This window comes from Glandiceps talaboti, chromosome 4 (genome assembly GCF_964340395.1).
Source record: "Glandiceps talaboti chromosome 4, keGlaTala1.1, whole genome shotgun sequence".
Taxonomy (NCBI): domain Eukaryota; kingdom Metazoa; phylum Hemichordata; class Enteropneusta; family Spengelidae; genus Glandiceps; species Glandiceps talaboti.
The window spans coordinates 11,384,483-11,528,661 of NC_135552.1; the positions used below are offsets into that span (position 1 = coordinate 11,384,483).

General features: G+C 35.1%; 3 protein-coding genes across 3 annotated transcripts in view; all 3 read left to right on the forward strand.

Annotated features, from left to right (window-relative positions):
• Nucleotides 1-23,034: 23,034 nt before the first annotated feature.
• Nucleotides 23,035-100,662, forward strand: LOC144433968 (partitioning defective 3 homolog). Its single transcript, XM_078122388.1, has 25 exons — nt 23,035-23,160; nt 37,220-37,324; nt 45,784-46,000; nt 50,797-50,975; nt 63,264-63,419; nt 65,535-65,707; nt 66,213-66,338; nt 66,857-67,170; nt 69,364-69,503; nt 69,910-70,044; nt 70,420-70,620; nt 71,536-72,204; nt 72,560-72,642; nt 73,278-73,380; nt 74,158-74,239; nt 81,963-82,043; nt 88,897-88,932; nt 91,830-92,081; nt 92,642-92,804; nt 93,582-93,716; nt 94,883-95,085; nt 96,901-97,042; nt 98,090-98,289; nt 98,371-98,509; nt 98,900-100,662. Exons 1-25 carry the CDS (start codon nt 23,035-23,037, stop codon nt 99,351-99,353), a joined length of 4,614 nt encoding a protein of 1,537 aa, XP_077978514.1. The 3' UTR covers nt 99,354-100,662.
• A 4,103-nt stretch (nt 100,663-104,765) lies between these two features.
• LOC144434157 (neurotactin-like) lies at nt 104,766-111,693 on the forward strand. Its single transcript, XM_078122611.1, has 5 exons — nt 104,766-105,408; nt 106,936-107,133; nt 109,724-109,843; nt 110,349-110,435; nt 111,188-111,693. The coding sequence occupies exons 1-5, from the start codon at nt 104,766-104,768 to the stop codon at nt 111,691-111,693; spliced, it is 1,554 nt and encodes a 517-aa protein (XP_077978737.1).
• A 10,979-nt stretch (nt 111,694-122,672) lies between these two features.
• LOC144434158 (polycystin-1-like protein 1) overlaps nt 122,673-144,179 on the forward strand; it is a 92,252-nt gene continuing 70,745 nt past the window's right edge. Inside the window, exons 1-3 of the mRNA XM_078122612.1 lie at nt 122,673-122,751; nt 138,157-138,283; nt 143,179-143,277. Of these exons, the coding sequence (XP_077978738.1) occupies nt 122,673-122,751; nt 138,157-138,283; nt 143,179-143,277 (305 nt within the window). The remainder of the gene's footprint in view (nt 122,752-138,156; nt 138,284-143,178; nt 143,278-144,179) is intronic.

The window sequence follows — 144,179 nt, forward strand, 5'->3', positions numbered from 1 at the left end:
CTTGGCTAGGTCCAGACCATTATGTGTGTACATTGTATCATGTATGTATTATATTATAGAGAGTGTGTGTGCTACTGCAGTATTACATGTATATTATCAGCAACTTATCCTGCTTGCAGATGGAGTAAGTTGGGACTCGATTCTCACAATGTCCCTTCCCTTCTCCGTTGTTTAGGGACATTGTCACATTTGCTTACCTAGACCATATACACCATTTGCAAGCAGGACTATCAACAACTGTACCAATACTCTTGGCTAGACTTGTGTGTATGTTTAACAAGTCAGTGTAAGTCAGTCATGTTGGTATGTTTGTTAATTACAGATGTGTGTGACCCAGATGTTACATTGTAACACAATGACATGAGTTTGTTAACCTATTTGTTTTCGTAACATGGTTGTGTAATGTAAAATATGATTTCAAATTTACAACTGTGTAGGTGTTATTCAGAGAGTAAGGCTTATTGAGTTATCATCCAGGGCAAAGTGATGTCTAGAGGAAAGGTTAAATATTTTGCCCTGCATGACAGTCTGGTCTGGTTTCTAGGCATGGAGAGTATTGTGAACAGTCATGTCTAACTTCTGACAGTCTCGTGAAGGTGGAGGGGTAATTCCTTTTGACAAAATGAAATGCAATTGATAAATAAGTAAACTACAATCAGTCAATCGACTTGATCATGTTTCTGAGCTTCCAAAATCAACAGGTTTTTGAGGTACATATACAATTGTGTACTGCACTGTGCATGTGATATACTTCGAGTAGCAGTTATAGGTAAAACCCCTGGTGAAAACATTGGTACTGCCTGCATTGTAGTTAACTTGATAGGAGGTGTAATATAATGCCAACTGCGTAACAGAGAGCTCGGTCCCAAAATGTAATTGAATCCCTTGATGGTTGTATATAGAACATGGTGAGTACAAACACCTTTGTTGTAAACCAACTCAAGTAACATATCTGACTTGTGACGTCAGGTAACCTCGTCCATGGCCATGGACCTTTAAGGGGTTAAGCAGTGTTTACGCATTTTCAAATAAATGTACACATTATTAAAATGAGTGTCTGGATATATCTATATAACTGTAACGCACTCCTTTAGCCTAGAAGTTACGCATTGATTTTCACAGTGCACACGCTGAAAGGATGTCTCTGTGTGCACAATACATACTGGAAAAAACGTAGTAGAAATACTGTTTAAAGTCAGCTTTAGCACAAAGTTTCACCTTTCAGACATTCTGTAAATTATAACTGAGGTACAAACACTCCATCAATTCCCTTGTCAGTTTCATTGGTTGCTGTAGATGTGACCGGTGTCATAAATGGTATGTGAAGGACAAGGAGAAACTCTGCGTAGAGAAACAGTCACACATGTACAGGAACAAAGAAAATACTTGACGGTTTCCATGTCTATAATTGAGACTAAGAAGCAATGTGTCCTGTTTTCCTTGAACCATGTTACTGTAAATGTGAGGGACGATGTCATTTGTAATGTTGAAATTGAGTTGCATTCTTTGTATTGTACAGCTGAAGAACCGTTTTTTGACTAGGCTAGATGTGGACTAGATGTAACTCAGTGTTAACAGTACACATGTAATGTAACATCTCAACAACATGTGTTCACAACTGAACCACCATCAGTGCCAGTACTAGGTTTACACCAGGCTAGTCCCAGTTTCAACATTAAACTGACACCTGGCTAGCAAATCAGAATACTCTGGGCTAAGGGCTATAATGTATGTTTAAGCTAAAGTGTGTATGCTTTTGTTTGTGTCCAGGGCACTTCTGCAAAGAGGTTTAAAGAATTCCTATATGATAGAGCCAGCAAGCATCATCTCCAACAGTTATCTACATTGTAATCTTTAGATATTTTCATTTGACTTTCTCAACATTCTAAAGTGTTAGACACCCATCATTACTCTTTCCCCCAAGTCATCCCTGGTATTACATTTCTTACAAGTCATCCCTTGAATGTCTTGTCTAATGATGGCTGACAGTTTACATGCCAGCTTTAACAATCTCATAGTATAGATGAATGCATTCATAATCATAGGAATTACTGCAGGGAATTACTCACTTCAGTAGGCAAGTATTACTATACATGTAGATAGGAATAAGCTGATATTAAAGGCCCATGATTCAATACCTGATTCAGTGTTCTTTTTTTCAGTTGAGCCAGAAGGATTACAGAGGATTATTCCTTTTGTTCCGGAACAACTTTTAAAATGATAATAGCTCTTCCAAACAACTGTTTTTCATACATAAATTTGAATTCCATTTGGAAGTGGGACTTTAAAATTGTAATGCACAAGTACAGTTATAAGTTGATATTCTCAAATTTCAAAGGAACATTTCCAAAAGAAAGTAATGATTTGTAGATATTTGATCTTTCAACAAATTATGGTAAACTACATAGCTTCTAGAACTGACTGAACTGAAATGAACTTCCAAAGTAATTGGAAATTGAACCAATGCCTGAAGGAGTTTAAATAAATCATACCCCGTTTTCGTCATTCAGAACTGAAATGTCATTAATGTAGATTAGATGTATGAATATTTTATAGCTTTCCTTCTTCGGATAAAAAATTCATAAAAAAACTGCTATTCTTGTTGTTTCCTTGGTGTTAGTGATTTGATGAAATTTTCACACATTTTGGCATCATGTTAGAATGAAGTAGTTTGGTGTTGAATGGTGAAGACTGGTCATGCATGTCGTCTTCACTACATCTTAATGAGAAATTTCAAGCTCTTACTTTGTAGTGAAATAAATCAGGATTATGCTATAAATGCACACAAACATGTCTCCTAAGGGGGATTGCAAGATGTATGAATTGATGTTTCTAGTTCATTTGTAATCAGTTAAAAGAAATTTCCGAGCTGTGCTGTGAACAATGTATAGGTACACTGTATTCCTGTCAGCCTAAGTAGTCTCCTGCAGAAAGAAGTAATTTGTACTTACTGCGCTGCATTCATTATTTTGTAATTTGATAACAGATTACCTAATGAAAAAGAGGTGACTTGAGAAGGTGTATACCTTTTGCCCACAAAGAAACCCAGTGGTTTGAGGACAATGGTAGAGGTGGTGTCGTGTATGATGTGAAAGTACATTGATTTGTTTATCCAATCAATGTTTTATTCCTGTAACATATCATATCTATAGTTTGTGTTTCAAAATATGTAGCTAGCACACTTCTATGCTATCTTATTTGGCAATCGTTTTATTCGATTTGAGATACATGCTTGACCAAATTCAGAATGTTATGTATGCAAGACTTGTATTGCCATGACAACAGTCTTACCGTCATGTCGTATGTTGTAGTTTTGCTGTGTATGTCAGAAAAATGACATGTAGCAGGAACAAGTCAGACCTACCTTACAACTCATCTTTTATACCCAAGTATGCAAACTATTTGTAAAGTTACAAACATGAAGTGTCACTTAATGGTCTGGGTTGTCAGCCATAATTACTTTCTCAGGGCATACAGTGACAGTGTGTCAAGGCTTTGACAGACTACTTAACTGGAATACTACCTAAGGACCCAAGCTGAGCTGAGTCAGTTTGTAACACATCAAGTACTGGTACTCTACAAAGAAAAGATTGTTCCTTAGCACTAAGAGGTTATAAGAAGGAGGGGATTTAAAGTTATATTTAACTTCGAAAAAAGAAAAGTAATCAGAAAAAGTATCAAAAAGAAGTCAGAGGATTCATAGAGGAAAAAATTGTGTGTCAAAAATACGTCTGTCTGGTCATTTTGGTTTTTTTTGCGCTCGTATACACTTTGAAGTAGGTTGAAAGAGATTGAGAATTCTAGACGAGCAGGTTTTTGAACCCAGGTTGTGAAACCTTTAAAAACCTTGTTTGTTTTATACCATTGTGAAATAACATGCCAATTGTGTCACCTACATATGTCATTTCACTTTTATAGTATATCACCACTTATAGTCTAGCTAACATGGAATTCTCCTATCACTTCAACAAAGATGGGTTTGTTCTCATGATGAACCTTATAACGACTGTAACTACGTGAAAGGAATAGAATTGACCACCGATGTATACAGCAACAAGTCTAATATTTTCATACCACTACTGGTGACTACTCTCTCTCTTTCTCTCGTGCCACTTGGTTGGTCAAGCACAATTAATCTGGTCTAGGCTGGACGTAAACACATGCACCTGCACACTTCTACGACCATTAAAAAAAGTTCTGTCCACATTAGTTTTGTGAGATCAGCATATACATGTATGTGTAGGTGTGAGGTAGAAAATGTGTTTGTTGAAATTAGTTAAAGTTTAATTATGACAGCCTTCAACTATTTCAAAGTTGTTTAGTGTACAAGGCTACCTTTGTTCAAGTTAACCCCTTGTTTTCACAGGCAGTACACTGAAAGAATTATTGTAACAATGTTGTTTGCACCCTCTGTTGGTTAAGGAACAGCAATGAGGGGGCAAACAACAAATCTTGTCAGTTTAACATTGCAGTATGCAAAATGAAGGCAGTATTTACTAATACCATAACCTTTGTACACCACTGCAAACCTGTACAAAATTTAGCAAAATTGAAATTATAGTATTTAATGAGTGTGCAAAAGCTATTTGTATACCTTTTTGAAAACATCTAGTTCTTTAGAATCCTGTCATAGCCATTATCTTTTACATGGACTTGACTTGACCTGAAGAGGGATAAACTAAACTGAAAATGAAATGTGTCATCACTGTAAATGTATGGTAAAGTAAACTTTTCGACATTAAAAAGCTTGTGGTACTTAGTGCACATTTAGCATATGCTGTATATATACAAATGTAGAGAGAATATAGATTGTACATGTATACTGTAATTTCAGAACAAGGCCTCATTAGTGCTGTGTTCAAGGCAGTGATGAATGACAAATTACAGTACCTGATAATACAGTGACATATGTCTTCAAATTGCATGACCAGTCAGACTGTCTGACACTTTATGGTCCCCAGGCTCCAATTTCCAATATGCTCCATGGATGCAGTTTAATTTACACACATTAAAGGGTGTCTACATTGTAAGTCGAAGTTATTGATCAATGAAATAATAGTTGGCCAATATATTAAATTCATGTGGGGATTAGTGAGTTATTGAAACTACAATGTACATGTAGTTTACTGTTAAATGTGATAGTAACTCTGTGAGTGTGTATGCATCCACATATGGTGATGTTGGTTTCTGTCAATATATATGTACATGAAACATACGTTTTATGATCTCTCGATGCATGATCTCTTGATACGTTGGAAAATTTGTTGTAGTCACTGTGCCTTTCAATGTGTGTTTGTAAAATTGGTATGTGTCTTTCACCATGAGTTTGTGTAGTGTTTCATAGTACAGTGTATATCAGACTGAGTGTTTGTTGTGTGACCGTATCCATAGTGATACAAACTGAATGACAAACATTCTGACATCTGTCAATCATGATTTAAAAAAAAATAAAAATCAGCCACAAACACCAGTGAATGATGAAGGAACTACATGTCCAAATATATGATGTACATTGTATGTACATGTAAAGGCCGGAGGTCATACTCTGGCGTCATACTAAGCTGTCGTAGTTTCTGTAAAATACTTGCATGAAAATGTTGGTTAGTGAGTGCATGGTGACCTTCGTCTTTCAAGAATAAGTATAGTAAACATGTTGTTATCCATATATGTAATGTATGCATGTTAAAGGTAAATTAAATAAACATGAAAAATGTTGTCTCTCCTTCAACTTTTGACAAAGTCCTCTCTGAACTATTCTGAACAAACATACACATACAATGTACAGTCTAGGGCACATAGACTACTAAACATTGTATCTAGACTACCAAATTAGCAGTAGTCTAGGGTACATAGACTACTAAACATTGTATCTAGACAACCAAATTAGCAGTAGTCTAGGGTACATAGACTACTAAACATTGTATCTAGACTACCAAATTAGCAGTAGTCCAGGACACATAGACTACTAAACATTGTATCTAGACTACCAAATTAGCAGTAGTCTAGGGTACATAGACTACTAAACATTGTATCTAGACTACCAAATTAGCAGTAGTCCAGGACACATAGACTACTACACATCATATCTAGACTACCAAATTTATAGGGTGGTAGTTTGTTAGACCAATCAAAATAATAGAAAATTGTGGCTGAAAGAGTTCACTTGGGTGCCAGACAAATTAGTAATTTTATCAGTACATTTTATAGTACATGTACTTGACTTACAAATGTAATGGCTAAAACACAAACAAAGAAATGGTCCCTCAGAAATGACAGCTAACAAGATATGTACAGCAGAATATAGAAGGAAGAAAACGAAATAGGAAAATGAAAAAATTCAAAGTAATTCAAGAACATACTGTTTGAAACCCTTGAGCCTTGAGTGATGCAGTATTTAACTGTCAACAGTATCAATCAGAGACAACCAAGTGTATGTTTGTGATAGTCCAGAGATAATATTTGAGAAGACAACAGCTATGGAAGTCACAGTCAGTACAACAAGCTAAGAGACTACTAGTCATTGGCTTTCAAATGTACATGTAGCACAGTAGTCTAGTCCCAACATGTATATGGTACTGTGACAATTTACGCCTCAACTCACACACAGGTGGTTTAGTTAGAAACCATGTTGGCATCTAGACTAAATTGTAGTGACACCTCCATTGGAAATGATCACTACATTTTTGTACACATGTACATGTAGCTCACTGGAGTTGAAAACCAATGACAAGTCTCCAGGTAGACTCTCTCACCTGTCGTTGGGAGCATTGCTATAAAAGGGCTGTTCTGTATGCATTGATATCCACTGCATAATTGTATTCAAATATCCTTGTACTGTGGGCCTTCATCGACTACATAGGCACAAATCATTTGTTGATGTGTTACTGCAATGCTCCTTGTTATTGCGATGCCTCGGATATTCAAGTACAATAATTATGCGGTAGATAACGGTACATACAAAACAGCCCTTTTAGCAATGCTCCCGATGGCTGGTGAGAGAGTCTCGTCTCCCGGCTATGTTTGTGAGCCCTTCAGTATCAGCAGTCAAGATATTGATCCATTGTATTCAGTATAACTTAGGTAACACATAAATTATCACACCCTGTAAAGTATTTTTCAGATTGACGACATGGTGTTGTTTGATAAAAATGTACATGTAAATATTTTGTTGTGTGTGTTCATTGATAACTTTTTGACTTGTAGTATTGACATACTTACTAGTATATGGTCACATAGCTGGACTTTGTATGTATTATTTACCAGACAAGGCCAGGCAGTTGTGAAAAAAAATGACAAACAAAAATTCAAACTTTTTTGATCGCATACATATAAATCTAAAAAGTAGTTATAGTTTAAGTGAGCCCTCCAATCAACTTTTTTATTTTTTTTTATTTTGTCATTTAGTGACAAATATTTCAACAACATATTTCGCAACATACATTGTATTCTTTCAACAAAAACAGTATGCCTACATGTATACGTACAAAAATGTCACTAAAAAGTATTAATCGTTATTTTAGCAAGAAATAGGAACAAAATACTAATGTAGCTTGAGTGTTCTACTACTTTCACACTTCAGCAAGTATTTTAAGTTTTTAGTTTGTCATGAATATTCATTACAAAATTTGTACATGTATATGTAAATTGATGGTTTACCGTTTGTATCGCATTTATAAAAGTTAAAAAAATGACCATAGTGTTGTCATCCTTTGTTTATCTCTAATATTACAATTCTTTTATCACTCTATCGAGTTCAGAAGTTTACCTGTACATACGTCAGGGAAGAGGGTGGGGTAGGATATGGGATATCAATCATTATTTTGTTTCTGTTGTTGACTTCTCATGTTGTCACCTATTATTACCCCATTTGTACCCCATTTTCAGAAGTTTACCTGTACCTTAGTGAAGAGGGTGGAGTAGGATATGGGGGTATCAATCATTATTTTTTTTCCGTTGTTGATTTACCATGTTATCACCTATTACCCCCATTTCAAATTGGATTCTAATCATACAGTGCTGATGACTAGAGGATTAACATTGAAAAGAATGACATCACATTTTCCCCTAAATCCTTTTCAATCAAAATAAAATATAAGTGTAGCTTCCGCTGACTCCGTGAGCATACAAAATGCACTAATTTCTTCTAAGTCTCAATATCACTACCACAAACAAGTTCTTAAGTCACTAAGAACCTAAATGTCATTCTATGTTAGAGATGTGGGCATGATGCGTTGTCATTGTAATAAAAACTGGTAGGAGTAAAGGGAACCAATAGAGTTACCAGGCTACCGATGTAGGAGATGATTATTCCAATCAATACAAGGGGTCAAACATGCAGGGTTACCACTTGACCACACAAAAAATTTGTTTCTATAAATGTCACACCTTTTTGTGTTCTTTTAGCGAATACAATTTATTGTGATTTGGCAGATAAGCTAGGAAAATAAGGAATTTAATGTGATAAAATAGCTGCTATTGTTTGTGGCAAACTTCATGTACATGTACATGTGTACTGTGCCACACATTTATATTACTCAAGTACCACAGCATGGTATAATAGCAATTAGTGACTGCTACAATGGTGGAGCGCACACAGTTCTGTATAGTTGTAGTCACTAAGTGTAGTGTGATATGATGTGTAGTGTGCTGTTATGAATTGTAGTGCAGTATAGGTAGTAGAGTGGAGTGGGGTGGGGTGGGGTGGGGTGGGATGGGGTAGAGTGGGGTAGGGTAGGGTAGGGTAGGGTAGGGTAGGGTAGGGTATAGTATCCTGCAATACAGTACAGTATAGGTAGTAGAGTGGGGTGGAGTGGAGTGGAGTGGAGTGGGGTGGGATGGGGTAGAGTGGGGTAGGGTAGGGTAGGGTAGGGTAGGGTAGGGTATAGTATCCTGCAATACAGTACAGTATAGGTAGTAGAGTAGAGTGGAGTGGAGTGGAGTGGAGTGGGGTGGGGTGGGATGGGGTAGGGTGGGGTAGGGTAGCGTGGGGTAGGGTAGGGTAGTGTAGGGTATAGTATCCTGCAATACAGTACAGTATAGTGCTGTACAGTGCAATGCAGTACAGTACAGTATAGTACAGTACAGTGCAGTATAGTATAGTACAGCACAGTACAGTACAGTACAGTACAGTACAGTACAGTACAGTGCAGTATAGTATAGTACAGTACAGTACAGTACAGTACAGTACAGTACAGTGCAGTATAGTATACATGTAGTACAGTACAGTACAGTACAGTGCAGTGCAGTGCAGTACAGTATAGTATAGTATAGTATAGTATAGTATAGTATAGTATAGTACAGTACAGTACAGTGCAGTACAGTACAGTACAGTACAATACAGTACAGTACTACAGTACATGCATGTAGAGTACATGTACAGTATAGCATGGCACAGCACAGACTACCATATATATATAGTATAGTATAGGGCAGTACAGAACTGTGCAGTACAGTATCATACATGTCTGTACAGAAGAATAAAGTACAGGACACTACAGTATCGTACAAAACAGTACAATACAACACAATACAATACAATACAATACAATACAATACAATAGGTATTTCTCTTTCTTTCAATTTTACTGTAGCCAAAATACAGGCATTGGATATGTTCATATATCATATTGTAATAACATATTTCTACTGACGTCAGTCTTAATGACATTCATTTCACAGTTACTGAACATAATAAAGATAGTCATCCTGTCACCTCAGTCCCATACATTACATTAGTAGCTAACATACTACCACGTTACCTTGAAATTTTCTATTTATGTATTTTCTCTTCTGTAACTGATGGCCAGATGAATTAATATTGTTATCAATCTATTGTTCATTATACTTGTATACAAACGAGGGTGACATTTCAAAACTGGGAGCATACATGTACATGTACATTGTATATATGATCTACGCTATTACATTCATTTTTTGTAGCTTCGTTTAATATTTATAACTTCACAACTTAAAGTGAAATTTGATGTACAGTTCTAATATGCCAAATGTCACCAAGGTAGATTATAGAACAAACAAGTTTGATGTGCTTGGAGTCAGAGGGCGGCAAATATCGTCATGTTATGATGTCATCAGCTACATGTCTTTCCATCGTTCCTGCTCCAGTTAGCTATATCATAGGTAAATAATGAGGTATGAAGTTTTGAAAAAAAAACAAAAAAAAAACAAGACGTTGAGTTGTTGCTGCCTTCTGTTTGGCTATAGCACTAAACATCAGAAGATATTTTGGAAAGCTTTTTTTTTTTTTTAAATGAGAAAGAAACAGGCATGACATTTTAAGATGTTATCAACTTTTTAGTTACTAAATACAGGTATGATTAGAAAAAAGAAAGAGACAAAACAGAAAACAAACAGGAACTTTCGGATGTTGCCAAGCATTTGCTATATCACTAAGTACAGGTATGGTCTTATGAAAAAAAAGAAGAAGAAAAATGAAGCATGACATTTAAGATACTGCTAACATTTTTGTCACTAATTATAGGTGTGACATTTTGAGAGAGAGAGAGAGAGAGAGAGAGAGAGAGAGAGAGAGAGAGAGAGAGAGAGAGAGAGAGAGAGAGAGAGAGAGAGAGAGAGAGAGAGAGAGAGAGAGAGAGAGACAGACAGACAGACAGACAGACAGACAGACAGACAGACAGACAGACAGACAGACAGACAGACAGACAGACAGACAGACAGACAGACAGACAGACAGACAGACAGAGACAAACATGACATTCAAAGTGCTACCAACTACAGATTGCAATGTATGATATTTTCAGAAAGAAAGAAAAAAGAGAAAGAAACATGACATTTTAAATACTGCCATTTTGAATTTTTAGCTGAGTATTAAGAGGAAACTAAATATCCTTCCTGAGCCTTTTGTGAAAGCTACTTAAATTCTCATCTGTAACTCGTAGGAACCATAGCAACACATTGAGCTCATGTCTCCATGGTGATGAAGTTACGCCTGTTTGCTTGTGAGGATTGCACTTATAAGTACCTACTTTGAAGTAGCAAGTATGATGATTATGATGATGATGATGATGATGATGATGAAGAGAATGAGAGAACTTAGGAGAGCTTTACAAGTGAACTGCAACAAAGATGTGTATTGTTATCAGTGAACTACAACGAGATGTAAATTATTCCAAACAAAATATCATAAATTACAATGTATATGATGAAAATGATGATGTCTTGTGTTCTGTACAGCAAGGAAGATTTTTCCGTCATGCTAGTGATTCTAGGTAATTCCATTTAATTCTCAATACCTACAATAGAATATTACTACCTAGGCGCGTCATGAAAATAATGAACATGCAATTTCTTGGTCGACACCATAACTTCTGCTCCACATGCTTCACACATGCATTACTAAAGGCATGTGTAAGTATAAGTCAACCATCTTGTTCTACTTTGACCCACTAGCAATGAGGTAAGAAGCTGTAGCAGATACTGAGAATTGTGCTTTCATTGGAATACATTGTGTAATTATCATAATTATGAATATTGTCCGTCCTTTTGAAATAGGAGTTGGTCAATATTTGATAAATTATTAGTTTGTCAAATTAGTAATCAGTTTGGTTATTGTGTAATGTTGTATTGAATGTTATTAATTTGTGTAGTGCAATTAGGTGCATAGAATTATTTATATCCTTGTACTACAGGGACCGGCAGCTGATAATGTGACTGATTATCGATGATATCACATTCCATACTTGTTTTTGTACTAATAACGTTATAGATCTATTGATAATACTTATTGGTATCATAACAATTGGAGTGATGGAATATGATATTGACTTATTTACACTGCTGGCATATTTACTGGGGTTAGCTGTCATTAGAATTTGTAATTTGGAAATCCCAGCAATGTACACATGATGTGAGTCATATTATGACAAGACACGTTGATTGATCATGAGAATAAAGAATTTAGGTGTTGGCATCCTAGGTTGATTTCTGATTTGATTCACTTTGAGACTAAAGAATTTAGGTATTGGCATCCTAGGTTGATTTCTGATTTGACTCAAAAGAAGCATGAAGCTTTAAAGATGACATTCAGAATTTATGAATGATTACATCTGTGTAATTGGATTGTGCATGCATAGCTGGACATCAGTGAAATGAATTTCACAGTATTGATGAGAACTTGTCAGTTTCACTATGTTAAATCATCAATCTGAGAGGATTGAATAACCATGAAGTGATGTGTAAGATGAGGTCACATGTACATTCTACATGTATGTCAATGGGAGAGTCTAAGTTGAAATTTAAATCATATTTGTTTATAAGTTAGAGATTGTTCCTACATTTGCACAATTGCATAAACCTAGAAAAACCAGAAATATAATGTTTTTGAAATGCATAATGGAAATGAGAGTTGTGGAAAAAAAGTACATTCTTACATATGTATTTAATGGTATTGATTGTAGATAATTTACTAAATTATATATTTTTTTAAACTGTGTGAGTGAGGTCATGTTTTTATTAATGTTTGGTACAGTGTGCCCTCTATTAAAGCCAATTTGACACCGCGGACACACACAATTTCTAGTGACGCACCAAAATTTGGTGTTCCCCTATCTCTTACTATGTGGTGACTCACAAGAAATGCCAAGTTTTATCATTTTGACTCACAACAACAAAAGTTATCTCATTAGAAGGCACGCTGTGTTTGGGTACATGCGTAACAGAGTGGAAGTCAGGTAAACTTTGCTTTGATTTCTGTATCTCATTCTGTGACCAGAATATTTGGGAACCATCTCAAAATAGACAGGGAGCTCAGGTAGATTTTATTTGAGTACTGTTTCAACAAAAGCACTTGAGATGTCTTGTATAGTAGCTACGAAAGAAAAGTTTGTATATTTGAAAAGTGTAAAGAAATCCCAATTGTTACTATTTTGAAATGTCAAAGACAGATGGAAAACTGTCAAACATAATAATAATCAGAATCAAACTTCTGTCACATGTTGTACAATATACTTATGCTGTATATTGATTGATATTTGTTTACGTCATGTCAGGGTAGACTGATCATGTACACATGAGTGTAGTGCCATTCCAGGAAATTGCTGAGAAATAAAACTATGCAATAAACTGCTACTTGACACTGATGACTACTTGTGGTGGCATTTTATGTGTATATATATCATCACCACTGTTCACAGTTGTTCAAATAGTTATAGGAATATGATATTCATACTTGGGGTAACCAGGTAGTTAAACAATTTTATGCATTTTAATAGATACAACATTTCAACATATTAAACATAATACATAGAAACTGGATATCCGATGGTCTCAGAAATACTGAAACAAATTTCATTTATTTGTTCCAGCTTTTGCCCTTCCTTATTTTGAATTCCATCTCAAGAACTGTAATAAAAATAAGGTGTAATTGCTTCCTTGTGTTAATTATCACAATAGTACTTTCATTTGTATATTTTTACAACATTTTATTTCGAAAAAATAAACTTAAAAATACTCAGTATTAAAAGCTCAAAAATGCTTTCTAGCTGTTCTGACTGAAGAGTGTCATTACATTGTAGGTCAGCATATTGAATAACATCACCCAGTAATAATATGCAGAAATTATGGTCACATGTCTATGGGTAAAATGTTCCAGTAATATGCAAGAATTATAATTATAATATGGACAGTTATATACACAATTGTTATTCAGCTAGAAATTCATGCAAAGGTCGTTTAAATGAAGGTATGCTAAATATATCCAGTTGAAAATTACATAATGACATTGGTATTTATGAATATGTTTTACATATAATGACACAACTGCTGGGAAGAATACCATAACTGTCATGCCCTGTATGGTTTTTACACAATGCATATAGCTGTATGCCTGGTGTGGTATGTTTGACAGATAATGCTGCTGCTTGAAATGATGCCATATTACATGTACATGTACAGTACCAGTAGTGTCACATCCATTGTGATTATAGGTATACACAATGAATATTACTATATTCTGGTGAATTTGATATTGTTGTCAAAAAAAACCACTAAAAATACAGCATACCAGCACATCTTTCAAATCTAATCAAATTATGCAGCAGTCATTGTTCTGTGATGTAATATGTATAAGTCTTAGTCATGAATAATATATTAATTTTCATGAATATATAATTCACAAAATAAAAAGCTTATAAATAGTTGTTAGATAACGTTTGTATTAACTCTTCTCATATCCCTTCCGTTAATTTAGCAAGTCCTTTGCATCTGATATCTGATAAACCATAGACGTCTATGGATAAACTGAGGGCAACACACAGACACCAGTTTGACTTGAATACTGCAACTAATGAATGTCAAAGCTGTGAAAAGGAATTTTATTGTGAGCTTGAAGAATAACAAACAGATGTTTGAAAGTATTGATTTTAACATTAAGAATAAACATTAGCAATATTAATAAACTTTATTGTGTTTTTACAATGTGGTGACTTATTGACTAAAAATTGTAGAATCAATATTTAAATTCAATGAGCGTGAAATTTCTCAACTCACAATTTTTTTATTCATTTTTTCTCATATGAAATCTAAAATATGACTAAAAAGGAACATTTGAAATTGTAGAATGAGAAATGAAGTTACTTATTCAATGTTTATTTTGTTCAGAACTTCATGTGTGTGTGCATTTATTAGTCATTCCAAAATTTAAACTATTTTAAAAGAAAAAGCAGAATTGAAAAATAAATCATAGTGAGAGAAAAGAATTGTTTTATATAATTTATTTTATGTTCATAACGTCATTTGCATATATGAGTCTATCATTCTGAAATTTAAACCATTTTGAATCACACTGAATTTTTTTTTTTTCGAAATTGTAGAATGCGAGATGAATTTTAGAATGCTACATATGTCATAATACCAGATGAGAGTTCTGTTGGTGAATGGTGATATCATCTTCCAAATATAACTCACTCTCTGTAGATAATACAATGACTATGTAAATGAAAGCATTCCTACAAATGTACATTGTATCTCAATATTTCATTGAATACTTGGCATGCCTACTCAGCTAAATTGCAGAACACTTGAAATTTCATTTTGAAGCCAGACAGTGGCCATATTTGTAAATGAAATCTTATCTTAGGAATGGTGATATGCTAAGTTGTTCAGGCATATCATATTGAAGGAGGTTTTATTTGGATAATGTACGTCAGGAAAGATGATAGCTTTACATGTACATTGTATACAGAAAATAGTATGCTGCCCTCAAAGTTCTAAATATTCATAATTTAGTGTTTTATTGCAAGGAATTTCTCAGTATATTTTCTGCTTCACAAATCTTTCCATAAACTTTTATTATAAAGGATATCATAAAACCAAGAAATTATAAAATTCATTTTAATTAAATTATATTATTCTGTCTACTCATTATAATTATTTTTGTCATATTTAATTTGACTGTATGGTTGATATTAAAAAAAAGAATAATTATTGTTCAATTTCAAAAAAATTGGTCATAATAACATTAGTGATATACATGCAACTGCTTTTTGTCAACCATGAACCAATTTGACAGAGGAGTCATGCTTTTCCCCTGTAAGGTAAGAATTGTAGGATCTACCTTTCAAACATGTAAAACCATTCTTTCAATTAAGTTTGTAAAGTATCCCTATCAGTCAGCTGTGCTCTGAACCTTGATACGCTTGAAAAAGGACTCTATCTAACCTACTTTATGCAGCATTCAGTAACGTATACACTGTCACAATTTGCTTGTTGTTGTTTCCTCAAAAGATGTGTTCATGTACAAATGTATATGTATATCACATTTGTGCACAATTACAAACTGAGATCAAAGAAAGAAGAGAAAATGAAAGGGAAAAAACAAAATCTTACAGTGCAAATGTAGAAGTTGATTATGGTGATGAAGTATCTAAAAGATATGAGTGTGTGATGTACATACATTGTAACTGTGAACGAAACATTTGCATCATGATTTACTGGAAAGTATTACACTTCCAGTTTCGTTCTCTATATTGTAAAGGAAAGTGGTTTTTCCATGTACAATGATGACCTGTGTGTGTGGGTATGTGTGTCTGGGGATTGAAGAACATTTTGAATTCTTGTAACAAGATGTACAACATGTCTGAATGATGATAACTCATTGCGTTATTAGGGGCCAATGAACCACACACCAGACTAAGATATGATGTGTTGTTCAACTCTATATTGGCCTTCTCCTGCATGCTGAAAGGGCTATATAAGTCTTATAAGTTATATACCCAATATTACTTCCAATGCAATTCAATGGAGAGCATGTGCAACTAACCTGGACAATAATTTTCCGTAGCACACCACGGCACACTTTACCCAAATATTTCAAGTAGCACGCTCATCAATACGTGTATCAGTTCATTCATTGATTTGGCTTTGTTAATTTCTTCGCTATTTTACGTATTTGCAAGTAAAATATTTCACTGTCAATTTATGAGATTATGTAATTCAAATGATGTTTCCATGCCAACTACATGGGGTATATGATAAAACCTTTATGCTCAGATATGGGTGTTTTGAACTTTGGTAGTACAGCTTTACAGACCCGGCTTTCTCCTAGAGTTGAACCTTTTCCACTGTACAACCTCTGTCTGCAAAACCCATATCCAGGCTGAAAGACTACCGTATTATCTTATAGACTACCTATTTGCACTAAGAGTACATATGATATCAGTGCAAAAGAAGTTAAAGTTCATTTGTCTCCTAGGTATCACACTAATCAAAGGTGGCTTATACAGATTTGATAGTAGCAGTTTTCAACTCCATTGCTTTGTATTAAAATTTACAGAAATCAGAATCAGATTAGTCTAGAAACTTGACTTGGTGTTACTGTCTCAAGAAGCTTTCCACATCAAATTAAGTGTGGAGAGCTTCTTGAGATTAACAACCAAAACACGTCCTTGGATTAGAATCTGATGTATTAATGAAAGATATAGATTTGATATTGTTTGGTTCCACACACATTTGTATTGTATGCAGAAACTGGTCAATACACACTAGCCTGTCCAGGGCTGTACTCAGCTCAAAGCGAATCTGACAATCTGTTGCCCACAAGGATTACAGTAATTATGCCCAATGCTAAACCATCTATCTCTCTAGGGTATGATCAGTCTGTTTTGTTTTGTCATGTGAAGGTCTACACCCTCAAGATTCCATAGGTCAGGTTTGCTTTTAGATCTTTACGGCAAGATAGACATCTCTCCCCTTAGGTGAAGTGGTTTTAACAATGAATGGTTCAAGGAGCTGAATACAACAAGTCTTGGGACTGTTTTATGAGAATAATCAGAAACAATAGGAAACCACTCAAGCTTAGTACAATGTAAATGTCTTGAAGACATTTGATTGTTCGTGTTTTGTTCTTAGGTGTTTGACTGGGGTGTGGTAAATACTTGTAGGTTTTTAGGGTTTGTTATCTGGAGATATGTACCCTTGTATTTACACACGTAGCACACGTAGTATGACCCTAGGATATACATGGCGGCATCAAGAATACTGACATTATGTTAAGTTTAATAGCATGAACAACAGGGAATTGTTATATATGAATGTTATATATACAGCAGAGTGAACAGCAAAGTATTGTTTAAAAAAGTGTAGTGTACTGCCGCAAGAAAACTTGCATCGTATTAACAGAATGAATGATAAAGATTATTGCACACATTGTACATGAATTGTCACGCACTACTACAAGAAAACTGGCATCCTATGGATAATAGAATGAACAATAAACTATTGTTGCATACACAAAGGGTTGCGTACTATAGTGTTTACTGCAGGAAGAATATTTATTAACTGAAAGAACAATGTGGTATTGTTGTATAACTTTAAATGAAATGGATGTTTGCTTGAAGGAAGGGTCTTCTGATCACTTTAAAGGTCAGTGCACTGAGTTTGAAAAGAAAGTGCAAATTATGCGACATGTGCTTTTGCATAAGCACCGAACAGCTGACTCAGCATAACACTAAAAAAATGTGTACCCTAAAAATGAAATGAGTCAATTATTTTAGTTTTTAAGCAATAAAAATATAAGTCATAATCTATCTTGTTGAAACACTAATTTACTAAATGGGAAAACCCATTGAAGCATGTAAAAGTTGTATACATGTACATGTACTACAATAATTTATTTGATGAAATGTTCAAATTAAGGGACTGACGAGGAAAATATAATTGCTCATTTATCTTTTAGACACATATCTACTAATGGAAAACCCAATGAGGCATGTACAAGTGGTTGTCAACTATAATAATTTATTTGATTAAATCATCAAATTAAAATACAGTAAATACAAGAGATAGATTATAGATAAACATGTTAAAAGTCAAGCCTGATTATTGACTGATTTTTAATCTTTTAAGGTTTATGAAAATGATACTACTACAGAAATTATACTATAGGCAAACAAAGATAGATACAAACTTTAAGAATATTGTTGCATGTGATAGCTAGATTACACAAGTATGTGTTAGAGAATTATTACTATGGAAATCAAGCTATCGGCAAACTAAGGTAAACACAAACTTTAGAATATTGTTGCTTGTGGTAGCTACATATACATTGTAGATTACTCGAGTATGTGTTAGAGAATTATTACTATGAAAATCAAGCTATCGACAAACCTAGAATAAGATAGACGTAAACTAAAACTGTAATAGGGTGGTGTCTTTGATATTGAGTTCTCTTCAGCTTGGTTTCTGTAGTGTTATTTCAATGGCATGACATTATGCGTATATTCATAGCTTCATAATAGTGGTACTTATTTTTTGAAACTGCTAATATAACCATCTATTAAATTTACTCCTAAAAATATATTGAAACCAGTAAAAAAGGAAAATCAGTCATTGAAATCTTAAGTATCTATACCAAGCTGTCATATTTCTTCATCACCATGGTAACAAATATAAACAACAATACCCATGTATTCTTTTTCTACATCCACTTATGTCAGGTTGTATAACTGTACATGCATATATGTATAGTCAAATTACTGACTCATTACCGTGACTATAGTCAAGTTAATTATGAGTACATGGTTAGTCCATGGAGGTAGGATCAGGAAGGACTACCTCCATGGTTAGTCATAGAATGTGCAGGGGTGAACAAATCATTTTGTGAACTGGTGGTCCTCGGACCAGTGCCTTAAAAAATCCAGTGGTCCTGCTGAAAGAATTAGTGGTCCCAGGTTCCACTAATGTGAAACGTTAAATCTTACCTATGAATCTGTATATTCAGACGACTTTTTAACATATATATTAACAGTAAGGTACTGGTCTGACGGACCAGACAAGGTAAAATTTGTATGGGCCGCCCAAAAAAATCGCTAGTCCTGGACCCAGGACCAGTGGATTTGTTCACCCCTGATGTGTCTTTACATGTACAATGTATACTGTTCTAAGTGCTATACTTGTTAGTTTGCTCTTGTTAATAGTTGAGGTGTATCTATTTTGCATTGGCATACCACCAGGTGTAAAGATAGCATTCCTATTGTTATGCTTCATGAAAGGGAAGATTCCAGTCATTGAAAGGCCAGCAGCCACTCTACTCTGTAATGGTTTACAAGGTCAATAGTTCAAATATGAAATGTGGGAAAACCAAATTTACATGGGGGTTGTCTGTCCAGGTTGATAATAGAATTTAGAAAGCAAAGCCATGGGTTTTTGTTCCTGAATTTGAAGTAAATGCATACTGTAATACTGGTCATTGTGTTTTTCAACAAAGGTGAGATAATTAAATTCATTTAGCTTCATTACCCAACCTACTGTAGTCTGAGGAAACCTTCATTGGGAATGATTTTCAAATAGAAAGAAGTTCTTTGTGAAGTAGAATTTCCAGCTACATGAACTATTTCTGTCATTGTGAGTACTATTATTTCCAAAATCGGATTGTTTTAAAGCTGTACATCTTTGTATTGTCATTGTATTGTTAATTCGTATGATGTTGAGGATGGATTTTTTTTTCCTATGGATGAAGTATGTTTGGTAGTAATAATTAGCATGTATTAACCATCCATGTCTACTTTGTATAAATCCCAATATTGCATGTTGCAATGTAAGTGTATACAATTCCTGCATATTTTTGTACAATTTGTACATGATTAATCTAAACATGATATGAGGTTATACATGTTCTGTGTCTCATTAAAATAGTTTCCTATTTGCAAAAAGTACAATGTACTTGTCAAAGTCCTGGAAACTCATCATAAGTAGTACTACTGCATAGTTATTCTCATTCTGTACCAAGGGGCCATTGGAAGAAAAACATGTGACAGCTTTAGCCACACTAGTCTGTAAGATACAGACATTCATGCCACACTATCAGCCAGCACTCACTAAGCCTGATACTAATAGGGTTGAACAACACAGGATATCTTACAGTCTGTGTAGCCACACTAATGAAGCAAACAGCAATTATCCTGCCCTCATGAACTTTACCCACAATGCATTGTGATAAGTCTATGGATACTAGGCTGAACAGGTACCACATAGGAGTTCAAAGGAAAGATTACCAAATAGTTGTCTAGAACTGGGTGTAAATAGTGTAGTAAGGTGTTCGTATAATGTATAGTAAACATAGGGAGATGCAAGACATACATGTACAGTGATGATTGGCTCTGAGCCAATCCTTCGCAAACCTGTACACACGCCCATACTACAGTAAGAACACTAATCAGATCAATGACTTGCCCCACTTTTCATATAAAAAGTGACTCTTCAAAAGAACTCGGGCTATGTCCTTGCCAACAGAATGTTTTGTACCAGCCATTGGCACAGCTTAGCCTATTGATAACTACAATGAAAGCAATTGTATACCATCAGAGTAGAGGTCCTGCTTGACAACAAGTTGGTAAAAGTGACACATGTACAAATGTCAGATAATAGTGGCTGGGTTGGTTCCAGGGAACACCAACTGTTGTTAAGTGAAACCAATGTATTACATTTCAAAGATTAGAAAATGGATTAATTTAATTACATGAGAGGAGTATTTCCTGAAATACTGGTAGATTTTAGATGTATGTACAAATGTACATGTATTCAACACCCAGAAATGATGTATTGCATAAAGATGAAGTGGGTACTTACAAATGACACTAGATATTCAATCAGTATGGTACTAGTAGAGCCATAACACTGTTTGCAACTGGAAGTTCATGAAATAAGGTAAAAAAAATTCACGCTAAATATTCAATATTTAGGAACGCAAGGCTGTTGTAGAACTGAATCTGTTTGTCATTTTTTATCTGTGCTGATGACCCTCTCAGATTGGTAGAAATGCCATACTGTAGTTTGTAATAGCTAGAACTTAGATACATCTAATTGCTTCAGTCATAAGTAAAATATTTATGAAACAGGACAAAAGGACCTATACAGTTACATTTATTACAGTATAATTATTGTCAAGTGTGACTATGCTGTCTTTTGGACGCCATATGAATATCTATTTCTGATATATTATTGGGACAAACCAGTATGTTGTTGAGAGTCTGAAAATAACTACATATGGACTACTAGTAATTATAAAACCCAAAATAGAAAAAAAAATAGAAAATTGAAAAGTCATGGGTGTACAGTGTAATTGAAATTTAAAAAAATGATTGTATTTGTTTAATCTTGATCATTATAACTGGTACAGTTTATAGTTTTCCCCACTTGAACTTGACAGTGATAACTTAACTTTCTGAATTGGTAGTGTGTACAGAACTGTGGCTACATTTTGTTCAAATCATACAGTCTATTAAACCCTACCCCTAGTCTAATCTAACCCCAACCCCTTATTTCCTAGCCTGAATACAAATGTTGATCTATTGTAAAATCTATCAATTCTATTCCATTGCTATTTGAACTATTACTTTGACAAGCAATGAAGCATACAATAATATATAACACAACACAATACAGCACAGCTCAATACAACATTTATAACACACCACAGTACAACACAGCACAGCACAGTGCAATACAACATTCATAACACAAAACAGCACAGCACAGCACAACACAGCACAGTGCAATACAAAACAACACAGCACAACACAACACAATATAATACAGCACAGCTCAACACAACACAACGCAACGCAACACAACACAACGCAACGCAACACAATGCAACACAACACAACACAACACAACACAACACAACACAAGTGTATTTATTCTTAATAGACCATTGTTATTATGACAATGAAATGAAAAAAAAGAAAAACAATGAAATGAAAAAAAAGAAAGAAGGAAAACTGCTATGCATTTAAAAATACCCAGAATAGGAATTGACAAATTCTAAAACAAGTACAATAACTATAATTATTAATTTGCCAATGAAATGTTTCATTTGTTAAATTTCATAATATATTTACAACTCCACAAGTTTTGATCATGGTGTGACAACCCCTTTGTACATCATAACAAGTGAATGGTATAAAGAGTATTATTACATAATGCTTCTTAAATTTTGTAAGATATGTGCATGTATATAGGATAAATTGATACAAAATGTAGTTTATAGCATAAATATGCCAAATTTTAGAGAAATAATTTGTAGGACTGAATGTAAACTATGTGTATATTAAACTGATTTGATTCTTAAAAGTAGAAATATGCAATGAAAAGTATGTGAATACATTTCAACATAGTTATTTCCTGCCTATTGTGATAATACAAATACCCATATTCAACAGAAATGTTGTTTGATGTTGTTTCAGCTAAAAATAGAATCTGCATGTATAATCCCAATAAATTACCATGTGGCTTCTAATATGCAATATAGCAACACTGCCCGCAGATTGCAGGATATTTTTAAGCCATGAAACTTATCAATATTAATGAATGTTTTCATGAAGTAAAATGATACGGGAGCCAAAACACACCTGTCATGTGACGTCATGACATTGAGGCGTGAGGTGAAATCAGATGGAGCAAACTGTCTGTGATACCAGCAGTGGTGAAAGTTGTATCTTATCGTTAGAGAACCATCGTTAGTTCTTGTACAGACCCAGGTAGTGTTGAAAGGACACCAGTATGGAGACTGTTACAAACTGGAAAAAGTTCCTGTGGGATAAAATTTTATCTGGTCAGCAGATTTTAAAGAAGGCACAGGAAGTATCTAAAGCATTGTTGTTCAGACTCGGCCAACTGGTGTACACGGTATGTAAAATAATAATGGCTTCCCGCTCGCTCAGGTAACCAAACAGTGAGTGAAATACATGTAGGTTGAAACAGGAATAACATAAGCTGTGACTAGAACAGCAGCACAAGCATAAAATGTTACTGTTCACTTAGCCAACTGGTGTATCACAGTATAAAATAATGGCTTTTCCTTATACATATGTAGTTCACAGTAAATAGGTTCATAAGATTTGAACTTGAAATAATTGGAATAAAACAATACTGGGTGTTTCCTTTAATTCAATTGTTGATCTCTTATATATCAGTACATGATGTAATCATCATCATTTTGTCCTAAGGAAGACAACAATCGTGTTGCCAAAATGTAGACATGAAAAAAGGTAACTTGGTTGTGTATCAAAGAACATTATTCTATTTTACTTACTTATTTATTTATTTATTTATTTATTTATTCATTCATTTATTTATTGTTTGAATCGGGCTCGGGACCCATAAAAACAAGCAAAAAAAGTAATGACAAAAATCAAGAGAGAATATCTGTCCTATTCCTGTACTGGTGAGAATCAACTAATGCGTGTAATTGAGTTTAATTGGACAGTGAGTCAACAGGTAGCTTGTTGAAATTGGAGTACTTTTAAAGTGACGAACAACATAAATCATAAAATGTACGCATTTCAACAAATCTAAATTATGGTAAATTTCCTAATTTTTAATTTCAATGAGTAATCAATTCATATAAACAATACACCAAGATTTATGTCTGTGTTTATGACATTTTTACCAGTAAAACTAATTTCATTCAGCATTCAAACCTGGCACAAAGATGACATTGGTAACATATGAACTAAGAAGGCAACTTGTTTTCATTGTTTTTAGTTGATTCATACTTACCATTGGGTTCAAACATGGTCAGTGTGTGGCAGATAGTGTGTGGGTGTCAACTCATCTGGTATATACTGTTCACCTGCAAGGCTAATTTCATTCACCATTCAAATCTGGCACAAAGATGACATGGGAAACATATTAACCATAATATTAAAAGGCAACTTATTTTTGTGTTTTTTTAGGTGATTCATACTTACTATTGTGTTCAAACATAGCTAGTGTGTGGCAGATAATGTGTGGGTGTCAACCCACCTGGCAATGGCATACAAAATACATGTACGCTGTTCTTGGTGCCAAATACTGATGACTGATCCAAGCTGACATTTAACATTATAGATTTATTTACCCAACCAAAGGATGTGGTACAGTGTAGAAAGATGACATTTAATGGAGCATATTGATGACACTTCATGTTCATTAATTTGAAAATAAGCTGACTGCTGTGTTTGTAATGTATGACACAGCATAATTTGAAATCAAAATAGTCCCATATTATGGGTGCCAAGGTCAGGTCAGGTCATGATTTGCCAAATGTTGAAATGTGAATGACCTTTAATGAGGATACTTAATTCCATGTTATGGCTGTTACAGTATGTATTGTGTATATGTAATCAAAACAAGACTAAACATGTAACATCAGGTATGAATAGGGTATCTTTTACATTTCCATAATAATATCCTGTCAGAATAATTTCTGATATCCATTTTTTGACTCATGTACAATTGTTATGTCAAAATTGATATGATATCCATCTTACAAACCCATCATTTAATCATGCATTCATATTAGCAAAGTCAAAACTAAAATATTTGTGAGTAATAAACTAATATTATGGCAGTAATGAAGACTGAAAAGGTACACATCCTAGTACTCTATTAGCCTATGACGGAAGCAATATCAGTCTCATATGCATCAATGGACTTGCAAGAATCCTAGCCATGTTTATGTTGGCCACGGGAAGCAATGTATGCATCTATGGACTAGTAAGCATCCTAGTACTGCTTATATTGCATATAGGAACTAGAATGCATAAGTGGACCAGTAAATCACACAGCTACATTTTGTATGCTCGTACTACCCATGGGCAGCAATAGTTGCATCACTGGACTGGCAAGTATGCTGGCAATGCTTACCCAGGGATAGCAATATAAATATATAACGTAAACAATTCCATCACTGGACTGGCAAGTATGCTGGCAATGCTTACCCAGGGATAGCAATATAAACATACAATGTAAACAATTACATCACTTGACTGGCAAGTATGCTGGCAATGCTTACCCAGGGATAGCAATATAAACATATAACGTAAACAATTACATCACTGGACTGGCAAGTATGCTGGCAATGCTTACCCAGGGATAGCAATATAAACATACAATGTAAACAATTACATCACTTGACTGGCAAGTATGCTGGCAATGCTTACCCAGGGATAGCAATATAAACATACAATGTAAACAATTACATCACTTGACTGGCAAGTATGCTGGCAATGCTTACCCAGGGATAGCAATATAAACATATAACGTAAACAATTACATCACTGGACTGGCAAGTATGCTGGCAATCCTAAGTGACATGTATACATCACTGGACTGGCTAGTATCCTAGCGATGCTTGCCTAGGACCAGCAATATAGGCATCCCTGGACTAGCAAGCATGCTACATGTAGCAACACTTGTAATTCCCACAGACAGCAATGTACATGGATGCATCACTGGACTAGCATTGCAAGCTTTCTGGCATTAAGTTTGTATATTGCCAAGGGGGAGCAATATATCTGCACTGGACTAGCAAGTATCCTAGCAACCTTTATATTGCCCACAGTACAGGCAGCAATGTACAACCTGCATTGCTCACTAGACTAGCAAACATTCTTGCACTGCTTATAAGTTATATTGCCACAGGGCAGCAATATAGACAACACTAGACTGAAACAAGCATGCATGTATATATCATGTGCATCATTGGACTAAAATGCATCTTGGCAATATGGATATCGCCCAGGGACAGCAATACATGTACTACTGGTCTGGTGTTTTTCCTTAATGATATGCTTGTATTACATTGTAAACAGAATGATAGCAAGCTTATTGTACATATGCAAATATGTAATACCAGTAACAGTTTATTGCTTGTCCAATGTTTTAGGGGCTAGTATCCATACATGTATAAATCGATGTCAACACAGAAGACAAGGACATCATCATCAATATCATGGTCATGTGATCTAGGTTCAGATGAAGTATCAACTGGAACCAGAATGTATGATATACATGTATGACAACACATGATCATCACCTTCTGTGGAATGTCTGGTGGTCAAGATTTAACCACATGTACATGTATTAAATATATGTGTGAGGTCCTCTAAATGTTTATGTAGTAATAAACCTATCATTAATTGTTGCTCGTATTTCATATTGAAGTAGGACAAAGCATATTATATTTTATACACTTGTTGTAATTTTTCATATGTACACATACATATATAGTGACCTGTCTCATGATACACTTAATTCTAAAAGCAGTTTTGCCCTAAATACATAAATAAAACACAGGTGTTGGCTTGTTTTCTGTTTCACCTATACATAGCCACACCCAGAAAGTAAGTCATCAAATTTACCAGTTACATGATATGACTAAAGCAGTTCATGTTTATGTTAATGTATCATTGTATGTGTGTCTGTGTCTGTGTCTGTGTGTGTGTGTGTGTGTGTGTGGGGGGGGTATTGTTGTCATAAGTATTTTACAGGGAACATGGTGAATATTCATACTTTTGTATTTCAAGTTAAAATATGGTATTATTTTACACCACCAAATACATGTAGTTGTAGATCTATAAGTCTTACCTCAGAAATTTGCTTTCTGCTACTGAAACATGGTTATACATGTATATGTACATATCCTGAATAAAACGGGAATACTCAGGTATCCAATGAGATTAAAGAACACTTGGTCCATTATACGTAATATTATAATATTATACCCTGTATTGATAGGGTTTATGGGAAACCTCTGGAGATGACTGACATCTTATTTCCCACAATTCTTTGACTTGACACCCTTTGTATTTGTTCTTTGAAAATCACCAAAATGGCCAAAGAAATGTCAAGTGAGTAGGACTTCTTTACAAGAATTCAATGTTGAAGACATCATCATGGTGTTATGTTATCACCCAAAAATTATATAAAATTTGATAGCAGTAATCAATACAAGTGTACTAAAGGTAGAAATAAGTCTGACTGGACTTTTCCTTTAAGTTGATAGCAGTAATCAATGCAAGTGTCCTAAAGACAGAAATAAGTCTGACTGGACTTTTCATTTATACTTTCAAACTTCTTGTACTGATATGAATGTCAAGACCCAAAATTGTAGAAATCCAGAGCTTAGATGCACAGTTACTATCACATCAATAGCTGGACTGAGCCAGTGTGCTTCAGATATGCCTCTGATAACATACATGTGTATAGTTACATTATTTATATTTTGGAAACCAGGAAAGTATATTACATCAAATGCATGGGATTATATTAAACATACAGAGGATGTGGATAGTACATGGTTTGGGTCAAATATGTGTATCATTCAAAACAAGCTTGGACAGCGTCATTGAATTCAGGCTAATATAATTTGACCAGGGGTCAGAATATGCAAGAGTCAGGGGAATATTCCTTTGTATTGATTACCTAATCTAAATCTCATTACATGTCAGCATCCAAAAAGTCACTTTCTAACCACAGTTCATAAGGTGACAATACTAAATGTAATTCCCTAGAGACAGACGTTTCCCTCATGGCATGCCTTGAAGACATCAACTTTTCCATCAGTATTGTCTCCATTCATTGAACCTGACAACAATGTTTGACCTTTGGCCTCTGTCTGTGGGGACATCTGGATTTGTTCTGTGCAGAGAGAATGATTACAATCTATGCTGTAATGTTTTCTATGTAAGATTCCAATCCTCAGTTCACTTTCTGGTAGAAGTCCTACAGTATCAGCCGCTGTCATATTTGTTATTGCCTGAGTGTCATAGGTCAAGGGTCAAGGTTCATTCAAATATAAAGTACATATACAACATGTACAGTGTGCATTATCCTTTGTAGAAGACTCCTCACAACTTTAAGATACATCTTGATCTTCAGTCCTACGGTACCCAGTTTTCTCTTTAGCAAACTATTATTTACACCTGTTATAAATTTCAAAATGAATATTTTGCAGGAATGTGTAAATATAATATGGCTTTTAAAGTTTACAAAATTGTCCTTATTTATAATTTATAAGTATTTATATGTGTTAATTAGTTTAGGGAACAGAGTTCTATGGTATCATAAATATTGCTTTAGATATGTTAAAGAAAAAAAAATATTTATTTCAAAATGAATATTTCAAATGTAGTGACGATTTATTTTGCATTTAAGAATGTATGTCAATTTTTCTCTTGAGGTGATTAAGTAGCAAACATTTGACAAGTCATAACATCCAAGGCCTTCTGTTCATGTCATCACCTGCCACAGATCCCAGGATTGCACATGAATATGAAAATATGCAGGTAGGCAAGATGTTCCTATTTTTTACTAGGGTCATCATTGTGGGTAGTTAAGTTTTATGTAGAAAGGTCAAACTTGGAGTGCAACTGAAATGGGTCAAGGAATTTGCATAATACATGTAGATACTACATGTATGTCTATTACTGTATCATAGGCTGTTGTTGCAGCTGTTGCCATTGTTTTCATCAGAAACTAGGATGTGATAGGTACATGTAGGTCAATGTTGAAAACATGAAAGATCGGATTTTGTGTCAACGTTTAAGGGGAATCTGAAGGTAAAAACATTCTATATATGCAGAAAACTTGTCTTCGTCATCATATTTCTATTTCTATTAAAATACAGTACATGATGAAAAGACAATGGCAGCCATTGTTTTTTTCGGAGGATAGTCTTCACTTCATCCTCAAGTACTGTAGCCTGTTTATGGCGCTTTAATACGGAATATTCAGTTCAATCTCTCATACTGTAGCCTGTTAATGCCGCTTACGGTATATTCTGTTCAGTCTCTCGTATTGTACGCTTGTAACTAGAATTGCAAAAGGCTGTTAAATACGGTTTGAATATCTCAGTGTATAATTGTCCAATCAGCTTGTCGTCACCATGGAGTATTCAAATATACATGTATGCAGATGATACACATGCAAATGAAGTGATGCAGAGTAACACATGCAGTTGATGCATACACTTAATTTGCATGTAATCTACATAAATTTGCATACTCCATAGTGACAACAAGCTGATTGAGCAATTATGCATGGAGATTTCCAAACCATATTAACAGTCTTTTTCCCTATTAGGGAACTTGCAAACCCACCATGTTGAATATTGCATCATGGGAAATGTGATAATAAATACTAATCAAATAGTATTGTAAACAATAATGTTTCATTGTTTTTAACCACAAATGATCAATTCATAGTCACCCTGACCATTGTGGGAGGTTTATTTTATCGGTAACTCCTGATTGGGTATTGCGATAACCACAGATAATCCCAATAGTCCTTTGCATCTGAGCATGCTCAGTTTGGATTGCAAGTTCCCTATTCTACTAGCTAGTCACAAGCCTACGATATGAGAGATTGAACAGAATATACCGTAAGTGCTGTAACAGAAAAATATACATGTAATCAAAATGTGACTTCATATTAATGTAAAATGATGAACTAATTAAAAAATCATCAATATACTATATGGTGGTACAGTATGTGGAAATAGGTGCCCTGTTGTTGAAATGCAAGGCAACCCCTATCTCCATAATATTTCATACTTTTATAGCATTTGTTGAAGATTAACAGAAAACGAACTACAAATTGTGACTTCTTAACAGAAAACGAACTACAAATTGTGACTTCATATTAATTATGAACTAATTAAAAAGTCATCAATATACCTAGCTAAACTAAGATGGTATGTGGAAGAGGCGTCCTGTTATTGAAGTGCAAGGTAACCCTATCCTCATAACATTTCGTATCTGAAACTCATCTGTTGTGTACATTATGGGTCAGTGGAATAACTGACATTCCATTACTTGAACTGTGCCTACCAGTGATAGTATGTGATTAGACTCCCCCGACAGTATGCCATCTTGGCTTACAAGACACTGCATCACTTATACCAAGCTCAACATGTAAACAGTCCATTCAACTGGAGGCTTTGTTTATAAGGGCTGATGTTAATGAGTTGCCACACTTCACCACAGAAGCAAACCACAAGGACGTTGGTGTAAAACTTGTTGGCCAAACTTTCACTCCTTCAGGAAGTGATTTCTCGGCGAGGATTATATATTTTGTAGTTACTGGGAATAGCTGTCAAGGGACGTAGACGACTTCTACATGCAACTATTTGTTGTGAGTTGCAAGCCAAGAGCTAAGAGTCATTGCAGTAGCTTGTAAGTAGAATGCCACTCCCTGTATGAGTATGGATATGAATCCAGCAAGTACTGGTGTACAGTTTGTTGCTGAACGTACAGTTTGAACACAAACACAGAACATCCTACCAAACTTTCAGGATCCATGATTTATGATCTAGGTTGTCCCTTTTCAGGTTTAGTGTGTGATTCAGAAATCGTATGTAATAGTAGTTCACTACTTTTCAGCCAGAAAGTGCAATGTTGTAGATATCGAAATATTCTAGTGATACTTTCCATCCAAAGAGTTTGATACAGACAAAGCTGTATGAGTGAATTTTACATTTCACGTATTTCAAATATAGATTCGGCTATGTTTGCGTGGTGTAAGTGCCAGCAATAAGGTTCCAAACACCCAAACAATGACGAATCATCAGTCTGCTATAGATACAGACAACATGAACAGATACGCTAATCATATTATCTGTCTGTGTCGCTAGCATCAATCATAAAGTCTGTGATATGGATTTATGTTTTATTTGATGCAGTCCCTACATAAAATATAACCCAGTTGAATAATAAATCTGTGTTATACAATGTAATTTCATCTCTTGACTAAAAAGGGCATAAATTTGTTATACTGTAGAGTGGTTCTTCCCTTGACAACTTACCACTGTACGTAGTTCATGTTGACAACTTCTCTGTACATATGGTGCATGTAGCCATATTATGGTTCTTTGAGACTTGCTATGTAGCATGACTACTGTACTGACGGTGTTCAGCTATGTCTAAAGACCACATGGACACCCTGAATACCATAGCCACTACTTTAATGCACAGTAAACTGTAAACAAGTATATAGTATATAGCATTCATGTCATAGTCGTCATTGGTAGGACAATGCCTCCCTCCATCTTTCCTTCATGCCATTGTTGCATGTACATGTATTCTTCATTCCAACATGTACATGTATAGTATACCAAGAATGGTATGTCTACGTAATACTATGAGTATTATGTGTGACGTTAATGATGGATGATGATGATGATGATGATGATGATGATGATGATGATGATGGTAATGGTGATGATGATGATGTTGGTAATGGTGATGATAATGATGATGACGACGACGGCGGCGGCGGCGATGACGACTACGACGACAACAACGATGGTGATGGTGATGGTGATGGTGATGGTGATGGTGATGGTGATGTTAATAATGCATCTGTGATGATAATGACGATGACAACGATGACAACAATGATGGGGATGATGAGGAGGAGGAGGAGCAGGCAGAGGATAACTATTATGAGAGGGTACACTCTTCAGCCAAGCATTTATTTACCACATCTTGATCACTACACTCAGTGCATTTAAGATTGCTTGTTTTGATCAGGATACTAACTTTCTAAGTGATAGTGTGTTGAGTTTATATAGAATTGTTTTTTCCATCAATCACCATGCAATGAATGGTTCTACTGTCTTCCCTACCAAACAACTCTTGTTTATAGAGAAAAACCACGACAGAATGTCCTCAGGCCAAGGAAATTAACCCAATGTTTCAAGACTAAGTTCTAACCATGGAGGGTCCTTCCTATATGTACATGTACCTCCATGTTCTAACAGAGTTTAATAAAGTGATCACACTTGTGAAGTAGGGGTGGAAGTATGTTTGTGAAGATTTGGGGAAAAACCTTGTGATATTGTTGTCAGTTTTGTCCATCAGCCAGTGTGGACACATTGATAAATTTTACCTCCTGTGTTTTTTATACACATACCTAGTACAAATGCCAATGTATATAAACACATTTTGTAATTCTTTCTGTTTCATTGACCCTCACTAAATAAAAGCTGCATAGAGTGGCTGAATACAAACAAGGCCAGTCTAAACCAGGCATGGTGAGATACCTAAGGGTAGATAGAGAGTAGATTAAATGATAACACTCCATAACTTTAATCCTAGGATTATGTAAATCTGACAAGTAATAGTCAATGTACTGGAAGGAGAATCAATGGAAAAATGTCAAAGATAACAAACGGAGCACATCTTAATCTGTTCATGCATTAGGTTTAAGTGTAGATTAGATAGGAGTGATGAAATTGAATTCTCAGACTCTGTTAAACCACAGTATTTATATGCCAAGCGTAAGTAGTCTAGTTGCTATACGTTGGGCTTGATTTTCTACAGTTTCTCTCTCCACTGTTAGGTCAAATGCCTATATCTAGTAGCACAACATTCTGTTCTTACCATCAACAGCAGTAGTTTACTACTATAGGAACATTGATATAAATGTGATGACGAATATCGCATTCTTATTTAACTTACATATAATATAAGACTGGAGGTGGATTTTGTAGTAAACTGAATGAAATAACCAATTACTGACGTCTGTCCATATGTGATGAATTACTCTTAAAATGTGCTGTTCACCCTTTCCCCAGCAGGAGATATAGCTAGATTTTTGGTAGATCATGTTTATTTGACAATAATGTGGAGAGAGAGATATATCATAGAAAATCGAACCTAACATATGCCAACTAGACTAAGCACAAGAAATACCAAGAAAATTGTGTTGGATTGAAAAAATCACAACATGGTAGTGTTTTTAGCAATGTGAAAGGTGATATTTCGTATTAAATTTGACTTGGGCGGAAAGAAAGCATTTAAGTTTTAAGCTGTACATTGTGGACATGAGATTATATCACAGGTCAGACCTTTGGAGTCTTGTTTCCTTTGAATTCAGCTGACTATTAGATCATAGTTGTTGTTGTCTCACTGGATTTGAATACCAGAAAGTAATAGTTATGTCTGAAATACCAGCAAGTACATGAAGATAGACATATGCTAATGATCTGATTTGCATATTTCTGTTATCCACACCCTAAAATCAGCTCCCAAATAGATAATGATTTCAGCGTAATACTATACTACTACTACTCCCATAAAATGGACCGCTAATTGAAATATACAATGTCTAATTTTGGTAGTAATTGTAACAATTTTCATTGAATGTATTGCTAGTTGTCTGACCAAAAAATTATCACCCTATTTACAGCTAGTGCAGTTTTAAACTACAAATGTATGAGAGTTTGAGGCCATAAAGCACTGAACAGAGTCTAGAAATGGCAGTGTAATGATAGCGAGAGTCTAGAAATGGCAGTGTAATGATAGCGAGAGTCTAGAAATGGCAGTGTAATGATAGCGAGAGTCTAGAAATGGCAGTGTAATGATAGGGAGAGTCTAGAAATGGCAGTGTAATGATAGCGAGAGTCTAGAAATGGCCGTGTAATGATAGCGAGAGTCTAGAAATGGCAGTGTAATGATAGGGAGAGTCTAGAAATGGCAGTGTAATGATAGCGAGAGTCTAGAAATGGCCGTGTAATGATAGCGAGAGTCTAGAAATGGCAGTGTAATGATAGGGAGAGTCTAGAAATGGCAGTGTAATGATAGCGAGAGTCTAGAAATGGCCGTGTAATGATAGCGAGAGTCTAGAAATGGCAGTGTAATGATAGCGAGAGTCTAGAAATGGCAGTGTAATGATAGCGAGAGTCTAGAAATGGCCGTGTAATGATAGCGAGAGTCTAGAAATGGCAGTGTAATGATAGCGAGAGTCTAGAAATGGCCGTGTAATGATAGCGAGAGTCTAGAAATGGCAGTGTAATGATAGCGAGAGTCTAGAAATGGCAGTGTAATGATAGCGAGAGTCTAGAAATGGCAGTGTAATGATAGCGAGAGTCTAGAAATGGCAGTGTAATGATAGCGAGAGTCTAGAAATGACCGTGTAATGATAGCGAGAGTCTAGAAATGGCAGTGTAATGATAGCGAGAGTCTAGAAATGGCAGTGTAATGATAGCGACAGTCTAGAAATGGCCGTGTAATGATAGCGAGAGTCTAGAAATGGCAGTGTAATGATAGCGAGAGTCTAGAAATGGCAGTGTAATGATAGCGAGAGTCTAGAAATGGCAGTGTAATAGCAATGAAGATCATTTACTGTGAATATGGAATAAATGTCTGAGACCAAAACACTCAATTTGTACATATTGTGTCATTAAATATGTGAAATGTGACCATTATGCACTTCAAGACTTAAGTACTTCTATATTCAAATTATAGGTGTTTCCATGGTTACAGTTTTTACATCATCATCCTTGTCCCCATGACAGCATGATGAATCTGATAATCATCTACACTTTCAGGTGCTTTGTATTTTATGATACAAATCTGCCCTCACTATGTGATGCTATCTGACTTTTCCATCATTCCATTACAAAAAAAACATCTTTGTTATCAACACACTGACACAGCAGCTCCATAGTAATATTTTCCATCTAATATTGTCAAAACTACATGTTTGCCCAGCTCTTCCTTTGATTACAAAATATGAACATCATCCAACACTTGTCAAGCGAGTATAAAAATTCCACCATTACATGATAATGTAATATATAATCATGCCTGAAGATTTTGTTTTCTAAATCACTTCACTTTTATCCTACTATGTAACAGATGACTGTTTATGTGATCTCTATACTTAGATTATTGAGGTTGTTTTCCATTTGATATGTTGATAAATGGTTACAGAAAATACTTAAAGTGATATCAGATTGTAACAATGGAAGCCTGCGCATAGTGATTAGCAGAGAAACAATCAGATTTAGGTTGGGTTGTATGAGGCCAGTTAAAGTCTGGTTTATAGATCAGTTTTGTGGTGAATTCAGTATCTGATGGTAGTGCTAATTTCTATGTCTGTGGTGGCTACAACTCTACACTTGTAACAATACTCTTGGTAGTTACAATGGGTTCCTGTTTTGTCAAGGTTTTCCTCAAGGTATAATCAAGTTTTTCTTTTCTTTTCTCAACTCAATAGTGCACTAAAAACATATTTTATTTATGTCGATGCCTTAACTACATGTTCAGACTGTTTTTCATGTAATTCCTGTCAGATCAGTTGTTTGTCATTATATTATCAGCGCTTTTGTTAGGGTAGTAAGTAGGTAAAATCTACCTGAGTTCACCTGTCATTTTACCAGGGTTCCCTACCAATATTATGGTATAATGTATGGAAAACTATGCCAGTTTTATCAGGTTTCTTCCTTCCTGTTATTGGGGTTCCCTAACCTTAGCAAAAACACTGTATTGACTATTGTTTAGTTTATAGGATGTGTTCTTACACATTCAATGTTTGTAATAGTGTGAATGTTTACACTGGATATCAATGATGTCACAGTATCAGACATTTAGACCAGCCTACATGTACATGTAGCTTTTGCACTTTGTTAAGTAAGAAGTTTGTAATGTTGTAGACATAAAGCTTGTCTCCTTCTATATAGCGACCACTACATAGAGCTGGGCATAGATGTATTTGACCAATGTTAAGTCACCAAAACTATGGATGATGGACAGGTAGAGCTAAAACAGAATTATCACTTATTTATTAATGCTATGGTTGTATTGACAGAAATTAAAAGTTATCATTGCTGTTAAAAGTCCCAATGGACATGGGATATGATTGTAAAATACAAAATGTACAGTCAAGAACATGTGCATATATGTACACATGCACGCACACATCAGGCGCGATATGTGCACACACACATACATGTACACACACGTGCACGCACACACATATAATATGCATACACACCACACCTCCACTATGATTATAGATTGTAATTTTCATTGTCACCCACCTCCACTATGAAATAACTGAAAGTGTATACTTCCCTGTGATACCAGTGATAAGACGATTATGTATGTAAACATTCAGTTCACACCTGACACCATTGTGTATGTAAACCCCCTGGATGTAAACATTCACACCTGACATTACATTTGATAGTAGAGATTCTTTCAACAGTACATGTAAGGTCATGTTATGTTTCCCTTGACCAATATTGTAGGGGACTATTACTATTCTATGGGACTACATGTATGTCAAGTGAGTTTTATAGCTGTTAATACTGTATAGCTTTTCATAAAGAACACAGCCAGGAAGTCATAGTACATGTATATGATGTACACGTGTATCAAGTCATGTATTGTGCAGATTGCATGATTACATATTTTCTCCTGGCTAGCATATTAAAATTTCATGAAATTAATGGTATGGGGTGAGGGATGGGGGTAGTAGACAAAAGTACACAAAATAATGAATGCATCGTTATATTTTTACAAAATTTGTCATGTCTAATATAATAATGGAACCCCTTAACATATGAGGATATTTATACACGTATTCTTAGCATTTTCAAGCGCTACAGCCTAGTAAGAGATCACAGCGAGTGCTTGTGCAGTTAGCTTTCATGTATACCACATGTCATACATCTTGGAGTTCTGTTACATGATTGCTTAAATTAGAGAAGATAACTGTCTCACATTACAGTGGTACATGTACAAAAATCTGAATTTCATAGAGTTATTAACCCATAGGTGATGTTGACAAGAGAAATTCAATATTAACCACACACCAGCAAAACCAAAATTCTAAGGCAATGCAGTAAAAATGATAACATATGCTTGGTGCACTCTTTGAACTTTAATGGAAATGCTGCCAAGGCAAATAAACCATATATCATTCGTCCTTCCGATTTGGTTTTTGGTTCCGAGTGTTTGGTTAGTTGTATGTAAGTGAAGAAGTGTATTGTCCAGCCACAAGTGTAATGTGTCCTTTCTTATTCCAGGGTGATGGTTTTCTTTCCAGAAATTGTACATATTTCTTCATTTTTTTTTGTGGCTGTATCGTTAATTAAGCAAAGTTGTAAAGTTTTATTTTTTGTTAAATCCTACAGCCACCTGACTATTGGGTAAACGTCCGAAGTCTTGAAAATCTAAGTGACGGAGGAATTCTTGATCCAGATGATCAAGTATATGATGTAGCTGATGATAGAGAAAAGGTAAGGCAGAGAGATACTTGAATTACAATCTCATAAATTTTGAAACTTTACATATCAATTATATGTTACCTTAGTAGGCCTTGAGAATGATGTGTATGCTATAAAGACACTAGAATATTTACCTGAATTCCCCCAGTCATTGTACATACATGTAGGTACCCTGTCAAAGTCACTGTCACAGTGTATTAGGGAAATGTGTCAGTTTTACTACATTTCTCCCTCAGTTTTACTAGTTTCTCCAGATGTTAACGGCAACTCCTAAGAGTTATCAAGAATAGGATTAGAACCTTTTAGTCAGCATGAATAGTGGCTATGCCATGCCAGGCTTTTTTGTACATTGTACCCTACATTTACTATATACCGCAAGCAGTATTTGTTTTACTTATTGTTGCATATTATTGTATGTCATTCAAAAGGTGACTTTGTTCATTTCTTTGTCTTCGGCGTTCATAAATATCTTTAAATATGTGTTCATTGCTGGTAGGAATAAAAATAATTATGTCACTTGTTCATGTACTGAATGCACCTGTGTATTGTTTGACAAATGCAAAGCCTTTGACAGTGGGAACCCAACAAAAGTTGTGGGCAACACCTTAAAGCAAAGGTCAAGCGGTGTAAATTATTCAAGGTGTCAAAGAATGGGGTACGCCATTGTATTAAGTATACAAACAGTAACTGTAGTCAGCATTGTCCACTACGACCACCTCTACTTGCTAAAACCTATAAGTTGTTGAACATTCAGTGCTTGTCTAGTAATGTACTGTTGGGGAGGTCATCGGAGGTTAATCTACCCCGAAAGGAAATTCTACAGTGGTTAATTTGTGTGCATGGAATATGAGTTTCAAATACCGACCTTCGACTGGGAGGCAAGTCATGAAGGTAGGTGGGAACACGACCCAGTGCAAAATTTAGGCTACAATCATGAAACTAATTATGTTGTGTTAGTTTTGTCTGTCAATCTTTTTCATCACTAGATATGACGAACAAAAATGCTGTGTGCTGATGAGTATGTTTCTTACACTTTTTTAACACATCGAGTATCCAAAATAGATTATATCAAAGTATACATGTATTATCAGAAATCTTCATGGTATCTCACGCCACAATCTTCCTGTCATATAAAGTAAATATTATGTACAATTTAACTTTTCTGTTCTAAGATTTGAAAACTGCTAACACATTCTATTTTCTAAAACACCGAGATTCAAGTTTAACTTTTCCGTTCTAAGATTTGAAAACAGCTAACACATTCTATTCTATAACACCAAGATACAAGTTTAAATTTTCCATTCTAAGATTTGAAAACAGCTAACACACACTGTTCTAAAACACAGAGATTCAAGTTTAACTTTTCCGTTCTAAGATTTGAAAACAGCTAGCACATTCTATTCTTTAACACCAAGATACAAGTTGCTGTTAAGGTGAGAAAGATATGTCCACCTTTTATTAGCATAGCAAACTTACTTCATTGTCAGTGTCCTACTTTTGTCCAAGTATACCCGTCATAAATTCATTACATGAGTACATAGAAAAATTCATTGTTGAGAATTTGTAAGATGTCAAGGTATTTTTTGTGGAATGTTTATCAGGATATTTAACCATATTACAGATTTAAAGATGTTTTTTGTGTGTATGCCGTACTTAACTTTTAGAAATAAAACACCTTAGGCATTGACTACTTGGTATGAAGCCCAAGGATATATATACAAATACCTGTTCATTTCCCTCGCAAAATTTGCCCTCGAGTCTTTACTATAATTGTGACAAAAAGCACACACCTTGTTATATTGTACAATTTTTGTTTAATGAGAACATTTTTGTTGTTGAAAAGAATTCAGGCCTAAGGAAAGATTTTAATGAAACTTTCATGTATTAAAAAATGTTTGGCATGTTTCCACCATTTTGGTGTCAAAGGGCAAAGGTCATGCCATTCATGCTAGGAAGCATTGATATCTTTAAAAGTCCTGTTGTGTTGTATTCATAATTGGGACAGTGTGGTGTGTTCACTAGCATTTTTCATTCACCTAAATATTTTGCCAATCAATACTGTGACAGATATTAGATTAGATTATATATTAGATTCATACAGCCGTCACAAGTACCGTCACAAGTACCGTAGATAAAGAAAATATCTCTTGTCTGTACCAACAACCAAATGTACTTGTTCGTAGTTCAACGTACAAACTGTGGCTATACAAATATAGGTACTTCCCCTGTTTGATATTGAATTCCACAGTACATGCAGAAACTCATATTATACCAGTCTCGTGTGACATTCTAATATGTCATGTACATTTCCAATAGCCTGTCTTCTAGCTGAATCTGTGACTCTGCTATAGTCATTCACATCAGCCTGTCTTACTAACTGAAGCTACATGTATGACTATAGGATAATTGATCACTACAGTCTGATTGTATAACCTGAAAAATGTTATTGTTTCCTCATATGTACTAGGCTCCAATATGGGATAGCAATCAAGTAGTTACATATCAAACCACTGTCTGGATGTTTTAGACTTATTATTTTTTTTTGTACTAGTGATTCACTATTATACTTTATAGTGGACAAGTGCAAGTGGAGTTGTAGATTCAGCCGATAGCCCAGTGGTATAATAAGAGACACACAAAACAAATGAACTTTTTCAGTTGCTCCCTTCTGGCCACCGCTATCGATCCTTAAAAGTCAGGTCGGTACGTTTTAGCAACAGTTTCTTCCCACGCGCAGTTCAGTCACTGTCATGATAATCTTTTAATTAACTTGCATAGTTTTAACAGTTTTAACAGTTTTACTCTTGTGTCATGTCGGTAGTTTTGGTGTTGTCTTGTATGGATTGTAGATTGTTTGTTCTGAGCGACATCGCAACATATTCCTAGTGTATTCTTTTTAAATGATGCACAATGGCAATAAATATATTATTATTATTATTATTATTAACCACTGACAATTCATTTGACAGGTGAAACAGTATATTTGTTTAGGATTGAACTGTTTTCTATGAAATATTTAAATTTTATACCCTAATATTTTCCTTCATTCAGCCAAGGAAAATATGAGTGACCTAAGAAGTATTTGTCCCTACTAGTTGCTAGATAAATAGAGTAATTTTTCGGCTGAATGAAGAAAAATATTGGAGAATAAACTTAGTTACACCAGCAGCAGTATATCAAAGAAAAATCGGTGTGAAGTATTGGCAGGTTTGAATGTTTTGATTCATAATTCGAACACAGTAGAATCAGTGATGTAGACACACGTTGTCGTGACATAGAACGACCAGAGTATATACTAGTATACACAAACATTATGCCATGCACGAGTCAAGTTGAACAAAAAAATATGGAATATTATCACCAAATGGGAAATCTCGCTATTAATGCTACCAGAACTTTATATGTTGTAAGACTAGTAAAGATGAATTCTCTTTACTTGCTTCTCTGATACTTGAAACTAATTCACAGTCATTTGATATAGAACCAATTCTAAACTAATATCCATGTAATGTATATTTGCTATTAGTTTATAGTGGTTGCTTCCTGTAAGTAATGTCAGCATCACAACTGAACAACAGTTGTAAGTTTTCTCTTTTTGTGTGAATTTGAAAGCATCTTGATTCAACATTCAACATTGGAGTTACTCCTGATAAAGTTAAGACTTCATTTTCCAAAATGTAAACATACCATCCTTGTGTAATTTCAAAAGCATCTTGATTCAACATTCAACATTCAACATTCAACATTCAACATTGGAGTTACTTGTGATAGAGTTAAGACTTCATTTTCCAAAATGTACATATACCATTCAAAATGGCTGACATGGGATCTGTACTGTAGTATTGCACCAAAAATCAAAATATTTTGTTTTGCAGTAATTTTTCATAACTTGGAATATGAAAATATTATTCAAGAAATATTTGGATTCTTTATTTGATATAATACCATCATATCATTCTCAAATATTATAAACAGAAAAAAAATATTCATTGTCAAAATAAATAAACTCATAAACATTCCTAAGATGACTTGTAGGTAGGTAAATTTTTGTGCTATTATGGTAGTACTCCAAAAATGTGTGAGTATGTACATATATTCATGACTGAATACAAGCATTGTATGGCCATGTCCAGTTTGTGCATTGGTGGTATTAATAGCTACATACCTGATGAACATAGCATAAATATTAAGTAGGGATAAAGCTATGAGTAGATAGCCACTTATTAAAAGTTTGGGGCCAAACACAGTGTAAACATGGAGTTTATGCTCTGTTATGTAAAGGCAAAGTGCAAGTGATAGGAAAGGTCCTTGTGAATTCCAGACTCAGACTACATTTTCATCTAATACTAGCTCTTGCCAGACATTCAAATTTTTTGATTACTACTAGATTGAATACATTGCTTCAAACACAGATCACAATAACAGAGACAGTCTTTTATGGGGACTTAGTGTGGTACTCTTTAATGTAGTTGGTTCCAAAATGAATTAAACTAATGCAGCAAAATCAGATTATACCAACTAAGCAGGATTTTGTATATATGCATCATTTAACTCAGTTCCTGAACAGAAGATGTAATTTGCTAGTAAATCATTACTTTGTACTGTAAAGCGGGTTTTGGTATTCCAGGATGTGAAACTGATGGGTTATTTTGATGAATGCAGCGATTATGATATTTAACATGTAACATGTATAGTATATCCTGGTGACATTTCTCATTCACGCACGCACACTGACACATGGTACAAATTTCAACTCTTCCAATTTGATATTTCAGGATAGAAATATGTATTGTACTCTAAGCTATACCTTGCATATGGTCCAGAATAAATATGGAACTTCTCAGAGGAGGCTGGAAGGGTCTTATGTGACACCCATGTGACCGTTGAACACTAGAGCTTACCTCTATAACTTCTCATGCACTTAATCTCATTGTATAGAAGTTGACTCATACAATATTAAAATATGATGAAGAATAGACGTCGACTCTAATCTGTCAGATTTATCTAAAAAAATGAACAGCTTAGGGGGTCTTGTGGCTTACATGTACGACATGTCACTGGTTCAGTGATGATGAAATATGAGTCAAAATATTCCAAATCTTCAATATTTTCCCCACTTTTCCATAAATTAAGCTTGCACAGGTATAATCATTTTATTATTCAGTAATATTTTCCTTCAATCAGCCAGAAAGCATTCAGAACAAACAAATAGAGTTTCATCACTACTCAGCTTCCACTCATAGTGACAAGGCCTGTTATGTCTTTGGTATTTTCCCTGCCTTTACATGTAAGGAACGAATGAATGTATTGGGAACAAAAGTATCAACGTGGGTTTTGTAAACATTCATGCATAGCAAAATAGCATATAAAAACCACATGTAATTTTCGGTACCTGAAATAGAATATTACTGTCTAGGCACACCATGAAAATAATGAACATTTGATTTCTTGGTCGACACCATAATTTCTGCTCCACATGCTTCACATGCATTACTATGAAAATAAGTTGCCCTTCTTGTTTATTTTGACCCTCTACAGGAGGTAAAATGCTATTGCAGGTACCTAGAATTCAGATTCTTGTCAACAGTGCTATACAACCTTTCTTCATTGCTGTTACTGTATGTACATGTAAGGTAAAAATGTAGAACAGAGTCCATCCATTGCCGGCTGCTGTAGACATATCAAATCCTATTCCTAACCCAGCCCTGACCCCCTCAATCCCTAGCTTGAATACAAATATGTGCATACATTTTGTATTGCACAATCAATCCACTGTTTTCCATTCTTGCTGAATGTTAACTCATTTGCTGTCCAACGATCCAATTACTTCATTTCCCAACCCTATTTACTGTGTTTCAGTGCACTTACTGTTTTTGACTCAAGCCATTCTTTTCACATGACCTCATGTGACCTTACATATGTTAACAGTGAACTTCACTGAGAAACCTTATGGTGCATAGCTAACTACTCCATCTTTGCAGCCGTCACCATGGTGATGATAGTCAGGTATTGAGACTAGGGAGATTGAAGAGAAATATGCACAAAATGCTATTATCAGTCTAGTGCATCATCATCCCCTTTCAATTAAGCTGCTACAATGACTATTTCATTACATTCATTATAATCACTTCCTATTTCCGACCCATTCATCAAAGTTCATTTCAGCACTTCACTGATGTCATTATATATCTGTGTTCAATGAAAAGATGGAATTGGTTATCAGTATTAGAGTAAACTAAAAGTGAATTCTGTTATTATATTACATGATGAGTCTCCATCTACATTAATACTATATATATTCATCCTTCTCATTATATACATTGTAAAAGTATGATGTGATCAGTGCCTCTGATTCAAGCATACTTTACATATAAATGCAACAATGATGTACAAATCTCTTGCTTGTTTTCTTATACATGTAGCATTTTTGAACCATTCTCGCAAACCAGAACTGTTATTTCTTCCGCTACACTTCGAGTAGGGACCGGCTCGTTAAGAATGGTGCCGTAAAACGGTCGTGGTTTGTGACGATGGTTTAAACATTGTACTAGCCTAGACTCCAGTCCTGCTTTTCCCCAACCACGTCTGGTATTTTGCTAATGACCTATTACTTCATATTAAGCGATGACCAGAAAACAGGCACAAATTCTTATTGGGTTTGTAATTCTTCCCTCTGTTAAATGACGTTAATAGGCCATTGCTGACTGCAAACAGGAAATTGATAATACAGCGCCCTCACTCAAATTGGGGGGTATCATCACCTCAGTGTATTGTTTCTTAAGAGATTTATCTCGTGGTATTCTGTAGAAGTGTAAATCAGGGATGTTTTTTGTATTGACAGGACAGCTACCTAACAGTTTACCAGCCACCTATATTCTCCATCAAAAATTCTATGCATCTTTGCTCCATTATTGGAAACATCTATGAAATGGCTACATGCCCATGACACCTGTCGTGTATAATAAATCAGTTTTATTATATTGCATTTCAGTTCTCCATAACATTTGAATAGTCTCATTCTGTGTGTATATATATAGTGAGTATGTTTGAACCTACAACAGTTGACTGTGTGTACAGAATGAAAGCTGTCTGGGCCTCTTTTCAATAAAACATATACTTAGTACTACAAATACTGATAAGTGGTCACACATGTATACTATAATGAAGACTACTGAGTTTGTGTCATTGTTAGTTTAGGGTCACACCATCAGAGGAAATTACCAATAAACATCTTTAGATTGATTTCCTGCATTGAAAGTAAGATTCTTGAAAGGGAAATTCTTCTTCCATGATTTATTTACCAGAAGGCAAATAGTGTTTTTTCCAGGCTTCTGTATGTTTGCTTAGCTGTTAGGTTGCCATCAGGCATATATTGTAAATGATGTGTGAGCAGTGATATTTACAAATTATTTCAAGATACATTGCTTGTGTGTTAAAGCTAGGTCTGATTTTAATACATGAGATCTACATATATGTGACCAGAGATGAACTCTGTAGTACTCTGCAAAGGGCAAGGTACTGAATTTACCTTGTACATGTAAAACTTTCAACTTTGTCTGTCTAGCATGTTAAAATGTTTTCTGAGGTTGATTTATTCATAGCCCAGAGACTTTGCCATCTGGCTTGACAATGTCTTTGATAGCCAAGTCTCTTGGCTTATTTATATGGTCTTTAAAATGAAGAGGGGTGGTGGGGGGTGGGGGTGGGGTGACTAAACGGGTAAAAACCTAATGTCCATACTAACATGTAACCATTCAGGGGATCAGGGTGTTTAGATTTGATTTCTTATGACTGACTCTGGAAAAGTTGAAAGACCCAAGTACATTTGTATGAAATGTTATAATGTGGTCTAGAACTGCTCAAGTTGTGTTTTGGTGGTTTAGAATCCAAAATTTTGACTTGCCAATAGTGTTGTATAATTACAATGTATGAACATATGATGTATGGCTGGCTTCTTGCCAATCCTTATTGACATTAACATATCCAGGCATTTTTTTGAGTAGTTTTGATAATAACTTTGAAGTTTGAGAGGGTCAAACAGGATTTCAGCATGCCAAAAGTAATCTAGTGTGTAGTTGAAGAGTAGTATTAAATAAAATCTAGTCAAATTCCCGCTGGCATGTTATTTTGGCTCCTTACCAAAATTGTTGTAAAACATACCAGAAACTGCAATTTTATCCCTACGTGCAGTCCAGTTCTTAAACTTCTACAAAACACTGCTATTACTGTTAGGTATCAGTTGTTTATTGAGCATTGAGTAATGTTTTGTATTTTATTTAGCTCTTTTTCGTACTGTTCAAAGCTCTTCACAGTTTATTACCCCAGGCATGGGCCTATAACAGCACAGCAGTCCTGTAGCCTTTTGGAAGAGACAGTCCTTTGCCACCTCTGTAGGTGCAAAGGATTAGAAGGTGTGAAAGTTAGCAGGACAATTTCTAAAAAGCCATTGTTTCTTCTTTTTTTTCTTTCAGTTATTAGCGATATTTGAAGAACAAGGAAGACCACTACCACCACATAATGGTGGTGATGGTACTAGTGCTAGCTCAGCAGGAACAGCCAGTCCGGAAATGTTTCACAGTGAAATTACCAGTGCATTAGGTAGAGACAGAGATAGGGGACCCAAAGTAGGATTCCAGCCATACCATGTACATGATATTGATGTAGATGTTACTAGTGCCCATATTACAGGTAAGTTTCAAGTGATTGATATGAAGAGAACGTTGGATGGTTTCAGCAAAATGTAAACTGTGTAAGTTTGAATTTCATGATATGAAGTGTTGACTTTAGTGATTGCCATAGTTACATGTTTACCTAGCCCAGAGATTCATCTTGCAGTGTAATTAACTCAAGAAACTCTAACACCAAGGAAAGTCCCTTGGCTAAGAAGTTGTACCAGAATCATAGTCAGTGGTCACAAGGACAGTTTTCATGGCATGGAGACTGGTGACAGCATGTGTCAGTGAAGTCAAAAAAACGGTGATCATACGGCGAGTATGTGTGATGTATCCCCTCATACTCACAGAGAGTTTTATTTGGGTCAGAGTCTAGCCATGGAGAGTATCATTTGGGTCACAAGAAAGGAAGAGAGATAGCATATGGGAATAAACAGAGAAGGTCATTTGGGGTCATAGGAAAGTTGGTGAGGGTGCCATTTGGGTCAGTCTGACTATGGAGCAGGTCATTTGAGTCACAGGGAAAGGGGGAGAGAGAACATATAGGGATATAGAGAGAATGTTATTTGGGGGCAGTCTAGCCATGGAGAGTGACACTCATTTGAGTCATACTGTAGGAAGAAATACTAGTAGTATGACAGATCCAGGCCTATGTAACCACTCACTACCCCACCAACAAGCTTGTGAGAGAGTGCATTGTATAAGCAGAAGGAATGCTCAGATTTTTCAGGCTAAGGAAGAAAGAGAGAGGGAATATAAAGAGTATGTTATTTTTGGTCAGAGTCTAGCCATGGAGAGTGTTGGTTAGGTCACAGACTGTAGAAACAGAAAGTATCAATGTTGTCCTAGAGAGAGTCACTTGGTTCAAAGACCTTTGTGTCTGTAGAATGTAACTACATGACTGTATAAATGATATACAGAAGTTGAGAGGTAGTTTACAAAGTGTTACAAAATAACAATATCTTTGCATAAATTGCTACAAACTATATTGTTTTGTATTTTCTATGTTGTTCATACCATCAGAAGTACTTTGAGTAATGCATTTATAGTAATACATAACTGTATATACAAATCTCCAAATACAAAATATTATACATATTTCCATATTTATGAAGTTAATCTTTCAATAACAGTAAAAATAACATTGAGTAGAAGTTGTGTGCATGCATTCAACAGTTCAAAGTGGGTTTTGCAGACTGAGGTTGTACGACAGAAGGGCCCGAATTTAGGTGGGTTCGTAAGCCATATTACTGATGTCCACCAAACCCATATGCGGGCCGTAAAGGTTTTATCATGTACCCCATGTAGTGGCACAGAAACATGATTTGAATTACATAATCACATAAATTGGCAGTGATATATTATTTTAATTGCAAATATGAAAGATAGTGAAGAAATTAACATGCTAAATCACTGAGCGAACCGATATCGATGAGTGTGCCATTTGCCATATTTGGGCAAAGTGTGGCGGGCTGTTATATGGAAAATTAATGCTTGGGTTCGATGTGCTAAGTCCTTTGAATTGCGTTGGAATCGATACTGGGGATATGATACTATAAAGTATCAATTATTTGTTCGTATTGGTGAACTCATATTGACAATACCACTTGGAAAGAATGATAATTGACATCATGTAATAAACAATTTAAAAAATCTGATGCATCAACAATGTGATCATTTTGATGAAGTCAGCAGACACATTCCTGTCAGACACTGTGGTACGGCAATCACAAATACATGTCTGGTATGCTACAGATAATTCCAATGTAACATTATTAGATGTCTATGAAAATTTGATCTGTGTGACGCCATGTGCTATTTTTACAGCATGTAATTGCAGGAGTGTGTCTGTAGAAACTAATCAGTTCTTCATAGTATACATTCAATCAGTATAATGTCGTGTCTGTCTTTATTGGCTTGACCCAGAAAGGTTATGTCAGGTCATAATTGTTATCATCATTAAGGTCACGATAAACTTATCTCCACTTTTGATTATGGGGGAGGGGGGGGGGGGGGTGATATTGCTGTAGCCATTGGGAGTATCTTGTCGTAACCCAAAAAGTCTATGTCAGATTAAGAATGTTATCATAACTTGGGTCACTATAAAATATTATTGGCATGATTGAGAGCAATAATTTGCTGCAAAGTGAGTCTCTGGAGTGTATTTTCTTGACCCAAAAGTCTATATGGGGTTATGATTGTTACTGTCACTCAGGTCACGATTAAAAGTTATCTCATTTATGAGTGGGGGAAATAATATTGCTCCAAAGTGAGCTGAAGCGTCTGGAGTATCTTGTCTTCTTGGATGTCTTTCCCAGGTCACAATTAAAAAGTTATCTCATTTTAATATGATTGAGGGAAATAATATTGGTCCAAAGTGAGCTGAAGTGTCTGGAGTACATAATATTTTGACTTGACTCAAAAAGTCTTTGTTGAGTTATAATTATAATCCTTTAATTGTCACTGAGTCTAATGTTATCGCTACAATGTGAACTTTGTCTTTGGGCTTTAAAAATCCACTTGACATCACTTCAGTCTTCTCATATCACTTCTTGTAAATTGTAATTTACTCAAATATGATTCCGTCCTTCATCTTGAGTACATGTACTTCGTAAGAATTAGGGGCGTTCGCACAATGTCATACAAGCTCGATAAAGCGAACTTTGTTCATTATGGGGGGGGGGGGGGGGGGGGGGGGGGCTGGTGTCAATGCAATTGCTGAACTTCATTTTTGCACTTCTAACCAGATTTTGACAGAAAACTTTCATTTCTTCAATAATAAATATTTACTTCAAATGTGAGATATGGTGCTGGGTTTCTGGTTGTATTTTAATGTGTTTACAATCATGTTTTTACATTATATCGATCCGTAGTAGTGTGACCACTACAGTTTTCATCATAGTTTACATCATATATAAACAGTAGATGTCTCACTTGTGAATGTTCATTTAGAGGATGGGGGAGGTTTTTTTTCACCTAAATGGATGATGTTCATTTGTTGAGCTTGTGCGACATTGTACGATCGTCCCTTACATTGTTGTTGAATTGATTGTATTTTACTGTATTGCTCATGAGATGGCTGCAATACATACATGTTGTAGCTTATATTACTATATTCCATGTAAATAAAGCAAGTTATATAAAATCGGGTGTAAAAGCTACTGTATCAGCATTACAGATGTCTTCGGAAACTTTTAATTTAATTTACTGATCCATGTAAGATGCTATTAAAGTAAAGTTACATGAAACTGAGTCTAAAATTCTACTGAAAATTTACATATCTATATGGTTTGTATACGTACATATATATATAACGCATATATACATATAAATGACAGTTGTGAAAAATTAATGTTTCACTAGCTGTTATTTATATTAATATTTCACATCATCTTAATATAGTTCATTTTTACAGACTGTAAGAATCAGTGAAATAAGTTACAATACAAAATGTATAGTAACTCAAAAGTGGGGTGTACGTTTTGTCTGTAAAGCTTTTTCTCTCCGGATGTAATTACATTTATAAGATGGATAGTATACATCTAAATAGACCTTCTGTTTTATTCCTTTGTACGATCTCCTGTGGACCAGAGGACCTGCTGTTCAAATGCATCTTTTTCATTTACTCATGTCAGTTTTATGAACTTTGGTATTTAAAGTAAAGAAATGAAAAATCACAGTATCATTCATCAAAACCCATATTCATGATTTTCTCATTATTGGCAAAAAATGATAATTATACTTTGTAGGAAAAGTATACCTGTACCTATCAGCTTGACAAGAATCCTACATTGTATAACCGAGTTATGAATACATATTGCATTACACCCTGAGGCATACCATGATATTGCTTTCAAATCAGACTGTACAATGCTGTCAGCATACCTGTTACATTCTTGAAATGTGAAAAAGTCGTGTAATATTTTCAAATTATTATATGTCACCAAATGTCAAACATTTTGATGAGTGTTGGAATAATTGATGAAAAATCGTGAATTGTTGAAAGTACGAGGTAATTTTTTGTATCGCATTATTGTATTATAAAATGTCAAAAGTTGAGAAACTTTTTCATGTCATTATATATACTGGTATCACATTACAAAAAAGATCATAAGGGAGGAGAGGGTGGGGGTATTACAGTGGGCTCTGTCTGTTCGTTCGTCTGTGCATAATGCATCATTTCTAAGACATGCAATATCCAATTTCTTTCAAACCTGGCACAAAGATGATATGTTATAATGGACATATGCACGTCAATTTGTTTTACAACAATGCAAATTTGTCCGAATAAGGTCATATTTATAGTTATGTCAATATTTATGGCATACATGTAACTCAAAAACTGTAATACATAAAGACTTTATTCAAGTGTCTACCCCATATTATATCAGGTACAAGCTTCCTTTTAAGACATTAACCTTTGACCTTGACCTTCATGGTCATTATCAAAATCAAGCCAATTCTTGCCTATCACATATATTGTATAGACAATGTTTCTGTAATACACAGCAATGTGTCGTTCTCATTCTGTAATTGTAGTGGTGTATTTATTTGTTTATTAAAGTGTTCTATGTGGACTTATCATTCTCTTCAAATTATAAATACAGTTCTTAGTTTAGTATACAGAGAAACAGCTATCTCCATCTTACTAGGACACAAATTATATAGAATTATATAAATAAATAGTTGTTACATGTGTGCATTGTAGATTGTAGTATTGGGGTAAAAATCAGTTTGAATTTTTGTGTATTATAGCACCTACATGTATTAAAACAGGATGTATTAATATCAATTGGTCTATTTTTCCTTCAGATAACAAGTTACATGTCCGGCATGGCAGTGAGCCAGCATTGAGATCAGTGTCTCCGATATCCCATGAAGGAGAGAGTAAATATGAAGAGGACGAGAAGGAAAAGAGGTGGTCAACAGTTGCTGCCTTTGAAGGCACACGAGAACTAGTCAGCAGTTCACCTCAGGTAAGGAAATATATGGTTGACTTTTGACCTTTGCACTCTGACCCACTTTAATAGTGATCTGCTCCTTAGCTTAAATCACACAATGAAAGAGTTAGCTGATAATACAGACCAGATGATGATTTACAGTGGTGAAAGTAAGGACCTGGAATATATTAGTAGAAGATGACTTGGGTAACATTTGGGCTAAACTGAGAGATTGCTTGTTGTTAGCATTCCTTCTAACCATATGCTAAACACCCTGTAACAAGTGGTGAAAGGAGTGTACACATTGGAGAATCTTTCAGGCTATATGTTGGGCTAGACTGGAGTACACTGGACCCAATATATGTGTTGTGTACCATAGCTTATTTTAGAACCCAGACAGAATTGACACGTTAATGTATAGTATGACATGACAGTGAGGGATTTTCAGGGCTTGGACTATGATTTAACACATAGGCTTGGTAATCAGATTTTAGCCAAATGAACTGTTTCAGCTACAATTATCAATCAATTTCCATTTGTCTAACAGACCTTATAAATTTCAATTTTGGTAGTCATACTGTTTAGATGTGTTGTTTAGTAGTGTATATACTCTGGGCTATTGCCAATTTCAAGCCACGGGATGTTACAATACGGGATCAGGGTGACCAAATCGTTGTTAGAGGTTTTAGCCTGTGTAAAATTATTATGACTTGAGTCAGATCCAGTGTTCTTCAGGTACTCAAGGATTTGTTTTGAAACGTTTCAAGTTTTATGTGTCTTATAGTTCATTATCTGAGTCCTGGTTGAATCATGTAATGAGGTTTTTAAATTGTGAAGGTCACAAATAATGACGTACATGTACTAGTATATCTCAAATAAACGCCAACCAACCGCTGTAAAGATTTAATATTGTACTTACTATCTTTCATGATGTCGTATCTGTAGCTAATGAGTGAAAGGTCTATTGTTATGAGTTGTTGTTATGGATACAGTATGATGACATCATCCATTGTTACTCCGATCCATAAATCAAGCAGAGCAAGATATTCATATATAGGCATAATTTTGAAATCATCTTTGGACATGTTATAAATTTCGTTCTAGGACTTGAAAGAAAACTGTGTTGTGTATGTAATGACATGAAATCAGTGTTTGTGATAAGGGTGGTAAATGGGTAAAATGTATCTACGTGTTCCCATGGCGTTTTTATGTTGGTTTCCAACTAACCCAAATTATGGTACAATGGTATTGAAATCTTTGCAAGTTTTTCCAGATTTCCTCCTTCTGTTTAGTTCTACACTAAAATGATGGTACAAGATGTAAAAATCTGTGCAAATATTACCAGAGATTTCACTCCTGTGTGTAATACTGGGGTTGAATACCAAACCTTAACATAGTCTTTGATACCGTATAAACACATACATATAGTTCATGTTGATTATTGTGGACAGGTGAATGATCTCAAGTAGGGTCAGTCATATCCAAAGTGGAGGTAGTCTTGACAGTCACTGAGGGCTTACCAGAGTTATTTGTGATGGTACTTAGATAAGCTATCAGAACTTTTAAATGAGTCTAAATACAGAAGACTTCAAAATAGGTCAAGGGTAGTATAAGGAGTTCCAAAGATGATCTTATCTTTTACTGGTTGTTTGGGATCAAGGTGTTCTACAAGTACACATACATGTAGCCGTTTTCTTGATCAGGGTGTTATACTTTGTGGATTGGGTTTCTATTTTTGGATTGCAATTTTGTGTGTTTGTGGATCAGAGATTCGATATTGTGGATTGGGTTTCTATTTTGTGGAGTATGGTTTCTGTTTGTGGATAGGAGTTTCTATATTGTGGATTGGTTTCTGTTTGTGGATCAGAGTTTCTATTTTGTGATTGGGTTTCTGTTTGTGGATCAGAATTTCTATATTGTGGATCAGAATTTCTATATTGTGGATCAGAGTTTCTTTTTTCTGGATTGGTTTTCTATTTTGTGGATAATACATCAAGCACAACTAGCACAGGATGATGATGCATTCTTGATAAGTAAAAGTATACCTGAGTCTGTCAAAGCAGTGTGTGAAGTGTGAAAGACAGGAAGTCCTCCAATGTATTTTGTATACATATTATACCTGTCATTAATACACAAACATCTCTCTTAGAGTCTTACTGTAATTACATTACACAGTGTGAACTTTGATAGAGAATGAATCATATATGAGCAACTTTTCACAACTTACAAATTAGATTTACATGTAATTACACAATGTTGATAGAAAGTGAGCCATACATGTATGTGAGCATCTTTTCACAGCACTTACTACATTAACAAAATTTTGATCATAAAATATGTTTTTGAAGCAGCCAAGAATATTTTCATTAAATTAATGTCAAAATTATTTCCTCTGTGTTTACCAGCAACATCAATTTTATCACTCTGAATAATGTAAATTTGTAAATATTGAGTGTTATGAAGATAATTTGTCGAGATTCATGACTGTCGGTTCATGAAATCATAGTCTAGGTCAAAACTGACCGTATTACGTACTCAATGTACTCCATTACTATCGCCAATCTAGTTAAGGCAGTCATTCGAGCACATATTTCAGTGCTCCTTCCAACCGTGTTCATATAAACATAATGATGTCATGGCATGTCCCAGTGTGATTTTAGTTTAAACAGACTGGCGATGGAGTCCTGGATGGACATTTGCATATGAGTGCAGTACGATGACGACAGCCTGTCATTTTGTGATGGAATTTGTGATGGATTACTACTGACATGTGCCCTTCATGCCTCCCTCACTACAGGGGAATACCACAGATTTAACACCTTTCGCAACTGCCTTGACAAGACTTGAGATAGTAATGGCGTACATTGACTCTTGAGTATGTAATATGGCCAGTCTGGACCTAGACTAATGAATTCATGGCCAGGTTAACTTAAAATGTTCACATCCTCAGCTCTTCTAAATAACATTAATACCTGCATGTAGTATATATAATTTAAGGTATACTTAAATTTCAAACTGAAATGACAAAAATCAAAGGTCCAGTTAGGAGTAAGACTAGCATTTACATGTAGATGTGACAACAGTTGTCTGCATGGCAGAGTTTAATACTATAGAAAAAGTCCAGAAGAAAAGAATGATCTTATCAAATCCTTATGGCTGCACTGGTAAGATAACACTAATGTGAGAACCTGGAATTAAAACCCTGGCCTATAAGTACATGTATATATACCGGGGTACTGTATACATGTATATATAGCTGTGTGATACTATAATGCATACAGCCATTCACATACCCCTCCCAACCACGACATTGAATGTGTGCTATTTTGATCTCATTGTTTATGCAACTGTTTCACAACCACAGCATATTGTAGGATATTCCATATTCATTGAATACAATGTATGGTTATATAAGGTTTGCTTGAATTCAAAGACCATCTTTATTTAGCAGCAGGAACATGTGATTGACATTTTAGCATTGAGAACATTCAAACAGATACTTTATCATTCTTAAAATAGCTACAGTTTATAACCTTATGGCCCAAGGTACTTTCGTTTCATATTGAATATACTTACGGTATTCCTTATAACGATTAGTAGAGCTCTGACACCAGAATTTATATATATGATCTGAATATTTTATGATATAATTCTGTGATTACCAATAAAATGGAAACCCCATTGGGCAGCATTGCTTCCTAGGCCTCTTTGTGCATATAAATGTATATCCACCTTTGTCAGACATAGTCATGTCTAAAAATGTAGTGTTCAGTATACATGTACATGTTGTACACTGACTTTTAGTTGAAATTGGGTCTTTGTTACAGATTGTGCCAGTTTAAATACTAAGTTACATCAATTTGTTAAAATCTTTTGCATGTGACAGGACGACTCTTCAATTCAAGTCAACCATGATTTATGATTGTAAGATCAGTCAGTCAGTCAGTGTGTTACTCAGTCAGTCAGTCAGTAAGTGTGTGTGTTAGTCAGTCAGTCAGTCAGTCAGTCAGTCAGACTGTCAGTTAGTCAGTTAGTGCATCAGTCAGTCAGTCAGTCAGTAAGTCAGTCAGTAAGTCAGTCAGTCAGTCAGTAAGTCAGTAAGTCAGTCAGTCAGTCAGTCAGTCAGTAAGTGTGTTACTCAGTCAGTCAGTCAGTCAGTCAGTCTGTCAGTCAGTCAGTCAGTCAGTCAGTAAGTCAGTCAGTCAGTCAGTCAGTCAGTCAGTAAGTCAGACAGACAGTCAGTTAGTGCATTAGTCAGTACATCAGTCAGTCAGTCAGTCAGTCAGTCAGTCAGTTGATTAATTAACCTATTAATTGTTCAGTCAGTTAGTCATTCAGTGATTCAGTCAGTGTGTCAGTGAGTCAGTGCATCAGTCAGTCAGTTAGTCAGTCAGTCGATCAATTAAGCTATCAAATATTCAGTTAGTCAGTTAGTGAATCAATCCATTGATCAATTATACTAAAAATCAGTCAGTCAGTAAGTCAGTCAAATAATCAATCAATTAGTCATAATTCACTTTGTAATTATGTCAACCAACCAACCAACCAACCAACCAACCAACCAACCAACCAACCAATCAAACAATACATCATTTAATCAATATGACCAATCAGTCAATCAATCAATCAATCAATCAATCAATCAATCAATCAATCAATCAATCAATCAATCAATCAATCAGCAAGTCATTTAGTCAGTCATCAGTCAATCAACAACAGATCTTGAATACTTTGCACACCACATTAACGAGAAATTAGATCTCCTGAAAAGTTCTTGTAGCATGTGTTGGGACACATGCTAGCAGTGTGTTGAAGAAAACATACAGTAATTTACTCCATTATGCCCACAGAATTATATGTATACAGCCTTTTACCAGAAGGTCAAGAATTTCAAAGTCCCCTAATGCAACAATGATTGACAAGTAAAAGTAAATTATGTGAAAACATGCCTCTCAGCACTTGATAGATTATTTCACTATTCAGCAAACTGATGTCTGAAAGAGACGAGATTACATGTTGTCAAAAATAACATGTATTGTAACATAACGTTATTTCAAATTAGATGCACTGGAAAGATTTCCAGTGAATAGAAAAAGGATTGGGGTTGACGTGAAATGATCAGATGAGAGATAAGGAGTGTCGGTACTCGTCCTGTGAGATGAATTGAGATGGATGAGAGTAGGTTGGAAGACTTGTTACCTTGAATTAATTATCAGAGCTGTGATAGAAGCAGTCTCAACGGTATTCATGTATAGTGTGTGTGTGTCGAGGTGTACATATGATGTAGATTGCAATCAGTTGTGTTCGTAGCTGCTGATGTCGTTTCTTGTGTGACGCAGCATTGCCGGGGACTCCTGATGAATATGTCAACAAGGACCTTTTTTGCAGAAATTGTGTTTACATGTAGATGCCAGGTGTGATGAGCATCACATAACATTTCCTTGTTAGAAAAACTGGAGACACTGTGTATGAATTGTGCGTAGGTTTGGTATCTAAAATGATGAAATCTATGTTGTGTGTGGTGTGGCCTACAGCACCGTGTATTCTTCTCTCTGTTGCATCGAAGCTTGCACAGTTGGTAGGTACTTGTGTTATTTTTTTCTTGCATTTTGCATCACAAATCTCAACTCTCTATTTAACTGAAATTGACTCAGATTCTTTATTCTTATATTTATCGTTACCCTTTATAGATGAGTGGTCATAGAAATCAGTGTACCTTTATTACAATATCTAACAACGTAATGATTCAATTTATCACCATCATCGTTTGTTTTTACTGACTGAACAAGCCATACAGGATTCGCTACTCAATGAGATGTTGTGTATAGTAAAATAACAAATTTTGCTCAACTAAAAATGTCAACTTGTTTTCCTTGTTCTAGAATCATATGTCATTATAGTTTTTAACTCGGAGTGTAATAAATTATCTAGTGCAATCCAAGTATTAAAATCTCACCGCCTTCTTAAGCTGTTATTGTATACAAGGTAAATTATTTATACTGTGAGTTCGGAACTACTGCATAATTTTACTCAGCCTTGCACACAATTATTATCCTTCCAGTTAATATAGATATATGAGACAAATGACAATTTAATCGTCTTGTTTAAGATATATTATTGAATATATAAAAAACAAAAGTAGTAAAGTGAATTCTTACATCATGCTATTAAAGCAAGCGTAATGAAATGTATTCGTTATCACTGTACTTTAAGCTTGTTGTTCTTTTAGAATACGTTAACTATAATACATTGCCATGAGTTTTACTGTAAGTAATTGTATCAAAGAAATAAGAAATCTGTAACTCCCCTGTGTATTTATTGCATAGTAGTAGTACTTGTTTCATCAATTACATACAATGTGATGTTCTTTGGTAAAAACTCTCTATAAAGAAGTGAATCTCTTCAAATATACTGTTCTGTGTAGTATAAATACACAGCTGATATTAAACAACCAAAGCATCAGATATGACTGGTGACAGTTCAATGCTGGATTGAAAGGGTATAAATTGTTATTGTATATATCAATATATTGTAATTAATTATTTATAATTTCAAAAATTTAATCTAGTATAAGTTAACTTTTATCATTTCCATGGGTAATAAAAAGATGTAATTGTGTCGTAGAAATGAGAAATCTAACTCCCCTGTGTAAGTATTGCGTGGTAAGAGTACTTGCTGTAATTACATATAAAGTGATATTCCTTGGTAAAAACTCTCTCAACAAATAATTTCCAAAGAGGTTGAATCTGAAGGTATAAATACACAGCTGCTAATAATCAAAACATGAGATACATGTATGAGTGATGACATTGCAATACTGGATTGCCAAGGGTTGTGAATTGTTGATATGTGTATAAATATAATTTTAAAATGATTTTGAAAAATTACAATTAAAATTTACATATGAGTTTAGTTTGTTGTATATTCTAGGATCAAAGAATACAAGGTTGTTCACCTAAATCTCTGTATGTACTATGACAAATGAGTACAAAAACATGAATATAAAACTTCCAACTTGAGTTTGTTACCGAATCAAGGTATACTCATAAATTGGTATACATTTTAAAGATGTTGTTCCATATTTTTTGTTCAACCTAGCTCGTGCATGGTATAAGTGTTATAAATGTCTGTAAAAACAGATATAAACCTCAACATTAAAGCTTACGATATGAGTTACGACTAGATTAAGTTGTATTCATGAATTTATATACATCTAATTTAAATAAATGACTAAAATAAAACACTATATATATATAAATATTACATTATGAGTTTAATAAACAGCGTAACACTTACCCACAGGATACATATTGTACTCCTCTATGTATACATGATGTATACTGTACAAAAATTAATATAAACTTCCAATGTTAAAACCGTTTATTGCTGAATCCAAAGGATGCCAGTTGTCTTCATAAATCTATATCTATAGAATTAAACAAGTACCAAAACAGTCAAGATTGATGAATAGGAATAGGCCATACATAATATAGCTATAAACTTTACTCTTCTTTATTGCAAAAAATTGATTAAACATTACATTCTGATGTACTGTACCACAATTTATGTGTTTACTGTTTTGTTCCAGACTTTGTGTAAACATTCATGGAAAAAAAGTGATATGAATATTTAAAATTTTAAAAATAAATGAGTTTTAATGACTGCATAATGACTAGATGTTTATCCTAGTTTTGTGACATTTTTCACATTAGTTAATTGATTAATGAACTTATCATTATAGATAAATATGGTGTACTTATATGTATTAATGTTTTGAGTAAGTCTCCAAAGATATTGAATCAAATTAATATGGTACCGTTTTTAATCCTTTCATTGATCATCTTGTGATTGATTGATTGATTGATTGATTGATTGATTGATTGATTGATTGATTGATTGATTGATTGATTGATTGATCATCTGAATTATGCAACTATATATATCAATTTCAATGTCATGTATTTAATCAGTATTTTTGTTAAGGAAGGCAAAAAAATGATAAAATCTATGCAAGTAAGATCTTATACAGGTACATTGTAGTTGGTGCTGTTGTCAGAGGAAGTACAGAGACAAAATCTATGTTTGATGTTTTACTTATCGTTGGAATATCTCAGGTGTTAAAGAAAGTCATTCTGCTCATGCAATAGAAGACAGTGTCATTAATAATAATATCAATTAACACAGGTTATTAAGGAAATCATATGCTCATGAGATAGATGACAATGTCATTGATAATTATATTAATCATAGACCCTTGGTGGACGGTCTATGGGTCTATGTATCAATTAATGTATTAGTCGATACTTTTGTAAAACTTAAAGGAAGCAAAAAGATAAAAGCTATGCCAATGACATATAACCTTCCCCTCCTCCCCGGCTGATAGAGGTTCAATGGATTGTATGTTCCCGTGGAGTTGAGGAAGTATAAATTTAGGGTCATTGTGCCACTGTAGATCCGAACCAGGGGTAATAATTGTAAAGTGCTTTGAACACAGTGTGGGAAAGCTCTATATAAAAACCAACATTATTATTATTATTATTATTATATTAATCGTTGGTATATCTCAGGTTTTTAAGAAAGTGATCTCATTGTGCATGAAATAGAGGATGAACATTGCAATGTTACTGAACTATGCATAGATAGAAATAGACTATTCTTTTTGTTGTTTAAGGTTAACTTTTATCATGGGATTTATCATGTTATTTCTACTAACCTCGCACATTGTTTAGCTTTTACCCAACTGCAGTCCGCACTCTTAATGAATCAATTTAAGTTCTCTATTGACGCATCAATTTCGTGTTAGGAGTCCTCTACAGAATATTGTTTTTGTAATTTTTTCATTACACGCAAAATCAATGCACATTTCATTATATATGTATCAGTATATATATGACAATAAAACACATATCATATCATATCATATCATAGAAAACATGGTATTAAAATGACTCTGTGATAATAGTGAATGCGCTAACTCTAACTGTGTTCTTTAACAAAAAGCAGACAAAAATAGAGGAAATTTCACTATCACATCCTGATAACAATGATGATGACTTTCAGTTCCTTTTCCCAGTTTTCAGTTGTTGTGTTCTGTCTGTGATTCTGTGTTCAACGGATTTGGTATTTAATTACTGCTATCTGTAGACAGTAAGATACATTGTGTTGTTCAACCTTATCAGACTTCTAAACCAGAGTGATAGCTGATAGCATGGCATGAATGTTGCATACAGACTACATCCCTCTTAAAAGGTCATGAGATCTAGGTCCTTTCCCCCATGATTAAAGAAGCCCCATCAGTTGAAGTTTTCCATGAGAGGCGTCATGACAGATTAAAACTAAATAATGCTTTCACTATAAAACGTTTCACCTGTCAATATGGCTGCCTTTAAAGTTTTAACTCATCCATACAACTTACAAGTGTTCACATACATGTACTAAACATATTCTGTATTCAGTATCACATGCTGTAATGTTTAATTTCAATATTCAGGTATGATAACCAGTTAGTGCCTTTGCGACATTGAGGAATGCTGTGAAACAGATGGGGGGTGGGGGTAGGGGTGGTTAAACATACATACTACCCTGCACCATAATTTTGATAAGAACTAGGCTTGTAAAAAATGATGTCAGATACATGTGTAAATTTTACCTAGATTTTATTCATTTTATTGCACTTCACAAAAACCCTGAACATTGCAAGCGTCTGAGCTCAACAGAGTGCAATCACAGGGCAATAGTACAATGTACATATGTAGGAGAATGTCAAAGAGTGTTTGTGTCTGACAAAACAGAAATACTAATGAGATATGAATATTAATAGTTCTCTCTATATGTATCAACACCTGTCAGACAGCCATGATGTCTTGATCTTTACAACAAGTATATGAACATTTTCACCATTTAGGAAAAATAATCATTTTTCACATGTAATCTTTAATTTTGTAGCCAGCAGGTGGCTACTTGTACAGTTCCTGTTGAAAATCGTACTTGAAAGTTTGTGTAAGCTTAAGCAATACGATTTGTCTTGTAAGTTCTTAAAAGCACTGTCAGAATTTGCATTCATCTTCATGTCTATTTTGGAATTATAGTCAGGATTATGAAATGTCAGCATAATGCAGTTATTTTCATATCTGATCTTTAAACTCCTGGTTATTATAGATTAACCATATTTGTATTTCTTATAGTGTAATCTGACATAACGGTGACCTTATGTCCTTAGTTTGAAATCTAGGTGTCTGTAATCATTTCCTGGCTGTGAGACAGCTGGAAGTATGCAAAATATACTTCTCTTTTGTCAACATGCCAAATACTCATAGATATTATTTCCTAATATTTTTCTTCGTCCAGCCTGGGAAAATCCAAGTGACCTAAGGGGCCTTGTCACTCAGAGGTACAAACACTTAAGTTAAGGTCACTCATATTTTCTGGCAAATGGAGAAAGCTATTGGGGAATAATATAATTACATGTATACCTCCTCAAGCATAGCTCATGAAATATTGGTAAAAGTAATGACGATTTGGAATGTTTTGACTCATATTTCGAGCGCCGCAGAACCAGTGACATAGATACGGATTGTCATGACGTAGAACAATCAGGGTATATAATCCATATTTTCCGTTCAAAGACAATATCTTGGCGTGTGCATGGTATAATACATTGTATCCACCATCTCTCTCTCAGCTGTTTGTTATATTTGTCCGTGTAGAACCTTCGCTGGCCTGTCTTGTTGACGCCTTCATGTCCAATGTCTTCTATACCAGTCCTGTGGTTTATTATTCAAACCCAAGATTTCAATTAGAAAGTAGAAATAAATAACATGTTGTTACAAACACATCCAAAGAAAATTACTACCTGTTCATTTCTGTACATAGCTTTTAGTAAATGCTTTACCGAAACAGATGAAATTCAAAAACTGAAAAAGCTCCAAAGTAATTAAGTGGAGAAAAATTCTAGACTGGGTTTGACATTTGGGATTGGTATAGTTTGTACATGTCATTTATGTGGGGAAATTGAGGCTAAAATTGCTGTCAGGTGACAGAATCTATGTTGTCGTAATGCCAATAAGTTTAGATGTATTCCAGAATCAACTGTATATCACATTTACACTTGATTAAATTTTTGCCGCTGATGAAAATGTTTACATATATGTAATAAACAGTATCTTTGGTATGCAATATTTTAAAAATATTTTGGTACACGTTGGCTTGGTACCTCGATGTCCATGTTTTCCTGTCTGTAAAGAAGGCCTGTCTTGAAATGTAGTGTTCCAGACTTTAATCAGTATGTAGTGTTTCAAATATTTTAGTTTCAACTGGTAGAATGATGCTTTGTTGTCAGTAAAAAAAAAAAGACATGAAATGTTTTGAATTAGGCAGTTTTAATATCATGCAATATTTATATTTTGGTGTGCAATGATACAGGTAGCGTAATACCCATAATACTTTCCAACCAGTAAAAAGACATGAACTGTCTTAAAATAGACAGAATTCTAGGCTATCATGAACTGTGTGTTGGAATGTTACATGTTATTATTACATTTCTTATGTTGTTTACCAAGATCAGTAAGAATTGTTCCAAAAAATTGAAAACATGTTATGCATTCTTATCAAAACAAATATACGGTAATTTGCAGTTAAAATACTACATACTATACATGTAGCTATGTTACTGTTTTAACTCAGCAAATGAATGTATGGCACGACAAGATGGAATTGGACGTATGTCTTAGGATACTGGGTTGTCTATAACCTAAATATCACACATTTCATGGACCAGACATAGTTGACTCAGAAAAATTGTGGTTCCAGTGAGCAAGAACTGAGTGATACAGCGCCCTCTAGTGTTCATTTTTACATCCATTATGAAAGAAGGGACTGGATTATATATATAACTTTGTGATAAATGCACAACAGGTAGAACTTCAGGTGACATGCTTAAAACCTCTATAATCGCTCACCACGAAGGCAATTGACCCACAATTCAATTTAAAGTTGTGCATTCTAATTCCACTGTGTTTAATGTTATATTCAAATGAAAGTTCATCTGTATTTGTGAAAGTATTTGTAGAAGTAAATCTTTGTTCTAAACTCAAAAAAAATCAAGTAAATTTGTACCGGAAGTTTTCAACAGAGCTCTTCAACCTTTGTCAATAGAATACCTTTAACATTTTATTTTCCCTTTTCCTAGTATATATTTTTCAGACTCATGATGTACATGTCTGTGTTTTTGTTCTTAGGAGGTACTAATGGGTATAGATATGTACAGTATGTTTTTTCTTCAGATTTTTATCATGGCTGGAATTTAATCATTGATGTATGTTTTTCTGTTTTTGTTCTTAGGATGCAAGTAATGGTATAGATAGGCGGATTGGCAATGGAGAGGATGACCTCAGTGCATTTAGCAGATTTGGCCGTGATTCAGCCAGGCATTCAATACTGGGAAATCATCCTTCAATGTTTAAATGGGCAGAAGCTCAAGATAGGCTAGAGATACAGGTAAATATACAACATGTAGTATACATGTATACCTAGGTAGTGAAATTTTTGACATACTGGCTTGACAGTATAGCCCAAAGAATTGGCTATCTGACTCAACACACTGGCTTGACAGTATAGCCCAGAGACTTGGCTATCTGACTTGACATACTGGCTTGACAGTATAGCCCAAAGAATTGGCTATCTGACTCAACACACTGGCTTGACAGTATAGCCCAGAGACTTGGCTATCTGACTTGACATACTGGCTTGACAGTATAGCCCAGAGACTTGGCTATCTGACTTGACATACTGGTTTGACAGTATAGTCCAGAGACTTGGCTATCTGACTTGACATACTGGGTTTGACAGTATAGCCCAGAGACTTGGCTATCTGACTTGACATACTGGTTTGATAGTATAGCCCAGAGACTTGGCTATCTGACTTGACATACTGGCTTGACAGTATAGCCCATAGACTTGGCTATCTGACTTGACATACTGGCTTGACAGTATAGTCCATAGACTTGGCTATCTGACTTGACATACTGGCTTGACAGTATAGCCTAGAGACTTGGCTATCTGACACAACATACTGGCTTGACAGTGTAGCCCAGAGACTGAGCTACCTGACTTGACATACTGGCTCGACAGTATAGTCCAGAGACTTGGCTATCTGACTTGATATACTGGCTTGACAGTATAGCCCAGAGACTTGGCTATCTGACTTGACATACTGGCTTGACAATATAACCCAGAGACTGAGCTATCTGACTTGACATACTGGCTTGACATGACAGTACATGTTCTGTGAACTACACTTTCAAACCAGATAGCCGAGTCTCTGGACTTTCACTAATCAAAAAAAGTGAAACTTTTAACATAAATACAACTATACACAAAAATTAACAGTTGTTTTATTTCATGGTCAACACCATGACCTCTGTTCTGTTTATTTCCGTTTATTACAAACCTCATCATGTTGCTAGGTGTAAGTCTGACATTGTATCTGTAGTTTCAAAGCATGGTCAAGACCCTAGCAATTTGATTATCACAGTTGATAAATATTTCATTGCTGGGTGTTTTCAAAGTTTCTGTTGCTAGGTTTATTGATAGTGCTTCAAATCCCCAACCATTGCTATATTTTGTAACTGTATATTCCAATGTCCATTATTACTTTCCTCTATTTGAGAACGTTGTTTATTTTTGTTTAAGTTAGACAGGATATAAGTAGGTGAATGAAAAGCTCTCACTTGAAGCTAAATGACAAACTCTTCAACATACTTAGTAATTTACCTACATCTAGGGATAGATGTCATTGGATATTTACATGTCTGCTGTACTTATGAGAAATACATACGTTTTACACCAATCTGATGAAAATCTGATGTGGTGAAAGCGGTTAGGTCTTTACTTACCTCTATTTCCATCGTTTTGTGTTGTTTGCAATGTTTTGTTCCGGATGATTGCCTCCTTCCCACATCTGACCCTGTGTAATAGAAAATCTCAGTATAATTTAAGAAATAATCTAAAATGAAATAATCTATTATGAAATTGAACCATATGCGTTAAATGAGTTATAAGAGTAGGTGTTGCTGTCTAACAAAGGGAAGCATTTTCTTACGTAATGTATTCAAATCGTGACCTGTCCAGTATGTAAAGTGGGTTGAGTCATTGCTACCTGAAATTGTAATCCAAGTTAGAGGTTGAATAGAGAAACGTTGTTTGAGATGACAAAATCATAAACAACCAATGATGTCCTAGGCTATTTAGATCACCAATATTGTGACACAGTGTATGTAGATTCTGGAGCACCATAGCAATGTCTATTTCACAATCTAATTGTAATCAAACTTGTCCAAAACGTCCATTGAAGTGCAAAGCTAGTCAAACTCAAAGAGTACAATATGTTGTCTGTATTCTGTCAGGGCAGCACAAACGTTATCATCAAGAAGTGAGGTGTGAAAGTGTCAGTAGTCAGAGATTAAAATGATCGATGTTGACTGTATTTTGTCTATTTTTACCTTTACTACAATACAGCACAGTATTAATCATCAAAGAAGTGAGATGTGAAACTAAGTCAGAGATTAAAATGACGGATGTTCAGTTGACTATATTTTGTCATTTCTTTTACAGCATAATAGTAATCGTCGAGATCCACTAGGCGGTGATTTACCAGTGGTAGAAAAGAGCCCAGCTGATGGATCATCACAGGACTCAGATATAGAGTCTTTCTATGTAGATATACAGAATGATGGAGAACCTGTTGGGTTACATGTTGTACCGTACACAGACTCTAAGGATGGAAGGTAACGAACAGAAAAATAAAAGACAAATCGTTATTATTTGATAACAGATAAAACTTGCAAGTCCAGAAACTGTCAATTCATCACATAAAGAATCTGATGCCGGTCATATACGCTGTACTTGGCATACATGTATTATAGCTAGCTTCAAAAATCCCTGTATATCTTTATAGATGACTGCCATCTAGTGGTCAAATATGAAATTCTTTTTTTTTCACACCTATAGATATACATTTCAATTTCAGATGTTTTTCTCGAGACCTTTTCTGTATTGTGACAACGTTGGTACAGCTGAATACTTTCTTACCTAAGATGCTTGTATGCATAGACCCTCCACATGTATGCATAGACCCTCCACTTGTGTGCATAGACCCTCCACTTGTGTGCATAGACCCTCCACTTGTAAGCATTCAACCTTAACAATGTTGTACTTGCACAATAACAGACCAAAGACCTGAAGTAATATTCCAGTAGATAGTAATATTGATATCATGTGTTTTTTATACAGTGAACTTGGTATGTTGGTGAAAGGAGTGGAAGAGGGCAGTAAAGCCTACAGAGATGGAAGAATATTGATGAATGATAGAATTATGGAAATTAATAACAATATTTTAGCTGGTGTTACATTTGAAAGGTAAGTCTACACACAGTGTGATCAATCAAAATATTTTGAAAGAATTATTGACATTAATAATATCTCAAACTGGTGTTACATTTGAAATATAACTCCCAAGATATATGAAATTTAGTATTATTAATTTGCTATACTCGCATATGTTGATATCAAGGGAATGATATTATTATATAAAAAGTAATCAGACTTTAATATGTAGATATAATCCAGTACCTCTCGCATATATTAATTTAGAATTGTTGCAATTATGATGTTTCTACATATCAGTTTGGAAGACTCAAATTGTATAGGTTGGGAGTCAGATTCAGTCAAATAGACAGTTTCAGTTACGATATTGTATATATAGACAAACAGAGGATCGCCCAATGAATTAGATAGTCTAATTATAATGTTAGATAGTCTATGTACCCTAATACCCTAGACGGTCGTAGGTACTACTAATTTGACCCCTGGTTTGAAAGTCAGAGATACATACATGTATTTGCTGTGACAAACTATTCATTGCATTCTTGAAACAGAGCACAAGAAATTTTCCGAATGGCAATGACGACGTTTCCCTATGTAAGGCTACGAATTGAGAGAGACAAGCAGCCCTCACGTCAGATATCTGAAGAAGACAGCCCAATGCATAGCCCAAGTGAAGATGTACATATTGATGGAATGGGAGACATTCCTGATGTTGCTAGAGAAGCAAGGCCAGGGACGCCTATCAAACGTAAACCCCCTACTGTACCCTTACGATCACCAAGCACAGTATTAACAACACCACCAATGAAAGACAGAACAAATGTCCGTAAGATTGGCAAAAAGTTACATATCCAGCTTACTAAAGGTAATTTTAGAATGTTCAGAAAATTTGTCTATCATTTTACATCCTCCATTGTTTGTAAAAACCAACCACACATCAGAAAAGTCTCTTGTATATCATGTTATGTCTTGTACTGCTTTATTTGTCGTTTTCAGGAAAACCAGTCACCATTCAGAAATCTTACTTACTTGAAACACATTGTAATAATGCATTCAGCTCATGTGAACATATTTATGTGATATCCTGTTGTGGAAATCGTACTCTGTTTGAGCATTCACCACTGAATTTGCATAAAATTAACAAACAAACAGTTAAAATTAAGGTAGAATGCACCTCAGGGGACAAATTTCTATGAAAATCAAAGTTCTTTAATTCTCTCCAAACTTTGTCATATGAAAGTTTGTTCTTGGTTCTTTGAAATAATAAAACAAACTTTGCGGTTGGAAATTGTCAATCATTTATTTTCCCCATAGAGTGAAGACAGTATTTGGCGGCCATATTGGATTCTAAAATGACTAAATTTTGTTATCATTTTAACCTCTTTTTCAAATATTTGTATGGTGACCCCCTATTTTGTTCATTGATTTTAACTGAAAATAGGTTGAAATTTTCTTGAACAAAGTAACAGCAAAAATTTAAAGAGTTTATTTCCAAGGTGCATTTCACATTAAGGTTCAATTTTAAGATTGTTTGCCACATGACTCAGTCTTTCTGACTTCATGTACTTTCAATTGTATATAGTCAACCTAAGTCTCAGTTATATTAGAGATCTGTTCACCCAGCTAACAATCCTTGATTTTTCCTTATTCAACCTTGTACCATTCCCAACTTCCAAGAACTATACCTTCTTCCCTCAGTCACCTTCTTTCCTTGATATTTTCATGCCTTCAATGTAAAGTGAGTTTAACAGACAGTAAGTAAGACTATGATAAATACAGTCAGCTGAGATCATCACATATTTGATGTAAATCTGTTTTACAAGAGAGAGACATAGAGAGACAGATAAACAAACAAGTCAAACAGACAGACAATACAGACAGACTGACTGACAAAATCAACATATTCACCACATATTGCAGAATACCCCGTTATATCTATTGTGAATCTGGTTGTACCTTAGCCTGTAAGATACATCTTGTCATTCAACTCAAATCAAACTTCTCTCTAGAAGTAGTATCTGATAGGATGGCATTACATATCTTACAGACAAAGTGTACCTGTATGATGCCCATAGAAATACGCCAGCCAAAGTGCACTAAAGGGCAGTACTCTATGGGCTTTGATTACATACAGACACTTTTGCAATAGATATATTGTTACTGACTTTCATATAGTTCCAACAACATCTCTATATCCTTCCCACAACTCATTTACCCAAAATCTCACCCTACACTCTTTGTACATACACATTTTGCACATATTTCACCATTCAGTGTGATGAGTGATGTTTTTTTACTGTGAATATTTGATCACTTTTCATATGTGCACATTGAAATGATACATGCCTGCTACAACTCACAGATTTCATTTTGCCTGATGTTAAAAAATTTCAGTATTTATCATTGGCATGACACACTACCATTCTTCTACAAATGGTACAAGACATGTGTACTAATTCATGTGTACTCACATACATGCACATTGAACTATGTTTGTTTGTTAATTTAGTGACATAGAAGTCCAAAGGGGTTCGGCAGATGTTTATTTATTCCATATACTAATTGTAATTTATATAAATCTGCATGTCACCATGATAAACTAGTATACTGTGACTAAAAAAAAGTTACATTAAAAAAAAAATATGTACCTTGGTAGAACAACAAATGACAGTTATTGGAATTGTGAACAAAATTCATGATGAATAAAACACGATCAATGCTAAGTATTATTCCCAGATATTTTTCTTCATTCAGCCAAGGAAATTTAAATATGACCCCAAGCTCCTAGTCATTACATGTCTCTAGATAAATAGTGATAAACCTTAGGTCATGAGTATTTTCTGGCTGAATGAAGATAAATATTGGGGAATAATATAATTATACCTCCTCAAGCATAATTTATGAAAAATTGGGGGGGGGGGGGGGGGGGGTAATTGTGATTTGAAATGTTTTTAGTCATATTTCAAGTACTACAGAACCAGAGTTGCTCACACAGAGTGTTATCAGATCAGTAAGTGTCTTAAATTACAATGTCGTTCTTTCCAATCCTATGATATAGGTCCACAAGGTTTAGGCTTTAGTATTACAACTCGAGATAACCCTGCCGGTGGAAAGAACCCTATATATATCAAAAATATACTGCCAAAAGGTGCTGCCATCACTGATGGACGCCTCAAGCCAGGAGACAGACTCTTAGAGGTAAGTATGTCTTCTCTTATCTCGGTATGATATGATGTGAGATATGATATGGTATGGTACATGATATGATGCAATGCGATACGATACAATGCGATACGATACAATGCGATACGATATGATACGATACGAAATGAAACAAAACAAAACAAATGAAACAAAACAAAACGAAATGAAACAAATATTATAGAGTGCCTAGTATCCACTTCTTAATGCTATCTGATGCTGCACAATAAACAAGTCACAGATACACTCTCTGAAAAAAGTAATCCAACATAGGTCTTTAACTTTGCATATTTTGATATATCCCACTTCCTGTTTACTCTGAGTAAACTGCATTGGATCTGAAGTCACCTTATTTACTGAAAGATGATGTAATGTGCTTTTGTGTGTTTGTGTACACTTACAGGTGAATGGAATTGAAATGACTGGAAAACCTCAAGCTGAGGCTGTGTCTATCCTTCGTAGTACAAAACTAGGAAGTGCCGTTCATCTTGTGGTTTCCAGACAGGACAACGTCAGTGCTAAGCTACCAAGACAACTGGTAGGTATCAAAACTACTTGGAATTGTCACTATGGATGTACAGTTTCATCTTTACCATAATCGTCACATTTACCACACAATGTGATGTCATTTCCTGCAGCAAGGGTTTCCCACAAATCCATGCAGTATGGCAGAACACATGTAAATGCAGTAGGGCTTCTTTACAAGATTTCAGCAACATTGAAAAAAAGTTTACAGACATCACCATAGCTACTGTACCAAACCACTCATGATGAGAGCAGGAAGCAATTCACCTCATAATTATGCAACAGATGATAATTTATGTAGTGCATGTAATTTTTAGAAATAATTCAATGTATGATTCATTTCAATCGTCAATATGTCAATCATAATTTTGTTTTTTCCATGGTACAGCCTAATCAAGACTCTGAGGAATTATCAAATCCGAGTAAAAACAAAGAAATCTTAACCTTTGACATACCACTGAATGATACTGGATCAGCTGGTTTAGGAGTCAGTGTCAAGGGTAAAACTACTGGTGTTGCCAAAGGTACTGGTGTACGGGATTTAGGAATATTTATCAAGGCTGTAATCCATGGAGGAGCAGCATCTAAGGTAAGTCAACTAGCTCATTCATAGAACTCACATCCTTGCAGTGTACTAGGGGCACTTGCCTGTAAAATATGACGTGTTGTGCCACTTTATCAGACGGTACTCAGATAAGCTTACATGTAAACAACACAACACATTTTACAGGCTATGTAGACACATGTAGAACAGTGTCCACTCATCATAAAAGATGCAAATCATGGCTATGCTAGGGAGTCTAACCCAACATTAACCCCCTAGTTTGAATACAAATGTGTAGCTATTGGTTCACTGTTCTACATTCTTGCCATGCATGGCCAATACAAATCAGGTTTATGCTAGGGAGTCTATGCATATTCCTATCCCCAACCTAACCGCTAACCTAACTCCCTAGCCTGAATACAAAATGTATCTATTGTACAATCGGTCCACTGTTCTACATTCATATTGTGCAGTGCAGTGTGAACCAGTGATTTTCTCAACAAGGGTAGTAAAATTGATAGTGAATGATATTTAATAAATCTACATCTTGACTTTTCCACCATTTATATTTTGTTTTTGTTGAAATGGAAGGAAGGGTTCAAGTGTAAACTTTGGTGGAATATTTGAAATTTATTAGTTGGAGTTTTATATTGGTGAGAAAGTATTGTATGTAAGAATTCAAATTTGGTAAAAAAAAAAAAAGTATTGCCAAGTACCTGTAAAATAGCATGAAATATTAGTAGTTTTTTAACAGATTTTTAAACAGAGGTACATTGGAGTTTAAACTGTGATGTAAAGTGATGTGTCGGTTTGGATGGTGTTTGAGCACTCCTGTAAATAAGACCCAAGTTATCTTGAAATAGAGTTGTTTGAGGCTGATGTAAAGATTAGATGTATTACAAAATCTATGTTATATCATGCTAGAATTCCATATAATTTTTATTTTTATTTTAATTACAGGATGGAAGATTAAGACAAAATGATCAACTCTTGTATATAAACGATGTGAGCTTATTAAAACTTTCAAATGGTCAAGCCATGGAAACATTACGTAGAGCCATGTCCAGTGAGAAATCACCGCGATCTACAATCAAACTAGTTGTTGCAAGGCGAAGTGACTCCTCACCTTCAAGTCCGAGTAGTTTTACAAACTTGTCGTTTACATCATCAGACAAATTCAAGTCACAGGAATCGTTATCAGGGTCAAATGATCAACTCATTGATATTGGACTTATGCATAGCAAATCAGAAGACAATGTGAACAGGAATACACCGTCTTCACATACCTCAGCGCCATCAGCGTCGGCGTCTGAAACAAGTGAAAACTCAGACAATACTGTGTTGTACAATCCCGCATTAGATGCCGATGCAACGCCGGAGGATTTACAAGGATCGTTACGGAATCCGTTAGTGACTAGGTTGACTCCAGGAAGTGCACTCGCGAGGAATAATTCTTATAATCTGGCTGTGTTTACAAGGGGAAGTCCTACAAAATTTACAATGAACCCTGATTCTGGTGATACAGAAAGTAACTTTAAACCATCGCATGGTAATCAAGGAATTGTAGCTCCAACGCTGCCAATGGGTAATACTGAGACTGTTATTATTGAAGATACGGATACAGAACAGGTAAAGATAATGTACAAATTGTATATAAGACGTCTATCATCTGTTAATTATGTCATATATTATTATGTAGCTGTATGTCACACACACAGTATAATAATAATAATTTGGTTAGAAGTGTGAAAATGAAACAATCACATTGATGCCAGACTCCCTTCCCCCTAAATAAACGAAGTTCATTTTTTACATAATGTTGTCATTGACTGAAGTCTTTCCTTTAGCTCACTTCATTCAAGCAAACGCACTGGTGTTTTTTCACTGGTTGTATTGTATTTTCACTATATTAAAGAATAATATAAACTCAACTTGTAATATTTCATACTGTCATCTTAACATTGATGGTTCTACCTTTTCACAGGAACATCCTGTAGCTGAGACATCACTATCCCCCACAGTACCAGTGTCACCACAATGGACTGATGAATGGGATGGAAATGAAAAGTGAGTATACAATATTTAGAGAGTGAGATTTTGTTGAAATTAATAAGCTTTACAAGTTGAAGTACAAGACACAGAAGAGCATGTATTGTGTATTCATTTGATCTGAGAGGGATGGAGTGAGAAGTTGGCTTGTTGCAATATTCTTGTATGTTCTCTCTCTTTATTGTGTGCCATCTGTACAAGGTTTAGTCCTGTAATGTAATGTTAGGTTTTTGTGTAGTTGATTATAGTTCATGTATTAATCTTTGTATGTACTGCTGGAAATTATAGAAAAATAGCTGACAGACAGAGAAATAAAGCTTAAGATAGGGAAATAGAAAATTCTTGACTTTGATTTAGTCATACAAGTAATTATCTTCTCAGTATATCTGATAAACTCTGCTATTTTAGCAGTGATACCCCATTACACATTTATGTGACTCAAGTACTGACTACTTGCAAATCTGCATGGGTGTGCAATGGTGTTTGAATTTGCAGGCCCATTTTGAACAAAAGCATGTTCATTATCACCACCAGGTGGCGCTGTTAAGCGATATTGTAGTGATAGTGAGCATATCAAACCACAAATTCGTTTTAGGCAAATGTTGAAAAATTTTGGCTCATTTTCTGTTCTCAATGACTTCACTAACTTTTAGGAGTCCTGAGTTAGATGGTGCTGCATTTTTTCAAAGAGATGGATTTGGAAGACAGAGTATATCAGAAAAACACAAAGGGTCATCAACCATTGATGCAAAGCAGGTGAGAAGTACAACTGTGTCTCTAAATATTTGATATACCCAACCTTTCTACTTCTGTGACTGTGGGATCATACCTCAGGAGATATGAAATAAAGAATTGAACACAAAGGTGTAGTGTAGTGTAGTGGCCTACAGATTTGCAATCTGTTTTTGTCAATTGTTGAAAAAAAAATTCTAATTCTTTTTATTTAGTGCAGGGTTTGTCGAAGTAGTGAACATTTAGACCCATTGTTTCAAGTGTGCTGCTTATGAGTACATGGTATGTGGGATTTACAGATGTTGTAAATATCTTATCATTTACTGGTCTAATGATCCTCTGTGAACTGGATAAGTACCAGTCAGTATACACTGGAAACCATGTAGGTCATGTTATTGTAAAGCCCAGTCACAGAGTTAGGAAATCTGGTAAAACTTAACATTGATTTCTATACTTTGTACCATAAATTTTGATGGGAATCCTAATAACAGAGCGATAAATTGGTACAAGTTGCATAGATTTCCTCACTGTGTACCATAATTTTGGTGGATAACCCTGGTAATATGTGGGGGTGGAGGGTGGGGGGTGGATCCGTCAAAACTTGGGCAGATTTCCATACCTTGTAGCATACTTTTGATGGGTAATCCCGGTAAATTGCCTGGGGAAGTCAGATAGATTTTATCTCTCACCTTTCAACAAAAAACCCTGCTTGTACAAAAGTTTTATTGCGTAACCAGTGTCCTTTTTGATACTTGTTATTAAAAATGACTAAATACATTATGATACTTGTATTGTTTTTAGACTGACTGGTATGCTAAACATCGGAAGTCAGATGAAAGTAGTGAAGTACCAGACGGTATTACCAGTACAACTCAACAAGATGGTATGTATGGCTTACGTATTTATATCTAAGTTTATAATGGAATAGAGTTGTATGTTATAGTAGAGTAAGGGTATTATTCTATTCTCAATCTTAAGTACATAACCTCACTGAACAGTCAGTGACAGTCAAATTGGCTAAGAGGGCACACTGGTCACCACATAAGAGATAAGGGAACACTAAATTTTGGTGCGTCAGTAGAAATTGTGTACGTCAGTGGTACGTCAAATTGGCATGGAGGGCACACTGAATGGAGCATAGTCTAGGTCTGAACATTTTAGTTTTTGTTTCCTGTGAAGAATTAAATGTAACTCTGCTTACTAATAATGTGAAGATATCGGTAACATGTAATGTAGGGTAGGTTTAATAATAACTAAAAAATTCAATGACAGTATTTGGGTCAACCCAGAAATTGTTATTTATACAGCTAAAATGATGTTGTTTTGGTATTTCACTCGTGGGACAGTAGACATATTTCAACTCCAGACTATAACAATAACAGAAACACAACAAACATGGCGGGGTCCTTTGTTTGCCCAATCACATTGAACACTGATAAGCATTGCAATTCTTTTACAGTGCAGTAATATAAAACAACATTACACATGGACTTGATGATTTTAATGGCTTCAGTTGTTTATTTTCTAACTAATAATAATCAACATATCAACTTGACTACTTTACATCCCCACTGCGCACAACACCTATGTAATTGTTTCTTTTGCATTAGACGTTGTCTGAGAGTGTGTGTGTTATAAATGTCATGTTATGTGGATGAAACACCAAACAAAAGATTCATTTTAGCTGTAAGATCATAGGAAAACATGCACACAAGAAAAGTAATGTAGCAGGAGAAATTCAACGGGGTGATTTAACAGAAAAGTGTCAAAAGGTATTATTAAAAACACTGTTTATGAATTTTCTCAATCAGTCATATAAACACTGCCCTCAATCATCCAGGTATTACATGAGACTTAGATTAGCAATAGTTCTACTTCCTGTACTGGATGTTCTTCAGGCTGACAATTAAAGTTGTGAAAAAGTTCACCATAAAAAAAATAAACTGTGTCGTGAAAACTAAAGTAGCCTTTGCGGTGAAAACAAAAATGGTGAAAAAAATACTAAGCAGATAGATAGATGTTTCTATTCTGGATCCTCCCCCTTCACAGTCTATCGTTTGGTGAATGACAGGTACTGTAGTAATACACATTGTCTTCTGTGGTAGGATACTACCATGGAAAGCAAGCCATCAACAAACAAAGATAGACAGAAAGTAAAAATATGTTGTTGCATGTAGTTGATTACATAATTCGGAAATAGATTGCAGTGCCATGGTAACTTGGTTATGTAGAGATAATCGGCCTGTAATCAAGATAGTGTAAACACAACATGAGGTTGAATGAGCCAATAATGAGAAGAATTCACTCTCAGAAATGCCACCCTACCGTCAGTGCAATTACATCAATGTCCATTGATGGCTTATATCAATATTTTGCAGCGATGTTTTTAGTTTCTGTCTGTGTTAACTATCAGATAGTTGATTTTCCATTGTCATAGTTCTACCATGTGACCTGTTGAACTTTATTGAGAGTTTGTAAATCTCAATACACTCATAAACTTGACAACAAAAAATCAGTTGATTGGGTTGAAGGTCAGGGTCCCATCACATCATCACTTCATGTAAGGTTAAGTGTCAGCTGGACAATATTTGCCAATAAGGGTGTTGAGAGCATATTTTGGTCAATTGGTTAGCATTCTGTCAGTTCCGAATCATTACATTGTGAATTTGCTAACAAACTCACTTAGCATTGTTGAAGGATATGAACGCTTTGTATAATCATAAGTATCATCTGCCATTCAAGGTAATATCTACTGAAGAGGGTGTTGTATATTTAGTGTTCCTGATCGCCAGTTCACAAGATAACACTTGTCAGGTGACGTGTGTCACTTGATTGGGTTGATGGTTGGGCCAAGTCGACATTTCATATTATGTCCATTGCAAGGAGTATCTTCAATCAAGGGAGTTTATCAAAGGGTGTTGTAAGTTTTGGATGGTCTAAGTTATCAAAGGGTGTTGTAAGATTTGGATGGCCTTGTTATCACTTAACAGTGTCATTTCCAAGTACATTCATACGTACATATGCATGCACGCATGCACACATATACACACACATACATACACACACATACATAGACACATACATGCATACATATATACATACAAATACATATGCATACACATCTGTACGACATACATACATACATACATACATACATACATACATACATACATACATACATACATACATACATACATACATACATACATACATACATACATACATACATACATACATACATACATACATACATACATACATACAGACATACATACATACATACATACACACACACGCACGCACACACACACACACACACACACACACACACACACACATGTACATACATACTTTCAAAATAAAAAATGCATTAGCTATTCCTTGATATTTCCCATCTGTGAGAATCCTGTTATCCCTATTACTGAATAGAATAGTCCGGTATCATCATCAATTTTTTAAGCACGAGAAACAAGTCAAGCTACATGTGTTTTTCAACAGTTCATTAGTTCTGTCAATTTACAGTAGTACAATCTTTAGTAATGTATGGCATTAGGTGAGAGGGTTCTTTGTTGTTGCTTCTCTTCAATTGAGCTGAGCACTGAAAGGCCAGTAAACGTACGGACTTACACTACAGTAATGCAGTGATGTACTTCCTAGACGAAAGCCTTGGTTTGTTCTGCTGTGTCAGCTGATGCCTCCTCTCGTCTGATGTTGTCCATTTTTGTCGACGTGACTACCCCCTGTCATGATAGTACGGCCGAATTTGTGTTCCAAGAAAAGCAGTATGTGTGGAAGTATATCAACACTACGTCAGCATTTACACCAAGTGAAAACATATCCTGGGGGAATACAGTGTGTTATTTACTTCACATCTTGTAAGTTGTCTACCAGACACAACTTCATCTGTAATTCTTGTGACATGAAATTTCAAAACTGATGTAAAATTGTGTATGTACTTTTATCTTTACTGTGGTTTTTAGATGCATCATTGCTGGCTCTCCTGTAAATGATGTAATTACAAATTTAAAGTGTATACCACAATAATCTGTCAGTCTGTATTGTGGTATTATCCTGATAATGATATAGTACATACACACAGAGATGTGGAGATCGGGTAAACTGTTATATTGTTACGTAACAACGAAATCTGAGAAGTTGATGAGTGACAAAAATGTCTAACACCTGATTGAAAATTCTCATATATTATACCAGTGCTATGAGAATTGTCGCAAGAGTCCATCTTTTACGTAGAGAGGCAGAAATCTATGTGAATAAAATATATGCCAATGCTATGAGAGTTATCTTAGATAGAGTCCAACTTTTATACAGAGAGGCAGAAATCTATGTGAATTACATTAATGATATACCGGTACTGTGAAAAGGGTTTTTATATCCACTTCTTATAGAGCAAGGCTGAAATCTGTGTCAATTAAGTTCTGTAAATATACCAGGTACTTTGAGAATGGTTTTGGAGTCCATAATTGCTGACATGTATGTAAATTATACAGTGGTAATAACTATCAGTAATATTGATGGAGAACCCTGATCAAATGTATTAGGAACTTGGATTTTCCCTAATCAGTGCTTTCAGAAACACTGTACTTTGAAGGTTCTTTGAAAAAAAAACATTGTAATATGATATGTAAATTTGGAGGGATAATTTCAACGAATGATTAAAAAAAAAAAAAAAATAAGTTTGTGATACGTTGTTTTACCCTGACTATTTACCAGTACTTGTTAGCATTGCAAGGATTTGATATTTTCTTATGATTTTCGTTTAAATTTTATGATAGTTTCATAATCATATTACATTAGCCGTAAAGAGGTATTAAAACGTACAGTTCTCTATAATACCATAATATTTAGGTGACTTGAATAAAGTATCAACTTTCAGTAAATGCATGGGCAAGGCAAGGATAAAGATAAATGATGTATTAAGTTGTATGGTTGAATGGAGATATTAATATCAGTTAGCTGTCATATGACGATAATTGAACAATACTTCATATGTCAGCAGTATAAACGCTTCCTTCTGTTACACAAAATAGTGCACAATGTGGAGATACATAGTCAGTTAATTCTGCTCTTTTTTCATACTTTATTTGAATATTTATTTTTTTCTTAAACCCACAAATGTGTTGTTTTGTGGGAATTGATGAATGAGTGATTGTGAAACAGTTTGCATGTAAATGTGTAAGCCCAGGGATTTTTAAATTTGTAACCTGGGGGGGGGGGGGGAATGTTAGATTGTGAATCTTAAAAAGAAAATCTGTCAAGAGACTGGTGCCAGTCTTCTGTTGTGTATATATTTGTTCATTTTATGGAGTCATGGTGGTTGAGTTGCATGGTTAAAGTGAGTGGTACACAATTTATTTATCACTGCTATTTGTGTCTAGTTGGAAAGAGCCCTGAGGCAAGATTTGAAAACATGATTGTGTCCTAGTTATTTAAACCTAGCTGTATAAAATGGGGACCTGTAGATCAGATTGAAATGTGAAGGACCTAATTGCAACTTGAAGCAAACATCTTGAGATAGCCCACTGAGGTGTGAAACTAGTCTTGAATTTCAAGTTTTCTTTTTGTCCCCATTATACCGCTACAGGTTCTAATCCTGTACAGTTTAATAGTGACAGCAGGAGTTGTATACTCCCTACAGAGTACTATTACACTACAAGATATGTGTAAGGGGTAATAATTGTTCAAACTTAAAAAAAACACCACAAGTATTGTTAGATTTTAGACATGTGATGTATAAAATTTCACATCTTTTTTGGAAATGTCACATTTTTATTATATATGTATCATGCGCATCAATCTTTGGCTGTGAGTAGCAGAATACTAGTAGCAGTACTATTTCCAATGTCTGACAACTCTTGTATGAAACAGAGAGGGAGAATCATGTGAAATCCATTTATGTATAGGGTGTTACACAGTCTACCTTAGTTTTGAAAGGGAAACCTAAAGAGAAAAAAGTCAAGGAACTGCCAAAAAGGAGTTCTTACAAAAATCAAGAAACTGCCAAAAAGGAGTTCTTACAAAAAAATGCATTGAATTGAAATAGTGATTTCTTAGATCTCAGATATCCAATACTCAGGAGTGTACAGATGAAATGAGTAATGCATGATAGCTTGGAGGTAGAAAAAAGGAAGTAAGAAATCTTCAAAGAGTTATGTATGTCATTAAAAAATGGCATCCTGATGTTTTATGTTGAATAAGCAAGTTTTTGTGTCACTATGAAGATGTAAAATATTACCAATACCCTATATATATATATATATATATATATATATATATATATATATATATATATATATATATATATATATATATATATATATATATATATATATATATATATATATATATATATATATATATATATATATATATATATATATATATATATATATACCTTTCTGTTGTCATAAAATCTGCCTTTAACTAAAACTGAATTTCAGTAACTAACTCAGTGATGTATAAAAAAGGATATAGTGAGTGATGATTTAAATGTAGGTTTTCTGCAAGCATTGGAAACACGTCAATAAATTGTCAAAGTCATTATAAATTATCAAAACTAAATCATCTTCTACAGCAATGTAATAGACAAGTTCAAAATGAAGTGGGGTGTATGTTGGTTGATGCAGAAAGTGTACAGATTTTAAGAGGAGAGCTAAGGGAAGTCTATATCCAGGCTAAAAAGTAGAAACAAATTTATACAGAGATTTATTGTTTAATTTGACTTTTCTATAAACCTTTCAGTGTAACAGTTCACTCACTATAAACCAAGTACTGTCATTTACCCAAAGGCACTTTAATATTGACAAAACCACAATCACCAAAGTTTGATATTTGGAATATATTTATTGATTGATATCTATTTTATGAAGTCTTCAGTGATTCTACATATTATATAGTCAGGACTGGTGCACTCGCACTCTAGGACTTCATACATCATGACCAGTGTGTCGTCTAAGCCAATTTGACATGCCACTGACGCACACAATTTCTAGTAACATACCAAATTTGGTATTCCCCTATCTCTTACAATGAATTATTCAGTATACATTTTGTAATGATGAGCTAGCTAATTCTTGCCTCTGTAAATCAGTGGGCATGTGCCAGCCACACAAACACAATTTCTCATAAAATGAGATTTACGGCACTTTTGACACACACAGTGGCTTTTCAACATATAGTGAAATGTCAAATATGTCCCATGCTGTAACTTTTATTGTGACTCTGAATGTGTCTCAGCTGTGATACTGTCCAATCACTCTCATAACTAGATATCTGTCCTTGATGTAAGAATTCTCTAATAAGAACTCCACATCAACTCTGTATTGCCTTATATACAATTACAAAGACTAGCACACAGATGGGAAATAGTAATCAGCTTTACCTATTCCTTAAAGGCAAGATGCTGATCACATTTATTTCAGGCCTTTGCTATTACATGTAAGGAAATTGTTTAAAGTTAGGTAGTTTATCTGGATTTCTATATAAAACTCAACTAATTTTCATGCTTCCCTGTGAATTGATAGACAAGACACACTAATCACGTTTTATTTCAGATCTCTCTATATATTATGTAAAGAAATTGTTAGAATATACTGAAACTTGTGGCCCCATTTTTAGGACAACTGAATGAGTGCAGTAGTAGTAGTAGTTATGGTAACGTGTGTGTCTGTGTGCAAAGAACTTAAAGTGACAAAATGCTGATTGACATTATCAGAGTGTGTTGCATATACTCTTACTGTAACAGCAATGTCAAATTAGGGGATTGTTCAAGGGATAAGGATCAGGTTGTTATTATGTCATTTTGTAACTGGATTCTTATATGAAATTGATCCTAGTATTCATGTACCTTAATGTGAGTTTTAAAAAAAAAATTGTCTCGTAATATTGAAAGGTTTTATTCAGGTCGAGTTTCTCTACAATCCTGAGATGTATAAAAATGATAATTTCTAGGTACATCCAAAAATTGTCATCAAGTCATTCATTTAGTTTGGCTGAGTGTAATATTTACAGATCTGGTGGTTTATACTAGTGGTGTTTAAGCAGGCTTCAGTTACTAAAATAATAGCATAAATTGAAAGATGATGTTAAGAAAAAATAATAAGGCCTGTGTGCTCCCCTTCGAAGATTGCTGACTGTTCTCGTCATGAAATATATTAGATATTTTTTGGACAATGGACATTGTATGGAGAGCTGAGGAACTTGACATTCAAAAAGTTGTATAAAACAGTAATTTAAACTATAATTTATAGTGACATTATGTATTATTGGACAATCATGTTTTAAGCAGGGATAAGTCTAATCGAAATTAATTGGATTGATTGTTTGTTTATGACAGGTCAAGTTGTTGCAGAGTAATTCTTTAACAAAACTGCTATTTACATCAAGATGTAAATAGCACACACACACACATGACACCACACACACACACACACACACACACACACACACACACACACACACACACACACACACACGCCACAAGTTTTCTGCTCCCAATCTTTACAAACACCCTGTATATGTTGCTTATACTGCAACTAATAATCAAAATTCCTGGTCTTACATTGTATTTCTTATTTTCTGTATTTCAGCAACAGATGTGTTATCACCTGGAGCATTAGTGCGTGTCAACTCAGCTGATTCACTCATCAATAGATCAAGTATAGCTGAAAGTAAGTACAAGTCTGTAATATACAGATGTTGACTTCTTGCATGCACACAGCACACACAGACATCAAGATAACCTTACACTACTCTTAACAAAAAAATGTAAAACTCTACAAGTAGTTTCTAATCAGCATAGATCTCATGTTGTGTGGTGATGACGTAAATTGGAACACTTATACAACACTGATTGATGTAGAGAAGGAAGAATACTACTGATTGCTGTGTATGATACTATAACATCATTTGACACTTTCTGAAACTATTGCCATCTGTAGACGTATATGGTGTCAATCTTATCAGCTACTTACAAAGTATGGAGACTGACACAAATCATCATTGCTGTAGACTTCTGTAATCATCCATTGTTTAGTTTTTGGTTGCAGGAGGTATAAACAATGGGTCTCTCAGTCTATTACTTGTACAGAAATATGAAATGGTTCTATCTGTATGCGTTGTTGTCAAGACAGCCATGCTACTGTCCTCGCTGTGTGATACACGATATTACATCAGATACATGTAACACATGGCACAGAGCAGACAATGGGGGTTCTTTTAAATATCGTCATGGAGTTATCAAATGAGATATTAAAAAAAAAATATCAGCTACTTCATCAATTCATATTGTGTCTCTTTAACATACAAAATTGTTATGAAATGAAGTCTACACACTTATATTGTGACATATTTTGCATATTTATAGAAAGATTAATATCATATTTCTGAAATGTGATGGGAATGAGAGATACAATTAATGCTGAGACAAGCTGTTCCATGACATGATAGCTGTGTGTGTGTGTGTGTGTATGTAAGCTTTGTTGCTGAATGTGACAGGTTTATGTGAGATGCTATGATGATAAACGATTTGAATGAAATGAAGTTGTATTGTTGATGTAAATGTGTATAGAGTTCAAAGGGTTTGTACACTGTGTTCAGTCAAGTGTTCAGGCTGGTGATGTTGTGTGTCTGTGTCTGTCTGTCTGTCTGTGTGCAACCATGGGTAGCAAACTAAGCCTTCATCCACAGGGTAGGTATGGTAATTTTAAACAACCAAAACTCTCAGAAATGTTGTGGTGAAAAATTCAGCTGTTTTTTATTTATGATTTGACTGTTTTTATTCAGTGTATATGATAATTCAGACAGCAAAATATGATACACTGTCGCATCTGAAAAACAATCTTTTGTCATGGACACCTGTTTCACCATATACAGAAACCAAAAAAATGATATATCGTGTTTATAATGCAATGTCTAAAAAAGTGAATTATGGATCAGTTAGAGCTGACTCAGTTTGCATATAGATCTATAGGGGATAACAGATTATGATAGAAAATTTTAAAATTTTAGTACATGAATATCAAATATTGCTGGATTATTGGAAGTTATATATGGACACTGGGAAATACCCCATCCAATGTAGGGATGCCAAATACAGGGATGCCAAATACAGAGGCGTTATTAATACGCCTGGTATCTCTATCATGTAAATTATTCAATACCGTGTACTGCATATGCAATGTTTATCTATAATTGAAAAGTAGGCCTGGTTTTTATAAACTCTTGATCTTTTGATTCCATCATGTAAATCCATCATATTTGCAGATATATTATAAAAGACTTGATTTGTTAGAGTGTTTTCTAAACTTTGTAGACTTCCACTGTATTATTGAACGTTAGATTTCTTTGAGCTAGTATTGTTGTTTTTAGCAAAACATATGATTTGATATGTATCTCATTCAACTGGTTCAGTGAACTATTTGTATCATATATTATAGAAATGACTTTGACTTGAAGCAGTGGAAAATCAGAATGAAAGTTGTTGCATGCTCAAATATGGTTGGAGAAAAAAAGGGAAGGGGTATGATGTATATTTCAGTTTGCTTTGTTCAAGTTAAAGATTCAGCACAAACAATGTAAAGCGCTTTGAACACAGAGTGGGAATGCAATATATAAAAACCAACATTATTATTATTAATGTGCCTGCAAACTATTTTCAACAGAAAACTCACAAAGTGTATTTTTTTGATGGATTTGTAGGCATTTTAGATGTTGTATGTCAAGTATAAAAATCTACCCAGAACTCATTAAAGTTTTATAAAATTCCTACTTTCAGTCCATCAAATCAGCCACATTGTCAAATTTATTTACTTTATCTATTTATCTTTTAATTCAGCCTCCAGGCCCATATAAAGAAAGAAAACTTTTAAGGTTTATACCTACTTTAAGTCCATCAAATCAGCCACATTGTCAAATGTATTTACTTTATTTATCGTTTAACTCAGCCTCCAGGCCCATATAAAAATCCTGAAAAATCCTGTAATCAAGAAACCAGGGAATCTTGTTTTGATAGTACTCATGGCTATGATAATAATTGTGATAATAACTGTGTCATTTATACAGACTTGTTCTGTATATTTATGAAGATCCTCTCTCTCTCTCTCTCTCTCTCTCTCTCTCTCTCTCTCTCTCTCTCTCTCTCTCTCTCTCTCTCTCTCTCTCTCTCTCTCTCTCTCTCTCTCTCTCTCTCTCTCTCTCTCTCTCTCTCTCTCTCTCTCTCTCTCTCTCTCTCTCTCTCTCTCTCTCTCTCTCTCTCTCTCTCTCTCTCTCTCTCTCTCTCTCTCTCTCTCTCTCTCTCTCTCTCTCTCTCTCTCTCTCTCTCTCTCTCTCTCTCTCTCTCAATGCGACTACCTGGTTCTTTCTGTATAATTATACAGATCTGATGTCTTGATTTAGAGTGTAATGATGCCATTGGTTGGGATTATCAGCCTGCCTAAATTGTTTTGGGAAAGGGAGATTAGACCGTGCCCACAATGGCTGATGTGTCAGTCTAATGTCTTGATATAATACATGCCTGTTTTCTTATTAAAATAGATAGATGTGATATCTCCAGACTACTGTGTAAATCAGTGTACCCATAATGGCTACTGACAGATCCTTGAATACACAATAATTTTCTCCCCTACTAAATCCCGTCACCTTGACAACGAGTATGTGAAAGATGGGATAGATTTAGAATTGCGGCATCTTTGAGTAGCTAGGCTAGTAAAGCACTTTGGGTACAGAGTGGAAAACCACTGTATAAAAACTAACATTATTATTATTATATAAATATGCCTATGAATTGTTTCATTAGTGATCTTACAAAGTACCTGATGAAAAATTGTATAATTCTGGTTTGATATTATTAACCACAAGTTGGAAGGACTAGTAAGTGTAAAGTAACAAAAATCAATTCGTCAAAAATATGACAAAAGATTTGTTCACATGTTGTGAGGATTATAGAAATGGTTTAACTTAAAAGAAAAGGTAGAAAAATAAACTAATGACAGAAATGATATATACAGTATTTTATATAATTTTGTAGAATTATTTTTGTATAATGATGCTTACATCTTACGTACTGATAGTTCTTATTCTTTGTTTTTGTGAGATATTTTATCGTCACTCAGTTTTCACACCAAAAGTTTGGTTGTTAAAAAATACTTCTTTTTATGAAAAGGCGTGCCACTTCAATCTTTTTAACATCTCATGGAAATCAGAATCTGGTCATTAGTGACAGGAAGATGTGGTAAATGATGAAAATAAGGTTGTTATTGAGAAACAAATCACGTATATCAAATTCTAGAGACTTTGTCAAAGAAAGTGGCACCGAGTGTTTCTAATTTGATTAGTCAGCATGATTTAGACTTGGGAGACCCCACTGCGTGACATTCTTACAAGGCTAAAATACCGCAGGGGTTGGTGCAATTAGACACACTGTAGTGCTGAATTCAGACTGTGAGTTTGTACGTTTGATGTTCTTATAAGCTAGGCTAAAGTACAGGAGTTGAAGTCAGTCTCTGGAACTACAGTTTATACAAGGTTAAATTAGAGTATTTATGGTGTATTTACCGTAGGAGGACTCGAACAGTACAAGAGTACATTTGATGTTCTTTTCATACAAGACTTAACAATTCACATCCTCTAGTTCTTTACGTCACTTAAACTCAAGCATTCTGCTCTCCTTGAATTAAATCAGTAAAGTGTACTTCCCGTAGTCTACTGGTAAGAATTTCAAAGAGAAGGAAAGTTGGTAAGAATTTCTAATAAAGGAATCTGTCTCCAGTGAACTCAGCCATACAAAGTTTTCTAAATACTCCCAATAAAATAGCTTTCACTGTTCTGTCAGTGTATAAATAAGTAAACTTATATTATAAGAAAAAAACATCCATCACTGCCAGTGCATAGATATGATTTGAAATGACAACATCTCTCTGTTCATGGCCTTATTCTGTGTAGTACAGATAATGTTTTTGTTTAAATCTCTCTCATAATAATCCGTTGCATTTCATAAAGGATTGATGCTATGATCCATAATGTCATGTTGCCCTTGACAACCGACCACTGTGACCTGGTTTTAACATTGATGTGAGTGTTTTATGTAAAACTAAGATATTAGGCTACAGTTGTATAAAAGGACATCAAGTCACCACAAATGGAGGCATGGTATTAGGAGGAAATACTACAACTCGGCTGTAACACAGCTCAATGATTTCAGTCTGCCATGACGTGACGGGGGGTGTTAGTACCAGTGGCTAGCTCTGGTAGGGGTGTGTGGCCAGTACTGGAAACCCATTATATACATGATATGGCCAAAAATACCATTTTGAAAAAAGGCCGGAAAAATATTACCGGCACTAGACCCTTTTGACCGTCAAATTTAAATCATAATTTTTTCTGCGCTATTTGTCTGGACAGTATTTGTCTGGACCAGGACAGTAGTTGGTGAGATAAGAGAAGAAACAGCAAACTATTGGAAAATATCATTGAGGCATTTGAGAAATATGTCATTTTAGAAAGTAATAAAAAAAAAACTAATGTCTTTTTCACTAGGTCCCTTTGACTCTGAGCCAACTTTATACGTCTTTACCAAGTTATCTTTCAGAATAAAGGTTGGCATTTTTTAAGATCAGAAATCACACATAAACAAAATTAAAATTTGCAAAATTTATGTTGGAATATTGTATTATTAATTTGACCTGTGAGATATCCTTTGTCAATAACTAATATACAAGCAAATGACAACCATCATTAATTTTATCTCACCAGCTCAACTTTTTTCGGGAAAATCATGTAGAATATTAAATATATTGATTTGACCTTGGAAAAAAATCTATAAGACAACTGCTAAAAGGATATTACTTATGACATTATGTAGAAGTCTGACAGGTTGGCAGTATTAATATTTGTCCTAGAGCAATACACAGTGATTGTATTATGGATTTTGTGTGTGTGTGTGTGTGTGTGTGTGTGTGTGTGTGTGTGTGTGTGTGTGTGTGTGTGTGTGTTCATGCCTGTGCATGCATGTGTGCATGCGTGCTCATGCATGCACACCTGTATGTATGTGTTTGCCAACACTGATAACTGATACAGACTATTGTAAGCTAAGCTATCTGTAATGTTATTCTCCAAGGATAATTTATTTTGTCATCTACTACCCCGGTAATGCTACTGAACAGTTTGGTGCATTACTTTTATTGCTGAGCTTCTGAGTAAATATGATAAATCATAATCCACTTATTAAATATTATAACCCTGTATAGTCTGCTACCTATCAATGTAAATGTACATTCAACTTTGAAAATACACATTTGTATACTGAAAGGAAATGAACATTTGTTAATATTGCCTACAGTATACTTTACGTATTGATTGAAGTGAATTAATAGTATGTCATTAAAACGTTACACATGTCATCCACAAATAGACATAGACAGACTGGCACAGGTTTGATATTTAGTGTAGATGCTATCTGTGGCTTTGATCTGGGGAAGGAGAAGCAAGCCCGGATAGCTTCTAGACTACAGGTTATTTGCCTGGAATAAGTTATAGTTGGTATTACTAGTCAAGCATGGTTGTGTTGACTGGTACAGACATTAGGTGTATCTCTGTATGACAAACGATACTACTGTCTAGATGATACAATAGTCTGTAAGGTACACTGTGTTGTTCTGCCCTCACACTTAGGTGAGAGTGGAACGACACAACAACATATCTTACAGTCTAGATGATACATTAGATAATACACTGTCAGCATACAGTTATACAACAATTATTGTTTACTTGTACAGACAGTAACTGTGTCTCTGTGCCACTGCCGCTCTGTACAGATGACACATTGGGTTGTCAATAGGTAAACACATTTTGGTTATACAGTAATATTAATACAATACATTTGATATTATAGTTTGTTTGAAGCAGTCACAGAAATGGTGATTAACCGTTTTTTCTCCCTCCCCAAAGGAGTATAGTAAACTCATCTTTATATTCACTTTACTTGCCTAACCAATCACCCAATCAACCAACCAATTAACCTAGTCAACAAGCCAATCAATCATTCATCCAACCATTGAACCCAACCGAACTTTATTCTTAGTTACCTAGCCAATTATCCATAGGTCCTACCTAACCAACCTTCTGTTTACCCAACAAACAAACAATCATTTATGCAATCAAATCAAATCAACCAACCAACCATCCATCACTTAACCAAACCAATCTTCCAACCAACCAACCAACCAACCAACCACCCACCCACCACCAAACAGAACCAACTTTCCAATCAATGAACCAATCTTCCAACCAACCAACCACCACCCAATGAAACCAATTGTCCAATCAATAAATCAACCAACCAACCAACCAACCATCCATCACTGAACCAAACCAATCTTCCAACCAACCAACCATTGCAACCAACCAACCACCCAACCACCACCCAATGAAATCAATTGTCCAATCAATAAATCAACCAATCACCCAATGATCCATTCACCCATTGAAGTAATTTGCACCCTTTGAGATATCTCCTTTATTTTCCAGAACAACCTGACTCTGATTCAACCCAGACAATGCCAGGTATTCTACTCTTGATATTAAAACCATTCATCATTTACTACTAAAACCATAATGTCTATCTCTCGTGTTCTTCTACTTTCTTCACCCACGTTTCTGCCAGACATTAAAAAACTTAAACCTTTCCACCGTAACATAACATATACTGATCAATTCAGAATCAAAATAACCAACTGTGAACTTAGAATTCAGAAACTTTTCATTCAAATTGCTATTCCAAACACAGAGTGTGTACCTCTAATATCATGTGTTTCTATACAAAATTAGTGTAGTGCCCAACTTGGCAGAAAGGTGTTCAATAACATACATTTCATTCAAACTTAGTCTAGGTTTGTGTGGTGTTAATTTGTAGCTATCATGTTTGACACTAATTCATACTTTCCATATTCAGTTTGCATCAGGTGTGTGAATAAAGAAATCTTATTAAGACATCCTAATATCTTGGAGTTAAATCATCCCTTTAATCTGATTAAAATCCGATGTAGATGTCGGCTAATCGTTCATTGTTATTTTACCTCGGTAGTTTTGCTTGAATTGACCTCCTTGATACATGTTTACGTTTTCGCCTTGATGGCTGCCTCTACTATCAAGATGAAAATGTGAACATGTATCACGGAGGTCAATTCAATCAAAAATAACGAGGTAAAATAACAATGAACGATTAGCCAACATTTACATCAGATTTTAATCAGATTGATTGTCCCTGAAAACAGTTGCATGCATTTTATCATTATCTGCTATTTTTGTCGTTTGGCGATGTTTACATAGATCTGTAAGGGGTTTGCTTCTAAGGTTGAGATAGAGGTGTAAGGTGTTTATTGTGTATACTTAGGAAGACACCCTTTATTCGTTACATAGACATTTCTCGTTGCTGATCGTAATTGAAAATATCAGAGAATGTATTAATCAAGTTAGCAAATTGATAAATAATGTCTTATTTGGAAAAGAGATTAAGTCCTATTTAGATTACAAGTTAAGAGTCTCATTAAGTGAGCATTAGATAGTTGACATAGACTAGGAAGTTTATAATTTCAGTTGACATTATAATTTCACTAATGAATTATATCATATCAGGTATTGTCAGACAAGGTAATTCTATTCCCATTAAGAGTATTTCAACCCAAACAAGGGATGTTTGATGTTTCTTGTTGTTTTTACAACATTTTCTGTCAGTTCACATTCATGCATTCCTTCAGTATCCTTTGGTGTCCAAAACTTTTTTATAACAATTTTCTTGTCAGTTATATCATTTCCAGTGACGCATAAACTCACTCAAGGAAATGTCGTGTGTTTCCATGTAAACTACATTTTATAAATACATACATATATATGTTTTTTGTGTATACTAGGAGTCAAAGATATTAGATATGTATTTTCAGACAGCTCTTACAAAGTAGATTTTATCACCCTGTATACCCAATTTTTGTGTTTAAAAAAAAATGATATTTTGAGAAGGTAGTTAATGTCAATACTTTGTAGATTATAAATTTGGATAATTGTACAACCCATAACACACAAGTGAAGTGTTTCCACTGTTTGCGACAGTGGTTTGCTTAGGTGTTACAGGTTGTATAGCTATTCACGCACTTCAGAGTTAGCAAAGGTATGATCTATATATTAACCAAAGGAACATTACACGACCCCCAAATATCTAAATGCCACCACAACAGCAAAACATCTCAGAACATCCCTAATACAAATGTATAGTTATATTTTTGACAAGTCTTTCAGGATAATCCTAGCGCAATTGCTAATTTGGATATTGTAATCATTATGATAATTGTTTACTAACAATTATGATTAATATAATAATTAGTGTGATTCTAACATCACTGTTTTCCTGTTCAATCTTTAGTACATCTGTCATTTCCTTGTACAAAATAATCCGTACTGACACAGTAAATCTCTCAAATCCATGTAAATTTAGTCTAGGTTCTATTCACGGTATTGAATCTCCAGATTGCTGATCCGATGCCAGGGATAAAATCTAGACTTATATAATAGATATTTGCATGATAAGTTTTATTAATATTTTGAATGATTTCATATCTTGGTGTTGGTATAATACATCCATTCTTCCATCTGTGTATGTCTCTCATTCAATTTATACTGTAGTATTGTTTCAATTAAGATTTGAGTGGAGGTTTTTGATGCTTTTGTTTTTCACTTTAAAAAGCTTTAATAGCATGAAGTGTTGATCAGAAGCACTGAAATCGTAGGATTTATACCGTTTATCTGTAGCTGCCAAAGTCTGTTAATTATAGTACAAAATGTACATCCTGTTTTGACAGGTATAGCCTGGAATCCACGTCAGTGCCAAGACTGTTTTCCATGTGCTACTTATAAAACACAGTAGTATGGATTCCAAGCTACAATATATGAAAAGTTCTTTACTATGTCAACCAAATATATCTGGCAGAATATTATCCATAATAATGTATAAACATTATAATATGAAACTACAATATTAAAGTTGAAGTATATGGAAACATAGTTTGACATCATGTTCATAATTCATATTTCATACATATATCTTCATCACATACTGTCATATTGTATGTACAGCATGTATAACTATACTGTCATATATCATCTCATTACTGGATTTTGTTAGTGGGATATTAAGGGAGAGTTTGATATTGAGTGATACAGGCTATAATTGGGGAAATTAAAGTACAACCACTGACAGGCAAACATTTACAAGTGGAACTTGTTACAAACACATGAAAGTAAACAACTGAATAGGATTTATAATACTTGACACAGCATTTTGGTACAGAGATAAGTGTGGCTTGACAAATGCAGTGTTATGGCTTCTTTACATGTACATGAATTTTTTTCCTTTAACCTGAAACCATCATAACATCTAGGTTTACTAAATTGCACTGTTTCCTTGACAGTATCTTATGATGGGGACAAGAATGACATTGGACCGTCTCTGGGAATGAAGAAATCCAGTTCTCTGGAGAGTCTGCAAACCATGGTTGCTGAGGTTACCAGTGAAGACGTTGCTACGTTTCCTAGACCGAAGGCCAAAGTAGTTAGAGGCAGAGGTTGTAATGAGAGCTTTAGGGCTGCAGTTGATAGATCATATGATAGTAGGGATGCTTATGAAGATGATGATGATGAAGATGAGGAGGCACTTGAAGCATGTAAGAAACTTATTTACTTATTTAGTAATGCAGTATTTACTCATTCTAATGTCATTTTGACCAATCAGAGAACACATGACACTAGTGGGATATAATAATATTGACCTATTGTCGTTTTGACCAATCACATGATTCTAGTCAGATATAATGTCTGATATTGACCTATTATCATTTTGACCAATCAGAGAAGACATGGCTAGTGGGATATAATAATATTGACCTATTGTCATGTTGACCAATCAGAGAACACATGACTCTAGTGGGATATAATAATATTGACCTATTGTTGTTTTGACCAATCACACAGACACCTTTGAATCTAGTGGGATATAAGCTTGATATTGACTGATATTTGTATTAAACTAAGTGCTGTTTTGACATGTGGCTCTAGTGGGATATGTATCTAATATTCACCTGTTTTAATTTAAGTGCCATCAGCATCACACATACCTGATTCAAATGATGAGATATAGTAGTTGATATTGACTGTTAAAGTGACCTTTCACCTATCAAAGACTACACATACCTGACTGTAATTTGATATTTGACTTGTATTTCAGTGGAGGAGATCAGTGATGATTTAGAATCAAGAAGCCGGTCAGGATCTACTAGGTCATCGGTAGATTCACTAAGTAACACCAGTGACCCTATCACTGGTAAACCACTCAAACATGACAAAACAAAACAGAAGAAAAAGAGTGGTCTTTTCAAGGGTTTATTCAAGTAAGTTAACTTGTACTTATAAATGTATTCATATACTTGAGTTCATTGATAAAACTAGAATCAGTCCATAGTGCATACTATAGTGCATAGGCACCAGTGGATCACAGAACCAGAACTTGAAGAGAACATTGAGTCAGACGATGAAGCAAGGACTGGGTTCCAAAGCGGGTTTTATTAATCAAAAAATTCTGATGTTTTGATCCTACACAGAGGATCAGCATCAGGGAAATCTACATACAATAAAAAAGTAGTAGGGACAAACAATATCAATACATGAAAGCTATGGAAACTGTGCAACTATAGCAAAGAAACCTAAACCAATGAAAAGGTATATGTAATAGAATATATGATATACTGGATTCAACACATCTGTCGCTTTACATGTTCCAGCTGTCGCACATCTTGTACTTTCAGCAGTGTGCTGTTTTAATGTTCTGTCCCTGAAGAAAGTCTCTGATGTGAAATTGAAGTCACTTTAGTGTAAATAAAGCGAAGTTTTTTTGGATACCACTTCTTGAATTATTTTCAAACCTACCTATTCCCTCAATTTCTGTTTCCATTCAAAACAACTGATGGTAGTCTAGTGGTCACCAGTCCATACCATGTGATACAATCTAGGCCAATCACTGATGGGTGTATGAAAATGATGTGTTATAATGTCTACAACAAACTAGTACTCATAATATGAAAGAAAACCTATGACACTAAAATCCCAGATAAAGATCACAGAATGTATCATGTGATGTTAATTTTACTGTTGTCTATGATATTGTATAGATTTGGGCAAAAGAGAAAACCTGTCGGTGAGCCGAGGCAGATGGAGCCACTGAGACCAGAACTTGCTGAAAAACAAAAACAGGAAGAAATTGAAAGATATAAAGCCAGACAAGCTGCTAAAGATGAACACCAGAGGTGAGAATTGAACTTCAAGGATGAATTCTTGTCATATTTTGTGTCAGTTTTGATCATCATTATCTGAAGAATTGCGACTTTTCAAACAAGATATTGAAGTTGAAGTACTATATGGAAACACAGTTTGACATCAAAGTGTCAAAGGATAGGGTGTAATAGTTGAATTTTATTGTGTTTAAAACTTTAAGATTTGAAACATTATTTGTACTTTATACAACCAATTTCAGCTAAGCTCGCCAAAAAGGTGTGTGTCACAAAATGTATTTTTATCTTGATTCATACAATATTGATAGATGAAAACAACATTTCAGACACACCAACTCTTTATAAATGAAAACAAAATACAAGTAATTTTGATACATTGTTACTAACCAGTTCATTGCAGTAGACTAAATAAAGTGTAACATTGTATACATTTCCCCAGACTTCAATGACTTATAAGTGGTAACAATGTGACACAATTACTTGTATTACAATGTGCAATGATTATATTGTATTCTTGTTTTCATTTGCAATGAGTCGGTGTGTCTGATGTGTTGTCGTTTATCTACCAAGGTTGTATGAACCATGATAAAAAATACATTTGCGACACACACTGTTTTGGTGAGATTATATGAAATTGAGAATATTTACAGTGATATATATGTAAAGTGATATGATAACGTATGAAAAAGTCCGTAGGGGGAAATGATATGATTCTATAAAAAGATATACATTGAGTCTGTTCAGGTGAAATAGAGAAGTTGCCATCAAAGCCTTAGGGCAAACTAAAAGTTTAAAGGGTGTCATGTGATAGACAGAATTAAATGCACATGCATGGAAAATCAAAGGGTCATACCATAATAATATAGGGGTAGTAGATTGATAATGTGAACAGTCGATAAGTTCACAGATGAGAAATCATGATGTTATGATGATTGGAGTGAGGAAGACACACACACAACCTTTCTATAGTATTTTATTTTGGAGCTAAGCAGGTTTTTGTCAAGGAAAGTATAAATTCACACAGTGATACTGAACATAATAGAAACTGTGGGCTGAAAGATGTGTCATTGCTTCTGCTTGCAGTGGGAGCTTGTGGTTACATACGTTGAAACAATAACGATATCTTTCAGCCTATTACTCATAATGTAAATAACTTGTAGCACTGTTGAATTCTCTCACAGGATACAAGAACAACATAGAAAACTTCGAGAACAACAGGCATTACAGAAACGACTTGAAGAGTTAAACAAAGAAGCACTGACTAAAGGAGTACAGATGAAAGCAGACAGAATGGCAAAACTTAGACAACAACATCAACAGAGACATCAACAACAACTAAGACAGGGAATGTATTCTAGAAATGAAGAGGAAGACGACGATGATGATGATGATGATGATGATGATGATGGTGATGGAGCTGAGGATGATGGTGATGAATATACCCAGGACAGTCAAAGAGTAAGTTATAGTTCAAGGTGTCAATGATGTCATAATTTAATGCTTTAATGATGTCATAATTCAAGGCTTTAATGATGTCATAACTCCAGGCTTTGATGATGTCACAATTCAAGATTTTGATGATGTCATGATTTAATGCTTTAATGATGTATAATTCAAGGCTTTGATGATGTCATAACTCAAGGCATTGATGATGTCATAATTCAAGGCTTTGATGATGTCATAATTCAAGACTGATGATGTCATAATTCAAGACTGATGATGTCACAATTCAAGGCTTTAATGATGTCATAACTCAAGACTTTAATGATGTTATAACTCAAGGGTTTGATGATGTAATAATTCAAGGCATCAATGATGTCATAATTTAAGACTTTGATGATGCCATAACTCATGGCATTGATGATGTCATAACTCATGGCATTGATGATGTCATAATTCAAGGCTTTGATGATGTCATAATTCAAGACTGATGATGTCACAATTCAAGGCTTTAATGATGTCATAACTCAAGACTTTAATGATGTTATAACTCAAGGGTTTGATGATGTAATAATTCAAGGCATCAATGATGTCATAATTTAAGACTTTGATGATGTCATAACTCATGGCATTGATGATGTCATAACTCATGGCATTGATGATGTCAATTCGAAGCTTTGATGATGAGATACATCTCTTTTCCACATGTAATTTACATAGAATTTATTCCCACTCCTTTGTGTTCTTGTTTGGTCTTATACAGAAATATGTTATTTTACACATTGTATCAAACATTGGAAATAATGCAGACAAGATGCTGATGATCTCAATGGCAGTAATCTAAGAGATTCATATTTGATTTTGAATAATCCCAATCTTGATTCTGATGTTACTGCTGATCACGATTTCGATCTCGATTCTGATTCTGATTCTGATTCTGATTCTGATTCTGATTCTGATTCTGATCATTTGACTTCAAGTACTCATTATATAATTCAGTATAAACTGACAGCTGGCAGTGACCACCATTAGGCTATTTAAAAGTAAATTTAAAAGTAACACTGACTAATCAAGGTTAAATAATTAATTCCATGCAAACCTTGACTGGTGTCCACCGTCCAATCCATACTAATAATGGTGCAGTCATTTAACCTGCTAAACATACAGACAATAAAAACATTGTTTTTTCAATATTGTTCAAAATAATCAATCAACTTTCCATTGTTTTAACGCAAATTGTCAATTATTTTCCCCATAAGAGTTTTTTTTGTCCATTTTGAAGCAATGATATATGGAAAGGGTTTTTGGATCAATTTGTCCTCTTTTCAAAAATATTGCATGATTTTAACTGAGAATGGTGGGATTTTTCTTGAGAAAGTATCAGCCAAAGTTTTAAGATTTATTCCCTGAGGCACATATAATCTCACTCAGCAGTGTTCCCTCTAATGATAGCCAAATTTTGCTGTTGTGAGTCAAAATGAGAAAAACTGCCATTTCTTGTGAGTCACCACATAGTAAGAGATAGGGAGAACACCAAATTTTGATGTGTCACTAGAAATTGTGTGCATCAGTGGCGCGTCAAATTGGCTTAGAGGGCACACTGAATCTCAGTGTAAAAAGAAAGTGTATGATATGAACTTGCACTTTTGCTAGTCAGATTTACTCTGACATTGAAAATTTAACTTTCATTGTCGTTATCATTATGATAGTGTTACATGTAACTGACACACATTTCCTGCTATACCCTATTTGTACACACAGGACAGTCATAGTAACAGTTCCAATTATAGTTCTACTGATGCTCACATCACACAGTATCTAACACAGAGAGAAAACAGGTATCAGGAGGCACGCAATTCACCTATCCCCAAGGCAACAGATAATGAGCATCCTAAGATGAGGTGAGGCTGTTTCCATAGCAATGGCTCGTCATTTGTCAATGGTTGTCCTGTTGCCGTAGCAACTGCTTGTAATTTATGGACTGTTTGTTTGTTCCATATTCTTATCGTAGACTTTGTGTTAAGCTATATTATGTATGCATGGCTGCCAATGAGGGTATGAAAGCAGGGTTTTTAGTTTAGTGGTTAAGATTTAATCCATCCATCCTCATTCCTCTTCATTGCTTTGTAGACTAATCCATATTTTTTATCAGACAGTGCAAGGATTACAGAGATTAATGGCAGGAAAGATAATCCTAATCCATGTTCTCAAGTGTTTATTAAAAAGTACATCAAAATGTACGTCAATTGTGTTGTTAGTATGCCATATTCTAGTTGCTTTACCTTGCTGTTGTGTACAAAAGAAGCATCCAGTGACGGCACCCCAGATGAAAATGATGGCTAAAATTTTCATCGTGGGTTCCAAAAGCATGGCAGTAAAAGTCCACAAGACAAGTACATCAGGAACTGAAAACAGAAACAGCATAACTATTTGAACTAATTGAGAATATTCATCAATGCTTATTATGAAATTCCAGAAAGGAGAATTTTAACAGTTTGCTACACTACTGAATAATTCTAGCCAATATTTCCATCAAAAATCTGCTTTTGAATAGTACATAGACTGTAAGATATTCCTGATCATTCTGCTGTCATTGGTCTGCTCTTCGAGTGTTGGCTGATATATCAGCATGACACATAACTTTCAGACTATATAGCACCCCTAGTGGCCAAACTGTACATTCTTTTGTTTTTCCCAATAACTGGCATATGGCATATTGAAAACATTTTCTATGTTTCAACAATATTTGTGCAAAAAAAAAAAAAAAAAGTCTACTTACTATGAGGGATTTCCCTTACACTTTGTAACAGTACTTGAAGAAATTTGATATATTTTCTACGTTAAATATCATCAAAGTTAGATGTGCTAAGAGGTGAATAGGTAGTGTGAAAATTGTCACACATTGACTGTTATGCTCTAACTATTGTGTTGATCTTTTTATCATATAGGCATGCCGGTGGTAGAGACTCTCCCAGTGTTCATGCAGTGAAGCAAAGTAGGCCTCGTAGTACATACAATTTGGATCATACAAAACCCGAACTTAGGTACTCAGATTACTATGCACGCCAGCCAAAGTCAATGGCTACATATGGTAGTCTAGGGAGGCCGCCCAAACTACAGACTAATACACAGCCACAACAAGGCTCTGATAAAGGACAATATGATCATGCCACTGTGCCGGGAAGGACGACACCATCGCTAATATCACAATCACAACAACAAAAACGACAGGTGTCTGATAGAGAACAATATCCTCATTCAAATGTATCTGGTAGGAGAACACCATCATTACAAACGCAATCACAATCACAACAAAAGCAACAATTCCCTGATAGAGGGCAGTATTCACATTCAAGCACAACAGGGCGGTCAACACCCTCTTTACAGTCACAATCGCAACATCAAATTCCTGATAGAGGGCAGTATTCACAGTTAAGTGCACCAGGGAGGTCAACACCATCTTTACAATCACAATCACAACAGTTACCAGATAGAGGGCAGTATTCACACTCAAGCACGCCAGGGAGGTCAACACCATCATTGCCTTCCCAATCACATCAGTTGTCTGATAGAGGGCAGTATTCACACTCAAGTGCACAAGGGAGGTCAACACCATCGCTACAGACACAGTCACAATCTCAACAACCTTCTAATGAAGGACATTATTCTCATAGGAATACCCACGGAAGATCAACCCCTAATTTCCTGGTGCAGGCACAGAGCCAATCCCATTATCCAGTGGTGAGTTCTCAGGGAAGGAGCACACCATCACTAAGGACTGATTACCAGGATAATGCTGTGTACCATGGAGATGGAAAATCACGGACATATGATGACACAAGGAATTATGCCGATTCTAGACATTATAAGGACAACAGGAACTATCATGATGATAGAAATCAGGAAAGTTCCGGATACTACGCAGACAATTATGGTGAATCTGTGTATTCGCAAGATACATGGAACCACCGAGATAATAAATACAATACTAACCCCAAAAGTTACAGGCATTCCACCCCATTGGATGATGAATATAGCTATAGTCACCACCAAGGAAACCAACGGAATTATGCGGATGCCAGGAACTATGAAGATTCCAGGAATTATTCTAACCCTGGAAATTATAGTGACTCACGGAATCACGACAACGCAAGAGATTACAGGGATTCAAAATATTATTACAGAGATCCCAGAGACCCAGAGAAAGTATGAGACTTGGTTTTAATTTGGGAATCATGGTTGTCATGTGAACAGTCATACAGCCAATCATTTCAACTATTGGTCCTGATATGATGTCATGTGACAAGCCTTACTTGCATATTTAATACATAATTTGCATATTTAATGCTTGTTTTTTCAGCCAAGAGTATCAAGGTTAATAAAAAATTAATTTCATTTACTGCTGTAGCATTAGCAGCAGAATTGTAAATATATTATGTGTATAAGCCATAATACTATTTTTTGGGCAACTGTGAACTTGACATTTACCCTTGTATTTGCAGTGGATTGAGTCGTCTACATCGCAAACTTATAGGGATAAACTGGTATACATTGTAGTAGGTAAATATCAGTGCTTCCATGGAATAAACCCAGCCACCCCTATATTTCAGTTATACTTGGTATGATCCTACCTTATTCTGTATTTGGATTGAACCAAATCAAATTATTAGAGGGGTTGAATATTTTTTTGGTGATGAGTTGAATCACTTATCATTAAAGAAGTGTGGAATATTGCAATTTCTTTTTTTTCTGTTTCTTTGTCTTTTTTTTTTTTTTTACAATGTCATGATAATTACACATATCAAAAAATTCTTTACACAAAATTTGGAATTACTTTTGCAAAAGTTTGCATTTAATTATTTATAATTGTAAAAGTGATTTTGTGTCCATTGTACTTTATTTAGTGATTTTAAACTGTAGATAAAATGGATCAAAAAACTGCATGAGGATGAAATGAAATCATTGCATACTAAGTCCTGCGATGCAGAGTAAGTGATATTTTTAAAGAGTTGAAACCAAATGCTTTATTTTTCCAAAATGGAGACTAGGTTGTGAGAGAAAGGGTGTGTATTTAACGACAAGTGTCTATTTTTCGTATGATTGATTTTTTTTTTTCATCTCCAGTCTGTTTGTAAGTTAAGGTGTAGGCAGGTCGCTTGACAGTATTATAATCCAATTTGAAGAGATACAGTAGTAATGGTCATATTAAGCCAACCAAAATAAGTTACTATGTCTGTCTGTGTTACACAGCAAAAAGGCTAGGTGCCCACCATCACCACCACCCTCCCCACCCTCCCCACCCCTCCTCCTGTTGTACATTGATCTTTCAAAGGGGACACACTTGTACCAATGAAATCTGAAATGACTGAAGACTGCATTCTGGAAAACTCTCTAATTTGACCCAGCTTTAGATGAATGAGTTACACGCATAGCCCCTGGTTGTTGAGGATCTATGTTTACAGTTACAAGAAACAGCTAAATTAAAGTGGTGGTGGGGGGGGGGGGGGGGGGGTCTATCTAACATAAGGAAATCATTATCCAAACTGGACACCATATATGTGTGTGATGAGTTTCAACTCTCATCTCGTATAACAAATTTACTGTACCAGGTGATGGTGAACTTGATCCAAATTCATCACAAAGCATAGTCAAAAACAAATAGAATTCATCTCTGAGTATCATAATTATTTCTATGTGTTGTCTTCATCAGCATCTTTTATGTAGCTGTATGATTCATTGTAGCAAGCTGACATACCCCATTATACCCAATCCCCACTCTTATATGATATGACAGCTCACCAATTCATGTAGTAGACTCACCACTGTCATCATATTGCTATAGTTCAGTGTAGAGATTAAAATAGGTCCAGGACCACTAGTGCTTAGGCAAAGTAATCAGGCTCAACAAGTCTACCTCAGTCCACTCATCCCAGTTTACCCAATACTAACTAGAATTAATCATTAGTTTGTCCCAGATACCTCAACTCTATAGCTGCCTGTACCCCATTAACTGAACTAAACCAACAAGAAGTAGATAGAATACCAGATGCACCAACAGTTGAAGTTGACTTAGAACTTCGGAAAATCAACTACGGCTAAAAATCCCAACTTAGACATAACAGTAGATTTCATCCAATATTGCCTCGCACACCACAAATGTAACTACAGTCTTGTAATATACTATATAAACTTCACAGTTTGTGTTGTCTATGTGTCACATTGTTCAGCTCTAATCAGTCTTCTCTTTGCATACATGCTAATTTTAGTCTGTACAAGTGAACCATTGTCTGTGCATCACGTTACTCAGAGATGAAAGACAGCAGTCATCCTTTTTGATATCCACGTCTTTAAAATTTACATGATATTAATTGCATAATTTTTTTTGCGCCCCCCCCTCCCAGAAGTTAGACTGTATTACATCATGTTGCTTTGTCTTTGACAGTCTTGAAAGGGGATGGCCTATGCATGAGGGCGCCCTCACATGGTGTACCTTACAGACTACTAAAGCAGGTCATGCATCCAGATTCCTTTGATTAACAACAGCTGAGGGACACTATGCTCTGAAGGACATGTTATCCAAACTATCCAAACCTCCTTACATCAACAAATATACCTCCCACTAGAAAACTTGCCATATACATACTTTACACAAATTGTCCAAAGATTTCACACATTTAACCTTGAACCATATCATACAGAAATAGATACATATTTCTATTTAATCAAATATGCTTTCACGTTTATTTTCCTATTCTTTCTACAAAGTCACAAGTCATTCTTGTCATGCTTGTTAGTTGATGCTTCAGCCTTTTCACAGAATCTTTAATTTTGTAGTATTTTTTTTCATTATGTGGACTTCAACTTGTTAATCATTTTTCATGTACAAGGTTTGCCTCAGATCATACATAATTTTCCAGTTGCATGTGTAATTATTTATGTACGTGTAAACCGCCAACTTTGAAGCCACTTGTAAAAACAAAAGAAGTTTGATTCTGTGTCAATGGTGGAAGTCACATGTGCATACTTGCCTACAACAACTTGATCTTATCCACTCAACATGTCAATGTATTCAGTATCAATTTTCATATTAGCCACATTTTTCATCAGATTTTTCCCACCAAATATTGAGTTGCATTTATTTGTGTCAGTCCCTATTTTATGTACAATGTTACAGCCATGTTTTGGAAAATTTCAGATGCTTTGCCATTTTTAGATATAGGTAATAAAATATATAGTTGAGGATTTTTTATGTGCATTAGCTTTTGCTTTACTTCATTTTATTTTCACCAACAAACACAAAAAAGTTATTTTATATGTATGTATCGTGTAACAACAGAGATGAACTTCCTGTAAATATAATTTTGAAGTATCAGTCATTTGTATTCCCAAAAATTCACTTTGATGTGCATGTGTGCTGGCAAGAAAACAAAAGTACAAAACAAAATACATGTTGGTGGCGCCCTTCAGTTTGCGTAGACGTAGAGTTCAATTTGTTAGATATTTATATGAATTAATTCAACTCATTTTGCTTTGATTTCTGACTGGAGTACAGGAAAATTGTTACTGTGGCGAGACTTGGACATAGTGTATGTTTCAGTTTAATGATTTAAAGGCAAATGGAAAGAAGGAAAAATTATCACGTATCTTTTATATGCAGTTAAATAAATACAATGTTACAGGACTCTTTGTATGGCAAATTCTTGTTAGTTGATGTATATTTGAGACTTGATAGATGAGTGGTTGAATGAAGAAATGACAATGTTGTACAAATGTCAAGTTATATTATCCTTTTGTAGTCTTTCAGGAAGTATACAGAGCTTTAACAGTCCCATCCATTGTTTGTAGTTACATACATAGTGTTACAGAAGAAATACCAGTGACATATCATTGCTGAAATGAGAGAGAGAGAGAGAGAGAGAGAGAGAGAGAGAGAGAGAGAGAGAGAGAGAGAGAGAGAGAGAGAGAGAGAGAGAGAGAGAGAGAGAGAGAGAGAGAGACAGACAGACAGACAGAGACAGAGACAGAGAGAGTGTGTGTGTGTGTGTGTGTGTGTGCTGCTCCCAATTTCATTCTGTATAAACATGGGGTATATCAGTCTGTCACTTGGTAAATATTTCTGTTTAATATTGTAAAACATGTTGACTGCAAATGGTTGGAATCCTGCTTTGCTGTAATAAATGTATTCATGGAAAAAATTATTTTACTTCAATTGTAGTGGGGTAGAGAATAAGAACAATCGTTTCCTTTCCCAAATGATCAGCACAAAAAAAGAAATGGCTATTAAACAAGAAAAAGAGAAATATGACCACGTGCACGAGGTATGTTATTGGTGATCTTTTTATGGTTTATAGTTCTGTAAAATAGTGTAATGCGTTTATCCCGGGATTTACGGGGTTTATGTCAGTACGCGCGAGTGCAGCGCCCCCATGACCAGTGTTGACCTCTGGAAATGTGAACCCAAAGTCATACTGGGGGTCGCCACGACGAAGCGAAGACTTTCTTTTCTCGAGAGTCCATCTTCGCAATGACATCATAATTTAAGAAAGCACGAATATTGGAAAAGAACCAAGGAATATTGAAAAGGTACAGACACATTTATTACATGTATGTATGTAAGTTTTCATCAAACATTGAAACTACTAGACCCTCTTGCAGCGGACAGGAATTTGGTCCTTTAAATTTAAAAATTGACAGACAACAGTACGAGTCATTATCCATTAACTTTCGTAACACCCTGGCTGCAAAGAGAACTGGAGGGTCCAGCTGCCCCGAATTCTTACCACACCATCAATTTGTAGTATCATTAATACAGTCCATTTCAAAATGGCATATGTTTATGACAACAATTGAGACTAAGAGACGTACGTACACTGCAAAATTTCATGAAGCGGTGATAACGTCAGAGCTGTGTCTGTACATGTAAAGTGTCAAGGAGACAAGACAGACCTCATGATTCATGAACACACTGTCACAGTGACTGTCAACAGTATTGTCTTTGTTATCACAAATTGTACTGTTACCTTCATAAAATGAAGATTTGTGGGTTTTTATCCAAATTTCCTTTTACATGTTAACAGTCTTAAAGATTTACTCCACACAATTGCTGTTATTTTTTGTATGCTTTACCATGTTTGATAAGGCATTGATTGATTGATTGATTGATTGATTGATTGATTGATTGATTGATTGATTGATTGATCTGTCTGTGTCCATCTCTCAAATAGCTCAAACTTTTCTAGCTGAGTTGACATACAGGCTCATCAGTGTTCTGGTGAAGAATGTTGTTGAGCCACGTACATGGCCCAGTCTCTGGGATCTAATTGCCTAATTAACTCCCTACTATATGTAATGTACAGTTTTGTTTCTGTATTTCCTACAGTGTAATCTATTGTAGCACAGATTTAGAAAGAACTGACCATGGCAAACTACGGACATAGCTTACTCTCCAAACTTGATTCTGAAGATTCAGGAGAGGATGATATGTACTATATAAGTGAACCCACTACTAGAAATGATAGACCATGCTGGAAGACAGGCAAAGGACTTTGTTGCATTGTTCTGACATTAATTAGTGTGGCTCTTTTGGCAAGTGTTGTTCTTTACTTTGCAAGGCATGCTCTAATAATGAGTAATAATGACTGCACAGTGCAAACAGAGTGTGGTACTGTGATGGGAGAGCATCGCAATGGAGCATATGTTTTCAAAGGTATACCGTATGCAGCAGCACCAGTAGGACAGTTACGTTGGCAAGAACCAGTCGCGCTGAAAAAGAACACGTCTTGTTGGAGTGGTGTATACCAGGCCAAACGTTTCAGTAGTGTCTGTGCACAACAAGATATGAATAATGATTTTGAAGGTGTCATTGGGAGTGAAGATTGCCTGTATCTGAATGTATGGACACCAACTATCAACCAGAGTGCTAATCTGCCAGTTATGGTCTTTATTCATGGTGGATCTCTCAATTTTTTGGGTGGAAGCACTCCAGGTTATTACCCAAATGAAGAACTCGTTGCAAACAGTGGTATTGTCTTTGTCAATTTCAACTACAGACTAAATGCATTTGGGTTCATGGCTTTGGATATCTTGTCCCAAGAATCTAGTACCAAGACGTCGGGAAACTATGGATTTCGGGATCAGATCATGGCAATGCAGTGGGTACATGATAACATTAAGAATTTTGGAGGTAATCCTCAGAAGGTGACTTTATTTGGTCACAGCTCTGGAGCAACTTCTGTATATGCTCACCTTGTATCACCACTAACAGAAGGTAAGTTTCACACATAGAGGCATACACCATACTACCATGCAGAAGCCAAGATATTGCCTTTGGACAGAAAATATGGATTTGTACCCTGGTGGTACTACATCTCTACAACCCATGTCTATGTCACTTCTTCTGCAGTGCTCAAAATATGTATTAAACGTTCCAAATCACTATTAGGCTTGAGGAGGTATAACTATATTATTCTCGATATTTTTCTGTATCATTGTGAATGGAAAATATGAGTGACCTAAGGATTTGTCTACTTTCCCAGTGACTTTTAGTGAGAAGGCCCCTTAGGTCACTTGTATTTTTCTTTGGCTGAACGAAGAAAAATATTAGGAAATAATATCTAATTATACACACATCATTACAATATTTGTATTACTATGGACAAATGTTAAGTGCCACACATGTGCAATAATTAGCCTGAATGGGATGCCGCCCAAAGGGGGCTATTACATTGGGTTCTATCCATCTGCCCTTCTGTGCATGCGCTCACCATCATATCTCGAGCATGCGTCAACCGATTTCAGTCAAACCTGCCACAAAGATGACATGTTGTGTGAGACATATACACGTCACTTTGTTTTGCGACTGAATCAAATATGGCCAAATTGACGTCCATATTTGTTGTTAAAGTTCACAATATGAATCATTGCTTTGGAGGTGTAATATGTAGTGACTCCATTCAAGTGCCTATACCCATATTTTATCAAAATATGAACTTTCTTTTAAGACCTTAGAAAGTCTTCTTCAAGGTCAAATAGCCAAATTTGGGTAATCTTCATAGCTTTTGAATCAAACATTTTAAGTGATACTATTTTAGTCATGATTTGGATTTGACTGTGTGAGGCATATGCAAATCACTTAATTTTATGACCTTGGCCTCTATAGCATGAAAGCAGTCATATTTGTGACACAAAGCACATTTTGCCTGTTATCTCCAAAAGTTTGATACCTATGGATACCATTCAAGTGTCTACCCTTATATTTTCAATGATGAACTTTCTAATGAGACCATGACCTTTGACCTTGGCAAACATTTTCAAGGTGAGGCAAGAGAAAGGGTTACATTCTACCTGTACACTTACGACAGCCAAATATTATTGCTAATTATACCGAAAACCCAGCACTACAAACATTTACATCCCTGGAAAGTCCAACAAAGCATTTCCATGTTAAAATTTGCCAAAATGCCCACCATCTTGCACAATACAACACACAAGTTGGGGACTATGTTTTCAATTGAAGTCTTGTTTTCCATATCATATCCATATTGTAAGATCAATCTCCTTTGTGATACCACCTTAGCTTTTATCACAATTTTAACCAAATGTTGATTAATTTTCAATATTGTGTCCAACATTGTCACCAAAAATGTGTACGTTGTTCATCTAAATGTGTTGTACCACTTTGGGTTATATATGGTGTTGAAACCTTTACTGCCCAGGTACAGGTTATACAGACATCAGTAGCATGACTTACAAGCCTCACCCCGTATATTTTTTCTTTTTCATGTTTAATTTTCAGGATTATTTCAGAGAGCATGGATGATGAGCAGTTCTGTTATATTTAATAAAACGCTGGCAGATGCAGCAAAAGACAACCTGGTTTTCCTTGAGAACACTGGATGCAAGGATGTCAAATGCTTGAGAGATTTATCTCCTGACAAAGTTCTCACATCTATTCCCTGGGAAGTCTATCCAAGCTGGGGTGCTTTGATAACAGGTAAAGGGAAAAATGATAAAAAACAAAGTAATTTTGTTGCATTTCCATGGGGGCGCTTTTTATATGATTTTTGTAATATTCACATTCTCGACAAATATTTTAGGATTCAGGTTTGTTCTGAGATAAATATTTTGGCATGTCACTTTCCTTTCAATTGAAAAAAAGAAAATTGACTAAACTTCAACAGACTTAACCCAGAGAATCCATTTTCCTGCCAAACTAATCACTACAATATTGCATCAAGTTCTCCAACATTCCATTGTTGGCAATAACTGTGTGAAAAATGATGTACCAAGTGTAAACAGTGTCAGCCCTCGAAAAGTTTGACAGTTTATGAGTTACATAGTTTGATGTATGATATTGTACTATTTTATTGTACATAAGCAGTTTTATTTTGTGTATTTATGTGGCATGTGTGTATTGTTGGTACTGTCACCCAGCTTCTAAATAGGCTTTGTTGAGAATTAGCCTAGCTGTAGAAGTAAAAGTAGAAACTTAACTCTGTGTACACAGTGTGTTTAGATATATCCTAATTACACACACCATGATGATGTATACCATATGCCTTTTTTTTTAGATATTAGTACTAGTAGTAGAATGCTGTTGAAATTTGACATTGAATAGCCATTTTTAATGTGCAATGCATGATGGACTGTGTGTGTATAGTCACCTGTAGCGTTTTGCACAGTATTTAATGGACAGGACAAGACAGTAGTATATGTGTGTTTTCTATCACCATATAGACCTACCAGACATAGCATATCCCTGTATATACCATGTGTAGCCCTATTTTCTATCACCAATAGACCTACCAAACATAGCATATCCCTGTATATACCATGTGTAGCCCTGTTTTCTATCACCAATATAGACCTACCAGACATAGCACATCTCTGTATATACCATGTGTAGCCCTGTTTTCTATCACCAATAGACCTACCAAACATAGCATATCCCTGTATATACCATGTGTAGCCCTGTTTTCTATCACCATATAGACCTACCAGACATAGCACATCTCTGTATATACCATGTGTAGCCCTATTTTCTATCACCAATAGACCTGCCAGACATAGCATATCTCTGTATATACCATGTGTAGCCCTATTTTCTATCACCAATAGACCTACCAAACATAGCATATCTCTGTATATATCACGTGTAGCCCTGTTTTCTATCACCAACAGACCTACCAGACATAGCATATCCCTGTATATACCATGTGTAGCCCTGTTTTCTATCACCATATAGACCTACCAGACATAGCACATCTCTGTATATACCATGTGTAGCCCTGTTTTCTATCACCAATAGACCTACCAAACATAGCATATCCCTGTATATACCATGTGTAGCCCTGTTTTCTATCACCAATAGACCTACCAGACATAGCATATCTCTGTATATACCATGTGTAGCCCTATTTTCTATCACCAATAGACCTGCCAGACATAGCATATCCCTGTATATACCATGTGTAGCCCTGTTTTCTATCACCAATAGACCTACCAGACATAGCATATCTCTGTATATACCATGTGTAGCCCTATTTTCTATCACCAATAGACCTGCCAGACATAGCATATCCCTGTATATACCATGTGTAGCCCTATTTTCTATCACCAATAGACCGACCAAACATAGCATATCTCTGTATATACCATGTGTAGCCCTGTTTTCTATCACCAATAGACCTACTAGACATAGCATATCTCTGTATATACCATGTGTAGCCCTATTTTCTATCACCAATAGACCTACCAGACATAGCATATCTCTGTATATACCATGTGTAGCCCTGTTTTCTATCACCAATAGACCTACCAGACATAGCATATCTCTGTATATACCATGTGTAGCCCTATTTTCTATCACCAATAGACCGACCAAACATAGCATATCTCTGTATATACCATGTGTAGCCCTGTTTTCTATCACCAATAGACCGACCAAACATAGCATATCTCTGTATATACCATGTGTAGCCCTATTTTCTATCACCAATAGACCGACCAAACATAGCATATCTCTGTATATACCATGTGTAGCCCTGTTTTCTATCACCAATAGACCGACCAAACATAGCATATCTCTGTATATACCATGTGTAGCCCTATTTTCTATCACCAATAGACCTACCAGACATAGCATATCTCTGTATATACCATGTGTAGCCCTGTTTTCTATCACCAATAGACCTACCAGACATACATGTAGCATATCTCTGTATATACCATGTGTAGTCCTATTTTCTATCACCAATAGACCTACCAGACATAGCATATCTCTGTATATACAATGTGTAGCCCTGTTTTCTATCACCAATAGACCTACCAAACATAGCATATCCCTGTATATACCATGTGTAGCCCTATTTTCTATCACCAATAGACCTACCAGACATAGCATATCTCTGTATATACCACGTGTAGCCCTGTTTTCTATCACCAACAGACCTACCAGACATAGCATATCCCTGTATATACCATGTGTAGCCCTATTTTCTATCACCAATAGACCTACCAGACATAGCATATCCCTGTATATACCATGTGCATTTAGATATATCCATGTTTTCTATCACAAACAGACCTACCAGATAAGAATAGATTCTATGGTGCGATAGCTATAGTAGATGGTATTGTCGTACCAAACCGTCCATTTGACATGTGGCAGAGTGGACGTGGACATGACGTACCGGTGGTTGTTGGTAAGTTGTATGTCACTCTATCCTCAGAAGACCATTACACTTGGGTGAATGGTTTTACCATAAAGTGTACTAAAATGCCATAGATTTTTTGCACCCCAAATAGGGTCTGTTCATCTGTCCATCCATGTATACATGTGTCCATCCATGTATGTGTGCATCCATTGTAATAATACATTCAGTTCTCTGACATGTAATACCCAATTTCATTCAAACTTTGCCAGTGGTGACATATCATATAGGACATATGCACATCACTTTTTTGTGACCTGTGCAAATTTGACCAAATGGTGGCCATTTTGGAGTTAAAAATCAAAATTTACTGCATAACTCTAAAACTATATCACATAGAGACGCCATTCAAGTGTCTACCCAATATTATCAGGTGCAACTTTTATTTTGCGACCTTGACTGTATCAGTTCTGAGTTCTGAAAGAAATTATCTGTCTTGAATATCATGTTTCAAGTTGCCATCAAATAATGAAGAAAACACTGGTCTATCTTACAGGTACCACGGCTCAAGAAATAGACTTTGCTCCTGTGTCAGACGATATATCAAACTGGACCTGGGATACGTTTGATGCAGCTTTGAAAGGTAAGTGAATGATTGTACACCCATGGAGCTAAATGATACTACCATACTGTGGAAATCAAGCTATAGGCTAACTAAGATAGACATAAGCTGAAACTATTGTTGATATACTACTATGGAAATCAGGCTATAGTCAAACTAAGATAGCCACAAACTAAAACTATTGTTGATGTACTACTATGGTAATCAAGCTATAGGCAAACTAAGATAGACACAAAACTAAAACTATTGTTGATATACTACTATGGAAATCAGGCTATAGCCAAACTAAGATAGCCACAAACTAAAATTATTGTTGATGTATTACTATGGAAATCAAACTGTCGGCAAACTAAGATAGACACAAACTAAAACTTATTGATATACTACTATGGAAATCAGGCTATAGTCAAACTAAGATAGAAACTAAAACTATTGTTACAACATGTTGATATAAGCTATCACTGGACTTTGATACAATTGCGCTCACAGTAGGGTGACATCTCTGATATTGAGTTTATCGCATGTGGCAACACATTCAACCTCATCCAGTGTTTACACTATTTTAACTACAGGGTGATTGTATATAACCAAGGAACAACTATCACCTGCTTGTGTAATCTACCACATTGAACAAAATTAGTTTTTAGTTTTTGTCTATTTTAGTTTAAATATTAAAAAAAAAAACTATTAACTTGCAATTTTTTTTTACATCACATCTAAACTAATGATTGAGTATACCATAATATGAAATCTTCTGTCACTTTTTTTTTCAGCAAAACTGGATCCCTTTGAAGAAAATATTACAGAACAAGCCAAAGTGCTATACCCGGAAACTGGAACCCCAGAATATGTCTACACTACAATGGTATCAGATTTAAGAGTTGGCTGTCCTAATGATGTTCTGAGTGCCACGGCTGCTGCAGCATTACAATCATCAGTCTATCGTTATATTACCACATCGAGGCCATCACAACCTGTCAGTGCTTTCAAACCGTTCAAATCCACCTATGCTTTCCATGGTTGGGACTGTTTCGCATTTTTTGATACTCTTGGTCAATTCCTGTCTACACCCTCCAAGGAAGATGTAAAATTCAGTAAGAAAATGCAAGAACTATTTCTTGGGTTTGCAAGAGATGGTAAAATGCCTGCTGAATGGCAACCATTTCCGGAATCTACGGCATTGATAGCTACAAATCTAACCACCGTGAAGAGATACCATGCAGCGGAATGTGATTTCTGGACGAAGCATGGATTTTTCTCATATGCATGGATCAACTGATAGCAACAACCCTTTAAACTTAGATGGAATGTTCTGAAGATACATATGTACAATAGTGACACCCAAGATAAACCATTTAGTATAGGGGTAAACTAGTCAAAATTTACTGTAAAATGATCTCCATGAATTTATGATCATTCCTGACTTGTAAAGTGAAATGACAGGACTACAGTGTACCCAGAACCAGACCCAGTCCTGGACTCAAGATTTACTGTCAGATAAGAAAACATTGATTCAAAGCTGTGATCACAAAATTAATGTCATCACAACTATTAAAATAAATTTTTCAAGAATTGCCTTAATGACAAAATTATTAAACATATGATTAAGACATACAATCTAGCCACCATGTATTCAATATGGCTGAAACCAGATCTTAGTTAACGACATGTGGCAGTTCACTCTCTTCCAAACACATGAATTTAACAGAATTAGAATCACTTGTAACCACTGTGGAAATTAGAATTACTGCTCTCATAGGCAGAAAACAATAGAAAACAGTGCAAAACAAAACTAGAGTACAGTAGTAGGATAATCTCATACATAAATGTACTACAGATAATGACAGTGGTATGGTTAATGTTGAAATCAGAGATAACAGACACATAATAAGAAGATATATACATTTTATGTGTTGTAGACCACAATATTCCTGTCTTCAAAATTTCAAAATTTGTTTAGGTTTACATTGTTGATAGGAAAGCATACATACAACAAACCAGCAATTACATAATCTTACTCTTTTCTACCCTTCCATAATCATGCTAAGATTTTTCACCCCCCAAAAAATGAAATTATTTACTGATATTCGGAATGTACATAAACACTTCAAAGCATATGGACTTCAAGATAGGGTTGTTGAATCATGCTGAAAGGTGATGTTGTTCCTCTGTCTGGGCCTAGCGCCCTCAGTGGCAACCTTCAGTTACTTGTACAGCAAGCATGTTAGCTTGAGGGTCTAGCAGTGAGACTACACCCAACTCCCACACCGGTAGGTTCCTAAAAGGGGTTGACCGATGTGTGAGGGTGCCCCATCACCCTACAGACTACAAAGCATGATGTTCAAAGCAAAATGGGAAACATTCACAATCGCAGCCGATGACAGTTATCCACATTTTACAAATATACAAAGCAGCAAGCAATATTAAATCTAATCAGAACATTATCTTATTTTTTTGTAATTCTTTTAAAATGAAACTCTTGCCTTAAGCTCTCTTTTGCCAAGTTTTGAAAAAAAGTTAGAAGTAGCTTGTCCTTGTCTGAAAATCAGACTCTAAGTTTTTCACTTACACATGTAATCCCATACTTTTATCATGACTTGTGTTCTGAGATAAAAATGGTTGGGTTTCTGTGATATCAAAGTATGGACAGCAAGAATTTGGGGAATCTGTAGTAAAAGTTGTACTATCAGTTTGTTAAACTGCACATATGGATGAGGATTGGGTATTTATTTTGGATTTCTAATTTTTAAGACAATTTTATCATGGCTTCCTACTTGAAAAATCAATGTGAAACAACGTAGACCAAGTCTGTGTTTGTAACTCAATACTTTGCCAAAAGCTAAAAGATGTTTGTTATTGTACATACAATAACAAATATTTTACATTTTTTTAAATCTTTTACAATGTATTGAGTTACAAACACAGACTTTGTCAATGTTGTTTCACATTGATTTTTTAAGTAGCAAGCCATGATAAAAAATGTTTCATAAATTAGAAAATCCAAAATAAATACCCAATTCTCATCCATATGGCCACTAAAATTTATAGTTTCAGAAGTACAAATGTTAAATTAGATAACATTCATGATGTATATTAGGGTAGGTACAATGGCCAGTTTCATAGGTCAATCACATCACATAAATATATCATCTTTATTTATACTAGGTAGGTAGTTAAGTATATAAACAATTATCTGCCAAGAAGTCCAGTGAGGGCCATCCCTCATGAGTTCAGTGTTAATGCAGGAGGAAACCGGAGTACCAAGGGAAAACCTGTGTTTGTCTGTAGAGTCAAAAATTGAACAACACTCTTCTTAATTACAGCGTGGTAAATTTAATCAAACCCTGAATGAGTTCGAACCCTGACCACAGTGGTAAGAGGCAAGTGGTTTAATCACTTAGCCACTGAAAACCCATCACAAAATATATTTCATCTTTGAATGTTTTGAAGATTTACTATTATTATGTTATTACTCACTTTATCATGTGCAAGCCAAGTTGTACATGTTTGAACAGAAAAAATGGGATGTAGTTTTCGGTTCAACATCACAACAATCCATGTCTCAGTCAATGGTTTTACATATTCATTTGAGTCATGGTTGTCAAATGGTTGAGTGGTCGGCTTGGAGTCTGCAGGTTATAGGTTTGAGTCCTGTCATTTGTTTCTGAATGGTTAAAGTCCTTGGGCAAGATTTGAACCATATGCATGATTCTGCCTTCAGTCCATCCAGCTGTATAATTGGGGACCTGGTAGGATAGAGGTTGCAATGTGAATGCTTTGATCCTATGCAATTACAAAGGCTGCAATGGATTGTATGTGCTTTAGGGATATATAGATAAGGTAATGAAGAGAGTAGTTGTGCTGTTTTTGAACTATACCTGGGGTAATAATTGTAAAGTGCTTTCAGCAGTTTTTGAAAAACAATATATCTATCCCACCTAAGAATCTTAAAACTTGTGTAAATATGTACAATGTATGTCTTCTTTTTTTAAATGGTGAAAAGTGGAAAGTGATATGAATGAATAAGTATGATTTATTTCATTCTGTTGTCACTTTCCAATTATTACAAAAAAAAATTCATGTAATGTATCTCAGAATATAAAGAAATGGTACATTCCTTGGTACATTTGTTCTTAATTTGCATGTTTCAACATTAAAGATTAATGATTTCATTTTCAAATTTATTACATAAATTGTTTACGTATATTTTGTTGTGTTTTATAACCTTGTTTCAGGGAAATGAAAGAAGAAACTATATTTTACTTCTACATCGGTAGGATGTTTGAATATACTATAATTTATATTTTCAGAAACTGTTTACTTTACTTATAAATTTGAATTAACTATGTAAACTACATAAATTATAGAATAGCTACCATTTAAATCTCATAACACAGACTAATTGTGAAGGGGCATTACACAATTGGTGCTATGCGACCTTTGACATTGGAAGGCATTGTGGGAGAATCCAATATGGCTGCCACTTGGTCACTCAAATTATTAATTAGATGAAACACATACAGTTACATGTGATGATAGTTACAGCATATAAGAGTTATTTTTATTTGTGTGAAAAGATAGCTTTTACTGTTTTTATTTTTTTATTATCTTTATTGATCTTACAGTTTTGTTCTAAAGGCAGGCAACTTTCTTTTGACAATGTGTGTTAGCCTCATAAAAGCAAGCTCAAGATGGTGTATTATACAGAATGCACTACTGGGTATATTTGTAGTGTGTTATGTTATGTTATCAGGGACAGTTTCTTGCCTATTACATGTAAAGCGTTTGAACATTCTATGCAATCAATCTTTAATACTTGGCAATTATGATATGCAAATTTTTATTTCAAGTCTATAAATAAACTTTTATAACAAATTCTTGCGTGAGAAAATAGTGGGGTTTTTTATAGAAAATAGTACACAACAGTCTGACCATTAGTTGTGTTCTATGGGTCAATATAGATCAAACAGGCATTGAGTCCAATCTTGAATCAACTTCGATGTGGTGAAGACTAATGCCAAATCCAAATAATATACCAAAGCCTGCTGTACACTTACACTGTATCATTCACTGGTTGATATCACCCTAGACTTTTTTTTTTTTTTTCTTTTTTTTTTTTTCTTTTTTTTTTTTTTTTTTTTTGGGGGGGGGGGGTGTCTCATAGAGGAGGCATGCAGTGATTTAGCATATTACCATTTTTGCAATAATTCATAATTTGCCATCATTTTTGCTGGAATTCATAATTTGCCATCATTTTTGCTAGGATTCACATCCATATGGCCACTTTAAAACTCTCAAATTTGACTGATCGTTATTTTATATGTAATAGTGCCACTATTATGTTATTAAATGCGTTGTATATTTCAGATGTTGGTTCTTTGTTATGATATGTTATCATTGAGAGAACTGTTCTAGTGTGCTCATTTTTGCTACTCTTAAATTATTTTTTTTCCTTGGTTAAAAAAATACCCATCGAAAATTCAATGACTGCAAGAAGTAATCAAGTTCATATTTATGAAATAACACAGTGGTCCATCTAATTTGACAAAAACTCGGAAACTGCTACGCTGCTTTTGATTGACTGACACGTGGTATTAACCACATGCATGGATCAAGTTGGTGAGAGTAAAATGTTCCCTTCCAAACAAACATGCTATATGTGTTGTCGTCCCTTCGTAGTGAACATATATACTAGTATTACATGCATATCCCTGTCTTCGTGAGATTTACTTTAGTGTTGCTCTCACAAAAATTGAAGAAGAGTTTATTCAGTAACAAGTGTCTAAAAATACAGCCAAACGTGTTCAATATGTAGAACAGTGTTATCCCATGACCGGATATATTTATTGTCATTTCTTCAAACTGATCTCCTGTACGTGAGTGAGTCACGAATCAAACTCAGCACTGTCGCACACAGAATCCTGTTGTAATTATAAAGTGCAAACAACACCATAACCATGTAAAAAAAACATCGCCATTTTAAACACGTTCTAAGGGAGCTTTCATTAATTACAAGGGGCGGGGAAATCACGCACAGTCTTTTGCATAAAATTTGAGACCCCCTCTTCTGGTTTCCCTAAGTTGCCCTCCCTCAATTTCGTTTCCCTAAAACACCCCCCCCCCCTTTACTCTTGTGACACTCGCCCCTTTCCTCGCATCAAAACTATAACAATTCATTCACTGCATGTTGTCAACCAGAGTGCTTTGACTGGTACGTCCTGATATTACGGTATATAAATGGCGGCAGTGGTAGAATGTGGCATCAGTGGGATTTGGCAATGGCGGTAGAGGTGGGATGCCAACATCACAAAATAATGCAAGCTAGATAATACAATGAGTGGAAGTAAAATGTGACCCTCCCCTAATCTAAAATATGGTCCTTCCCGAAAATACCGGTAGTTAAATTCGAAACACTATTGTCGACGTTTGCTCAACCCTCTCCCCTTCTTCCATCCGCCATCCCTTCATTCCCCATGTTTAAACGATGTATTAAAATTATGAGAGAAAGTATCAAGGTCCGTATGATGATCTTTGATGTGCTTTCACAAATATCTGGTGGTTCTTTATAGACATTTATAATTATATCAATACTGCCCTCTGGAGAGTAGGATCCGCATAATTCCTTTAAACTGATGAAATCGCGGTGTGTTGAACCATCGCATGTTTTATCTTTTCACAGTTAAACAAATGAAATGAAATATTCACTCTAGAGTAAGTTACAATCGTAATAAAATACCAAACTGATGACACATTATTTTACTGATCTGATACTCGCCCAGTGGACTTTCTCTTTCACCCAGTCTGTAGCAACCGCGACCGGGATTCAGAAAACTCGAGTATAGTATATTCTAGATCTGTGAACGAACTAAAGAAAGAAGAGTTGATTAAACGTATTATACAAACCTTACTGTTCTGAATGTTTAATTTAAGGCATGTTTTAGCTACAATTACAAACCTTAGACTAACGCGAAAAAGATGACCCTTCCCCTAGTCCATTGTGCTATTAAAAATGACCCTACATTACGACCCAAAAGTATGGTTTACAAATGCTGTCAGACATGGAAATTAAGGACACTATACACTAGCTCCAGGATCAATGGTTTACATTATTCAATCCCACTGCTGCCACCGCGTTCAAAGTTTAAAGGCATTTGTTTATTTGCCAACAACTACTACCACCACCACCACAGTAAATTTGTGTGAAGGCATTGTTGTGTTTGGATCTCATTTTCTAAAACACTGTATGGCCCTCCCCGAGAACCGATTTGTAAAATGTACAGGCGACCCCCTAATTCCCCAGCCCTCCACCTTGTACTAGTAATTACTGAAGGCTCCCTTAATAGAATTAAATTAATTTATTGGTATTCCATGACGAGATACATTTTTGTATCCCGACCTGGATAAATGTCATTTGAACGCTCAAGAGTACATAAGTACGATATAGCACATGTAGAAATTAAATAGTCCTGCTTACAGACGGTTCACGCGTTTCGCTCAACACCAGGACGACTTACTCCGTTTGCAAGCAGGACATAAATGTGGAAACATGTAATATGTATTCTACTCTAAAAGATCTACAAAAAAAACCAAGGGTCGGACATAGGTTGTTCATCGGTGTAATTTTTCAGTACACGCGTTTGAAAAGTATCTGTTGTCCCAATGATCTTCCATGCGTTATTCAACTAGGGGAAACTACATAACATATTTGATATAGTGAGAGCAATATTTGGTCTTGTATTTGCAATTTTAACCCTACCCTAGATATAATTCAGGACAACTTGTGTAAAGAGTTTTATAAGTCTTGGTATAACGGCTTACATAATGATATTAGAAGAGATAAAAATAAGCTAAGAATATACATAATTATCAAGTCGGTATTTGAACTAGAAAGTTAATCTTACTAAGGTTGAGAATCCCAATTGCCGCAGATTACTATACTTAAAAAATTTAGAGTTTCTGATTTTCATTTACAAATAGAGTTGGGTAGAAGGTATACGCCCAAAATTCCTGCGAACCAGACTTTTCAAGTCTTGTCCTACAGTTGTTGAAGATGAATATCATTTTCTTATTGATAGCCAACAACATTATAATGAGAGGGGTGTTAGTTTCTTCTATGTCGCTGAAATATGTTCATTTTTTCATACCTTAAATAGTAAAGAATTTTTTTTGTATATTGTTACATGTAGTTAAGATGATAAACTTCCACTTGCGAAATTCCTTTCTGAAACGTGTAAATCAAAACAAATCTTTCCAGTTGCTAATTTATGAGTCTTTGTATTTATTATACCATGCTTTCCATAACATGTAATAAGTAATTATAAAGTATTATTAATGATCCCGATCCTGATAAACCAATGGTACGAGTGGTACCTGTCATCAATTTAATTTAGGACAATGTGGAAAGTACATGGTATGATTTTATCCGAATTGAGATAATTATCCCGATTGGGATAGATAGTCATGACTGATATATTGGTAAAGAGCATCTGTAGCATTTGTGTTTGTTTGTTTGTTTGTTTGTGTGTATTTGTCTGCATAACAGAAAATCGCTGGGAGGAATTCCCAAGACAAAAATTTTTAAATAAAAATTAATAAAAAAAGGGAAAAAAAAAGAGTTGTAACTTAAAAGAAGAAGGTACGATAAGAACTAATCGGTGAAAGAGCTGGCTAGATGTCTTATGTCTTATTTTACCTTTATTTCCATCGTTTTATGTTATTTCTTTTGTTCCAGTGTGATCGCCGCCTGAAGGCGATATAACAAATGACATTGAACGATGGAAATAGAGGTAAATTAAGACATCTAGTCGCTTTCACCACATTTGATTTTAAGTTAATCAAATTCTATAACAACGTAAATAGTGATCAACAGGTTTTTGCACCAAAATTCCAATGTGTGTTCAAGTTTAAGAACATGTTCAGAATATATTCGGAAATTTCCACCTCGAGAAATTAGATAAACTACAGTCTAGCACCATTTGTTTCTTACAGTGATACCATGCTAACATGGTTTTCCTTCATTTACAAATGTAAAGGCACATGTCAGAGAAGGATTACAATTTTGTGAGAATTTTTTTTTGTAGAGCTGTAAAAAAGTCTACCCCGAACAAAAAATGGCACCATGCATTTACAACCCTTCATGGCTCCGCTGATACGAGAACATGTGATTGAATTATGGGCCTTTACGGTGAATAAATTAAATGCTGTCATTAGCCTGGGACATGTCAAAACTCATCAAAATAATCGTCGCCATAACTTTTGATGCTTTTGAATTGTAAAGTAGTAAATCCATGTGGTCTGATTTATGAATGGTGATGATGATGAAATACACGTAGGCCTACATACACCACGTAGGCCTACATACCACACTGTGGTTGATGAAAATATATGTAGTCCGAAGCACATTGTAACTCATATCCACATATTCCTTTTATATCAATTTCAGTGGTTTGTCTGAAAACGGAATTGATACCTAGTACCTGTAAATCATACATCTAGTTTACATACTTGTGTTCGCTTCAGTCGACACGTAGAAGCGTATATAATTATACGTGTGGTCAATCGCAAATTCTCTCTCACTTTTCAACAGTTTTTTACAATTTACCTACAATAACCAGGTAACTGTTAATAAGTTTCAGGACAAACCTTAAAAAGATACCTTAATATTCACGAATTCCGTGTTTAACTACAGCGCCCCTGAACTTATACTTCGTATAGAAAACATGCGCTTGTAAATTTTCCGATTGATTGATTAATTGATGCACGATGCAGTTTGCGTGCAGGGCGACACAAACTTTGCATCTCCACAAGATAATATATTTTGAGTATGTATTTTCGAGAACTATAGACAATACACACACGCAATTACATAGAATTGTACCGAACCATACTAATCTATTGATCACGGCAACCGCTCCTCTTGATAGAAAGTCGTTTTGCCTCCAGTATTTTTTGGTCATGTCAAAATAATAGAAAAGAAATGTCGTGCTAGACGGGTCGGGATGAGACATTGACTTGATGCCCTGCAAATCTGTCAGTTTTCTCCGTGGTTCTTACGAAATGGGGGTGGGGGAGGGGGTGGAGGGGAAGGGTTGATTTTTCTTCCTCAGCTTTTAAAGATGAATAAGAAAAGGCAATGTTACAATAAAAATCAAAGTCAAACAAAAATAGTTCATGGCCCCCTGAAATGTATACAAGAATTTTCGTAGCCCCTCCCGGCTGCACATATTTTAATGTGTACTAATTATATACCCATTCATCCCCAATTCAGAGATGTACAGTATGGTACACTACATTACACACTGTAAAGTAACAGTGGAAATCAACTTCAGCGTCCATACATAACATGCGGAGAGATTTCTTTTATAGAGGGTTTTGTCTTCCAATCTTGAGTTTGGACAGAAACAGCACCCCCATGATATCTAGTGGGGAGGGTGTAAGCACATTTTTGTAAATAATGACACGTAGGAAGCCATCAATCCATAGATATTATCGGAAGCCATAGAGTACTTGAAAATTGTCTCAATAATATTCACATTTTAACTTACACAGATAGTTTGGCAGACACATACATTTGCTTGGCTATTGACTGCCTCATAATTAAATGTATGGTAAATAGGTAAATGAAGTGACCAACGTAAACGACTGCTCTTGAGGTTTGAATCGAATATTCAAAAAAGTCGAGGGGGAGAGAGAGAGAGAGAGAGAGAGAGAGAGAGAGAGAGAGAGAGAGAGAGAGAGAGAGAGAGAGAGAGAGAGAGAGAGAGAGAGAGAGAGAGAGAGAGAGATACTCAATACTAAATATACGTTGCAGAAGTAATTGCGGCGAAGCCGAGAGAAACTTTTTACAATGTAATTTACTCGATAAACGACCGCTACTGAGGTTTAAATTGGTTCAAATCATGACAAAAATATTTCGCCCCCCCCTTTCAGATAATCAGAATGTTCATGCCCCCCCCCCATTTCTCCCCCCCCCCCCCGCTGCCGTAAATTCTGATCCCAGCCTTGATAATCCATCAATATAATGCCATGTATGAAAGTTTTAATATGTATTTAAAATGCCGTGTATGCTTATGACGTCAACTCAATATGTACATAAATACTATATATGTATATAATGTTATGTATATCCTATACATTAAATTGTATTACATGTGTATATGTAGGCCTAGCCTAAGCTTACATTGTTCTACTAAAAAGTAAGTGTATGTGGCGTATATTTTTACAAACTAGGGATGAAATCGCAGTAACATATGAAGAACTGCTTTCCATTTCATCGTCTCAATGTTCCTTTCCGTAGTGTTTGCAATCGTTTGTAGCTGAATTCACAAATAAATATATTTTGGAAGTGTTGTAAGATCGATTTCCCAGCCATCATCACGATCATACCGAGAGACACAAACTTTACATTGATTGTGATGTCGTCTAATACATTCATTTTATTAGTGATTTTTTTGTACCCTACGTACGTACATTCATTGTAGTATATGTAAGTGTACACTTTACGGACAACTTTACCACGAAAATGAAGACTTTTCACACCTTTTCCGAACGTGTGAAGCATCAACATCTAACGGTTTTTAATACTCCACTCCCGGGGCCGGGCCCCTACTGTATGCAGGTATGTACAAACAGTACATGAACATTTTCTTTACCGTGGACACCGGCTTGTATGTAAAAATCATTGAAGATTATGGCCGTGAATATTTGTTGATGTACCAGTCACTTCACAAACCAACGGCTTGCTTATCATGTTTAGTAGGGACTATGGTTTAGGCGATGCCAATTTGTAAGTACCTAATAACGGTGTGTTGTTGGTTGGTAATTTTGACACGGGAAGTCTGTTTATTGTCCAATAGTTGACACACCTCGACGATCTCATTGATCTTCCTCTATGCTAATACAGGTCGCGTCACCGTCTTCAAGTATTCATCCGCGAAACATTAAATTGCTTGTTTTGCAGCATACTCGTAATGCATTTTAACTGAAAGTGGTGTTTTGTGTTTAAAATATATTATTTCATTAATAAACATGATGCGAAAGTCACCAATTTTGGCGTACAAGGGTACTTTTGCTTAAAGAGAAAGTAAAATAGATCTAGCGGATCGACTTCAAGAAGTGACTGTGTAGGAGTAAAAAGTCACGTACATTGAAAAGTTGTTGGTACAGTTCAGATAGCATATTATGTCGTGTGTTGCAATGGAGTTAGAAATTACTACAGACGTGAATTTAATGAAATGGAACGGAGTATAGTTGATCAAGATGGGTCACGGGAAGACCGGACATGTTGCTCCGACTAGTTTTATCTTCTTCTTACTCTGGGTTACCTGCGTAGCACAAGGTAGGTCTCGAACGTCCCGATGCCAGTTCAGTGTGGCATTGAACTCACAACATGGAGTTTACGTCACTTAGCCCATCCATCCAGCGTAAACACAGAGACAAGACGGACAATGCTTTCCTAGAAATAGCGGTCAGTTTGCCTTCGAGTTGTATCGTTCCCAAGTTACCACGGTAATGGTAACGGGTGTAACTATCACAACGCAATAACAAGGCCGTACTGTCCTACTCACTATTTCACAAAGATCGTTAGATCTTGTACCGTTGTGGGTAATAGAGCCTAGAGGTTTACGTAGAGGTTGAACGTACGTACTAACTGCACACACATTGTGTGTGTGTGACCAGTGAAAGTGTGCGAGTTCGACGTTGAACCTCTTCGACTTTACAATTCCTGGCCGCCTTGTACTAAGTTGTAGCACATTTCTCCAAGTTAGCACTTGACTGTTTCAAACTTCATATATTAGTTTTTTGTTTTTCGGTAACAATGGGGTTACAAACACACTAAAAAAATGGTATTCAAAAGGTGGGAATGTTATAACGGTATTCAGAATTTAATTTCGTGGTTTTAATAGTATTTCTATTAGTCCTGCTTGCACACAGAGTCATTCGAATATTCATCTGTATTTTACTGGAAATGTCTATTCCAGGGTGGATGCAGCGAGGGCAACTATTCATGATTCAGGGTCTGAGCCTTCATTTTTGAAGATAATCCTTATTTTTTGGAAATATTACTAATATTTTATGGATGAATAGATTTATTAATATTATGAAATGGAAAAAACCTTAGCTGATATTTATATTATATTATATTATATTATATTATATTATATTATATTATATTATATTATATTATATTATATTATATATGATTAATAAATTATCATATATACACTGTTAGGACAATATATGTGGTACTTGGTCCCTTTTATTTATCTGTTCATTCGTCAGACACAAAAAGGAATACATTTGCAATCACTGGAAAAAAGAAAAGAAAATTCATACAATACTACAAAAAATGAAAGAGAAGACGAACGTTAAGTTGTATACAAAAGCTGAGTGACTAGGGACTGGCAAATAGCAAAAACAGAGTTAATCAGTGGCCAAGTCTGCATTTTAAGGTTTTATGTTGTTACTGGTCATTCTGATATACTTTGTAGATACATGTAGACTAGTTATTTACCAAATTGCATTGAAAATGTTTACTACATTGTATAATTCTAAAGTATTATTGTCCGGAGAATGTGGTTTTGTAGGGTGAGATAGGTAACTTGGTTCACTTCCACAATACTGTGCTGTGTCAGTGCTTGAAATTAGTAGTGTTCCAGAGTATATAGACTACTAAACATCATATCAGAATACCAAGTATATACGTAGTCTGTTAAACCAATAGGAAAAACAGAAAATTGTAGCTGAAACAGTTCAGTTTGGCTAAATCTGTCTACCAACTAGAAGGGTGGGTAGGTGGGGGTGGGGGTGGCGGTGGGGATGGGGGTGATGGGTAGTGTTGACTTCAAGTTCTTTATATTATGAAAGCAAAGTGAGTAATAAAGAGAAACATGAGGACAGGAGCTGTCTACATTCTGATAGCCTGTCTTGTCGCTGGATCTGCTGATTCCTCAGTTTATTTCACCATTTATAGACAGGCTAACATTCTTCGTCCCCATTCATAGTATCCATGGATTTGAATTGATGATAACTGAGTACCACCATCATGTAGTTGAATGAAAAGAAATTCTATAATTTCAGCAAACTTGATATTATTTTAGGTATTGAAAATTATATTAATTATTAATAAGTATTTGTTGGGCTACTTATCAGATAAGAACTCACTGTATATTACTCTTTGAAAGTCATATTGAGTTATGATGGAGGACAATTTCTTTTTTCTGTTTAGCGTTTTTATGACCTACCAGAATATGGTTTTTGTTACACCAACTCTAAAAAATGTAAATATTTTTATTGGACAGAGTTTTTTGTTGTTGAAATTTACCTCTTTGGTTAGGCATGTGTATTACTGTACATGACTCACAAGTGATATTTTTTCTGCATATTTTATAATGTAAAACAAAATTTGCAAAAAATATATCCAAATACAAGAGATAGAACACTGGATGCTGGCAGAAAGCCTGGGATGCAGTTGTATAGGAATAACTTTTGTTTTGTTATTGGAACAGATAAAACTGTTGTGTAAATGCTACATTAAAAATTTTTGTTGTTGAGATTTACAGGGTTTCCCTTGTACTATTGTACTAGCATACAATGTAGTTTTCTCTGAATTTATTTAAGCTGATTAAACGCTGAAACAACAATTTTGCCAGCTTAAAATTGGAATCACTTTCACTGGTAAATTCTGAATAACCATAGGTACTAATGGCTGATTTCAAATCAATGTATATACTCCCAAGAATAATGTTGCAATAGGTACACTCTCCACCACCAAAAAAATAGAACCAAAATGTGAAAAATTGTCCTCGCTGATCTTCGACTCAAAGTGACAAGGCCCCTTAGGTCACTCATATTTTCCTTGGCTAAGAATAGAGAAAATATTGGGAATAATACCTAATTGTACAAAAAATACAGATGTTATTGTTTGAAAGAATACTTGTCCGAAGATGATTTAATCTGGCACTAATGACATTGATATCAATATTTTGTTGGGGGGAAAAAAGTATAAAATTATTGAAATACTTTGTTTCTTTTCTTTTTTTGTAATATGGTTTATTGTCCATATGGGCAAAGTGAAAAATATAGTTCTGTTGTACACATACTTGTAGCCATCGAGAGAAGTAGATTACATCATTGACTTTAGATGTTCTCAGTTCCATATTAAATATATACATAGTGATGTTTCAAATGTTGTAAGTGGTACAGTTCACTTCAAAATATCTGATTTAGTTTCTGTTAACTACATGTATGGGATGTGTTGAGCATTGTTGAGTTTGTTCTTTTTCTCCTGAAATAAAGTTTAATCATAAATAATTTATTTTAAAAAAATGTTTAAAAAAAAGAAAATGAATTGTTAAAAGTCCTACAAAAACATGAGAAGTCAGTACACTTTAGAGGAGAGATATTTATAAGTTGTTTAGAAAGCTTGACACTTTAGAAGGGAGTTGTTTAAACTTTGACTGTTGTTTTGAAAATATGGGAAACTAGTTCACTTTAGGTGGGACTAATTGAAAGCTGAGACGCAAACAGTACTCTTTCAAAGGGAGTTGTTTATAGTCATAAAATTATTGGAACTGCACTTAGCAGGAATGGCTGTCAATTTTTTTTTCTTAGCATGAAGTGTCATACTTTGCCCTACATATTTTTATGACAGTATTTATATGTACATGTATATGGTCAGTTGTCTTGACGTTCTCAAATGTGCCACGATTAATGGATCACAAGATTTGATGAGTGTATCTAAGTTATCCTATCGTATATATATGTTGTTAATGACCTGAACATGCATAGCTTCAAGTGAATCAAAGCAGAGAGGAGCTGAAGTGAAACTGCTATGTTATAATGTATTGTCAATTTGTGATTGACTTCAGTAACCCCCCCCCCCCCCCCCCCCCCCCAAGATAGCTGATGATGAATGAATAGCTAGACCATTTCTGAAATTTTCAGTACATTTACATCTGTTGATGGTAAATGGGGTGTGGTGTGGTGGGGATATTAAGGGAGTCACTGTATTATAGGATACAACGATCTTCTACCAACTGTATCTCTTATAGCCTGTCTCAAGCTGTGCTAAAACTACCAACCAGCAGCAAGATTCTCTATTGATCCCAGTGTAATCTTTCACTTTTTAGTCCCCGCCGGACAAAGTCTGGGACGGGGACTTATGGATTGGGTTCCATCCATCCGTCCATCCGTCCATCCGGAGCCGTTTTCTTGGCGATGCCTTGACTGATTTTTTTCAAACTTGGTACAGGGGCAACATACTATGGCATACATATGCATGTCAATTTGTTTCATGATACGATCCAATATGGCTGCCTGGCAGCCATTTTGTTTGTGAATTTTCCCTGTCCAAAGCTATAACTCAGACATGCTTGAACAGATCTCATTCAAAGTTGGTATTAGGACAGTGTTCTATGACATACATGTGCATATTCATTGTTGTCGTGATACGATCCAATATGGCTGCCTGGCAACCATTTTGTTGGCGCAGTTTTCATGTTCCTTAAAACCCAATCATAGCGGGGACTATGTCATTCTCAATGACTTGATGATGTTTAATTAGTGTACATTTCCCCAGTGGAGTTTTAAGTATAGTCTTGAGGATATCAACACTGGGATATCTCATCTGGTATAATAAACAAAGTTGCAATGTTGTATTGTATGCTATTTGCTAATTTAGTATCAAATGTTGTAGTTGTTTGTTAAGAATCTGAGTGAAGTGAGTTAGTGTATGTGTGTCGTATGATCTGTGGAGTGACAAGCCAGCCTTGGTCTTATCAACAATTTGTTTACAATTAAACATCATTGAGTGAAAGATTACACTGTGACCAATCGAGAAACTTGCTGAAAGTAGTTAGTTTTAGCACAGCTTGGCTAAAGGATACAGTTGGTAGAAGATCGTTGTACCAGAAATCATTTGTCTTGAGATCATATTCAGTCAGATCATATAAAAGATAAAAAAAAAAAAAATATAGTGTATAGTATGCTCAGAGAGCAAGTTGCAGAATCTGTCTTTGGTATTATCACTTGAATTCAACTGTAATCCTTGCATAATTTGCTCTTCGAAATAACCTTTGCCTTTGCCCAGTCAATTATATCAAAGTAATGGACTGCAGAGAGTGAAGACAAACTATTGCAGGTCCTCATTACAATGATAAAACAATGATTTAGTGAATGTAAGAGTGCAGCACTGCACGTAGGTAGTGTCATAAAGTATGTGAAGTGTAGTATGTAGACGAGAATATGTCTCATAATCATAAAACAATTCTCATCTGTTGCTGATCAAGTAAAATTATAAGTGACAGTTGGGAAGTGTTACAGCTGCTGTCCCCATATATTTTCGTTACTGAACATATGAGATATCTTGGATCTTTTGTAAGTTGGAGCTAATGTTTGCATTTTGAAAGTATTTCCCTGTCTTGGGTTGTTACCAACCTAACAAATCTTTTGTTCCCTCGTCAAGTGTACCTTGCGTAAGTGGTACCTCTGTTTAAATTTTGGGCATATGGTCCCGTAATTTTCCTTTGCATGTTAAAACATTCAACATATGCTGCACATATGAGCAGCCATTATTACCATCTGAAGGTACTGACAAGTCTTCGGTAAAGATCATGAATTAAGATAATGCATAATTGTTTAAAATTTTGTGATCTTTGCAGTCACTTCTGTGTGCAAATATTCATGTTTTTATAAATTTGTATTTTTAAAATGGAAATACTTGTCGGTATCGTGAAACATAGAAAATACACATGCATTTACAGCGCGTTCAGATGTTCCAAGAAAGTCCTGGGATGTCTTGGAATTTCAGTTGACTCCTGACAAGTCCTCAAAAAAAATGTGATCGTTATATAGACTCCTAGAAAATCATTTGACTGAATGATTGATGTTTACTTTTGTGAAGTGTTGATTAGAAAGGTGGGAAATATACTAAAAAAAGCAGGTACGTTGACAAATGAAATGTGTTTCGCTGGTCTGCACTCCTTGAAAATGACCCAAGTTGATCTGAATATTCCTGGAAAATGGATGAAAAACTCGTGGAATTCCTGGAATTTTATTAGACTTAAGTGTATGAGTCTCGATTTACTTTGAATCAGAGATCACTAGAACTTTCCATATAATTAATCTCAAAACCTTGCAAGAATTAGTTACTAGTTTGCATCATGTTACATGTACAGTTCTTATTCCCTACAAGAACAGCTGCACAGTGATAGATTGTAAAACAGATCAATTAATAATTCATCATTTCCCTTCTAGAGAGAGAGAGAGAGAGAGATGTTGAAATCATGTCTCGTGACCTGTGACCCACGAATGAATGTATGCCTTAGAAAGTTTGTCAGCTTGATCGAGAAAATCACAAAATGGAGTCTTGTTTTCAAGTCTCTTTCAAGTCTCTTTATAATTTTCCTCGCCCAAAGTAAATAAATTTGTAAGATTCAGTTGTCATTTTGATGGAAACCTGTCTCGGGTTTGTATTTCAAAAAGTGGGTAGAACTAGCAACAACCCAATAAAGGTGCAGTGGACAGTGAAATTGTGTAGCTTTGTAGCTAGACAATCGAAGAAGTTGCATTGAATTGTTCAGTTTTGCATGACTTAAATCACTTGCCTGTGGACATTTCTACCAATGGGCTCAATCTTATTGTCAAATGAGTGCATTTTACTTGCTCTGTTGTTTGATGTTCCCCCTTTTAAGAGATTACCATTAAAAGACAGTTGTTGTAGGCAGTAATTGTTACTGAAATTTGGAAAATTTCATGAGTTTTTGAATTAAGTAGTGTCATAGTTATTCTGCATTCATGTTTACCTGTATATGAATAGTCAGTGAAAATGTCAAGTGGTGGACAGATTCATCATATTTTTACTATTGGAGGTCTGTCCTTTGCTTAGAGTGATACCTATTGTTTCCATGCAGATCTGGCCACATAACAGCCAAAAAGAGACTCAATTACGAAAGAAAAACTTTTGAAAAGGCAACAAGTACAATGGCCGAAATGACGTTTAATTCTTTTCAGGGGGTCTTAAAAATTCATGAGTTCCTATTGATAGCGTGTGGTTTCTTACATTGAGACTCTGGGTTGAAGGAATGTCTAATATATTAATTGTCTAAAGGACTTGGCGTGCTGTAGTCAGCATGTTAGGTTTTATAAATGTAACCAAGTAAATCTGACAGTTGGTGTGAGTTCATTTAAGTATGGGTGATAATGCGACATGTATATATACAAATGTGTATAGTTACGTATTCAATAGAGCCAAATATAAAACCAGTTGTATGTGCAGCTGTAAACTGAACTTACCACTAAACATAAACTTAAGTTTTAGTACTTTTGATGGTGTAGGAATCACTTCCTAACAAAGTTTGGAAATATAAAACTTGCTATGTACAATGTATAATTGTTGTTGGTTGTGTAAACTTGGGAACTTAGGTAAATTTTACTATACTAAACAAAAACAAAAAACACAAAGATTCTACTGTGTTCTGGAGACTGAAGTGTTTTTACACTTTCCTTTCTTTCTTTCGCTGTGTCTACGTTGTTGAAAGCACATGCATATGAACTGAATTGTCCCAAGTAGGAAGAGAACATAACCCTTCCACTTCACTTGTCTACTCTTCTAATATTTTTTGACATGAGGTAGCACAATTGAAAGGGTTTTGACGAACTTCCTGTCGTGTTAGCAGAATGTATACTAGTAGTGCTAGACTGTTGACAGTCGTTCGTGCCTTTTTTGCTACGTTTTATCTAAAACTAAAGTCGTTGCCTCGCTCCGATCTGAAGCAATACTACTCTAATCGTGTACTGATAGCGATGGCCGTAGGCCCGAGTTGCTTGGGCCAACCTATGATAAAACGTAGCAAAAAAGGCACAAACGACTGTCAACAGTCTAATGTAGTGCATACATATATTAATTTCGTTAGCGTTGATTTAATACTGCAAATTCTATGTGATTGTCTTACACACTTTTAGCAGTCTGTATTGTGTCCATGTACTAAGAGATGTCACCACGTTATGTCTTGTCACTTTAGCTCAGGGCCAGTCTTTACAAATAAAACCAACCCCAAGTATGATTGATTCACATGACAAGCGTCCACTGAAAGCTGTGTTCACATCGGTACACCCCTGTACAGCTCTCACTGTCTCAGTACCTTTGAAGACACTCCCCTCCGGTAATGCTAAAGTAATAATTGTTTGTTTCTTGACTGACTAGTAGTCTTGGCCACACTTTACAATGTATATACAGTTGTGTTTATGGGCAGTCATACTCTGATTTAGGGGGTATGCCTGCAGCCTGCCCACTGGCTTTCTGTTTCAATCCTGAAAAGAAATGATTGAAACAACACAACAAAAACCAACACAATGTATAGCAGTTTGTTACATAAATATCTTGTATGGCACAGGGTGCAATCTCTGCCCGTCTGCCATTTCTTTTGTGCCCACATTGTAAACTGCAGTATTTGATCTCAGGTTTGAAAGTGCTAATATGTTGCCAAAGCCATGGCCAGAATGACATGATGACAACATCTCCAAACCAGGACCACTATTGCATTGTGTTATTGCCATTATATTTAGAACACACATTTCATATGGGAATTTGAAATTATTTTGAAAGCCTCATTTTTATTCATGAACTTTTTATGGGACTTTATTTGAATTTAAATGTTTTCGTGGTTTTGTGAGCAAACTCCAGACAAACAGTTGACAGTTATTATTCATCTGGTAATTTAATTATGCAAAGCCTTTTAGAAGCCAATTAGAACATTCACAGCTTACTTAGTAACAATATGTTTCTAAATCCTTTCTGAATCCTCTCTGTGGCCTTTATATGTACTGAGAGTGTTAATACTGTTCATTCAAGGTCGGCTGTTATTTCTAAACTTGTAGGGGAGTATTTCATTCTCAGGCGTTTGTTCACAACATCCCACTATTGTTTCCAAGTCACTGCATTATGAGAATGTTGTATTAATACGGTTGCTACTTTCAAACATTGAGTCATTACTAGACAAATGGTAATTTCAACTAATGCTACATCTAGACACTCATTGAAGAGTTATAGCAAAAGTAGAACAATTAGAATTGAGATATGAGGTTTAGATAATGTAATATGTTTGAAGAGAACTTAGTTACAGAAGTACACTATGTCTAAGAAACTAAGTCTGATTCTCAACATTGGAGTAATTAACATTTTACATTTGTATCTTTACAAATTCTATACGAGTTACATGTACCCGTGTGACTGTCATAGCATTTACTGTTGCACCCATGAAAATAACAGTATGCTACTGCCAGTATTGCACCTTAGGAGCTTGGAGTGCCCGCAGCACATCATGTACATTCAACTACTGTGCCTTAGTTGTAGCCTTGAATAGAATGAACTTTTTACCTTCTTTGGTAACACCATTCTGAAGTTAATCTTTGCTTAGAGTGTATGGAAATAACTGATTTTTTTTTACGGGAGACTTGTGTATGTGAACTCATTTACATGTAACTTGTGTTGTTTTCAGTATGAGTATAGAAGTGCCTATGATTTGTGACAGGTGTTTTGGAAGCAGCAAGTGTGTCCATGTCAAACTCATAACAACAAATAATTGAGGCCATTAGGCTATTGAACTGTGGTTCTGTGTGTATATATATATATATATATATATATATATATATATATATATATATATATATATATATATATATATATATATATATATATATATATATACATTGTATATATATATATATCAGTAATATTGAAACTATTTCTTAAAACCTGTCACAGATAACTAAAGTTACATGTGCATCTAATGTACATGTGGTTATGTTTTATATAAAGCTGCCATAGCTGTAACAGGGGTATTGATGTGATTAGACAACCAATAATCTATTCACTGAAAATTGTTGAAATACCAATAATTAGACATTGTACATGTTAATTTGAGGTTAGGAGTATCCACAATTAGAGATTGAAATTGTGATCACAATGGGTCACTTATTTTTGGGTGCGGACCTGAAAATCAATTTTGATTGAATTTACTGTATCATACATGTATTGCACGTTCATATAGACCTTACTACATGTAGAAGTGGACAGATGTCTAAAAACAGGTGATTCAATACTGTTCAGGGTATACACATTTTATTGTACAATATTACCAGTAAGTTGTCATATCTAACAAAACAGTTTCAAAAAAACATTCCATAAAAGACTTAAAACAGAAGTAATACGTATAGCAATCTTCATTTGGTCTACTGCCACCTCATAGATGTGTTAGTCTAGATCAGTTTATAGACCGTGACGTCTACATATGTGCCTGGCACTACTGGCCATTTTGAGCCCAGATTTTGTACTCAAATATCTGTTTCATTGGTGACGGGATTTCTTTGTGTCCCAGATTTTGTGCCTGTAGTTGTACCAGTGTACAAAGAATGTCTTGCACATGTCACAAAGTTCAACCAAGACAATCTAAGTAAAAGTAACCCAGCCCACATTCCTCCTTTAAAAGATTGTTAAAGTGATCCATTTGGTGCAAACAGTCAAGGAGGTATAGGTATAATGGTAAGAGAAGTTTATCTGTGCTGTTAAATTTAATTTACTCTGTCCATGCTCTCAATGTGTAATTTAGGGTTGATAAAGCCTACCCGCCCAGTGTCTGAAAGTTATTATCACGAAGTTATAGTTCGATAACAAAAAGAATGAAGTACTGAGTGTGAAGACACACGTCAGCGTTTGTGTAATATAAGACGAAGAACCCCTAATACAGTTCACTGGTTGCCTACAATTTCCATTTCTGACTTACAACAGCTGACTTTTCAGCATTGTGATTCATTTGTAGACAGACTGTCTCCTAGCTGTGCGAACAAGTCGAAGGACCTGCATACATGTATGTGTGTTTTTGTTACATGATTCTACTAGTTTCTAGGTGTTGATATAAACAGCACTATGATGTTGAATGTTAGGTTTTCTGTATCTTTAGGTGTTGACACAACTGTGTGTAGAGCTACAATGTTGAAAGTTGATTCTTTATGTGCTGGGATCAGGAAAGGAACTCTTGGTCTCTATAAAATCTAGGTATGTTGTCCAGTGTGCAGCATCTCTAGTTTTTGCATATTTAATAGCTAATTTGCATAATATAAAATCAGGTGAACTGCCTCTGAAATGGTGATGTTAAATGTACATTGTAATAAACATTGTAAAAGTGGACCTAAAAAGTCTGTCAATTGTGCTCAATATGTGCAGTTTTTGCATATTTAAAAGCTAATTTGCATAATAGAAATAGTTGAACTGCAGCTGAAGTGTTCAAGTTACATCATACATCATAATATACCTTGTAAAAGTGGATCTAAAAAGTCTCAGTCAATGGCATGTATAGTTTTTGCATATTTAAGAACTAATTTGCATAATAGAAATCAGTTGAACAGCAGCTGAAATGTTGATATTACACAGTATGTCATAATAGACATTGTAAAAGGGGACTTAAAAAAAACAGGACAGTGACATTTGTATCTTGATCTTATAAATTGAAATATTAATAGATTTAGTAAGGTCAAAGGTTGTGTTATGTTGTTTGGTCGTTTCATTATCTTTTGAAGTGCACATGATGCTTTGGTTAGATCAGTGTATATTTTATTCATTTCATATGTGGGGTTGAGACATACAAGAGTCTAAAGAACATCTTGCTAACATACTTATCTGACATAAGAAAGAATGACCATCTGCCTTAAATGAGTATGGTTGACTATAGGTTGAATGTACATGTACTTCATTCACTTTGTAGTGAGGCGGTCAGCAAATCCATGACTGGGGACCCTAATATGACTTACCGATAGTATCAGTTACATGTGGAGTAAAATTCAGGAAATCCAGGAGCTGGTATGACTGCATCAGTTGCTAAAATTCATAAAATCCAGGAAGTACATGTGACTTTGCATCATTTTAATAGTACACTGTAAAATGTAGAAAATCCTGGAGTTGGTATGATGTATTGCATTCAGTTACGTGAAATTCATCTAATCCAGGAGCTGATAAATCTAATTTCTAAGTGCATCAGTTTTGATAAAATTCGTCAAATTACGGAACTAATGATTTTGCTTCAGTTCAGTAAAATCATCAAATCCAGGAGCTAAAAATCTAAATAAATCAGTTTTGGAAAAATTCACCAAATCCAGGAACTGATGTGACTTGTATCAGTTTAATAGTATAATTTGTTCAATCCTGGGACTTTGCATCAGTTCGCAATATGTTACAAATTCCAAGATTGGGAGAACAATGGTTGAGATACTGGTACAAACAGATATCTCATGTTAGAGGAAACCAATTTACACATTCCTAGTAGTAATTCAGCACAATATTATGAGACTAGTATAGTGTAATCATTGTAGGTATTCTACCTTCAGGTTAGACTGAGTTCACAGTACCGACAATGCAGTATTCATGCATACTATCAGTTTCACCTAAAAGTGACCAGCCTTTATAACAATCTGTTGTCTGCTTCAACATAGCAAAACGGTGTCAAACAGTCCCTAGTTGGTTGCAACTTCCAAGTGTTCAGCTTGACTGCAAATGAATATTCTGTCTGGGTGCTTATGTTGTCCATGGCGGGTAGTGCTGGTATATATATGTACATGTGGCGCTGCAGTAGTTTAGCTGGCTACGGACACACCTACAGTATGTTTAGAGTATTCTAGATCAGTTATTTTTGTAAGGAAATGTCCAAGATCATGCACCTGTAAACCTAGGATGTTTGATTATGATTTATACTTTGATGCATACATATGTGTATATAATTATAAAATAACTTGTTGAGATAAAGTGTACTCTGTCTAATAAAGTGATAGATAGCTGACATTTCAGGATTAAACCTTCAATGAGCTAAAGCCTTCCACTCTTGACAATGTAGGAAATATGTATATGTATCATTGAAAGTTGTAAAGCAGTTAGACAATGGGCAACATTGAGATGACATTCTCTAGGTTTGTGATTTTGTGTTTTCTGAAATACCGTAAATGTTATTTTCATGCTTGGCGAGAATGAAAGCAGAAATGGTCCAAACCATGAAGCCCTTTAATTAAAAGCAAGTGATGTGACAGAATTTGTGCCTATTGTACCAGATTAAAATGGGTAGTGTTAGTAGTAGTAGTCTGGATGCCAACATGGTTTCTAACTAAAGCATGTCTAGTCAAAGTCCCTCAGTCAGCACAAAAAGTTGTTCATCCAATCAGTGAACCCCAACTGTTACAGTGACTGTAAATGGTGTATACGTAGCATCTTGAGCTGACAAATATACCATTTGTAAATGCCCCAATAAACACTAACTATATGAGTAAGAATTTTGTGATTAATTAACAAAGATATTATGTTAATGACTGTGTAGGTGGCTGTGGATGAATATTACATTGCATCTCATGCATCTCAGGACTTCTAGAGTAACGACTTTGACTATACCATGAGTGGAGGTGTAAATGGTAACGATTCTGTATAGGAACTAGACTATAGTAGTAGTGACAAATGTGAAAAGTGGGAAGGGTGAAAAAGTGGAAGGGTTATACAATGATGCTTTATGTTCATGTAATCTTCATGGATTTTGTAAATAGTACATGTACATGGGATGTGCAGGATAAGAAATATTGTAGAAAAGTGGAGGAAATTATTTGAATTTAGAACATCGTCTGAAAACCACAGACTTTTTTACTGAGCTGTCCAGGATGCACTGCACACATTGGAAAAAACATACCTCTGTGATACTGATATCTGTGATATTGGAATAAGGTTATTTAAATTGAAAATAGCAAGGCACATGCCCGTGAACATATGGTTGTCATTCGTTTGACCTGAAGTCAGTGAGTCTTTAGAGGTTTTCACATCAAATTGTGAGATGTGTTTGTAATGGTATATCATAAATTATAGTAAAGTGTGCTAGTTTGTGTCATTATTAGATGTTCATGATTAAACCAGTCAGTAAAATCATCACCACCTGGGAAATGAATTGTGACAGACGAGTGTTCAAGACACGTTCTTGTGTCTCAACTCCGTGCTGTTGTAATACAATGTGAGTTGTGCATGTGCATTGCCATCCATATGTCATGCACCGAGTTGAATTATGGTGTGAAAGGGAGTAGTTTGACTAGAGTAGCCCGTAGATTTGCTGTAAATCACTTGCAGCAAGTGGGTGGTTGGCAATGAATGATGAAGTTAAAAAGAGGTGGAAAAGTAGAGAATGTATTAAGAGAAGGATTTAAGTAGAGAGTGAGAAAAGACTGAGGACATGATGGAAAGTAAACACTACGTCAGAAGGATCAATTTTATATTTTAAGTACTTTATTGTGTTCAGGAAAACTCAACAAGTTCATTTTGTGTTTTTGTGTTACTCTTAGGTCAAAGGTCACTTAGAAAATCAGCAGGTTTGAAATTAAATACTCACATAAGGATAAATAAAAGTGAATTTTAGATGTGCAGAATTCAAAACCTGTGCAATACAATACCGTAAGGCAAAAGTATACTCTTAATGTTGTGTACTGGTATACATATACACATGTATAGCTCGTAGTACATTTGGAACACGTCATATTTATGGAAGCCATAGTGACATCAAAGACTTTACCTTTCCATTTACCAGCCTTGTACTTGAACTTGGTCTTGTGTCACTGGGATATTGATCTATCGTAAAATATTCTAAGACTTTGTTTCCTTCAGTGTGCAGTGTTTCAAAAGTTTTATGCCTTCAATCGCCCAACATGTCAAATATACATCGTGTATGCATGTTGCATTTGTACAGGGAGGTGTTTGGTTTATAATGGTTTTCATTAGCACTGCTGAACTGATAGGCTCAGTAGTGTATAAGCTAGGCATGGTGCAGTGTCTGTCCATCTGTGTGTATATGTAGAAAGAAATGCATAAGGAACTAATAAACCAGTCTGTATATATAGCTGTTAAATCCGACGTTTCGAATAAATATTCTTTTTCAAAGGAAAAATTGGCGAGACATAGAAATGCCAGGTGAAAACCCGAACATTTCTAAATATAATGGAACAAAACCGCGTGTGATATAAATAAACGGTTATAGGTGGGATAAGTTCTTAAATTCGCACGCACCTAATAGAACCCAATAGAATACGCCTGAAATTTAAAAAAATACCCAATAATCATGATAATTGGATTGTGTGTATATGTACATGTATATATATGTGTACATGTGTGTGTGTGTGGACGACATATATGTCAACTCAAAAAACGCTGGACCAATTGCCTTGGTATTTGATGGGGACATTACTTGTGGTATCTACTTGGGAAATTGGTCAAAGGAAAATGATCGCATCATACATGTAGGTCTACATTTGGGTCAAAAAATGTGGTTTTGGTAAATAAAACCCTCCAAAACCACTGGGTGGAATGGCCTGAAATTTGGTGAAGATGTTGATAAGAGTGTGTGCAAAAAGGATTGGTCATGACATCATGATCCCATTGGTGATATGCAAATGAGGAATAAAAATGTGACTCTTTGGGAAAAAATATTTACTTCAAAAGAAATGTGACTGATAGGGCTGAAATTTCCTAGGGATGTTTCTTGTGGTCAATTTGTGGTATTGTACATGTAGCCAGGGGAACTAATGGAATATTGATTTGCCAGATCTGAAGGAAAATTTACATATAGAAGAGTTCATAGACTTTTTTTAGCAATGATTAATATTCATTGAATACATGAATGAAAGTGCATGAAATATATGTTATTTAATTTATCCCTCTTCTTTTCACTTATTTCAGAGCAATGGTATCAAGGATGTTTCTATGACAAACCTGATATACAACCAGTTCTTCCTTTCCCAAGAAGTGATGGAGATGATTCAGAGGTGACAGCTGTAACTTGTTCTCGCTACTGCTTCCTAGAAGGGTAAGTTACATTCATTATACTTTGAATCAGTAATATTCTAATTTCAGGTGTGATATAAAGAAAAAGTTCAGTCAGACCTATTTCTGCCTTTAGTACACTTGTATTGATTACTGCTATCAACTTAAAGGAAAAGTCCAGTCAGACATATTTCTGCCTTTAGTACACTTGTATTGATTACTGCTATCAATTTAAAGAAAAAGTCCAGTCAGACTTATTTCTACCTTTAGTACACTTGTATTGATTACTGCTATAAACTTGAAGGAAAAATCCAGTCAGACATATTGTTGTCTATTAGTATTGGTTAGTACTAACAACTTGCATATGATTTTGGGTGATAAAATAGCATCTTGATAAATTTATTCAATTTTGAAGTCTTGTGAAGAAGCCCTACTGCACTTGACGTGTTTTGAGCCATTTTGGACATTTCCTGCAAGGGCTCATGGGAAATGTTTAGTGATGACATCACATTTTAATATCACAATCTCTTTTTCTTGACATCAAGACAAAGAGACAGTCAGTGGTAAATGTTGTGTCAGCACCAAAAACCCTCGCAGGAAAAAGCTGAATGCATGGGTTTGCTTGAACATATGTATTAAGCTATACAGATTGCAAACTTTTGAAATTAAATATTTGATTCTTTAATAAAGTCTGTCTATTGGACAGTAATAATTTCTACATGTTTACACTCATAGTGACAAATCCCATATTGGTTAGTATTTCGCACCATGCATGATTGAACAGTATACTTGTGTCATAGGCCTTGGCAGGCAATCTCAAGAACACCGAGACATTGAGTTATTACCCTAGAAACCCACAGACATAATACAGTCACGTGAGTTGTTAAGTGTGTGTGGTGAACTGATGGCAAGTTCAATCAATCTTGGTGGTCTGGTGTCTCACAGTTTGGGGTAGTTTCTTGAGCAATGAGTCTAGAAAGTTGCTTGTTCATGTTATTGCCGCAGCAGTCGATCTACAGGGATGTAAGTGTGATTATGAAATTGGATACAATGCAAACAGTGGGTACTACTTGCTTTCCACACTGTTTGCATTGTATTGAGTTGTGTAAATTGGCTCCTACTGCTGTGTATTATTTTCATCTCTCTATATTTGTTATAGTAGACATGGTTTTAGACACGTAAATCACACCCTAGTTTAGCAAAGTGTACACACGCTATTTACATACAATATTCAACACATTTTAGCAAAGACAGAATGGCCCATTTGGATACTAGTATATTCTTTGCATTTTCAGTTAACAACTTCAATATGTAGAGTATTTTCATGAACAATAGTAATAAAAGATAATTAATTTGGGATATTGTTATGACTTGGACAAATCTTCAATGCAACTCTTTAGAATTATCATTTACTACTCTGCTAATGATCTTGTGTTTTGCTAGAGAATGGCTGATGATAGTGACAGTGTTGGCATTCCATATGATATGTCCCATAAAATTTGAGTGGATTATGCATGTAAAGTAACTAATTTGCATATTATTTAGAATAACTAATTTGCATATCATAGAACAATGTAGATTCTCACATAAAGCATTATGATATTGTCATGTGAATAAACAAATACCAGCTTGACATGTTTTCATCAGTTATCAAAGAAATTCTTCAAAAAATTTATCTTTGTGAAAGAATTCAATGCTTATTGAACATGATTTGGCGTTTTGATGTATGAATATATTAACCCCCCACCTACCCACAAATGTATCCCATCCTCAAGTACCCATCCTCATGGACCCATTTCAATCAAAATTCATGCAAAAATATATATTGATATCCCGAGGGAATAATCGCTTTGAACAAGAATTTGCCATTATGTGCAATCATGAAGATTAATTTTGATTAACTTTACATTGTAATGTGATATTTAATATTATTTCTGTTAATAAGAAATGTTATATTTTTGCAAAGTAGTTACTCATCAGTCAAAACTTAACAGGTAAAACATAAAATGCATTTGTCTATGTGATTGAGGCATTTAACAAATACTTCTCAGGGTAAAACTATCAATCATACTTCTATACGTAATTGAATTTAGCCATAAAGTGTCAGTGACAGATTTATAATATATTGAAAGTTACCTGGAGATGTGAATTGAAAGTTAAATATCAACCCTATCTTGTAGATTTGCCATATCCATTCACTAAAAGCTTTCCAATATGTAGACAGTGTAAACAAATGTAAATACATGATATATATAAATATATGCAGTGTACGTACACAGTAAGACTGTATTTGTGTAATTATCTACTTACCAATTTGTGACACTCAAATGTATGAAGAGTCATAAATACCAGTCAAGGTGTTTGCATCTACTCCCATATTTTATCACTTTTTCAAGAAAAAAAATTATAATCAGAATCGCCGGTTCTGTATAAATGTACTAACAGATAAAAGAAAGCATTCTTTTATTTGAAAATGGTGAAATGTCCTGTAGAGTGATGAAACAATTATCAAACTTACTAGTGAGATGTCAAAAATATTGTGCTGGATATGGTAAATTTACAGATGGGAAACACTTTCCTTTTAGATAGTATATTCATATGTAAATTTGAATTTCCATGACAATGTACAAATGTGTATGTCTTGACACTCTGTATTTGTCAGACAAAGAGATTGGGGTAAAAATGATGTCATCACTGACACAAGATTTTCCCATAAACCCATGCAGGAAAATCTCACAGGAATCAAAATGTCTGAACCCATGTCAAGTACACAAGATTTTCCCATAAACCCTTGCAGGAAATCTCATCAGGAAATCAAAATGCCTGAACCCAAGTCAAGTGCAGTAGGACTTCTTTACTTAACATCAAAGTTCAAGTTGTCATGGTTACCAAAATCATATTTAAGTTGATAGCAGTGATCAATATAATTGTAGTATGAAAGAATATTACACTGATTGGACTCCGTCTTTAAATATGACGTGTAGTTTTCAAGAAATCCTACTGTTGTAAAACCTCTGTTCCACATTGTACATGTATAATCAATCAAGTCTTTCGAAAACAGAGTGTAATGTACTATTTCTGCACTGTACAGTACATGTATGTACCTAAGTCTGTAGATAGATGTGTACAGGTAATGTACATGTAGTTGTGTAGACATGATTTTAGGTATTACAAGACCCCTGTGTCAAACTATTCACACTTTGTATGGGAACTCATTGGTTGTATTGTGAGAATGTTTGCCGTAGTGGTCATTTCCACTGAATGATGGTATTTACTGTTGGCGGAGGTACACTTAGCTGACAAGTGTGTGCATTGAACAATACATGCATATTGTATTGACTAGAGGTACAGAGGAACTTTTTATATCGGAAACGGGTGAATGAACAAAACAGTCTATAAAATCTAGTAGTATGAAGTTTGGTATAAACATTTCAATGCTTGTGTAGACTTTGGTTTTAGGAGGAGAGATTTGGGTCAGTAGTTCATGGAAACTCTCACATTGAGTGTCTTACTTTTGTTGAGTGGAATGCTAAGAGATATGGCACAATCTTGTACTCACAATCTCTCTCTCTTTATACTTGCCTTGTTCCAAGTATGTCCGTCTGATCCTAGTAATTCAAGAGAACCGTGTCACCCTGGTCAGCCCGGTATTGTAATTTATCGACCCTAAATTTTTATGGTGAGGGATCGGAATGCAAATGTTTGCATTATTTCAGAGGTCTTGAAATTATGGAGGCCAAAAGTATAGTTTTATGAAGATTTGAACCGTGTTGAGTGTAAACTTATGCAACTTTATAAAATATGTACAGATGTAAAATTTGTGAACACTGAGCACTTTCCATGAGCTATTACTGTAGTGATAGGATGAAATGACATAATAATATATTAACAATATCTTCTTTCTCATGTAAATTCATGTGACTATATGTAGTACTATTTTCACAAGGGAGTGTCCAGATTTTACTTCCAGGGGAGGTCAGAAGATTTTCCATTTTCCTGGTGTATTTTTTTGAATACACCCCCCCCCCCCCTCCCCCCCGCCGGGAATTATAGGAAAAATTGATGGCTCCCCTGAAAGTACTTTTTTTTCATGCCCCCTCCCCATATATACACATGCACAAACACGTTATAAAAATTATAATATATATATTATATATAATGCAATCACACAAACAGCATTCTGTCACAAAGAACATTTCATTGTAAACGTTATGGCTTTCCTTGTGAAAATAAATACTTTAACTTTTAATAGATATTTTAATTTATTTATGACTTAAAAACAAAATTCACACACATATGATTTCTGCATATCCAACTACTTGTAAATCATGATATGAAGATTACCATTTCCATGCATAATCAAACTGAGAGCGATATCTTTCCTATGACCTAATTTCACTGATGGAATAAAGTTTCAAACATACCGACCATCTGGTACCAGACACTTACACTATCTGACTGCATGTCAAATCATGTAATCTTGAAGTGCTAAAATGAACAGAATGGAACCCTATGTTTCATCACTTATCTTATATTTCCTTTCGTTGGGTGTAAAACAGTGTCCAGTTATTACAGAGTATACACTTATGCTAAGGGAAGTCTGTTAAACTCAAACCTTAACCCTAAGTTAACCTAATCTATTGTACAGTTAGTCCACTGTTCTACATTCCCCTAAACTCTCTAGCTTAAATTTATACAAATATGTATCTCTTGTGGAGTCAGTGTCCACTGTTCTACATTCCCCTAACTCCCTAGCTTAAATACAAAATGTGTATCTACTGTACAGTCAGTCCACTGTTTTACATTATACCCTAACTCCCTAGCTTAAATACAAAATGTGTATCTATTGTACAGTTGGTCTATGCTGTTCATATTCTTGTGGCAAGTGGAAACGATATCAAGACTTTGATAGACTGTGTTTTGTATTTTTCATTGCAGGTTTGAGTATGCTGGCATACTAAATGGTTCTACATGTTACTGTGGGAATAGCTATCAATACAACTATGGTGCTGCCTCAGATGAAGAATGCAATAGTTTGTAAGTACTCTACATTTTAGTGTGTTTTCGCTAAGGTTTAGGAAACCTAGTATTTAGAAAGAAGGAAATGTGGTTTCAAGTAGAATGGATTTCCATACCTGTGGCCATAATTTGGGTGAGGAATATTGAGCCAATTTGATGCAGCACTCATTCACAGCAAGGTCTTCAGACTTGCAAAAATTTGATTTTCATATATCCTACTGTAATACTAGTAACCCACTAGAAAACTCTCTGACTGCTAAAATGACAGAAATTCGCACAGATTTTGTCGATTTTGTACCGCTTCTGTCGAAAATGTTGACAATGTCCTTTAATTTGTCTCCAAGAAAAAGGTGAGAATTACAATTTTACGTCAGACTTATAGGAACGCTGACTAAGTGATTGATAAACCTTGTTTATTTCACAGTCCTATGGGTTTTGACCAAATAGTGATAAGTGTATTGAACTTGAGATGTTCTTCAGGCTACGATGGGCTCAGACAAAATACCAAGTAATATATGTAGAGCTTGAGATCCTCACCAGGCTGAGTTTTCTTAGGAGCTGCGTTTTCTTATGAGCTGTTGCGAGTTCACACATGGCCGGGATAGTTCTTTCCTATTCATGCTGTACAATATTATACAAAGTGAGGTCCAAGTGTCTAACACTATGTTCTCTTGGATGTTTATCTGCACTTTGGTTGGTTGATATTGTACATGTAACAAACAGAGTTTTTATATGATTGATTCTACGTATAGGTAAGACTTTGATCAGAGAGATCGTAATTGGTAAGTTTGGGCAGAGTGAAGCAGACTCAGCAGTCAGCCACTTGCTGGTGTGATTATTGACCGTTTTAAAATTGTCACTCTGGAGTTGATGCAAATGGTTTGATATGCAACAGTGTTGCAAACACACATTGTTAGCAT

Coding starts and splice junctions, on each gene's coding strand:
- LOC144433968 (XM_078122388.1), top strand. CDS start 23,035: ATGGAGACTGTTACAAACTGGAAAAAGTTCCTGTGGGATAAAATTTTA. Junction 92,805..93,581: donor CTTTTCAAGGGTTTATTCAA/GTAAGTTAACTT, acceptor GATATTGTATAG/ATTTGGGCAAAAGAGAAAAC. Junction 98,510..98,899: donor CATTCAAGCACAACAGGGCG/GTCAACACCCTC, acceptor TTCTCAGGGAAG/GAGCACACCATCACTAAGGA.
- LOC144434157 (XM_078122611.1), top strand. CDS start 104,766: ATGAGTAATAATGACTGCACAGTGCAAACAGAGTGTGGTACTGTGATG. Junction 105,409..106,935: donor TGTATCACCACTAACAGAAG/GTAAGTTTCACA, acceptor TTTAATTTTCAG/GATTATTTCAGAGAGCATGG. Junction 107,134..109,723: donor CTGGGGTGCTTTGATAACAG/GTAAAGGGAAAA, acceptor TATCACAAACAG/ACCTACCAGATAAGAATAGA.